At 33.7% G+C, this 135,944-nt stretch overlaps 19 protein-coding genes and 3 pseudogenes across 36 annotated transcripts in view; 12 read left to right on the plus strand and 10 right to left on the minus strand.

Annotated features, from left to right (window-relative positions):
* The first annotated feature begins 878 nt into the window (after positions 1 to 878).
* LOC111305859 (cytokinin riboside 5'-monophosphate phosphoribohydrolase LOG1-like) lies at positions 879 to 1,909 on the plus strand. Its single transcript, XM_089750266.1, has 4 exons — positions 879 to 978; positions 1,075 to 1,145; positions 1,255 to 1,397; positions 1,521 to 1,909. The coding sequence occupies exons 1-4, from the start codon at positions 921 to 923 to the stop codon at positions 1,618 to 1,620; spliced, it is 372 nt and encodes a 123-aa protein (XP_089606392.1). The 5' UTR covers positions 879 to 920; the 3' UTR covers positions 1,621 to 1,909.
* Positions 1,910 to 3,960: 2,051 nt separating this feature from the next.
* LOC111304498 (actin-related protein 7-like) lies at positions 3,961 to 8,499 on the minus strand. The gene is made up of 7 exons (XM_022901060.2): positions 8,116 to 8,499; positions 7,696 to 7,911; positions 6,978 to 7,119; positions 6,361 to 6,605; positions 5,260 to 5,443; positions 4,968 to 5,035; positions 3,961 to 4,311 (listed from the first exon to the last, which is right to left on the minus strand). The coding sequence occupies exons 1-7, from the start codon at positions 8,191 to 8,193 to the stop codon at positions 4,159 to 4,161; spliced, it is 1,086 nt and encodes a 361-aa protein (XP_022756795.1). The 5' UTR covers positions 8,194 to 8,499; the 3' UTR covers positions 3,961 to 4,158.
* Positions 8,500 to 9,109: 610 nt separating this feature from the next.
* Positions 9,110 to 13,058, minus strand: LOC111304499 (uncharacterized). Its single transcript, XM_089750267.1, has 3 exons — positions 12,590 to 13,058; positions 11,867 to 12,217; positions 9,110 to 11,308 (listed from the first exon to the last, which is right to left on the minus strand). Exons 1-3 carry the CDS (start codon positions 12,795 to 12,797, stop codon positions 9,411 to 9,413), a joined length of 2,457 nt encoding a protein of 818 aa, XP_089606393.1. The 5' UTR covers positions 12,798 to 13,058; the 3' UTR covers positions 9,110 to 9,410.
* A 728-nt stretch (positions 13,059 to 13,786) lies between these two features.
* On the minus strand, positions 13,787 to 14,349 carry LOC111304501 (photosystem II 5 kDa protein, chloroplastic-like). Its single transcript, XM_022901071.2, has one exon. It carries the CDS (start codon positions 14,238 to 14,240, stop codon positions 13,920 to 13,922), a length of 321 nt encoding a protein of 106 aa, XP_022756806.1. The 5' UTR covers positions 14,241 to 14,349; the 3' UTR covers positions 13,787 to 13,919.
* Positions 14,350 to 14,814: 465 nt separating this feature from the next.
* Positions 14,815 to 19,010, minus strand: LOC111304500 (uncharacterized). 6 transcript variants are annotated; one of them, XM_022901068.2, is made up of 13 exons: positions 18,891 to 19,010; positions 18,313 to 18,438; positions 18,094 to 18,220; positions 17,704 to 17,826; positions 17,520 to 17,589; positions 17,312 to 17,414; positions 17,051 to 17,168; positions 16,844 to 16,925; positions 16,323 to 16,384; positions 16,111 to 16,183; positions 15,934 to 16,017; positions 15,596 to 15,676; positions 14,815 to 15,170 (listed from the first exon to the last, which is right to left on the minus strand). In XM_022901068.2, exons 3-13 carry the CDS (start codon positions 18,153 to 18,155, stop codon positions 15,006 to 15,008), a joined length of 1,023 nt encoding a protein of 340 aa, XP_022756803.1. In that variant the 5' UTR covers positions 18,156 to 18,220; positions 18,313 to 18,438; positions 18,891 to 19,010; the 3' UTR covers positions 14,815 to 15,005. The 6 variants fall into 6 exon arrangements, with proteins under 6 accessions (XP_022756803.1, XP_022756801.1, XP_022756798.1 ...); XM_022901066.2 differs by having other exon boundaries at positions 17,704 to 17,831; XM_022901063.2 differs by having other exon boundaries at positions 17,704 to 17,831; positions 18,313 to 18,553.
* Positions 18,900 to 20,972, plus strand: LOC149512728 (protein TAB2 homolog, chloroplastic-like; annotated as a pseudogene).
* Positions 20,973 to 21,432: 460 nt separating this feature from the next.
* On the minus strand, positions 21,433 to 27,607 carry LOC111304502 (uncharacterized). 3 transcript variants are annotated; one of them, XM_022901072.2, is made up of 14 exons: positions 27,549 to 27,607; positions 27,314 to 27,406; positions 26,855 to 27,188; positions 25,919 to 26,096; positions 25,732 to 25,781; positions 25,549 to 25,641; positions 25,380 to 25,468; positions 25,083 to 25,161; positions 24,754 to 24,836; positions 24,288 to 24,366; positions 23,459 to 24,179; positions 22,963 to 23,040; positions 22,185 to 22,830; positions 21,433 to 21,877 (listed from the first exon to the last, which is right to left on the minus strand). In XM_022901072.2, exons 2-14 carry the CDS (start codon positions 27,343 to 27,345, stop codon positions 21,745 to 21,747), a joined length of 2,595 nt encoding a protein of 864 aa, XP_022756807.1. In that variant the 5' UTR covers positions 27,346 to 27,406; positions 27,549 to 27,607; the 3' UTR covers positions 21,433 to 21,744. The 3 variants fall into 3 exon arrangements, with proteins under 3 accessions (XP_022756807.1, XP_089606359.1, XP_089606360.1); XM_089750233.1 differs by lacking the exon at positions 27,549 to 27,607 and having other exon boundaries at positions 27,314 to 27,455; XM_089750234.1 differs by lacking the exons at positions 22,963 to 23,040; positions 27,549 to 27,607 and having other exon boundaries at positions 27,314 to 27,457.
* Positions 27,608 to 30,156: 2,549 nt separating this feature from the next.
* NRPB11 (DNA-directed RNA polymerase, RBP11-like protein) lies at positions 30,157 to 31,683 on the plus strand. The gene is made up of 5 exons (XM_022901077.2): positions 30,157 to 30,329; positions 30,429 to 30,518; positions 30,641 to 30,719; positions 30,861 to 30,956; positions 31,398 to 31,683. The coding sequence occupies exons 1-5, from the start codon at positions 30,277 to 30,279 to the stop codon at positions 31,428 to 31,430; spliced, it is 351 nt and encodes a 116-aa protein (XP_022756812.1). The 5' UTR covers positions 30,157 to 30,276; the 3' UTR covers positions 31,431 to 31,683.
* A 355-nt stretch (positions 31,684 to 32,038) lies between these two features.
* CHX28 (cation/hydrogen exchanger 28) lies at positions 32,039 to 35,673 on the minus strand. Its single transcript, XM_022901076.2, has 4 exons — positions 35,360 to 35,673; positions 34,117 to 35,112; positions 33,308 to 33,898; positions 32,039 to 33,063 (listed from the first exon to the last, which is right to left on the minus strand). Exons 1-4 carry the CDS (start codon positions 35,558 to 35,560, stop codon positions 32,455 to 32,457), a joined length of 2,397 nt encoding a protein of 798 aa, XP_022756811.2. The 5' UTR covers positions 35,561 to 35,673; the 3' UTR covers positions 32,039 to 32,454.
* A 1,731-nt stretch (positions 35,674 to 37,404) lies between these two features.
* Positions 37,405 to 38,263, plus strand: LOC149512729 (pentatricopeptide repeat-containing protein At4g18520, chloroplastic-like). The gene is made up of 2 exons (XM_089750485.1): positions 37,405 to 37,594; positions 37,647 to 38,263. Exons 1-2 carry the CDS (start codon positions 37,405 to 37,407, stop codon positions 38,261 to 38,263), a joined length of 807 nt encoding a protein of 268 aa, XP_089606611.1.
* Positions 38,264 to 41,266: 3,003 nt separating this feature from the next.
* On the plus strand, positions 41,267 to 52,038 carry LOC111304505 (protein SEMI-ROLLED LEAF 2-like; annotated as a pseudogene). Its single transcript, XR_016331275.1, has 19 exons — positions 41,267 to 41,699; positions 41,814 to 41,888; positions 42,112 to 42,227; positions 43,584 to 43,698; positions 43,836 to 43,964; positions 45,213 to 45,260; positions 46,120 to 46,295; positions 46,397 to 46,593; positions 46,729 to 47,021; positions 47,241 to 47,390; positions 47,501 to 47,992; positions 48,093 to 48,239; positions 49,294 to 49,369; positions 49,957 to 50,084; positions 50,222 to 50,422; positions 50,513 to 50,653; positions 50,740 to 50,868; positions 50,966 to 51,181; positions 51,885 to 52,038. The product of XR_016331275.1 is annotated as a protein SEMI-ROLLED LEAF 2-like (transcript).
* A 1,185-nt stretch (positions 52,039 to 53,223) lies between these two features.
* TWD1 (FKBP-type peptidyl-prolyl cis-trans isomerase family protein) lies at positions 53,224 to 56,704 on the plus strand. 2 transcript variants are annotated; one of them, XM_022901094.2, is made up of 8 exons: positions 53,224 to 53,376; positions 53,668 to 53,746; positions 53,854 to 54,036; positions 54,606 to 54,695; positions 54,851 to 55,035; positions 55,154 to 55,276; positions 55,411 to 55,563; positions 56,105 to 56,704. In XM_022901094.2, the coding sequence occupies exons 2-8, from the start codon at positions 53,710 to 53,712 to the stop codon at positions 56,429 to 56,431; spliced, it is 1,098 nt and encodes a 365-aa protein (XP_022756829.2). In that variant the 5' UTR covers positions 53,224 to 53,376; positions 53,668 to 53,709; the 3' UTR covers positions 56,432 to 56,704. The 2 variants fall into 2 exon arrangements, with proteins under 2 accessions (XP_022756829.2, XP_022756830.2); XM_022901095.2 differs by having other exon boundaries at positions 53,344 to 53,478.
* Positions 56,705 to 57,201: 497 nt separating this feature from the next.
* LOC111305860 (cation/H(+) antiporter 2-like) lies at positions 57,202 to 60,589 on the plus strand. The gene is made up of 4 exons (XM_022903721.2): positions 57,202 to 57,670; positions 57,781 to 58,767; positions 59,038 to 59,951; positions 60,036 to 60,589. Exons 1-4 carry the CDS (start codon positions 57,320 to 57,322, stop codon positions 60,322 to 60,324), a joined length of 2,541 nt encoding a protein of 846 aa, XP_022759456.2. The 5' UTR covers positions 57,202 to 57,319; the 3' UTR covers positions 60,325 to 60,589.
* A 7,123-nt stretch (positions 60,590 to 67,712) lies between these two features.
* LOC111305861 (cycloartenol-C-24-methyltransferase-like) lies at positions 67,713 to 73,534 on the plus strand. Its single transcript, XM_022903723.2, has 14 exons — positions 67,713 to 67,997; positions 68,238 to 68,353; positions 70,318 to 70,384; positions 70,708 to 70,781; positions 70,881 to 70,965; positions 71,070 to 71,125; positions 71,527 to 71,581; positions 71,907 to 71,954; positions 72,114 to 72,197; positions 72,325 to 72,441; positions 72,526 to 72,609; positions 72,704 to 72,829; positions 72,949 to 73,046; positions 73,233 to 73,534. Exons 1-14 carry the CDS (start codon positions 67,887 to 67,889, stop codon positions 73,294 to 73,296), a joined length of 1,185 nt encoding a protein of 394 aa, XP_022759458.2. The 5' UTR covers positions 67,713 to 67,886; the 3' UTR covers positions 73,297 to 73,534.
* Positions 73,535 to 87,014: 13,480 nt separating this feature from the next.
* Positions 87,015 to 93,669, plus strand: LOC111304507 (polyamine oxidase 1-like). Its single transcript, XM_022901097.2, has 10 exons — positions 87,015 to 87,173; positions 87,345 to 87,594; positions 87,826 to 87,954; positions 88,087 to 88,148; positions 88,421 to 88,575; positions 89,872 to 90,015; positions 90,913 to 91,062; positions 92,223 to 92,477; positions 92,885 to 92,966; positions 93,053 to 93,669. Exons 1-10 carry the CDS (start codon positions 87,122 to 87,124, stop codon positions 93,253 to 93,255), a joined length of 1,482 nt encoding a protein of 493 aa, XP_022756832.1. The 5' UTR covers positions 87,015 to 87,121; the 3' UTR covers positions 93,256 to 93,669.
* Positions 93,670 to 94,931: 1,262 nt separating this feature from the next.
* On the minus strand, positions 94,932 to 109,121 carry LOC149512730 (alpha-N-acetylglucosaminidase-like). 7 transcript variants are annotated; one of them, XM_089750826.1, is made up of 5 exons: positions 108,724 to 109,121; positions 107,891 to 108,102; positions 107,253 to 107,338; positions 106,586 to 106,680; positions 94,932 to 95,309 (listed from the first exon to the last, which is right to left on the minus strand). In XM_089750826.1, exons 2-5 carry the CDS (start codon positions 107,906 to 107,908, stop codon positions 95,263 to 95,265), a joined length of 246 nt encoding a protein of 81 aa, XP_089606952.1. In that variant the 5' UTR covers positions 107,909 to 108,102; positions 108,724 to 109,121; the 3' UTR covers positions 94,932 to 95,262. The 7 variants fall into 7 exon arrangements, 3 of the variants coding, with proteins under 3 accessions (XP_089606952.1, XP_089606950.1, XP_089606951.1); XM_089750824.1 differs by having other exon boundaries at positions 94,932 to 95,331; XM_089750825.1 differs by lacking the exon at positions 94,932 to 95,309 and adding an exon at positions 105,865 to 106,394.
* An 80-nt stretch (positions 109,122 to 109,201) lies between these two features.
* On the plus strand, positions 109,202 to 113,557 carry LOC111304508 (WD-40 repeat family protein / notchless protein). 2 transcript variants are annotated; one of them, XM_022901098.2, is made up of 13 exons: positions 109,202 to 109,568; positions 109,776 to 109,857; positions 109,981 to 110,070; positions 110,624 to 110,749; positions 110,931 to 111,058; positions 111,235 to 111,434; positions 111,546 to 111,609; positions 111,726 to 111,836; positions 112,042 to 112,179; positions 112,279 to 112,421; positions 112,514 to 112,568; positions 113,024 to 113,080; positions 113,172 to 113,557. In XM_022901098.2, the coding sequence occupies exons 1-13, from the start codon at positions 109,416 to 109,418 to the stop codon at positions 113,253 to 113,255; spliced, it is 1,431 nt and encodes a 476-aa protein (XP_022756833.1). In that variant the 5' UTR covers positions 109,202 to 109,415; the 3' UTR covers positions 113,256 to 113,557. The 2 variants fall into 2 exon arrangements, with proteins under 2 accessions (XP_022756833.1, XP_022756834.1); XM_022901099.2 differs by lacking the exon at positions 109,776 to 109,857 and having other exon boundaries at positions 109,430 to 109,568.
* A 97-nt stretch (positions 113,558 to 113,654) lies between these two features.
* On the minus strand, positions 113,655 to 116,341 carry LOC111304509 (phenylacetaldehyde reductase-like). Its single transcript, XM_089750822.1, has 6 exons — positions 115,957 to 116,341; positions 115,699 to 115,868; positions 115,148 to 115,339; positions 114,565 to 114,727; positions 114,147 to 114,333; positions 113,655 to 113,963 (listed from the first exon to the last, which is right to left on the minus strand). Exons 1-6 carry the CDS (start codon positions 116,075 to 116,077, stop codon positions 113,813 to 113,815), a joined length of 984 nt encoding a protein of 327 aa, XP_089606948.1. The 5' UTR covers positions 116,078 to 116,341; the 3' UTR covers positions 113,655 to 113,812.
* A 651-nt stretch (positions 116,342 to 116,992) lies between these two features.
* LOC149512731 (phenylacetaldehyde reductase-like) lies at positions 116,993 to 120,400 on the minus strand (annotated as a pseudogene). The gene is made up of 6 exons (XR_016331537.1): positions 119,646 to 120,400; positions 119,389 to 119,558; positions 118,798 to 118,989; positions 118,299 to 118,461; positions 117,629 to 117,816; positions 116,993 to 117,354 (listed from the first exon to the last, which is right to left on the minus strand). The product of XR_016331537.1 is annotated as a phenylacetaldehyde reductase-like (transcript).
* Positions 120,401 to 120,548: 148 nt separating this feature from the next.
* On the minus strand, positions 120,549 to 123,912 carry LOC111304510 (large ribosomal subunit protein uL1c-like). Its single transcript, XM_022901100.2, has 7 exons — positions 123,370 to 123,912; positions 122,747 to 122,926; positions 122,594 to 122,648; positions 122,108 to 122,235; positions 121,847 to 121,930; positions 121,114 to 121,239; positions 120,549 to 120,933 (listed from the first exon to the last, which is right to left on the minus strand). The coding sequence occupies exons 1-7, from the start codon at positions 123,727 to 123,729 to the stop codon at positions 120,796 to 120,798; spliced, it is 1,071 nt and encodes a 356-aa protein (XP_022756835.1). The 5' UTR covers positions 123,730 to 123,912; the 3' UTR covers positions 120,549 to 120,795.
* A 2,123-nt stretch (positions 123,913 to 126,035) lies between these two features.
* On the plus strand, positions 126,036 to 128,967 carry LOC111304511 (protein RETICULATA-RELATED 4, chloroplastic-like). The gene is made up of 9 exons (XM_022901102.2): positions 126,036 to 126,708; positions 126,800 to 127,015; positions 127,114 to 127,182; positions 127,329 to 127,460; positions 127,541 to 127,594; positions 127,688 to 127,732; positions 128,000 to 128,139; positions 128,483 to 128,608; positions 128,705 to 128,967. Exons 1-9 carry the CDS (start codon positions 126,121 to 126,123, stop codon positions 128,751 to 128,753), a joined length of 1,419 nt encoding a protein of 472 aa, XP_022756837.1. The 5' UTR covers positions 126,036 to 126,120; the 3' UTR covers positions 128,754 to 128,967.
* Positions 128,968 to 133,122: 4,155 nt separating this feature from the next.
* LOC111304512 (uncharacterized) overlaps positions 133,123 to 135,944 on the plus strand; it is a 3,466-nt gene continuing 644 nt past the window's right edge. Inside the window, exons 1-4 of the mRNA XM_022901105.2 lie at positions 133,123 to 133,291; positions 133,469 to 133,819; positions 134,260 to 135,171; positions 135,596 to 135,829. Of these exons, the coding sequence (XP_022756840.1) occupies positions 133,274 to 133,291; positions 133,469 to 133,819; positions 134,260 to 135,171; positions 135,596 to 135,829 (1,515 nt within the window). The 5' untranslated portion in view covers positions 133,123 to 133,273. The remainder of the gene's footprint in view (positions 133,292 to 133,468; positions 133,820 to 134,259; positions 135,172 to 135,595; positions 135,830 to 135,944) is intronic.

Here is a 135,944-nt window from a genome sequence, read left to right on the forward strand (position 1 = left end):
GGGCACTTCTCCAACAAAAAGTACTTGTTTAACCAGACAAAAGGAAGTGTTTTGATGACCGTGATAAAAGGTGTAGGCTACTGTATAGTTTCAAAAGCAGTGGAGGGGTATCTCCATTCTCCATCTGCCTCCCTTCCAACATATATCTATTATCTTCTGCATTTGAATTCTGTCTCTTGCTCAAACATCATTTTTTCCACTACTCTTTTCTAGATCTTTTTACAAATATCTTCTTGGGAGAATGGAAAGAGAAAGACCATCCACCACAAATAAAAAGAAACGGAGGTTCAAAAGAATTTGTGTTTTCTGTGGTAGTAAAACAGTTGGTAGCGCTCTATATCATATGTACTATAGTCCCAACAGGAAAGTCTCCATTTGTTTCGTCCCTTCATTAACTTTACTATGTCCTCAAATTCTGGAAATTAATTTTGCACGCATATGTATCACCCACTGATCTGCTATATGTTTTGAGTTTGACATCGATCATGTGTATGTTGATTGACGTTTCTTTCATATCCTAGGTTGAAAGAAAGATTGATTTGGTCTATGGTGGAGGAAGTGTAGGTCTAATGGGTTTGATCTCTCTCAGACTGTCTTTAACGGTGGTTGCCACGTACTTGGGTACACCTTTTATCTCTATAATTGATGCATATGTAATATATTATATATACTCTTTGCGCTCTTGTGGGAAAATTTTACCTATTTTTTTTATCCTTTTGGATTCCTGTAGAGTGATTCCGAAAGCTCTTTTGCCCCGTGAAGTACTATCGTATATAGATATTCCCATTATTCCTCACGTTGCATGCTTTTCCTATTTTTGCATCTCAAACAATGAAGCTGAAAGCTATTCACCAAAAAGGAAAAAGAATTCATTGCAGATATCCGGCGAAACTGTTGGAGAACTGAAAACAGTTGCAGACATGCATCAAAGAAAGTCAGAAATGGCAAAACAAGCTGAAGCTTTCATTGCACTTCCCGGTATGCTTCCTATAAAATTCCCAATAATTTTCTTGGATAATTTATATGGTATAAATTATCTTTAAACAAATTGAATCAAAATTTGTACTTGCTTAGGTGGTTATGGTACCATGGAAGAGCTGTTAGAGATGATAACCTGGTCTCAATTAGGAATCCACGAGAAGCCGGTGAGTTTGGTCTTCTTTTAATATTATTGTAATTGTTGAAAAGTTTGGTCTTTTTAGATCATAGCTTTAAAATTTCTTGCATTTTAAAAGAAAGAAATCTGTGTAACAGGTTGGATTATTGGATGTGGGGGGGTATTATAACAGCTTGCTTGCTTTATTTGACAAGGGAGTTGAAGAAGGTTTCATTGACAGTTCCGCAAGACATATTGTGATTATTGCAGATACAGCTGAAGAACTTTTCAGGAAAATGGAGGTGGTATATTCATCTTATACAGTGTTTATATAATTTTTAAACGTATATGTTGAATTATTGGAGAGGAGACGATGACAGAACAATATTGCAGGAAATAGTATGGGATGATATATTATTTTGCCGGAATACGCTCCAGTGCATGACAAGGTTGCATCCAGAGAAAGTTGGGAAGTGGACCAATTATTAGAGTCTACTGGAAGCGGGGAAACCCTACGCTCTTAAATCTTATCGATCTTATATATATGCATAAGTTATATGTTGGTGTAGTTCCATATTAATCAAAAGAAAAGGACAGCCAAGGTAGCCTAACTCTCTATCTTTCTGGGGGAAAAAATCCTGAGATCCCAAATCTTGATTACCAATTTGTATAGCCATGAATCATGGTGTGTGTGTGTGTGTGTGTATATGTTGCAGCTCCATTTGAATAAATTGAATAGTGAGAAATTCTGAGAAAAAAAAACCATTGACTATTAAAAAAAGCTTGCAATATGGCTTGAGACAAGGTCGGGGGGCAAAGAGAAGAGAAGCATAGATGGTTGTTGTTTTGTGGGGCTTTTTGTATAGGGTTGAGACTTGAGATGCCGAGAAGCAAGAGCATTGTCCACTTGCTTTTCTACTGTGTGGCAAGTTATGAATCAGATTCTAATGTGCGAATGGGAAGCCTTTGGATTTTGGCTTGAGAGATCGATGTGGCTCTGTAGACTTGGGTTCCACTGCATAATTGGCACCTTTCACATTGTTTTGATTGTTTTTCCGCTTTAGAGCCTTTTCATCCTCTATGATCTTACAAATTGACAATCAGAAGAGTTTTACTCTTCCTTCTTGACTATGCAGCCAAAACTCACTGTTAAGAATCAGACTCATACATGAAGAGGTAACCAAGTGTCTGATCACACCAAGTTTAACTTTTACACCTCCTTATTCAAATTAACAAAAAGAAACCCGAGCATTGCTTATGAAACAGGCTCTGGATTAGAAATAACTTTGAAAAACAGGTTCCGAAATGTTCAATTTTTGGGATTGACATGTTGATATACTAACAATAATAAAGAACCAATCGAAGTTACAATTTAAAACGTTAAAAAAAAATGTCTATTTTAGCTGAAGCTTCGGTTTGGGGTTTGGAACTCGAGCTGTAGATGTCCAGCAGGATAAAAATCATGCCACCAAAATAGAAGAAGATGGATTTCCTTTCTGGTTATTAACCTCGTTTCCTCCCTCAAAGAATTAGTGTAAATGGTTCATAAAACGTAAAGCTCTCGAATCCCAAATTGCAGGGATCCAATGGGGGCAACGGTTTTTGCCCGTTCCCCCTGAAAAGGGGAGAAGAAAGTACTTTCCTGCTTCCATGATCTAGCCGCGGATCATCTTTTGGAACTTGACTTGAAAGAGAAGTTAAATCTTCTAGCTCTTCTCAAGGAGCAATAGTTAGAAAGAGTGGGAAAGAAGCTCCAATGGGGTCTTGGAGCCAATCAATAATGAATAAGAGGGACAAAGATGTCTAGATGATGTAGGATGGTCCAACCAAAGCCAGATGAGCTCTGCATGACTCGTGAAGAACGCTAATTCAGTACATCACTTGAACCGTTCATAGAGAACTTGCTTATAAAGTGGTGTGAAATTGGGCACTAGCAGAGACGCGTCCTAATCCAATAGCAGAACAGCCTCACAGGTGAAAAAGTTGGCAGCAACCTGCGTAAAAAATTGCACCCAGAGCTCTACAAAGGGAAAATGGATTCAGTACTTGACTGACGAGGACCAAACAATGTAGGACAGATGGGAGACGTCTTAATCTACGTAAGTTGCCAACTCAAGTCCCTCACGTCAGTAATTATAGTTCTCATTATTTAACAGTTACAATAGCTATATGTGGTTGTGCACACACCGAACACTAGCAAAATGGGGTCAATTCAAAGAGGATTTAGGATATGCAAAGAAAAAAAATCAGTAGAAGAATTTTTTTTTTTTTTTTTTATCATTTGGTAAGAGTGAAATAGAAAAAGAAAAAACAATGAATTGTCGCTTTTTTTTCAAATAGAATCCTTTTAAAAATAAGAAGAAAACACTAATTCTACTTAAATTAATAATTTTATTTATAATTTTATCCTAATCTTCTTTTTTTTTTTTCTATTTTTCATTCTTTCCCAAACACGTCGAAAAATAACTCTTTCCTCTGCTTTCTCTTCTCTTTTCTCAAATTTTTTTCTATTTTCTCTCTTTTCTTTCCTTCCTACCAAACCTATCCTTTCTTTCTTCTTTCCTCATCCTTTTCTCTTCCTTTTATTTTACTTCTTCCATACCAAACATAATGTCAATGACTAAGACAAGGAAGCAGCTGCGAAGCATTCAAATCAACGCCTTCAAAAAATTTATTTTATTTTCAATTACAACAATAAAGCAGCAGAGAGTACTATCAAATGGATTCATTTACGGGCTCTTCACAATCATATATATTAGCCCACCATAAAATATACGTTCAAGGCAAAAAGAATCATATACAAGCAGAGGAAAAAGTCCTCTGTAATGAAGGTTGCACACAGCAATTTTGATGAACTTGATAAATTGAAGCAAGCCAGTGCTGATCCTTGAAATTAAAGAGTACCGACTCACATACACTGATATCAGTAACATTAGGTGTGCAATTTCCTTTACCAGTTAAAGACAATTTTTTATTTCAGGTTTTTCTACAGCCATTAGTATCATAATATAATACAGACAGAAAGCTGCGAACAAGAACTTAGCTCACGCAAGTAAAATTAATCAAAAACACTTTCGATGAACAACAGAAGGTCCAGTCTCATCATAATCTGCCTTCGTTACATGTTGATTTTGTGGAAACACCACTTTGGCAAGAATTGCACCTCCCACCCATGCTGAATACATTGTCAAATTCTCTGGCATATACTCCGGAGGCTGCAGTCAAAAACTCAGAAAGATTAACACAAAAAGCAAAATATACATGATTATTACAGATGTATTTTACCAACATTCTACACCATTTCAGGGGTGCAAATAATACATAAATGCTTGCAAACTACTCAGGCTCAACTGTAAAACTCGAATTCCGCTCGATCATTGTCGTGCTAAGCTCGAGCTCGAACAACTAAACTTATCGCACGAGTTGAATTTTAGCATCCTGAAATCCAGCTCGAGTAGCTAGCAAGTCCAATCGATATTTTATATTTTAATATATATTTTTATTATTATAATTGAAATTACTATTTTACTCTAATATATATATATATATATATATATATATATATATATATATATATCAATTCAAACTCAAGTTTAAACATAAATAATCGAACTTGAGTCAAACATGGCAATCGAACTCGTTTTTATTTGATAAACAAGCCTAATTGAGCGAGCATAAGTAACTCGATTTTTATCTTAAGTGAAGTTTGAGCTTGAAAATTAAAACTCGATCAAGCTCAAGTTGAGTAGCAAATTTCAAGTTGAGCTTGAGCTTTTTACTGTATCAACTTGATTTGACTCGATTACACCCCTACACCATTTGAGAATCACCAAATATAGTACTAGCTTACCCACGTCACGTAATATGTTACCTTTATCAGAGAAGGACGGATAGCTGATGAGCACAGGCTTGCTTCTTTCTGGAACCTATCTTCAAAACCTGCGGTAAGCAGTGGACAAATGTGTTTTTAGCTGTGAAGCAAAAAGTCAACATGCAACTATTAACATAACTACACCAAAATGTTGCATCCAAAATTCTAATGAATCGTATGTCATGGCTATGAGCATGCCTATGTAAAGTATTATTGACAATTGTCTTATATTGATCCAGAAATAACCCTCCATTATCCAAACATCACAATGATCAAGGTATATGATTCTCACCAATCATAGAAGTAGTCCCGCCACAAAGGACAGTATTTTCTAGCAGTTGCTTCTGGTTCTCAGAAGAAACTGTTGAAATACTACGAGCGAGCTGCTCAACAATTCCATGAGCTTCTAAACCCAATATGGATGGTTGGAACAATGCCTCACCAACAGTATATCTTTCTCTTCCAATTCTTATAACCTGAATTGCGATTTCAAAAGTTCTACAATCAGAGAGACAACAACTTGAAGATCCTAAATACAGAAGCTTGCCAGAAAACATGGGGCATGCTGAAAAATAAGCTAGTGGGATAAATGTATAGATAAGTTATGGGTTTAAGCAAGGAATACCAATAATGCATGTAAATAAGTCCACTTAGTGAGGCAACTGTCATCTTATTAAATTTGAAAAATTAAAGTTCTATAGACTAGAATTCATTGGATATCCGAATAACTCATAGAGTATGCATTAAGCTATTCCCCAAAACCAGGCCAAGTTATTCTGGTTCTTGATAAACCTGTCATTTAGCTTTCCAAAAATCCAAATTGCAAGAAGCAAGATCATAAATCTCTTTTAAGATGTGGGCATAAAACTAAAACGACCATAGAACCAAAAAAGCAGATAAGAAGAAGAGGTGTTTCCTTGTTCAGTTTGATAAGTCCCCTTGCCTTGCAGTAGTCTGATTTCTGACCATATTCTGCTGATTCTATTTTGTATTGTCTTTCTGAATTTAACGGCTAGAAGATAAAAACCATCATAGCAAATGATTGACTACAACACAGCCTGACACAGACATGGAACTAATGACAATAAATCACAAAATGCTCACCTCCACAAAATTGAAAGGCAATCACATCTTTATACATTATCCTTAGTTTTTTTTATTATCTTTCTCTCTTTCCTGGCCTTTTCATTCTAGTTACTGAACCATATTAAGAACATTCTACTTCTTTTTCTCGGGTATAATATGCAAATTTCTTGCAGCCATAACTCCTTATGTCAATCTTCTACATACTTCAAATAATAATATGAGAGATAATAAGCAGATCTACAGTAAGATTTAAGGAAAATAAGACACTTAAACAAGGGGGAAAGAAAGCAAAAGGGAAAAAACAAACCTGTCCATCAGGGAGGGTATGTTCCTCGGTCTCACATGATTTAACGGTTCTGTTATAAGCAACTTCATCTTCAGCACAACATGAGTACTGCTCTTTTATTTTCTCAACATCCAAGATGCTGAGGTTCACCATAGGATTACTTTTACCGAGCTCTTGAGCAAGTAACTTTGTCAAATCAATACCTCCAATTTCAAATCTTCTGGAGGCAATTTGTTGGACAGCACCTTCAAGTACCGGAGCTATGTCTGTTCATAAGAGCAAAGTTCACATGGCAGAACAGAAAATCAATTAAATTAATATGTCAAAGTATTTGCAACTTAAACCCAATTGAAAGTGATTCATGATCTATTATCCACAACTAAATTCAAACTCTATGAGGTATGCTAAACACTTAACCGGTAAGAGATTTTGTCTTCACCTCCTGGAATTACTCAATATTCAAGGCTGTTATTTATTGTCTTATGCATTTGTAAAAGAACTTGGTACTCATCAGCATGCTGGTTGGGTTTTCGCTGATATGAGTAAAAAGATTCTAACTTGTCCATGACATACACGAGTATAGAACCAAGGAGCCAAAAAATTAAACCTCACATGCTTAAAGGCATACATGTACATACCTATCTTCCCGTGACCAATATCAACAGTACAACCTGAAATACGCCCGACAGCATACAGAGATAACACTGCTTGCTCTGACGCATAAAATCCCGAGACATTAAAAGTTTCAAATAGCAATTGCACTAGTTGTTCTCTGACAGCCTGGAAAAAGATTAGTTATCTTTTACACCATTTAATTACATGGTAATCAACCTCAAAGAATAACAGATTTGGCCAGAATGTTAGGGCAAAAGAGCGGTAGCAGAAATTAGTTTGACGCCTATGATCTGAATTTGACTATAACCAATACCTAACACGAGCAACAGAGCAATAAAATATATGACAATGACAACATACGATCCTTCATACTTGCATGTTTGACCCAGCTTCGTGAGCAGCTTCTTATTCCAAAAGGTTAAAGATGGGCCAAACATGGTTCACAATTTTATAAACAAATTAAATATATTCTTAGTTGATATAAATAAATTCAATCTAACAACACTTTGAAAAAAAAAAAAAGAGAATTCTACCAATAAAAACACTTTTTCTTGCATGTTCAAACGGCGTCAAATAGGCTCCAGCTGCATTCGTTACCTCATTTCATCTAAATAAAAGTAAAATGATCATGGCAGGGAATAGGGGGAGGTATTACAAAGTGGTTTAACAATTGCCAATCCCTTATAACAATTAAAAGCCAAGAGTAACAAGAATAGAATGAAAAAGATAAAGGTGGCTAACCTTGGGAGTACAAAGTGGATCAGTAAACAAGATTTGTCCTTCATTCCCAACTTCCCATCCAAGGCCAGTGTATAGAACATGGTGCAACAAATCTTCCATGGCATCCCAGTCTCTAACGAATCCTCGCACAACAGGATCAACAGTGACATCTTCAACCAGTGAATTATCAGCTGAGGATCCATCTTCAATCATGCGTTTCATTTGAGTAGGAATTATCTGACCAGAAATCAAATTCAATATGCAATACCTCAAAACCATACAAGTAATTCAAGCAAAATGAAAACACAAATTAAGAGAAGAGAGGACACTTAAAAGCTACATTTTGGTTTGAGTAACCTTCGAAAGAAACCTTCTTTTCTATTTTTCTTTGTTGGTGTTTCATTACCTATTATTAGGGTGGAGGTGTTAAAACAAACATACCATGGAGGGAGCCTGATCTGGGATTGCGGGTCCCGCCTTGAGGAGCTTGGATCCAGCATCGACCACTGCCGCCTCCATTTGGTACAACCAGCCCAAAACCAAAACCCTAATTATCAATCTATAGATAGAGAGACATGTTGGGGAAAACCCTAGATTTGATGACTAGGGTTTTAGTTAGAACATTATGCCGATGCTCTTCTCTCGGAAATGGATGATGCACTTGAGGGACGGCACAAGTGCCAGTGAGTAACTGTTACACTTGCTGCTACTAGCTAAGCTAGCCTTTGCTTCTTTTTCTTCTTAGCGGGGAAAGACCACCTATTCCTCTTTTAAAATCTATTCATACTTTTTTTCCTTCTTACGAGCACTTTTATATTACTAGTAGTTGTAATGTGTGTGTGTGTGTATATATATATATATTTCAATAAAATCTATTCACAAGTAAATTTAAAACCATGGCAAATCTATGGTAAAATGAAAAAAAAAAAAAAAAAGAAATTGTTAAAAATGTGATTTCTTCTACTAAAATTATACTATTCAAAAATTATACTATTCAAGAGGTTCACTAATAAATAAATAAATTATTTTTATATTTTTATGTTTGTTATATGTTATCAAAAATAATAAAATAAAATAAAATATTTTATTAGATAATGTTATTTTTTTAATCAAATATTAAAATTTTATATTTTTTAAAATCAACAAATTTAAAAATATTATTTATTTTTTTCAATATCATTTTTTTTTTTCAAAATCTAAAAATTTGTAAACTAATCGCCCTTAAAAAGTGAGATATCCCCGCCGTTATAAATTTTCTTTTCATATCTCTTGACTTTTTTGTATAAAAAAAATAAAGTATTCATGCAATGATTTTATCTTTTTAGTAGGATTATCCCCAAGACGGACACGTATCACCAGCACGGTCCCTTATTAACTAGTAAAGTAGTATGTAGCTTGAAACTTTGATTTGATTAACAAGGAGTCCCTTCAGAAATTCAGAAGCGGCGATGTGGAAAATTCCATTTCTTGAAAGCAAAGTATCTGTTGTAAAAAAAAAAGGACAATGTACCAATAGAGAGAGAGAGGGTCAGAGCAGTTTAAATCCTAAATAGATTATACCAGCAGCACATACCAATCAGTAAGCCACTAAGCATTGAATTCTAACTCACTTCTGTTACCAAACCATCATCGATCTGCGTTTTCAAGCTACCACCTGTACACTAATTAACAATCAAGATTAAGATTCTAAAATACTACACGTAAAACCACATTAGGACACAACTAGCACTTCTGTTTCATATAAGACTTGCTGCCGAAATTTCCCGGTTGCTACATGCATGATAATCCGCCAGGTTTTCAACCTCCCAGTTCCAAGGCATATTGCTCGAACCGTAACCATCCAAATCCACTGAAAAATGACCATTAGTTGCAGGCGATGCTCGCTCCCCATCCCCTACTGAAATCAAGTTACACTCTTCACCACCTTGAGAATCATCATCACTTTTCTTAGAACAAGAAGCACCGGCATATGTGGCAGGCATGTCAGACAATAGGGCTTCAAGGGGATACTTGTTATTGGAGTTGTCTTGTGAAGTAAACTTTACATCCAGAATTGGAGTTTCCAAATCCACTACAGAAGAAGCATATGATAATTCCAGTAAATTCTGCAGCAATTCTTCATGAGGACCTTGTTTGTTGACTTCTGCTTTAATTCCCATGTTTGCAGGAGGATCTCTTTCCTCACTGGTATCAGAAACATAATCAACATGATTTTCAAGGAATTGACTCAGAATATCAGCTTCATCAAGAACAAAAATTTTGCTTGTTCCACTGCTAACTTCCCCATTTCCCACGTCCCCTACTATCTGGTGCATATCAAGTCTGGCTGGAGTAACCACGCAGTCAACTGTGTCATGGCAAGTGCCTTGCCTTTGACAGAATTCAGCAACTTCTTTAGCTGTTTGCTCAGAATCAACATCATTAAGAGAGCACATTGCCTCCCCTACTCTCTCTAAAGGACAGTTGGAGGACAGTGATGCAACCATTGAATCCATCCCATCTCTTGTGTCAAGGCAAGGTTCAGATGTTACATGAAAATGTGATTCTGGTGACACCTTCTTGTCAATGCTACCATCTTCTTCGTGTAAAAATTCAGGGGCTTTTACAGGAAGAGCTTGAGTATATTTCTGAAGGTCAATTGAAGTTGAAGACAGGAAACTGGCAATGGCAGATGCAAATGCATCATCAATTGACATAGTCTGCTTTGGTTTATCCTTAGGAGAACCAGTTCCGGATATATGATTATCTTCCTCATCATCAGCATTAGAAAATTCAGGAGCGGTGACTACAAGACTTGGGAATGAGTGGCTAGCATTTGCAGAATAAATGGTTTCATCAGGTTTGATAGATGATGAAATATCCTTCTCACGTGATGCATATAAATCATGAAATGAAGATTCATTTCCAATGTTATAGGGAGTGTAATCATCTGAATCGTGGCATGAAAATTCAGGAGCAGAATATCTTGCACAAGATGGCAATTCAGAATTCTTAGGTTTCTTAGTGAGTTCTTCAAGCTGCAGCTCTACACACTGGAGCCTTGCATCAATGCTCCTCATGGGCTTTAGCATATTCTCTTCAAACTTTAATAGGAGATCTTCTACTCTGCTGACTCGAGAAACAAGCTGATCCAGGAATATCTCAATATGCCCACATGACACATCAGCCTTGGCTTCTCTATCTTTAAGTGGGGGGATCTCATGTTGGTTTGGTTCAATAGTTGCTGCAATTGCTTCCTGGAAGTCCACTTCCTGCTGATTGGCTAAACTGGGATTTACTTCTTGCGGGATTTCATTTGCAAACTTTAATGGTTCAATGGCCTTTGAATCATTTTCTTGTGTCTTTTCTTTTTCCTTTGTGCCAAACATGTTTTCATTTTGTCGGCGACAGAGACCTGCTGTTTTAGATAACTGCAAAAGTGTGGGAGCAAGCATTGCCATAAGAGAACTTCCACCTGCATTTTCCATCTGATCCACTTCATTTTCTGAGTCAGCTGATTCAACAGGATCAGCAAAAACATAGAGTTCACCAACACATACACAACCTTTATTCTGTAGTGAAAGCAAGCGGAGAGTAACAGACATGCAGGTGTTTGAATCAGTGACCTCAGCAGTAGCCTCATATAAATCCTGAAAATTTTCATCAATCAGAACTGGAGTAAAATAAAGACCCAATTATGACTCTATGTCCAAGTGTGACTCTTGTGACATCTCTTGTTTGGGAAGGAGAAAAACAGAAGAAAGGAAAAGAAAAGGCTATTCTCAAGTTTCTATTTTCCCCTTAAAACTAAGATTTCCATGTTGCAACTATGTTCCAGCCTAACTCCTGCCGACATTTAAAATTACTCATTCCTTTAAGTTGAGAATGCTAACTTCTCTCATTAATTGTTCTGTTTCATTGACAATTGTCTTTAGTGCTGACCCATTCCATTATTGCTTCTCTATTCTAATGTCTTGGACATGTACAACGATTTAAGCTCTTACTAGTTTTCTCCAGACGTTTTCCTGAAGTCAACTCTCATAGTTGATACAAATTAGTTTCTCCAATTGGACGGAAATAGGTTAAGATAACCCTTTTTCCCTCTGAAATTACCAAGAACATGCAGTTTAACACCATAGAATGCTAAAAAGGGGGAAAAGAACGAAGCTTTGCTTGGATGAATCTGCAAGTAGATAAAAAAATCTCTCCTGTGGGCTACCTGAATTCACAATAGAATTTGATGGCACAAGGCTTCCATTATCAAGCACAGAAGCATCAGGAGCTTTAACTTCAACCCAATCAACTTCATTCATATTTGAATTGCCGTCATTTTTTAGTCTCTTTTCATCTAACTCTTTATTGGCTCCCTTTATATGTGCCAAAGCAGCTTCATCCACATCGGCTGCATGAAGCACCTCTTCATCTCTGGAGGCAATACCACATCGAACAGTACAGAGATACTCATTGCTGCTCCGAGGTTTAGCAGAATAGTATATTTCATATACTCGAGCAGTACTTCGGACATAAACCTGTCTTAGTTCATGTTTTTGTGCAAAAGCAATTGCAGCATAAGATGATCCACACAAGGCGAGTAAGGAATACAATAATTTGGAAAAAGGGATATTTTTGCAAATTCTTTACCTTTGCTTGAATTTATCTTATGCCCAACTAACTTCTACTAATAAATTTGGAAAATGATATATACTAACCCTAATGCTAATAAAATTCACATTGCTTACTTAACAAGCATCAAATTAAAAAAAAAAAAATTAAGAAGAAAAAGTCACTTTACTGATTTAACTTCAAAAGGTTGAATCTTTCATCAGAAAAATGAAAACCCAATTATCCAGTAACGTCAACTAACACGCTAATAATTCTTTCGATATGTTAAACCGATAATGATAGAAACATGGTAAAAATTTGGGGGACTCACTAGTGATCTCGCAGGGGACGGAATCAGGTGAAGTAGGGCACAAGATAAGGGGGGATTTCCGAGCGGAATCAACGGCTTGATCATGTTGATTGGAGTCGGTGATTGGCGCAAATGAAGACTCGAACGTGACGGAATTAAGGAGAGAACCACAGGCGATAAACCAGTTGGAGGAGGAGCTCCAAGAAGTGTCGTAGTCGTGCAGTGCTTCCATGGTTTTATTGATTCTTTAAGTGCTTTTCTCGGTGTCTGAATCTGTTTCGCCAGGGAATGTATGGGATTTTTAGTGAGAGAGAGAGACAGGGTGGTGGAGCGGAGTGGACTGGAGTGGAGCGTTGGTGGAGGTGACAAAGTCGTAATTTAGGGATCATTTGAGGAGAATTTCGTATCACGGCTGCTAAGCATACTCCAATTCACCGTTGGATGATAGTAGGAGCGCATTAGTAGTTACTAGTAATGGATGTGGGCAATCTATGGAGTCAGTTTTACATGTTTTTTTATTGGGTAAATAAAGCTTAAATACTAAAAGAAAATCTCTCAATTATTTTTTTAAATAAGTTTTATATTTTTATTATATTTGAATAAACTCTTATATTTTTATTTGTATTCAAATAAATTTTTATTTCAAAAAAATTTAATTTATATTCAAATTTTATTTGTATACAAATTAAAAATTAAGAGTTTATTTAAATATAAATTGAAAGTTATAAATTTATTTGAATATGAATTAAAAATTAAATTTTATTTAAATATAATAAAAATATAAAAATTTATCAAAATAAAATGATAAAAATAAATGTTATTTAGCCACTAACAAATACTACTCTCTTGTTACCAAAATAAAAAAAAAAAAAACAACTGTTACTATTACTCTCCCAGTCTTTTGTCTTTTTTGCCTTTTTAATTTAGTTGAATATCAATTAAAATTTCAAAGAATTTATACTTTGAATAAATAATGTTGAAATATTTTTTTTTTAGATTATTTAAGTGCATGAAAATACAATTAAGATTTTCTTTTCTTTTGTAGACGGAACCATGCATGACCAAGCTTATTCCAAAATCCAAATTGTTCTACTTGGAAATGTGAGTTTCAGTTTTGGACACATGATTTCAGAATCCAGGGCACTTATAACCAGACCAGAGTGATCATGATGAAACAAACAAGTACAAAGTTGGTCTCAACCATCAAGACATCCATTGTGATCATCAGACAAAATAACGCACTAAATTAAATTAAGTTTCTCCAAGATAAATATTACAAGCACTAACAAATTACATCGACTAGCACTCCAAGAAACCCGTAAGCATACAGACAAACACTACGTACAGCAGTGCCTCACTTGTGACAGATCTTAGCTGTTGGCATGGTGACGCAAACAGGAGCATAGAACTTCTTGGCTTCTGGGGTGCCACGTTTTGGCTCCTCCGCTGCTGCAACCCTGGCAACTAAGCAAACGGCAGCAGCTGCAGCAGCAAACATCAACTCCCTCCTGCCATTGTTGCACTCTCTTTTGGTCTCACCACTCAACTTAGCACTCTCCACTTCAGCTCCTTTAGCAGCATTGGCAACCACAAGTCTACGGTGGGCTATTCTGGGAGACCCTTTTGTGAGGCTGGTGGTGCCAAGGCATGATGCAGTCATGGTGATGGAAGCCATTTTTCTGCAGGTGCTTAGGAGCCAAAAGGTTTCTGACTTCGAGGGGGTGGGGGTGTTTCAAGTTAGTTAAATTCCCAGTTTAGGTATGTGAAGGAGAAGAAATGAGGCCTTGGTGGAGTATCCAAATCTGAGACCTTATCGAAAGAAAATTTTGGGCCAATATTTGAGTGCCACATCACTCATATTATCAAGGTGGAAACCTGTGGTGGCCATGAAATTTCTTTAACAGGACTCCTGCCTCTCTCTCCAGATAATTCATTCCTTTTCTTCATTTATTATTTATCCCTTACACTGTACTCATATCCTTTGCTGCTAGGCAAAGGCCAGCCAGAAAAACAGGATCACGGACAAGCTAGCACCAACCATACGGATCAAAACAAATGAAATGAAATGTCTTCTCTTTTTCTACAGTATATGCATGAAATATCGCTACAATATTCAGTGAGTCCAACTATAGCAAAGGCGCTACCAAAACTTCGCTGCATAGCTATGCAAAACTTACTACAACGAGGGTAAGTGAAATAAAACAGAGATTTAATAGTAACTGAAAATTTCCAAGTGGTTCTAATCCCCATAAAGAGTGACAACAAAAAATTTGAATTAACCCTTGATGTATTTCCATACATATTATAACATGGGACCAATTAGGCCGTATTCCAACAACAAATTGCAATTTGGGATTATATCAATTGGAACTGAGGAATTTAGAACATGAAAAATCTAAGCATACAATTTTCCAATGTTGCCAACAAAAAAAAAAAAATTCTAAGCATCCAATGCTTCCTGTTCTCTTGCATCATATGAGGATGGCAGTAAATCATGTATATTAGCAAAAAGATCTTCACGACCAGATGGCACCCCTGCAATGGGTGAATCCAAGACTGAATCAGGTATTGCCGCAAGTGTTTCCTCAAAGAAGGATTTCATTGTCTGCAATAAGAAAAAATGTGTCAGAACTTCATTTCCCTGTAGCTAAAGAGAGAACTTGGATGGATACAATAGGAAAATACCGTTTAAGTACCAGCCAATAAGAAAAATTTATAAAAGTAATATAAGAATTTAAGGATTCCAATAATGAAATTATGATTTTACAGTTTCAGGAAGCTTCTTTGTGGTCTTTGAATTTTTTAATCTGGACAGAATAAGTTCGCTGAAATAGACTATTCTCCAGGAAGCTTCTTCGCCTTAATGAATGAAATGCATTCCCTAAAATGATAAAAGCTAAAGAAACTGATCTGCTTCAGGTAGCAGAGTTTGTGCTTAACTTGTAGGTCAAAACTATCCAGACAAGTTCCCAAAAACTGTACCAACTCTCCTAAAGGCAAAAGTAAGAAGGCTTGTAACAATTTTCATACCGTGCAATGCTGGAAAGCAAAGTCAGCTTTGCGCTTCCACAGACCATTTCCAGGCTCCGAGTAAAAAAGGTTGAGTAGAGGCTGCAGATATTATAGCAGATTCATAAAAGATACGTTACGGCTGGGAGGTAAAGGGCAAAAGAAAAGCTATATTCAAATAAAGATAAACCTTAAATATAACCAAATCAAAATAGTAAACAATATCAGTACAGATAGTGATAAAGCATGTATGTTTCTGAAGGTTTTGAAAACCATCTACAATGACCACTAAAAGTGTCATTTGCCTATGATCAACAAGGAGAATTGCAATGATGCTATGCAACTGGCAAAATGCCTACCTTCGCCACATCTCGGACATTAGGTCTTTTATTTCCATCTCTTCCCAGAACATGGTCCCCATATTCTTGATATCGTTCAAGGATCTAAAAGTAGAAGCGTAAACTACAAGAGGATATTAATTTAATGACAAAATGAAGCAAAATGCATCAATTAAGGGCAGCAATCTTCTATCCAACCTCGCGGCGTGTAAGTCCACTACTTGGTGCACCATATATTGCAGTATCAACATGCCCCAAAGTCCGCCAAGGGCTATTGAAAATACCAAACAGCTTCTAGTCAGCTAGTTGTGAGTTAGCCAAAAATAGTGATGCGGAGGAAAAGGCTTAATAAATATAGAAAAAGAAATGCTTAAATAGCAAATAAAAAGTAAGAGATGCATTACACATACTTATTATATGCAGCACGTCCAACCATAACACCATGAGCTCCTTCTCTTAGTGCTGCGTTTACCTACAATTTTAAATGTCCATAAACAATAGGTTATAGAATTTCTTGCACATATGCAGAGTGCTGCCAAGAGTTTATGGCAGCAACGTCAAAGAGATAGCAGAGGTGGTTAAAGAAGATCCAAGCAAATAAAACTCTAGGACATCCAAACAAAATATTTCTCTTTTGTACAGAAATTTTCCATCCCCCAATCAGTTCTCCAATGGGTTGAAAAGAAAATTAGCAAAAAGCAAGTTCAATTTTCCAGGATTACTAACTCCACAATGAGATAGTAATAAAAACCATAAATGATATAATGAAAAATCCTCTAATTTGACCTTCTCATCATAAAGTAAACAAATAAGAGAATATGATTCCTAACTCACATTTATGGCATCACCAAATAATAATACAGGACACCAAACTTATTATATATACTTGAGATTTGCGAGAATAAATCAAAGATGATTGACAAAGGTTCACCTCAACAACAGAATTTATGCCTCCATTTATTGTAAACTTTATGTCTGGAAAGTCACGCATGAGGGCATAATAGTACTCATATCTGAATTTGGAAAAAGAAAAAAAAAAAAGATCAATTGCTCATCTCATAGATATTGGTACATTGGTAATGATCAACAGGAGATGTAACTTAACAGTTTGATAATCTATAGCTCAATAAAAGCATACTTCAGAGGAGGAATTTTTCGATTATCAGCTGGGCTAATGCCATTTAGTAGAGCCTTCCGTGAATGTATGATGAAATGCCTAGTAGGTGATAGGGAAGAAACCTTGTAGATAAAGTCACCTAAAAAGGAGAAAGAAGAAAGAAAGATATTGCATCCAATGTCAGCACTAAACACAATGATAGGAAAAATCCTTTACTAAGTAAAAAAATCTGAGTTAGTTTCTGTTACACGGGTAACATTGGCAATTGGCAGAAGAACTTACAGAGTTCATGATATGAATCATGATCATCAACACCAATCCGGCATTTAACACTGACAGGAACATTTGTATTGGCAGCAATGATTGACATGGCCTCTCCAACAAACTTTCCTTGTAATTATAAATGAACATGTAAGTGCACATTGGCAAAGAAAAAGCATCATCTAATCTGCTTAAAATTTTTACAATTTTATCAGCATAGCCATCAAACCTTTGAATCAAGCATAAGACGAACACCAAAGCACCCATGCCCTGCAACTTTTGGACTAGGACACCCACAACTGGTTTTATAGCAGTAACAATAATGAAAACAAAGATAAAAGAAAATGCATCAGTTGAAAAATTTTGCCAAATGAAGAGGAAGCCAATGAAATCAGGTAAGGAATGGTACAAACTTGAAATTAATCTCATCATAGTTGTAAGCACTAGCAAGTTCAGTGGCTTTTGCCAAGTTTTCTAAGTTACTCCCACCAATCTGAAGGACAATAGGATGCTGTTCTGGTGAATATGCCAAGAACCTGTCCTGAGCAAGAAAAAAATTGAAATCAAGAGAATCAGAAATCATTATCACTTTACAGTTTAGCACTAAAAGGCGTAAAATTCAGCAACCAAAACTTGTTCATCACATACAGGCAGAGAAATCAAATATACATCTAAAATTTCCCACAGCTTCCTTTCCATCTTTATTGGTGTTCTGACATTTATCTAAGGGCTTTCAAGTTAAGATTCCCCAATGCCAGCAGCGCATCATGTGACACACTAAGTGTCTTCTTCCACTAACTTACCAGATTCCCTTTTTGATAAACAATAGTTTCAGCTGCAAGCATCTCTGTGTAAAGCCACGCATGTTTTGAGATAAGGCGGGCAAGGGTCCTATAATGATTATCAGTCCAGTCCATCATGGGAGCCACACTGCAAATCAGTACAACCAAAATACATTATCATTCTCATTCATAGAGTGTTTGAAAGAAAAGAAACGATATGCAGTAGATATTATTATGTACCTAAACAGAGGAGGAAGATAGCGCCTGGCAACCATCACGTCTTCTGTATGAATTTTGGCGTTTTGGATATAATAGGAAATGTTCCTTGATTTAGTTGAATAGCTGTAAGGTATATTTGTATAAAATCTGCAAGGGTTTTTCAGGATAATAGAATGAAAAGGTGTAAATGACGATATCATCAAAGAATAAGCTGAAAACTTCACCATCCTTTAAATCACACAAAGCCTGCTCCTTTAGATACCTATCCATTAAAGGAAGCTACATCATACATTCAAATTAAACCAGCACGAGCTACAACTTTTGCTACCACGCACATCATGACAAACATATATACTACTATTAATTTGTAGCTATTAAAATAACCAACTTCAAATCAAGAAAATATAAAGAAATAATATTATTTTACAGGGAAGAATCGATGTGTATGGAAACATATGTAACCTTTTAAGACTGGTGGGTTTTCAGAGACATTTAACCAAACAGGTGAATAACGCAATGGCTCGCAAGAATTATCTATATAAGTAGCTTAAAAAAAAAAAAAAAAAAGGAAATGTAGGTGTTGAGAGATTAGGTCTTACATTCATTACATGAAGGAGCTATGGGTTTTTGTTTTCGGCTTTGGTAATAATTTGGCTTCTGGAAAGCGTAGCAGGAACGAGTTGTGGAGAAGGAAAAGAGTCTAGATTCCTGGCCTCCTCAGTCCTCACATAAGGAAGAAGTGGCTTTTTAACGCGATTATCCGAAGGGATGTAGAAAACAATGGGCTAGAATTTTGGCCCAATAAGATGGGTTATGTTTAACTGCTAAGTGTATATAAATTGGGGTACCTTAACTAAAAAACCTAGCCCATAGATAACTCCTTCTTATGCCGGTAAAGACATTTGATACGGGCCGCCGTATCCAAAACCAAGCCCATCTCCGCTGAAGGATATGTGCGATTTCTCCTATAACTGAAAAACTGCCATCAGCTCCACGTAGAATGAATTGCTTTGGACCTTTGGTTTCTTAAAAGTTACAGCATGTTGCTATAAAGTTCAGTTTTGAGCCTCTAGTTACAAACATGGTAAGGTATACTTATATTCAACGGTTCTTGTCCTTTTTCAGTGTGAATCGCTACTTCTTTGGTTGAAAGAACGTTACGAGACGATATATGTGCGTCATCATGGTTTTCAAAAAGGTTCCCAGCGCCTTTTGGCATTAGATAAACCTTTCCCAATGGAACTTCCAGAGAACTTATTTAGAGAAAAATGGGCATTTGTCCAGTTACCTTTTTCGGGGAGATCTTTCCCTTTTAATGGCGTTAACTAATACGAGATTTAAATTTTCATTAAATGTCCTAGTGACAGATTCGTTTATTGAATTTGTCCACATAGTGTTGCATAATTAGCTTCATTTATGAAATGGTTAATATCATAAATAGTTCCTATATTATAATAAAATATTTAATAAGATACTTAAATTTTAAAAATTTATAATGTGATATTTAAATTATAAATTTGTTAACGTAATTATAATAACGTAATTGTAAGATTATCATATATTACGTATTATCATTTAAAGTGAGTTATATTAATAGTAATTATTATATTAATTAATAGATTTATTATTGAAATATTACATCAAAGATTTTTAAAATTTAAATATTATATTAAATATTTTATAATAGCTTAGAGATTATTTAGGACATTAACCCGTTATAAAAATACTTATTAGACCCTGGACCTGTTAATTAGAACGGAGCATAGTTGTTCATGTAGTATTTATATACGTGCCAAGGAAGATAATAATGTATTCAATTTATCAATTAAAATATTAGTAGTGTTCAATATGCTTTCTTTTTTTTGGCTTCCTCCTCTGGTTGAAACCTGAAGCTGGTTTTCCATTTCTGTTCTACCTTTTAGAGAGAAGATCTCATTCTTGGACAAAAGGCATTTGGCACTGGTCTACATTTGGATTTCCTGGGAATTAAAGTTGATGACGAGAAATCGATTCCAGGACTTGCAGTGGCATCTTCACGTGCAAAACCATTGGCAGGTTTATTATCTTTGATTTCCTCATTAACCATTTAAGCTCCCATCAAACTGAGTGCAAGTGCAACTAATCAAAACGGCAATTGAATCAGATTCGATCGCTTTCAATTCATTAAATATCAAATTGTAAATGCTTTTTAATTTTTCCTTCGTTTTTTTTTTTTTTTTAAGTGGTGATATTTAACTCTTAGGCTCTTAGTTCTTACTCAACCAAACCAATACTTGACCAAAAGTAGCGTTTACAAAAACTATTAGCTGATCTCTGAAACATTTGTGCCTTCAGAGTTTTTTTATCAGTTATTGCATTCACGATTCAATTATGGGGTTTTCTTCAAACCTACCAAGGCTCAATCAAAATGCGTCACTGCAGCTTGGATGAATGGATTGGAAGTCTGTTCAGTAGAGGCCGACACTGGCGGTGCTTGCTTGATCCTATCTGTTGGAATTTCTACCCCTTAAGTTTATGCAACCTATAAGAGAACTCCTATAACTACAAGTGAAGCTGAAGCTTGGGAAGCAGCTAAGAAGGCATGTGGAGGCTTACGTTTCCTAGCCATCCAAGAGGACTTGGATTCGGATGATTGTGTTGGATTCTGGCTTTTATTGGATTAGCCGCCACCCCCTGTATAATTATTAATTATTATAAGAAATATATGATACCTTCATTTTGAATTCTATTTTACTCAAAGGGTAAGATGAAGATGTAAATTCTTAACTTATGCAAAGTAAAACCATATTTTAAATCCCTCAAAACCAAAGCAAAGTATCTGGTATTAGTAGTTAGTAGAGGAACTAAAACTATATTGCAACCATGACTAAAAAAACGCTCATACTTGTTTGAGGTGATTCTTTTATAATAAGAACGTCATGCGAATAATGAAAATTATCTGGAAATGGGTGCAATATCCATTGCTTTCTATCATTGAATTTCAGAACATTTATACAGACCAGCAAATTTCACCTCCCAACCATTGTGGAATGCATTGCTTGAAGTCATTAGGTAAGTGAGAAAACGTATGCAAGTTTGATGACCAACAAAGAGAGAGAGAGAGAGAGAGAGAGAGAGAGAGAGAGAGATACACTTAAAACATCAAATGTGAATTAAGATACATGCATTAAGACGGGAGGAGCGAAAGAAAATTGGACAGTCTTCCACTATTATAAAACCTTCACGGACAGGCTAGATTCTTCACTAGAAAAATGAACTGCCTGAAAGAAAATGCCTAAGCTATAAAGTAGCTTCGTTACAAAGCAGAAAAAAAAAATTTTTTTAAAAAGAAGATGATGATGCAGAACTCCTATCATTGCGCCTAGAGCCTGAGAACTGCCTCATGAGAAAAATGGAAAAAATCTCTACAAATCCACTCACCAAGAATAAATTAGGCTTTCAGTTTCAAATTTTTTATCTTTTTTGTTTTTGAAGAACAAAACGAACCCCTTGCTTCCCAAGTTCCAAAGTCTTCACTCTACCATCATCTAGCCTGACAGATAATGTGGACGTGCCTTCAATGATGTTGGTAACAGCTCCCTTATGCCTGCTTGTTCAATTTGAAAATAAGGATTAAATTCAGGGAATGTGCCTAAAAAAGATACAATCTACCATTTTTAAAGCATACTTTGGGTGGAGCTCTAATTATTAACTTAAAGAAATTGAAAACAAAATTCTTTTTTCTACTTTTAGAGCTCAGATTCAGTAGTGTAAATGTTCTGCAGTTGTAAAGGGGTGTAGAGTCAAGGGACTTGGATTAATCACAAGGAAAAGATCTAGAAAGCCATAGGCCTACAGTTTACCCAGATCTTGCCTTGTGGTTTTTTCAGTGGTAAAGAGAAGCAAAATCTTACCATGAATTGTCAGAGGCCTGATGAATTTCAACTTTCTTTCCGATTGCATCTTTACCCAACTTTTCTAAAACCCAACTAGCAGCCATCATGTCATCCATTAAGCTGTCTTGATGAGATTGTGTGACATCAAGATCTTCATCTTCATTAAACAATGATTTTTCCATTAAGGGCGATGGTCTCTTTCTTTTTGACCTTTGGCCCTTTATATAACTCTTTTCTTCCTCAGAATGAACCTGAGAATTCTGATTCTCAAGATTAGGTTTCTTCAATTTAAACTTAAGAGATGGTTTGGGATCTTTTGGCAAAGAATTCAATACAGGTGTGCGAACATAATCTTCATTACTTTCACCATACATATCAGACCTGTCTTGCAAGTGCTTTCCTAACATCACCTTGCCCCCTCTTAGGGTGGAGACCTCACCTGAAGGTGCAGCAGCAAGCCTACTTCCATCAAAGCTTCCTTTTCCTGAGGCAATACGTGTGTGTTCTAGAGGAACAATTCCATATCCATCAGAACTGTTTGCTGCAATGACTTTGGACCTCAATTCAGGAATATCTGACCTAATTTTTCCAAACTTTATCAATTTCCCTTCTCTTCCCGCAATTTTCAAACCTCTTGACTTGGTGGAGTGATCAACTCTGTCTCCTGCAAACAGAAAATTTGCACTGTCTCAATTACAGAAAATTGAAAGAAACACATCTTCCAAATGGTCACCAATGCCAACAAAACAATTAAACTTTTTAACACCAAAGCAATGGATCACGATTGCTATATTACCATCACCAGATTTAGCAATTCGGTCACGGCTATCTACAAACTTGTCCTCCATTCTCTGTTGATTTGCATCCTGAACACCTGATAATCAATCAAACAAGAGGAGAAGGCAGAATAGTGTTTACATTAATCTCTCGAACCAGAGATAACAACAAACCAATTTATTGCACGCCATCTAATATCTTGTTCATTTTATACGTACAATCTTAACAAATAAAAAGGGTAGGAGAAAAACCTAAGCTTAACTAAGATTAAAGTAGCTGGCCAAAAAAAAAAAAAAAAAACTAATAATACAGTAAATGAGCAAAAAATAGTTTATCACACCTAAAGCAGATCTTTGGGTGCAGCTAGAAATATTATGTTGCAATCTAGGACGTTACTACACTGACAGCACAACAGAGGAAATGATGGGTGTCTGACTGTAGGAAATATGATCATTATAATATATGTACTCATGCAAATACAAGTTATCTCGTAAACAGAGAAAGTCAGGGCATACCATTGTAAGAAATCACATTTTGTTCTCTTTGAAAGCTTGAAGCATCAGACATTGGGGAGTTGGTAACATTTATTTTTCGTGCACCTAGATTTATGACTAATTTCTTTGCTTTCACAGTCTTTGACTTGCTACCTTGTTTTCCATTATCATCTCCACTGTCAAAATCGTGTGATTTATTGCTTTTAATTTTAAGAACATGAGATGTTCTATCTTCATCACTAACCATCACCTCATCTACCAGCTTATGTTTCAAGACCCCTGGCTGATTGGTAGAACAAATTCCAGCAACGGGAGAAGAAATATCTTGTCCTTCATTTATCTGAGGTGCAGTTTCATCATTCCTGTCCTCAGCCAAACTGTATCCTTGAGATTGTATATCCAGATTCCCTTCAAAACTCAGCTGTGATTCTCCTTTGCTAATCAAAGATGCCTGATATGCCTTTTTCTTGGGATATTTTTTACTTGAAGATTTCTTTCCATATTCCTTGTTCTTCTTTGGTGACTTGTCAGCTATTCCTTTGAGAGAGAACTTCAAGGAACGCCCAAATTCATTTTTTAACATCACAGGACCATTTTCCTCATCATCTGAATATGGAGAGATAGAAAATATTTCTTCTTGAGTAGGCAGCCCCACAGCAGCCCTCAAGCTAGCAATCAGGTCTCGATCAGCCATGTCTCTCCTCTTCCAAAGCTCTTGAACAGCATCCTCAAGATCTGTAACCTGGTAACACATTTATAACAGCAGTCATAAGTTGAAAAGAATACTTTAGCTCTCTCACTCCTGAGAAAGAGAGAAGAGGGAAGAAGGAACACTGCAATTCAAAGCTACCTGGTAGCACTCTCCACGACATGTTGCACATTTATACTGGAGATTTCCATCTACTTGATATTGCAGGTATTTTTCATCACTGCAAAACATTTCTTTCATAAATAAAAAATGATCCAAAACTTATGTGGCTGCTGTAATGAGGCGTACTTGCTTGTTTCATTAGAGTAATAGAACTTTTTCAAGGAAACAGCTAACGCAGAAAGCATTTTACAAAAATCTAGAGAAATTCAACCATTAGTTTTGACCCTGTAATATTTACAAGGAAAGCACCCATTGAACTTAATGCATGTTGAAAGACAACCCATCAATATTGACACATAAAAACTCAAACTCATAAACATCTATTAGTGTCAAACTCAACATCTTAATATGACAGCAACTACCACGTTCAATAACAAGCAATAAACAAGATAACAGAGCAGAACTAGATTGTTGGTTCTTTAAAAGTACAAGGGTAGCAAGGAACCTGATGCCATCACAGTGGCAGTGCACCCACCGCTGGCAAACATCACAGCAGACCATAGGTGTTGATTCAGAGTCTCTGTAAACCTGTAAGGTTTTGCCAAATTGTCTAGTAAGTTCATTTTTTTAGAAAATCATGAAGCATGTTGGTTCACATGGCTGCTATAATCAATCAAATAAAAGTAGCTCAGAATACCCGTATTTCAGCATTTTTATCACAGAAAAATTTTTTAGAAGAATGGGATTCTATCCAAACTCTCTAAGCTAGGGGATATATGTACCTAGAATCGGACCAACCCAAACACCAACAATTATCAGAAAAGTGGAATTTACCTTCAAACATACAGGACAATAATTTCCCTTCACAAACAACCTTCCACAAGCATCGCAACAAGTGTAACCCAAGAACCACCTGTGAGATTTACAAGAAAATGATTAAACCTAGACAGTAATACCAAAAGAAATGCTTGTGCAGAAGGTTGGAAAAAATCATTAGCTATCAGTTATCAAACACCAAAAAGACAAGCAATATGTTAATGAATTTCAATAGCTCAAAAGAAAATTGAAGCATGCACAGAAAGGAGAAATTTTAGGTGCAAAAGCTTCTTATCTATGGGTTAACAATCATACCGCACGCTTAAACCATTTCCAGGGACATTGGATCCACAACTGTGACATCTTGTATGCTTTGGGCACAAATATGGCCCAGAAGTAACATTCTGCATAATCCAGGGATTATGTGAGCCATTCTATTCTTAATCAACGTATGAAACTAAGCAGTAAGCAATGCACATCTAACCTTGTGTGACGGATGTTGGCAATAGCAATGGTATGCACCATCACACCTTTTGCAGAACATAAGCCTAGTTGGATCTCCAGTACTCCGGCACACCTGAAGAAGGGAAATGAGTAGCAATGAGTGCAACCAAGAATTTTGAACATTATTGGGTGCAAATGGGTACTAATGAGCATCACAAAATACCTCGCAGGTTCGACAGTAAGGGCATGTCCAGGAACTCCAATGAAACAAATCTGCAAACATACCAAATGTATAAAACTGCAGTAGTACAAAATAACATGGCAATAAATTATCGTGCCTCTATATTTAGCCCCAAATTCCTAGCAGCTACTTGCAGACTTGAAAGATCATAGGCAATAAAGTTCAGTACCTCTATGTTGAGCCCAAGATTTCAAGCAGCTCCTGTGGTACTTCTTGCCACATTTTCTGCAAGAGAGCATCCTTCTTGCCCTCTCACTTCCTTCATTTTCACCCATAAAGCACATGCGACACATTACATTTGTGTTGGACTGACCTTGCTCTTCTATGGCAGGACTTTTTGATGCAACCTTTAAAGGAAAGGAAAATCATCATTTCTAGAATAGCCAAAAAAGAGGAATACTACATGGTATAACAAGCAAGTAGAGACCAACCCATCCTCCAACATAGGCCCCTCCATTATTACTTTAACAAAGTTTTGTTTCCAATCAAAATGAAAGTAAACTAGCCAATAAAGAAACCAAAATCAACAAAAATATCTAACCACCGAATCTTTTCTTCCCTAGTACTTTCCATCCATAGCTTCACATGGACGTGCAAAGATATATATTTCCAAATATAAAGTGAAAAGCATACTTTACAAATGAATGATGGACAACCACAAAATAAACCCATAATCTAGCTCAGATTCAATAACAATGATCCCAAGATCACTACACAACGCACGCTTCACAGTATCAAAATCAAGAAAAAAAACAGATTATGCATAAAGACATCAACACAAGACATACATACTGATATAGTAAATTTGAATAACCTACAGAGTTAAGCACACAAAACAGAATTCAACCCAAACAGAATGCAAAACAAACTTAAATTGGTACAAAAAATTGCACACTACATATGGCAAAAAGTCAACTTTCCAATATAAAAACAACATGTAGCTGAAATTGAACATCACAACCCCTAAATGACAACAAAATTTACACTCCACTATATTTAACTCAATACCAAAATAAAAATTCAGATACCAAACTTATTGTATACCGTACAGATACATATAGCCGTATAACTTAACAAACGCATAGAGTAAATGCAAGAATATTACCGCAATATCACCCGACTCAACCCTCCTAGCATAATCCTCAGCCGCCACCATGGCAGCAGCGGCCTTTCTCTGAAGGGCGAGCCGCTTCGCCTGAGGCGACACCGAGGCCGCCTCCTGCACGGCACCAACACCTCCGCCACCGCCTCCATCCCCGGCCGGAACCGGTGCGACTTTAGGTACGGGGACCAGCACGGTCCCCTCTCGAGAAACCCTAACGCCCCAGGGGTCTTTCAAAAAGTCTTCGATACGAATCACTTCCTGCAAGAAGCCATTCTTGGAGTTGGGAGAATGGAGATTCCGAGGAAACCCTAGCGAACAGAAGCAAATTCGCCGACTACAAAACAAAGAGAAACCAGAAACATTAATACAAACGAGGTCTCGAGAGAACGTTAGAAGAAGGAGATAGGCCTTTTCTTTTTTTTTTTTTTTTAAAACAGCGTATGAAAAAAATTATTATACCATGTAATTGGGCAAGCTACGTGAAAGGCCATAGTGAGGGATTTTGGGATTTTGAATATTTTTGAGTTTTGGAGAGATTTAGCGATCTCGCTCCTAAAATAAAAAATAAAAAAAAAAAGAATAAAAGTAATTAAAATAATGTAGTGGGTGAAAACTTAAAAAAGCAAAACCGCTTTTATTTTTTATTTTTATTTTTCGGTTTTGTTTTTGTTGAGAGAAGGGTAAAAGCATTAACCGGCGACGTTAGCTAATGTTCTGTTTGCTTGGCTTGCGAATCTGGTTTCATTTTAGCACAAGGGAGAGGGTGGGTTACCATAAAGCGAGTTAGGTCAAAGTAAACGGGAATGTCTCCTCAAAAGTTGACACCTGGAGGTGGAAAGGCGTTCTGCTCTAGGATCTCTGCGAACTAATAATAACCTGCCATGTCAGCTTCTAAATGTATGGATGAATTACTTTTAGTTGGTTTCATTTTTTTTTTAATAAATAAATAATTTTCTCTCGTTCGTGCGTCGAACACTCTTTGGTGATATTTTTAAAGATTAATAAAAGAGAAACAATTTTTTTACCGAAAAATTTAGGATATTTTTTATTGTTTCATATCAAATCTATTGGGCGCATTTCATCAATATTTTTTTGTTAAAATTTTGCAATTCTTCAATTACATAAAAAATATGTAAAAATTTATAAATATAAATTTTATATATTCACACAAATTTTATTTGTGATTACAAATTAAAATATAATAATTTTAAATAATATGCTTCATAATATATTGTCCCACACTCCCACTTGATTTAAAAAACAAAAAAAAAAAGAGTGACAATCGTGTATGAAGAACATAAACGTTAACAGAGTTAGCTGCTTTTTCATTTTAAATTTATTTTAAGGCAAAAAATCAGGTAGGTATCTATTTATTGATATATTAAAAACACATTATGATTTATTAATAAAATATTAAAATTTTAATTTTAATAATCATAATTTAATTAATTGTAAGTATAATCATTAATATAGGATGTGGTCATCAACCATTTGAGAATCAATCTTTATTTTTATTTTTATTGTAATATAATTAAATTTTACCACTTATATGTGTAACTCAGATTTATCACTAATTTTTAAATGGTGTAATTTTATTTTTATACTTTTAATTATGGAATAAATTTATTATCATGCTTTTAATTTTTAAGTAATTAAAGAATATTCAATAAAAAAATTTAATTATTTTAAAATTAAAAAAATTGAAAATGATATGATAAGTAAATAATAACCGTAAAGTTAAAATCTCAAAATTTCTTTTGATTTTACTTATTTTATTCTTTTATTATAACATTGTTTACTAAAATATAGTGTCAAATAACCCAAAATTTTCCTTTTATTTTATTTTCCTTTTTTCTACTAAATAAAATGCCACATCATGGTTTCTAGTTGACCTTTTTCTTTTTCTTTCTCATGTCACTTTTAAGAATTTTTTAATTATAAAACAAATTCTGAAGAATTATTCAATCTTTTTATGGTTAGAATTTGACAAAAATATATTCTAAAATTATAAATATGATGATCAATTTACTTCGCAATTAAAATTATAATGGTAAAATTGCACTAATTAAAATATTAATGATAACTTTGTATCGTATCCCTTTTTATTTGGTCTCAACATACATTTTTCAATCAAGGATAAAATGAAGGAAAATTTGACTAGTGTTTATATTTCTTGTCACATTCATCTAGTGACATTTATACGGACAGACCTTATGGTTTTAATTCATTTATTTTCTTTGAAACTTGTAACCTACAAGCTTCTCTCCCTTTTAAAGTTTACTGGAATTAATTTGATTTAAATATATAAAGCAGATGAATCATAATTATAAAATGATTCAAATTTCTATATTTTTATTGTAATTAATTAAATCATTAAATTTTTTTTAGAATTAATCAAGTCTTTTAAGTTTTATGAAAATTGCTATGTAAGTAGCACCATTAGTTTTCTCATAAAAATTACCATGTGGCATTTGCGAGAAAAAAAAAATTCTGAAAATATCACATGGCAAAGAAAGGTGACAGACAAAAAAAGAAAAGAATATGCTTTTATTTTAACTTGTTTTTTCATTTCTTCACAAATATTACACGGCGAAATATTTTTTCACTATACAAATTTTATGAAAAAAAATTAATGGTAAATAAGGTGTTTATTTATGTGGCAATTTTCATATAAAACGAAGACTTAATTAATTTTAAATAAAATTTTAAAGATTCAGTTAATTATAATAAAAGAATAAAAATTTTAATTATAGTTCAAGATTTTTTTATATATTTAAGCATATTAATTTCCTAAGTTAAATAACTAGACCCTTCTTTAATTTTCTAATAAACAAAGAGCTCAAGTTTCAACTATTACATTGTTTAAAATCGAATACGTTTTTAAAAACATTCTAAATAATCAAACAAAATCGAAAATATGACCCAAAAAATGAGTTGATTATTCTTTTTTTTAAATAAAAAAAGACATTCATTAAATATAAAATTTGGGACAAACTTTGTCATTAGAACCCAATTATCTAACAATAAAAAATATCTTTTTGTTAATGGAGTTAAATGCCATCTCGTAGCTTCAACTGAATGATATCATTAAATCAATAAACAAGTAAATTGATCATACTTTATTACTATATTTTACCATAAGGTTAATAGTTAGAGAATCACAGTGAAATTGTTTCGTTTAGAACTCCAGATGTCAACCTAAATCGTTATTGTAGAAAAACAAAAGTATAACATCTACTACGTAATAAGCTAATTAGGTTGTTTATTTATATTATTATTTGAAAAAAAAAAAAAAGGTAATTTATCTAAGTATAAGCGACGTCGTGCTTACTTCCCTCGCGGTCTCGCCGTTTCATGAGCAGAACCATTTTCATCCGCGCTGTGCCAAACAGAACTTGCAGAGGAGAAAGAGAGACAAAACCATGAATGCTCCTGACCGTTACGAGAGATTCGTCGTGCCTGAGGGCACCAAAAAGTAACTTTTTCATTTTCATCCCAAACTCTTTGTTTCTTAAACCACTGTTACGAGATATCTGTCAAACTCACTGTTACCTTCTTGTTGGTTGAATTTTAGGGTTTCTTACGAGAGGGACACCAAGATAATCAACGCGGCTTCGTTCACTATCGAGAGGGAAGACCACACCATCGGCAACATCCTTCGAATGTGCGCATAATTAATATTCTCCCCCTTTCAAATTTTCGTCTCATTTTGTTTGTTGTGCTGGATTAAGCTTTAATTATTTGTTTATTTTTTCCTTGAACTCTTGAACGATGATAAACAATCAGGCAATTGCACAGAGACGAGAACGTTTTGTTTGCTGGTTACAAGCTTCCTCACCCTTTGCAGTACAAAATCATTGTTAGGGTTAGTGTTCGTTTCTTGTCGGGCTCAGGGTATTATTGAACCAAATAGGGCTAAACGCTATTAATTTTTGTATATATCATATTCATTTGCAGTCCAGTGCCGATTTTGGGGGTTTTGACTAATTTCGATGTAATTTTGTAGATACACACAACTAGCCAGTCTTCTCCGATGCAAGCATATAATCAGGCTATCAATGATCTGGACAAGGAACTTGATCATCTGAAGAATGTATTTGAGGTGTTACATCTGTTTTCTTCATAACTTACTAGTGCTATTATTTAAATTCAATTTATATCAGGGAAATTGAAGTGTTTCATAAAGCTTTTTGCATCAAAGTCTAACATGGTTGGGACAATCTAACACAGTATTCATCAAGTAATTGAAGTACTTGTCTGATTGAATGAATTGCTTAGGGTGCATTCACAGGAAGATGTGACAAATTAGGATTATAATTCTCTCTCTCTCTCTCTCTCTCTCTCTCTCTCTCTCACACACACACACACACACACACACACACGCAAACAGAAGCTTTGCCTGTCACCTATCTAAGATTTACTCAAACAGTCAAAATATTTAATCTAATATGTTACTGTTAAAAATCATTCTGTATTTTGATAGTTTTGCCGAGTGCAGTGCTGATATTGAGCTTCATCCTCACTTTTTAATTTCAATTTGTAGGCTGAGGTAGCAAAACATTCAAGGGACTTCTAATGCAAGTTTGAGGCGCTCAGTAAACTGGTGCTTTTCTGTTTGGACTTTAAAAAGAAAAGAACCAATAACTTTGAGACATTTTCTCATTTTGAATGTTGTGATGCATTAAAAGCTGCAATGCATGCTATTGAGGCTTTTGTCATGACACTGTTATTAAGTACGTCTTGAAGCTGTTCAAGAAACAAACATCTTCTGCATTCTGTATTACATATTTTTAACTAAGCTGATCACTCACTAATTGTGTGGTTCCTGATGGTACTTGGTAGTTAACTGGTGCAGTATTTCATATCCATATGTGTATTTGATTTGTTTCTTCACCAAGGTAAACATGCTTCATGCTTTTCTGATCCATGGTTCTGTTTAATAATAAAATTGTCAATAGAGTAGCATTTCTATAGAAAATAATGGTTCAGCCATTAAGGAGTTATGAAATGGTCTGAAAGTAGCAGGTCGATTGAAATTGACAAATATATACATCTTGCGAAAGGGATTTATTGTTTTTAATTATTAGGAGGTTTTGCATACAGGACTTTTTAGAGTGTGTTTCCTAGTTCTCCATTAATGTGATTGTGAGGTATGCCAATGAATTTGGTAGCACGTTCTAGTTTAGTTAGATATAAAGGCTTATCTTACATTCACAAAATGGGAGTTATTTGCTCCAAATCCTATTGAGGGCAATACAAGTGGGAGTTATCTCCTCCCTTCGTCTAAGAATCCAGGTGAGACTGTTCCATTAATGGCTGCAAAGTGCCATTCGCTGACACAAATAGGCCTCCAAGCACATGGTGATGGTGCCAAATGGTAAGCTTGGAAGGTTATTTATATTTTGGAATGCATATTGATTAGTGAATTGGTCGATGTCCGGTCAAGCACTGCTCTTGCGCTGTTTTGTTGAGTTAATTAACAATGTCCAAATGGTGATGAAAGAATATATATTTCTTCCTACAAGCTACATTTCTACAAATAATTTGGCTTGGGTTTTCTGGTATCCTAAAGTTTAAACCTATCTTACTAGGATTGGCGTTTACATAATGGAAAACTCATCACTTAGGCCATCTAGTTGTCCTTTGATACTGTGTTGTTGGATGATCAAAATGGACGTATTGCATGTGAAACCTGAACCTGAAAGTACGTCCCCAACGGGACCCAGTTCCGGACATTGTTGCCAATCATTGAGTCCTAGAGTCAATACTGTATTGACTCTTCCACCTCGCCCTACAATGATGAGAGAATATTGCCCTTCCAATGACCTAAGATTAGTGTAGGTCTCAGATGAATTTGCAAGATGCTTCTCCACATAAGCTACTTTACCCCCTGCTACATATCTCTCATAGAATTCAGCAAAGCACTCGTCATCAAGCTTCATCTCTTCTTCTTGCTCTGCCATACTTACTCTTTGATTCACTCTTCTTGGTGCATTTTCTGAATTTTTATCTACTAGGAATCTTATGACCGTGAGCTTTACTCCAGGATGCCATGCTACGCGACCGGCATAGGCTAGTGCTTCTCGATCATCTTTGCCTCCAATAAAAATGATTGCCACATTAGCTACAGATGATCTTGATATTTTCGCGATAGATCCAAAGCCTCTGTCTACCAAAATGCCAATAGAACATGGGGCATTCCTAAGCAGCTGTTTCAAACCAGAAATATGGTTAATTGAATTCTTCTGAATTATGAAGGAGATATAGGTACTCATTACTCAATGTCACAAGAAAAGGTAAGGCTATTAATCTTACGGAGAGAATGCAGATATTCTTAGTGCCAAAAAAAAAAAAAAAAAAGAATGCAGATAATCTGCTACCTACTTTATCAAAGCATCAAAGGAAAATTTCTACCTTTTAAAGTATGAAACTCTTCTAAGTTCGAGTTTTTACCTTACGATTTACATATCTAAAGCCAGGATGGCCTCCATCAAGTGTACCGTCTGCGTTCAGTCTCTTATGAAACGGTAATAAAATAAGGGAAACCATAAAGTCTTCTGCTAAAACACTAAGATCTTGTGCCATGCCATTGAATGTTGAAAGTGCAAGCATTCGGCTAAGCGTAATACCACCGCTATTTTCATCTACGTAAGTTTGAAAGGCACGAGTTATTTGATCTCTCATTTCTGTCACCGACGTGTCAGTTACTGTCATGTTGTCGGCTCCTTCACCTGGTACCAGCGTTGCAGCTATTTGCTCTGTAAGTTCAATCATGTCTGTGACATGAACAAAGAGTCCAGGCTCAGGTGCGCCTCGAGTGATCTCCATTAAATTGATGGTAGAAGGCAAATTATGAGGTCCATGGACGCATAACAAGATTCTAAGTTCGCTAGAAGGATAAAGCCACTGCAGAGCCATCCGGTGAATTGGTACCCGTTTCCTTGCTCGTTCAATTATATGCTTCACAACAAATGGTGTGTGCACAATGGTTAAGAAGATCACAATCACCATCGAGATACAGGTTGTCACGTCGATTATTCCCCTCTGTATTTAATTAAAGGAGAAACAATTATAAATGAATCAATTTAATTTTACTCTATAATCACTACAGTCAGTGTCCTACTTTCAAATTAATTCGAAGTTATTTTTTTTATAAAGCTACTATCATTTATATAATTACATAATAATTTTAAGTAAGTTATTAGTTGGAAAAAGAATTAGAAATGCCAATATAAGCAGAAACAAATAAGAATGCAACTAACCCTTAGTACGAGAATAGCGAAGTATACGTGAAAATGACCCTTTGCCGTCAAAAGCATTCCAAGGGCTACCAATTCTGGCCAATGGTAACCTAAGAGTAACCCACAGATAACTGTTCCAGCAACTTTCCCAACTGTTGTGATCAATAAAAGAGAAAAAAACCTTACCCATGTTCCCATATCGCGTGCTTGAAAACTTGAGAAATCAACTTTAAGCCCCACCCAAAAGAAAAAAAGTGGGTAAAAAAGTGTGCTTAACAAGTAGTTGATTTTGCTAATCGCCCATTTCGATATTCGTCCCTCGGATGGTAAAAAAAGCCCTGCCATAAACGCACTAAGAAGAGAGTTGTAACCGTACCATGGTGCACAGGTGCATATAACGGCCATGAAGGCCATTGAGAGAACAAGGTGTGAGCCCTTCAGGGGCTTTCCTTCAGGGTTTTCGTTGTTAACCCAATTCATGAAAATTGGTGAAATCTTTGCTGCGACTATTGTTTGAATCACAAGTGCAGAACCTATTTTGATGGCATCCTTAATTCCTTCTCGAGCACTTGTATTATTCTCCATTGAAGCAAAAATAAAATTGACGGAGAGTAAAAACATGGTAATCATATCAGAGTGCACACCTGCACCAATAACAAGCTTTCCTATATCCGACTTGCCTATTTTGAGATTGGTTATGAGGCGAGTCAGTATGTGAGAGCCATTACCGGAGAGAGTGACGGAGAGGGCGATAGTGAAGGTGACCAAGTTTGTCTGTTTCGAATAATGCAGCCATGGAATTATAGCGCATGCTATGATAAATGTGGAGAGCATTCCAGCATAGGCCACCATTGCATGGCGAGTTGGCGACTTAAAGACCACGTAAGGGTCCATTTCTAGACCCAAAACGAATGCGTAGCAAATCATTCCGAAGTCAACAACATTTTCCAAAGTCAAAATTAATTGATTCACAAAGGAGTCACGTACAGGTGGTAGGCTAGCAAGGATGAGCCCTATCTGCATCCATTGTAATATATATTAATCATAACAAAAGAAATTAAATATGAAAACTAAATGTTTAGCATAATTCTGCAGAAGGTGGGGAGGAATGCATATGATTAAGAAAGCGCACAAATATTATCATCAAGAACATCGTCTCTGGGTTCATGCTACTTTTATGTATTTGAATCAAAATATTTGGAAACGTTAACTCCCAGAATCTATTAATCGGTAGAAAGTGAAAAATAGAGAGAAAGAGACGTACGAGAAGATCAGAAGTTATGTAAGGTTGGGATAAAGGCTTTAAAAGGTGGTGCACAATCCTGCTAAGAACATATGCCGCAATGAGAGCAAGAAACTTTCCAGATCCGCTCATCATATTGGCGGCTACAAAAGTTAAGCATTGCTGGTTCGTCGTGGTGTTATGGGACGTGGAGTTGACAATGGTAGTCGGCATATTTGACATTGTGTCTTGTTTTCCTTTATGTTCGTCCTTCGTGTTTCCAAATTCAAATTGATGAAGGATCTCTGTTAGCTAGATACTAATCCTCTGTTTAATTTCGTCTTCTTCTTCTTGTCAAAGTGGCTGTAAATTGTCACAATTTCTTTATCCTGAAGAATTTTCACCAGGATGAACGAGTGGATGTAAATTGTTGCCTTTAATGAGGAGCAAATAAAGGAGCAAGTTAAGGAAATTGAGACATGTGAGTGGTAAATGGTTGGTACCTATATCAAGTAAAACTGAGTCTAGGAATAAACGCAGGGTCCAATCAAATTCAAGACTTGTGTCCAAATTTGTGATACAATTTTTGTTGGTAGTTTAGAATATGATGTATCTTATATTTTATAAAAAAATTTAATTAATGATTAACAAAATTAATTTTTATATTAATTTTATTTATATTTTAAATAATTATGTTTGAACAGAAATAATTATCATATAAATGATTATAATTATTTGAATATAACTAAATTATTATTTATAAAAATCATAATTATACAAAAGTTAATAATCATTGAATAAAAATTTATATCTGTTTATTTAATATAAATAAAATTTTCAGTATAACTATTTTTTTTTATTAAAGAATTTAAGGTTTTGTTATATCCCAAAAGTTTAATTGCTTTTAAGAAAATGTTCTTGATGTCTTAAAGTTAAAATTTTTTTTTTTTATTTTTATTCACTTATTTATTTTTTCTAACAATTTAAAGGTAATTATGAAAAAATTTAATTTTGCATAAGGAAAATATAAAGAAAAAAAATTGACATGATTTGGAGATCAGCATTAAATAAGGCTCAACGTGTCAAAGGTGCTGTAGCATGCTTCTGTTTGTTTGACCCGCATTGCTGAAGCCTTTGCATCTTCCCCTAATAAATTAGATGAGTTGTGCAATCATGGACTTGTTACTCAAGCTACATCTCTCATTTCCACAAGTAATTCTAGAGGTGGACAGGCATCATTGAGCACACCAACATATACGGGCTTAATTCGACTTCTTTTAACATGTGCAAGGGGGTTTCCTCTGGAAGCAAAAACTCTACTTCTGCTTACGATCAGTGGCTTACTTAAAGATATACTATCAGGTTCTGGCGTTTCCTCTAACTTATCCGTTCCACCAGCTTAAGCAGACCAGCGGAGCAGATTTTTGAGATTGTCAATCTGGCAAATAAGCTTCTTCCTCCATTACCACAAGGAACCGTCTCCCTCCTTGGCAGCTTAAATATATTTGTGAAAGGATCTATTGTAAAGAAGTCTTCTGCTAGTAGCTCTAGCAAGCAAGAAGATACCAATGAAAACGCTCCTGAGGTTTCAGCCCGAGAGAAATTGTTGAATGATCAACCCAAACTTCTTCAGCAGTTTGGAATGGATCTCCTTCCTGTTCTCATACATATCTATGGTTCCAATGTTAATAGTGCTGTTCGCCACAAATGTCTTTCAGTTGTTGGAAAACTGATGTACTTCAGCAGCGCAGAGATGCTTCAGAACTCGTGGAATCTGACAAACATATCAAGTTTCTTGGCTGGTGTTTTAGCATGGAAAGATCCATATGTCTTGGTTCCTTCCCTCCAAATTGCTGAGATCCTCATGGAAAAGCTTTCTGGAACCTTCTCCAAAATGTTTGTTAGAGAAGGTGTGGTTCATGCTGTAGACCAACTTGTTTTAATTGGTAATCAAAATGCCACTCCTATTCAAGCATCTTCTGTTGAGAAGGATAATGACTCTGTATCTGGAACGTCATCGTGTTCCAGGCGTTACAAACGTCGCAGTGGTAACTCTAATCCTGAAGGTTTTATCTGCATGTAGTTATATGGGTTTGCTTGGAGAAGGCAAAGAGCACTTTGACTCTCTGACCAATGTTTATGGAATAGTACCTACAATCGAGCATTATGCTTGTATGATTGATATTTTAGGTCGAGCTGGAAAATTTAATGAGGTTGAAAGCTTTATCAAGGACATGAAGGTTACATCAAATCCTTTAATTTGGGATTTTGTTGGATGTTTTTGTTGGGTCTTCTCTTGTTGATCTTTATGCGAAATGTGGTGAGATAGTACTCGCAGAGAGAGTGTTTGTTTGCATGGATAAAAAGGATGTCATGTCATGGAATGCATTGCTCAATGGATATGCTCTAAAGGGTGATGCACGAAAGGTTTTGAATTTGTTTCAAGGGATGACGGAATCTGAATTGAGGTGTAGTAAGTTTACTTTGTCAAATGTGCTCAAAAGTTGTACATACTCGGGAGACTTAATATGGGGCTTGGTTGCGCATTCTTTGGTGATTAAGACTGGTTGTGAGCAAGATGAATTTGTTGGTTGCTGCCTTCTTGACATGTATTCAAAATGTGGACTGGTTGAGGATGCACTCAAGGTTTTTAAACGGGTTCAAGAACCCAACATAGTAGCCTGGAGTGCAATGATTGACTGCCTTGATGAACAAGGCCAGATTCAGGAAGCAGCTACTATGTTTTGCCTAATGCGACGCAAAGGGGTAAGCCCCACTCAACATACTTTTGCCAGCATTATTGGTGCTGGCAGTAATATGGGTGATCAGTTCTATTGTGAAGGCATTCATGCTTGTATACTTAAATACGGCTTTGAATCTAAAAACTTTTTGAGCAATGCGCTTATTGCCATGTATATGAAAATCAGGTCTGTCCAAAATGGTTAGCAGGTGTTTAAGGAAATGAATTCTTGGAATTCAGCGTCATGGAATGCCCTTCTTTCTGGAACGTGTGATGATAGAACTTGTGATCAGGGACCAAGTATCTTTCACAAAATGCTTGCTGAAGGTTTTAGGCCTAACATCTATATGTTTACTAGCATTCTAAGATCTTATTCCAGCCTTTTAAATCTAAAATTTGGACATCAAGCGCATGCCCATATAACAAAGAATGGCCTAAATGATAATAATTTAGTGGGAACATCTCTTATTGACTTGTATACCAAAAGTAAACACTTGGAGGTTGCGGAGCTACTTTGTAGTCAATTAATTGAGATAGTTGCTTTTCACAAAAAGCCATCATTATAAATAAGATAACTTTAATAGTTAAATTTATATGATTTGTAGGTATGATGTGAATTATTATGATTGACTTAAAATAGCCATAAACCACAATTGATGCTATAATCTTGATCATATTATGATAATTTTTTGTTATATATATGTTCTAATTCATGGATTGTACAAATGATTTATTATATATGATTTTATAAAATGAAATTTTCAAAGTATATTTACTTTGGAAGCTATGAATGATTCAAAGATCTTGTGAATTTGAAAACTTTTATAATAGCAAAAAGAATACTATTTGATCCATTTAGGTGATGGAAACAATTTTGTGCATGGTAATAAAAAAAATTATTAATAGTGTTTATGATGAAATATATTCATCTAAATATTTATGAATTGACATAAAAATCTTAAAAAGAGACTATAGAAGTATGATTATATTTGAAATCTGTTTATTAATATAAAATCTTATATTGAGTTAAAATATAAAGGCTTTGAAACTTTTACTGAAATATTAAGATATAAGTTAATTGTCTTTCACTAAAGATGGATTTGAAGGTCTCCTATTTAAAAAAAAAACATCAAATAATGAAAAGATAAATGAAATTGTAACTTAATTAAGTATATATGATATCTTGATAATTGAATGAGATATTCTTTAATAAAGAATGCATACTTGCACATAGTGGGGATGATAAGAATCAAAAGAAATAAAAATTACCATCATAGTATTATAAGATTTTAGTATAATTTTATAAGCAAATTATACAAATTAATAAGTTTAAACACTTATTAAAGTAAAGTCATAAAAATGTCATTTAAAAAAAATTTAAAATGACTAAAATTATTTGGTTTATTCATTGAGTTTTTTCAATTGTATTAGAAGTATAATTGTATTAAAGATATATAAAAGTATGAAAATAGAATGGTTGAAAGTTATGAGTATAGAATTGTGGTCACAACTAAAACCAACTATTTTTTAAAATGATAAAAATAAGACAATAATGTCTAGAGCATATAAATGATATGCAAAATAAAAAGTTTAAATATATTAGCCTAAAGTGATTATATTAGAGATTCAATCTCAAGTGAGTAGTACTACATGTAGAATGAATTTCAAGATATTTAGTTAGTAGTACTACATGTATAATGAATTTAAACTCTTATTATTAAATACCAATAATGGGAACCCAACTTTGAATTAGTAACATCTAATTAGAAAGTTTAATGGGTAAAAATAAGTTATTGTTATGTGTTTGTTAAAAACTAGTAAAATCTATTCAAATTTTAGAAACTAGTGTGATCCATTGCATGGAGAGAATGAGTTTTTATACTTTTAATGAAGTTTTTATATTTTTAATGGAGTTTTAAATGTCTAAAGTAATAGAGATATAATGAAAACTCTACTTATATAAATATAGAAGTGGTGACGCTTTAACAAGAAAAATTTGGGTCTCTTTTGTAAATGTTTATGAATAGGATAAGTACATGGTCATAATAGTACCAAAAACGGTTATAAACCTCTGACAGGAGAATAAATAATTATAATGTGTTATATCTTCAATTATAACACTAGGAGTTGAGATTTAATCTGTGGATACTATCAACTTCGTTAGAATTCTAATATGTATATGCTAATTGAATGTTTAAATTGAAAGATACCTTCTTGTATTCATAATATTTATTTGTGTGAAAGATAAAAATTAAACACCAACATTCCAAACTAGTGGAGGATTATTGGTAGTTTAGAATGTGGTACATCTCATATTTGATAGAAAGATTTAATTATTGATGAATAAAATTAATTTTTGTATTAATTTTATTTATATTTTAAATAATTATGTTTGAGTAGAAATAATTATCATATGACAAATGGTTATAACTATTTAAATATAAATAGATTATTATTTATAAAAGTTATGATTATATAGAAAGTAATAACCATATTTTATAAATAAATTTTTTAGTATAACTATTTTCACTGCTTCTAATTAGAGAGTTTGAGACTTTATTATATCTTAAATGTATAATTATCTTTAAAAAAACGTTCTTCATATTTCAAAATCAAAATTTTTTTTTATTTTTATTCTTTTTTTTTTTTCTAACAGTTTTACTGAAGCCAAGCACATCCCAAATAACGTACGATGGTCTCACTCTCATCAAGAGTTTATAAATTTTCTTTATTTAGTTATCTCATGAATAAAATACTTAACCCAAAAATACCTACATAACTTGAATTAATTATATGCATGTAAAAATATATATATATATATATAATCTTTTCTCTCATATCTAAGCTAGAGTTTTCCGATCAAAATTAGCATTTTTTTTCGTTAACAAAAATTAAAGGGGGAATGATCCACAAAAGTCGAATTAATTGTAGAAGTAGAAAACCTAAAAAAGTAGTGTAAATTTAAAAGGTTGATGGTTCCTACGTATGGACTTCCACCATGCAATCAGAAGTAGTCCCAGGTTTCGGTAGAGTCCGTAGTTTTGCCATTGATGGGCCCATGAATATTAAACTGGGTTTTTGTACGGGCCCATGTCGCCACCGACCTTCAAATTTTTAGCCGTTGCTACACGGACCAATATGGCTTGACACTTTATTTTAAACCCAATTAATAATAATAATAACAATAATAATAATAACAACAATAATAATAATAATCAATTACCGCTCCTGACTGGCTTGTCAGATTGCAACTCACAAAGCGGAGACTATAAATACACAGACCACGGCATATAATAGTAGAGAGAGGACATTTTCCCTACGGTGAGACTTTCTCGGCCATTCTCTTCCTCCATCCGTCCGATCCCAGAGAATTAGTTCTCTCCACTTTATACATCGATCTCTGTCGTTATCTTTTTAACCAGCTTGTAAATGATATTATATAAACAATATTTTATAAAGAGAAAGAAAGAGAGAGAGAGAGATAGGCGTATGGTTGTTTGAACGGAAATGGCGTTGATATCGACGGGAGTGATGCCTGTGTGCGGGAGTTTGTGCTTTTTTTGCCCTTCCTTGAGCACCAGATCCAGGCATCCTGTCAAACGTTACAAGAAATTTCTCGCCAATATTTTTCCTCGATCTCCGGTTTCTGCCTTTTTTCTCATCTTATTTTCTATTTACTTGTTGGAAATTTTGTAACAATTTGAGTGGAACTAATCATTTGTTTTTCCTTTTTTTTGCTTGAATGATAACTGATAGGATGGACAACCCAATGAACGAATGATCAGTAAATTATGTGAATATGTTTCCAAGAACCCTCTTCGTATTCCAAAGGTACGCTAATGCTTCTTTCTTTCATGTCCTGAAATCTTCATTTTTAGATAATTTTTAATTTACACATCCAGTAACTGAGATGTTCTTGATTTAATCTTGTCCTTGCTAGTTTTCATTGAGGTTTTCGCTGTGTTTTTGGTTCTAATTAATCTTATTGTTTATTTACTATTGACGTTCAAAACCTAATTTTCAACCTTCTGATTTGTTTATTTTTTGGAATCAGATAACAAGTTCATTGGAGCGGAAATTTTACAGGAATTTGCGAAGTGAGCAATTTCACTCTGTAAAAATTATTGTGTATATCTACAGGAAGCTGATGGTTTCTTGTAAGGAGCAAATGTGAGTTCCTTTTCATATGAATGTGAGTATGCAATAAGGTCATACGGTACTACTCTATGGTCCATTTGCATTGATCACATGCTGCATTCGCAAAAAAATTCAAGCTTATTAGTTAATGTTTATGACCATCATCAGGTCATTAAATCTTCATGCTATGATATTTTGAAACCAAATACCTTAGGAGCTAATCTCTCGGGTTGATTGATATTAAGTCATTTTCTAGTTGGCCTGGTTATGACCCTTTTTTCAAATTAATTTTAGCAGCTATGTTCAGCAATAACTCTATATGGATAAGATTTCGGTGAAGTTTGGAAGTCTAATGGGTCAGACTGCAGTATAAGGTAAAAAGGAAAAAAAATTAAAGCAAGTCATGTGAACTGTAAGCTGATAATAAAGACATGCCTTCTCTTTCTTCACCTCCACTTTCTAAGAGTCCGACAAAGCTCTCATTATCAGATTAGTATTCATTCCCACTTGATATTCTGGTTTCTGAATGACAATGGACTGATACGTTGAAACAGAGTTTTCTTTGCAAGTTTATAGGATATTTTACAATTTTCTGATCAACATATCATGAGGAACAAACCTTGTTATAATTTTTTCGAATTTTAAGTAGAGTCATTATTTGGTCAAGGGGAACCTTAAAAGTATAATCATGTCATTATGCCTACACGCAATAAGGAATGCACTGAAGTGCATTTTTTAAATTTTGGGTCATGACATTTGTAGTATATTCATTTTTGACACATACTCTGACAATCTTAGATAGTGCTTTCTGCTGTAGGGCTATATCATCTAACCTCCATTGAGGTAAAAAAGGAGTAGCTAATAGTTTTTATGTGGGCATCAATAAGTTGCCACAGCATTTAGATGGAGGTAAGGATAGCACCATGCATACAAATATATGATGAAGTTGATAATGATATTTGTAGGCCAACTGAGTACTTTTACCAACCAGAATTTCTCTTGGGTTAAAACAAGAAATCTTAATGCAGTTGGCTAGGCATGCAAGTGTCCGGTTTTGAATCTCTAATTTTTTGCTTCTACGTGATTGATTTGTTTCTGACAAAAAAGAAAAAAACTTCTCTCCTTCCCTTTATTCCCCTTTTTTCCTTCCCACTTGTGAAAAGAGATGTTGAAACAAGAATTTAGTTTGAAAGCATATCTCTTTTCTTGGTGGTCTTTTTATTTTGGACTATAGAAAGTTAGAATGCTTCTTTCTTGAAATTTGAGGAAACAATTTAAGCAAATGCAGCCTTAACAACAAAATATTATTGGAAAGTTCTAGATATATGTCTAGAGCACTAAAAGCATATCAATCAACTAGTTGATTTGTTGTTATATACTATATTGCAGGCCATTGTTTGCAAGTAGCTTTCTTAGCATTGTAGAAATCCTGCTAGATCAAACAAGAATGGACGATACGCGTGTATTGGGATGCCAAGCTCTTTTTGTTTTTGTGAATAATCAGGTAGGTGTTGGTAGATTGTTGCCACTTTATAGAATCACTTCTTTATCTCAAGAAGTACTTTACTACATAAAGTTCAAGCTTCTTCTAATTCCTGTGAAACCCTTCATTCTAATCTTTCACTATTTTTGACTAGCCAGAGGGATGGTACTTATATGTTCAACTTAGATGGATTGATTCCGAAACTTTGTCTTATAGCTCAAGAAATGGGAGAGGAGAGGAGGGTACAACGTTTGCATGCTGCTGGTCTCCAAACCCTTTCATCTGTGGTAATTTTCTGTAGCTATTGAAAATCTTACCTAAACCCCCACTGTTTTTAGTGATTTCCTTTGGACTAATAGGAATGTTATGCTAGTTTTTCTCATAACCATCTCCAGGTTTCGTTTCTTTGAACTTTGCCTCCTGTAATCACTTTAAGTATGAATTTGAAATCCACTTGTTTTCTGGAATTTTGTGGCCCTTCTTCCCCTGTATGCTTTAAGAATTTTGTAGGACCATGATCCTTGATTATTTAACGAGAATTATTTTTCCTTTTTCTTGTTATTTGGGCCTATACACGCACAAAAAAGGAGCAAACTGTGTACTGAAGTTCTAAGTAATGCCTGAAGGGCAGTTAGGATGTAGATTTTGTTGTTTCTGTAGGAGTCCAGGTCGTAACTAATTGGTTCTGTCAAAATGGCCCAGTGGAAGGAGCATACAGGGACAACATATATTCAATAGATGGGAAAACATCTCAATCCAATTAGGAAATCAGTAGTTTATCCCTTTACTTTTCCATTATTTTCTCTTGTTCATCTCTCCATATTTGTATTCCCTCTGCCATATATATTTTATCCATCTTAATTGTAGCTTAGGAGAGCTCTTTTCTGTTATTTTCTCCTATTTAGCAAATTTATTTCAATTGCTCATTTTTAGGTCCATTGGTGTCTTTGATCTTAGGCATTTTAATGAACTTGTGCTATCTTTTACACTTCTTATGCTATGTGATTGTACTCTGGTTACTTGTACCATTTTCTTTATGATTTAATAAATTTTACCTTAAAAGGGACAAAGTTTCAATTAGTGTGGGTGTGAGAGGTGACTGGTGAGGATTTAAAAGTTAAAATTGGTGCAGAAAATTGTCTTATCTACTAGATTGCTGATACCATAAGTTTGATCATACGTGAACATGAAAATAGTGGAATCTCTGTTAACAACAATGGTATCTTCGGGAATTGTATGGTAATTTTTTGCTTCTTTCGTTTAGGTATTTGATGCAAATTGATCCTTTCTGCTTCTCTAGTCAAGTTTCCATAGAATTCATTATTACATAGTTCAAAATGATCCTTGGTCTTGTTGTTTTGTTTATAATATTATTACTAATTTATTTACAATGATTTGTCCTACTTATTATTAGATTTTAGATCATTTAATTTTCCACCACAAGGAGAAAGAATAATAAAACCTCAATTAACAGAAACCAAAAAACAAAAAAAGGATTAACTCCTTCCACAATCTTCTAATTATTCTTTTTACAGGTTTGGTTCATGGGAGAGTTCTCTCATGTCTCAGCTGAATTTGATAATGTGAGTTTTTTGGAACCCTTTACTTAATTTTTCTTTAATTTTTCTCCTTAAATTAATTTTCCATGCATTCCAATCTCTTGGCACCATGATGTGAAATGGAATGCAATGCTGCTGCAGTTTAAAATTTCAGCACTAAATTGAGATAAGAATTGGGAGCTAGATTTGGAGATTGTATTTCTTAGCAAAACAGGAACTGCTCACTCTGAAGGTGTTTTAAACAGGATTGATTGCACCTTTCATGTGTGAAACTAAGCTGGAGAAGAACAAATAAATGGATCAAAATATTCTTGGTGATCAAATGTAGGATTCTAAGTAATACACCTAGGTGAAAGCAATCACACGTATAAGGCTGTTACTCCAAACCAAAAAATAGCATAATGTTAGAAACTTTGACTTACTAAAATCAGTATAAAGTCGTAATAATTTAATCTTACTCCACTAAGACTCTTATGCCAATGTACCAACTTTGACTAATAATGTGGATATAAAAACTCCATTAAACTAAGATTCTTACCCACTTTCATCTGGAATCTATATACTACACTTGTACCCTAAAAAATCAGGGAATCCTAGATTAACTTAATAAAAAAGTAACCTTAAAGCCACAAGAAAACTTAAAACTTTACCGGTAATGTGAATATTTCATAATCAGGTTGAAAAAAATTTACTTAGTTGCTTTGATTTCTGTGTGTGTTATGATGTTATCTACAATAGACATTTTAGCAGTAGAATGTTATGTATGGGAATTTATATAGTACCTTCACTGCACTGGTTAGTATCTGTTTGTGTCATGTGCTTCAAATTTCATGTTCCGATATACTTTGTTTAAGGTTGCTTAAAGCTTCCCCTAAAACACCAGGTTGTTTCAGCAGTCTTGGAAAATTACAGAGGTTTGGAAACATCAGATACTGTTAATCATGACAAGCAAGATATACAGGATGGCTGTGCTGAAGACAATTTCTCTTCCACAGATGCCATGACAACGCTTTCTTGGAGGAGTATTGTGAGTGAGACTGGAGAAGTTCATGTGTCTTTGTAATTGCTCTTGTCACAATTTTTCAATTGCTGTGGTCATTGTACATATGGAATGCTTAATGACTAATGTGCAGTCCCCTTTTTCCCCATTAATATTACAGGGAGGAAGCTGAGAATCCCAAATTTTGGTCAAGAGTTTGCCTGCATAACATGGCTAAGTTAGCCAAGGAAGCCACAACTGTCCGACGTGTCTTGGAATCTTTGTTTCGGTTTTTTGACAATGAGGAACTATGGTCTACCCAGCATGGTGTAGCTCTTTTTGTCTTGCAGGACATGCAGTTAATAATAGAGAAATGTGGTATTTAGCTTGTTTGACATTGATATGAATTGCTTCCTTGAAAGCTTAAGCAGCCTTTCTCTCCATTAAAACTAATTGTCATCTTTTGGGAGAATTTTGGTGTGATTTTAAGTGATTGTTTTGTTAATTATACAGGGGAAAACACACACTTTTTGTTGTCCATCTTAGTAAAGCATCTTGACCACAAGAATGTTCTGAAGAAGCCCAGTATGCAGCTACATATTGTGGATGTTGCCACTTCCCTTGCTCAACAAACAAAAGTTCAGCCATCCGTGGCTATAATTGGTGCATTAACCTATATGACAAGACACCTACGGAAAAGCATACATTGCTTACTTGATGATTCCAGTCTGGGAGCTGAGGTGATTCAATACAACCAAAATTTTCGAGCAGCAGTAGATGAGTGCCTTGTTCAATTATCACATAAGGTCACTTTATTCTCCACTTTTTTGGTAACTGGTTTATAAAACATCATTTATTTTGAAACATGATTTAACTTATATATGGTTGATTCAAATAGGATTTAACATACCAGCAAAATAATTATAATCCTAACTCAATAATACGATATCTTCATGATATTGTAGTTGCAACTTGGTAATATTCTTTTAAAATAAATGCATAACTAAGATACCTTGCAAAGGCAGGTTGGGGATGCAGGTCCTGTCCTTGATATGATGGCTGTGATGTTGGAGAACATGCCAAACATTACTCTTATGGCCAGAACCTTGATAACTGCAGTTTATCGTACTGCTCAAATTATGACATCAATTCCAAATTTGTCATACCAAAACAAGGCAAGGCAACATTTACCATCTAATTATATTAGTATTGTGCAGGAGATTGTGTATCTTCTATTTTAGTTCCTTATCTTTTCCTCATTTCTTCTAAATATGAAAATTTGTAGGCTTTTCCTGAGGCATTGTTTCATCAATTACTTCTAGCAATGGTCTGTGCAGACCATGAAACAAGGGTTGGTGCTCACCGCATATTTTCCGTTGTTCTGGTTCCAGCATCTGTTTACCCTTTTCCTTCTGCTGCTACTCCTTTTTCAAACAAGGCCACTAATATGCAAAAGACACTCTCAAGAACTGTATCTGTATTTTCTTCTTCGGCTGCACTCTTTCAGAAGTTAGGTGAGGAAGATAAAGAAAAGGTTGTAGACAACAAGGTTGGAAACATCAATGGCGTCTCGATGCAAGATAGTTTGAACTATGCTAAAAGGCAACCTTCAATTGTAACCACAAATGAAATTGTTGACAGTGACAGTGCAAAGATCCAAAGCCAGACCATTCTGAACAGGTTGAAGTCAAGTTACAGCCGAGCTTATAGTGTAAAGATGAATCCATCAGCTACAATAGAAGATGAAAAATCAATGAGTAATTCAGTTGAAGTTCCAGTTATGCATTCATGTTCCTGCCTTTCAATCAGCCATGCACAAAATTATTTCTTTTCCTTTATTTGACATGACCTTTCCTTTTCTTCTCAACCCATCTCAGGCTTTACCTCTTCGTTTAAGCAGTCATCAAATAACTCTGATGCTTTCATCTATCTGGGCACAATCCATCTCTCCTTTAAATAGGCCTGAAAATTTTGAAGCAATTTCTCATACCTATAGCCTGGTGTTGTTATTTGCACGGACCAAGGTATTACATCATTCTTGAAAAATTAGTAACACTATAATTATAACTGATGATGGATTTGGTTTATCCTTCCTTTTTCTATATACTTTCTTAACAAGTTCTTTTTGCTGTCTGTTTGCCATGCATCCATCCATACATACAGAAATAAATGCATGCATGTGCCCATATGTGTGTTTCTGTCTATTATAGTTTTGCATTATGATGCATAGGGGAGTAAAACATTTATGGCTGTTGAGTGTTGACTGATTCTTCCTCTTATTTGGCTGGATCAAGTTTTAAATAGTTTTCAGCCAACAATCACTTGATTTGTGTGAGGTGGAACCTAAGGAAGATAATGAACATGTTAAGTATCTTGTTATGGTCATGCTTAAACAAATATATTGACATTGCTGTAGGCACACTATTGGGTGTATTGAGCAAAGATACATGCATTGGTTCTGCAGAGGATCGACAGATAAAAAAACCTCCAGTCAATTAATGATGCTTTAGAGTTTCCTTTTGCAACTGGGACCAAGGACAATATGAATTTCTAGATGAAGTGAAAAAATTTATACAATAGCTGCTTGGTTAATGCTATTTCTCCAATATAGGTGTAACACTATTAATAAAGTTATTAGCGTAGCTCATTAAGTTGCTTTGCTCTTAGCAATAAAGACTTGAGAAGGTATACATTAGAGTAATGTTCTGATTAATTAGAAGCCACTGAAAGGACCATAGTTGCAAGGTAATGCATCTTGATGTGGTGGGTAAAAACCATGACCATCCACATTTCACAAAGGCTGGCTTTGTTTGTTTGAGAGTTGTGTATTTTACAGTTTTTTTAAATTGTGAATGGTTCATGTACACTGTTGTTTCAGTTGCTAGAGTTAAGGTTTTCAAATAATTGGGAAACAAATATGGCTTTATAAGATTTTTAATGAATCTTTTCTAACATAATTTACTATTAAAGTCTCTTATTGTTAAATAGTATTTGTTACTGTTTTTCTTAGCTATACTTCAAAAGATAGTTCACTGCTTTCATTCAGTTGGTTTTCTTACAATGCATTATGTTATGTAGAACTCCTGTAATGAGGCTATGATTCGAAGCTTTCAGCTGGCCTTTTCCTTAAGAAGCATATCTCTAGGAAGAGGAGGTAGGCCCTGGTTCCAAGTTGTACAAATTATCATCTGTTTCAACTCAAGTTCCCAAAAGCCTTTGTGTCATATTATGCTCAATCTAAAAGAGTGATATGACTGTAAAATTTCAGAGTTTCCAATTCATTCTCCTGGCATATTGAGATATAGTGATCTTAAACACCAGTAGAATGATTGAAAATAAATTATAAAGCTACATGTAACTCTGTTTTAATTCAGTTTAAGTGATCAATTGTTTTTTTTTTTTCTTAATGATATTTTGATAGTAATAGTGTGATTACAATTGATTTTTTTACTTTTGAGAATAATTACATCTTGCTAAGTTGATGTAGCTCTGAAACTAAATTACTTGAGTAAGAACTATAGAAAGAAAATTAGAGAGCAAATTCAAAAAGAGGGAGAAAATTCAAATTCTCAAACTAGTGTTTGGGGAAAGAAATGAAAAGGTAAAAAAAATCAGAGCCAATTAGGATAATTGTGTAGACCTATATCCTTAAATTTTAATGAACCTCATGGATAATCATCATTTGAGATGCAACTTCTGGATCCATCTCTTCATCTGATGAAGTCTCTTGTTTTTTCATAGGGCCACTACAGCCATCACACCGGAGGTCCCTCTTTATCCTTGCTACTTCTATGATCATCTTCTCATCAAAAGCCTACAACATTCCCCCACTTTTCCCTTGTGCTAAAGCTTCACTTACAGAGAAAATAGTAGGTGCAGCACTATTGATTGGGATTTTCTTGGTTTATTTTCTTAATCTGATTTTGTGGACACATCACATTATCATATAGAAATATATTGAAATTTAATGGTTATCTAACTTTATACTCTTATGATTTTGTTTAAGGTTGACCCATTTCTGCAGTTGGTCGATGATTGCAAGTTACAGACTGCTAAAACTGAAGTAGAGCATCCAGGAAAAGTATATGGATCAAAAGAAGACAATGAAGATGCCTTGAAGTCACTTTCAGAAATAGAAATAGCAGATAACCAATCTAAAGAGTCATTTGCAACAATGATAGTGAACTTTCTTGGAAATTTGTCTGATGTATGGCCTTTATTGGTTTGCTGTAACTAAAACGTTGGTTCACACTAGGGAGTAAGGATGACATACTAACATTTAAAATCATTCTGGCAGCAAGAATCATCCAAAATAAGAAAGCAGTTGCTTAGTAATTTCATCCCTGATGATGGATGTCCACTTGGAACTCGTCTGTTCACGGAGACACCTGCACAAACATATGAATCTGGATCAATAGATAATCAATCTACAGAAAAGGCAATTATCTTTTGCCTTCAATTCTTCCCGCTCCATAATCTCTTTCATGAATTTCACACCAAGTGCATAATGTTGTGAATGTCCAGGTTGAGTCTCCGTTATTCACAGCAGATGATGATGTTTTGCCTAGTCCATTGAAAGGTCAAACAGGTAATGACACATGTTTGGCACTTGAACCTCGAAGTCTCCTGAGTGTTGATGAACTTCTTGATGCAGTGAGTCATTCCATTGACTAATGCTGTATGTTAATCTACTGGCATATGTGTAGGAAATGACAGTTATAATCAAATTTATTTCTGATCTATTTTGCAGCTTTCAGAGACAGCAGATCAAGTTGGAAGATCCTCAGTCTCAACACCCCCTGACATGCCTTACAGTGAAATCGCTGGCCACTGTGAGGCCCTTCTTGTGGGAAAGCAGCAGAAGATGTCTGCCTTATTGAGTGCTCAACAGAATCGAGAAAGTTTAGTGAGCATTTCTGCAAAGGAGGTCCAGCCTCTTTATCATATTGAATCAGGTTCCTTGAAGGTACTAACTTGTCTAGTGGCCACATCAAATATTTCTTATTCAAACAAAACGTTTATTTTGGTTCTTTTCCTAAGTACTATTGAAATAGTGGAAGGACATTCCAGTAATTGGAATTTAGGGGCTTTTTCATATAAATTTCTGTACCTAGCATTACCAATCATGCTCCCTAGCAACCTTCGGAGAGAGTTTAAAATTCATATGACCAAATGATGGGACCTCCCTCCTAGCGATAATTGATAATAAACCTCTTTATCGAATAACCACAGCCGCTGCAATTTTCCACTGTGCACACACACCAATAGCAGTATGACTACCAATTTTGCCATGTTTACCCCTTGCTTGGATTTGGTGTAAAGTGTATCATATGCCCATTCAATTTTTTCTTAGTTTTTACTTGAAGGGTCATACCAGATGGCAAATGGTCATGTTGGGATGTCGGCTGTATGTCCAACATAGGAATGTTAGTAAAAATCAAGAGTCGTAGCAACATAGGTACAGTTAAGGCTTCATAATAATAACTCCTCTCGTTCCTCATGCACAATCTATGTCCACTTTCCACCTTCTTGCACTTTCTGCTCACCAAAATTGCTAAAGCCTTATCAGTTTATACTAATTTAGTGTGTGTGTATAAATATATACATATCTAAATCCCTAGTAATATATTGCTACTTGATTTCATGTTGAGACCGTTTTTTAATTGCAGAGTGAAAATTCATTTATTGATCAAGATGTTGGTGTTGTTCCTTTGCATCAATCTGCTGGGCCTACGTTGTGCAACTAATTATCAACATCAACCCTGCTTTCAGCTTCCTGCGACATGCCCATACGACAATTTTCTAAAGGCTGCTGGTTGTTGATACCTAGAGAAGGTTGAAACTTAGGGTCGATATCAGAGTCGAGTTATCATTATACCTTTCTGCTTTCAATATTTGCCCTGGGACCAGCTAATTTTGTGTTTTTGATGCCACAACAGGTTGAAATTTGATTGCCTTCATCTTGTCTTTTCTTAAAGACTCATTAAATTGTTGTTCGGATGCATTGCAAAGTCGACTTTAAGTGGCCCTTCGTGTGCTCTCTTTCATTTCATCAAGGTTCACTCGTGCTTGCGGTTGTAGAGTTCCTTCCCCCTCTTCCTTTTGTAAACATTGTTATTTGTATGTAAATGTTCCATGCAAAAAACTAAAATAAAAAATAAAAAAAATGGGATATCTTGGGTTATCATAAAATTTTCATGTGTGTAAAATAAATCATAAATTAATTCCATTAAAGTTAAAATTTAAAATAAATTGACCCCACTAAAATGAAATTTTAAGAATCGATATATAATATATTAAAATAATTTGGGATCAATATATAACTAATGAAAAATAAAAATCAAAGAAAGAATAATTAAGATAAAAAAAATATTAGTTCTATTTATGCATTAATTTTTTTCTCACTTTTATATCCTACCTAGCACACCCAAAATTTATTGTCTTTTTATTTTTTTCACCTTCCTTTAATCATTATTTCATTTTTTTCACTCTACCAAGAATACCCATAATTTTTCCTTCCTATTTGTTATTGGCTTCAATTATCATAATTAAGTTACACATTTAAACTTGTTATCAAATGACTATTGAAAACCAATCAAGACAAAATAAAAAAAAAAATTAAACAAATTATGTCCAACCGCAACGAAACGTGGACATTCCTTCTAGCTACAAATAAAAATACATTGTCTAATTAAAATTGCATTAGAAAACTATTATACTTCCAAGGATGTTGCATATAATATGGTATAGTAGTACCTTTTTACGTTGGTATGTCCCAATTTGTTTGGGCTACAAATGAGCTAGAAAAGAACTTCACAATCCATTGAGCTTGAACCAAACTTGATCGGGCCATGACCAATCAAATTGGGCCAGATGTGTCGTCCGATTGAGTTTTTTTTTTTTTTTTCATTTATTTAATTTTTCTTCCTACCCATCAAACCAACGTAATGTTGGTGTGATTATTACACCCAATCCAATTTAATAATGTTATAGGTTTTTAAAAATACCAATCCAGTCCAAACGCCGAAGTAGAAGAGACAATGACCGACTCCTAATCTCTACTCTCTCTCTATGCGTCTAGAATCTTCTCCGATTGTTTCAAAAGCCAGCAAATTCCCTTAATTTCTTGTAACCTCCGGTTTGCTTGCTGTTATTGTTCCTGTAAGTAACCGATCAAACAACTTTCTCTGTTTTGTCCTTTACAATTTTTTTTTTCAAATAAATTGTTAAAAAAAAGAAAGAAAGAAATGTGCCCATATTTAGGTCAGCTCAGTTCGATCCCACATAGAATTTATTTGGTTTTTCAAGAATTGTTTGCCTTTATTTGGAATATAATTCTGGTTGAATCTAATTGAATATCTGGGTTCTTCTATTTTACCTTATCGTTGAAAGATTCTACCCCTTTGATCAATTTAGAAGCTGATTGATGTTCGTTGTTATATGGGTATGCAGAATTTTGAGTCTTCTTTGGGTAGTGATTAGTAAATCTCAGTAATGGAGGATGTCAAGGAGCAGCAAAGTCAATCCCATGGTAATTTTTCAAGAAGCGCATGATAGGAGTTAGCTGTACCAATGCTATATTATAATATTCTTCATTTTAGTTTTTGATCCTTACTTCATAAGTCATGTTCTTCGCAGGTGAAGATGGTGAGAATGAAATAGTTACTGAAGATACTGCATTTGTGCATAGGGAACCACCGCAAGATGTTAGTGGACCTCCAAAAGTCGATTCTGAGGTGGAAATTCTTCACGAGAAAGTAACAAAGCAGATCACCAAGGAAGGCCATGGTAACAAGCCATCAAAGTATTCAACATGTTTCTGTAAGTACCAGAAAGTTGAGAATTGTTGCTTCTTTTCTCTCTCTGGCCATGCTTTTAGCCGACTATATGAAAAGCTGAAATTCTTATATCACAAACGATCGCCAGTTATTGGTATGAAACCAACATATGTTATGGTTTGATCTGGTCTAACTTTCAGTTCAATGTTTGGTGCTATTACACCTTGATTGCCTCCAACTGGATGCATGAATCTTGGACCTGAGCTTTTACTCAACATCTTGATGAAGCTATACTAATTAGTAACCGTTATCTGACTAAATTGAGCTTATCTAATGCGCAAGTCAATGTAGGGTGTGATTCTGACAGCTTGGTGCTGTAGTCATGTACAAGTTGAGAAATTTTGCTGATTCTTTCAATTTAACACATTAATTGAGCAAAATACTATTTTGGTAACCGGATATGTTTATTCCAATGATTAATTTTGAACTTCTACAGCTATTTGTTTCACAAAAGTTGTCACTTAGTAGTCTCATAGGAGGTCAAGGAGTTGTGCTAATTGACTTAATTCTGTATGTATCCCATACATCCGAGTAACTGCAAATATGAAATAGTGCACTACAGGGCATGGGCTGAAAGCACCCAGCATAAATTTGAAGACACATGGCATGAACAACAGCCACTTGAATTGGTTTTAGGCAAAGGTATCCATTTGACTTTTTGCTCTTTCCGTTTTTGTTCATATTAGTAAAAATTCATATTGAAATGTGTTTTACTAGAGTGATTATAGAAAACTGCTTTAGTGGTGTCTGGTCTGTTGAGCTTAATATTAATGGTTTACTCATTACTGTGGTGGCAGAGAAAAAAGAAATGACTGGTTTGGCTATTGGTGTCTCAAGCATGAAGTCGGGTGAACGTGCGCTGCTGCATGTGGGCTGGGAATTAGGTTATGGAAAAGAAGGAAGCTTTTCTTTCCCAAATGTTCCCCCCATGGCAGACTTATTATATGAGGTTGAGCTTATTGGGTTTGATGAAACCAAAGAAGTAAGTTGCTCTGTTGTTGTTTTCCAAGTATTTTTACATGCAGAGCTTCAAAGTTTTTTAAATTGGCTTTTCCTTCTGATGCTAATGGAATGCATCTCTTGCTGAGGCACTTCTTTAGGGAAAAGCTCGTGGTGACATGACTGTAGAGGAAAGAATTGGTGCAGCAGATCGAAGAAAGATGGACGGGAATGCTTTTTTTAAGGAGGATAAGTTAGAGGAGGCCATGCAACAGTATGAAATGGTTATAGGCTTGTGTTCCTTGAATATTGGAATCTGATATCATACCAATTTTACTTTTTTTTTTCCTTTTATTTCTTAGTTATTTTGGCAAGTTCTAAAGGTTATTCCTCCTTTTCTTTTTTTTCCCCATGCTAGGCCATAGCGTACATGGGTGATGACTTTATGTTCCAGTTATTTGGGAAGTATCGAGACATGGCTTTAGCTGTCAAAAATCCATGTCATCTCAACATGGCAGCTTGTCTTATAAAGCTCAAGCACTATGAAGAAGCCATTGGACACTGCTCCATTGTAAGTGTACATTCAAGTTGACAGCATCACTTTTCTATTTAAATGGCTTCTGCAAGTTTATTGATCTGTTATTTTGCATGGCAGCCATGTGTAGGCTTATCTGTAAATCTTGAAAAACAAGCTTTAGTCTGCAATTGTCTCCATTTGATCCTTGATTTTGCCGGTTTATGAAGAAGGAAATGATTAACTTGTCTGTGTGCAGTTTAATTCTTGGAAAGAATCAGTGTGGATAAAGATTGCTGATATTTTGTCTTTTTTCCTTTCATACTTTCAAGAACTAAACAGTGACTTTAGGTCTTTTTTGTCTCAATCCTGAACTTGATATGAAGCAAGCTTGTGTAATGATTCTATTGGAGACATCCAGCCACTTTGATTGAAATTCCACCTCTTGAATGTGTATGTCTTTAACCGAGCAGATCCTTATACACTGGAATTTCACCTGCAGAAAACATCTTAGAGATTCCATGGCTCTGTGTGTGTGTGTGTGTGTGTGGACATGATAATCTTTGGTATTTTAACAAGATCCTGACTTGACTCTCAGGTATTATCAGAGGATGAAAATAACGTGAAAGCTATGTTCAGACGTGGAAAGGCCAGAGCAGAACTCGGGCAAACAGATGCTGCACGGGAAGACTTTCTAAAGGCTCGCAAATATGCACCTGAAGACAAAGCGATTGCAAGGGAGTTGCGCTTGCTTTCAGAACATGACAAGGCTATGTACCAGAGGCAAAAAGAGATCTATAAAGGAATTTTCGGACCAAGACCTGAACCTAAACCCAAGAGAACTAATTGGCTAATCCTGTTGTGGCAATGGCTTCTGTCACTATTCTATCGCATACTCAGGCGTGAAAGAGTCAAAGCTGATTAATTTAAGCTCTGAATTTCCAAAAGCAATACTCGAATGAAAGCTTTGAATTATTTTACTAGTTATTGGAAATGTTCTAGGTGGCATCTGCTTTGACATCTTAGATGTTTTTGTTGTTGTTATTGTCGATGACTACCAAGTGCTTTAGGTTTCGGTGTCTATAACACGCTTTCTGAAATTCAGAATGCATGAGGATATGTGCGTGGAAACTGCATAATGTTAAAAGCTCCGAGATAATATAGCCTATGTTGCTTCACTGAAGCTCGTTTTCAAAGAGATTAAGTTTGTTTTTCTCTTTCTCGTCATTCTTCTCACGAGAGCTGTCATCCCTGTAATTGGTATTTGAAACTGCCCAATTTTCCTTTTTCAATGTAAGCAGGGAAAAGGCAACAAATGGGTTTGTTTGCCTAGTGTGAAGTTGAATTCTTGTGCTTAAACATGGGTCGATTATTCTTTTGGAAAAAATAACAAACAAGCCCTTAAATTCTAAATCTTTATTTAGATAAGCTCTGATATTTTTCTTGTATCAAAATAAGCTTTCAAATTTTAATTTACATTAGTTTTTAACCTTTAGTTTATATCTAAATAAATATTTTACATAAATTAATATTTTGTTTGAAATAAAAGTTTATTTGAATACAAATTAAAAGATAATAATTTATTTAATTACATTAAAAATATAAGAGCTTATTAAAATAATAAAATAATTCAATGATTTTTTTTTAATATTTTAGTCATTAATTTTAATTATAGGTGTTTATGAAGGTTGACAATTGGTCATAGAAAATGGGATAAGCATGCATGGGGGCTAAATTTTAGAAAGGTGCAAGGAAGGATTCTGTTTTGGATAACAGAAAGGGAAAAAAGGAGTCAATAGCCCTCCGACTTTATATGACAAAATCTCCGGGAACAAAGGTCCTCCATCATAAAGAAAAGGATACACAGACAGAGGGACAAGGAGAGAAAGGGGAAGAAAAGAAAAACAGAGTTATCACAGCTCACCTGCATCGATTGCATCTGACGTACCTCTGTTTTCAACTTAATTGCTTGACCAGAAATTGTCAATTCTTAAAAAAAAAAAAAAAAATGGAGGCAACAGAACAGTTGGTGTGTCAACCTGTGGACGCATTTAACCCCTTGATCACAACAACCTTTCAGGTCTCCTGCATTCTTGTGATTTCTCATATCTTTCACCTTCTCTTGAAACCCTTGGGACAACCTGGACCTTTTGCACAACTTCTTGTAAGCATTCATATCTTTGTTGGAAAATCTAAAACATTCTTAAAAAGGCATGCTGCCTTAATGCATATTTATCTATGTTGTGTTGTTGAATTGAATGTCTTGTGTATCAGGCTGGTGTTGTGGCAGGCCCCTCATTGTTGTCCCGTATAAAGAAAGTTGCAGATTTTTTCATTCAGGCTTCTTCTGCAAAATACTATCAGTTTTTTTCATTCATATGTCGAATGCTTTTTATGTTCTCGATTGGCTTGGAAACAGACCTTCCTTATTTAAAGCGCAACATTCGTGTTGTAAGTATCGTTGCAGGAGGGGGTTCAATCCTGGCCAGCATGTTTGGCGGACCTCTCTTCTGGTTGCTTAGCAAGGTATTCGGATTCACTAGTGAGCCCTTTGCCTTTTACCTTCTTATCTTGACAGTATTAGCAAATTCAGCCTCTCCTATAGTAATTCGGATGATTGCAGAATCCAAGGTTGACACCGCTGATATAGGGCGACTGGCAATTTATTCTTCCTTGATCAATGAAATGTCATGTGTAGTAGCCGTTAGTACACTTAAATCATTCACCTCCCTTGATAGATTTGGAGGTGCAATCCTTGTTTCTCTTGTCATGCTGGCTCTTATCATTGTGAACAAGTATCTGTCATACATTTTAAACAGAAGGAACCGGAGCAATAGATTCGTTACAAACGGCGAACTTTTCCTTGTTATGTTTCTTCTTACAAGTCTGTCTCTGTTTACGGAATGGATGGGCTACACAGCTATAACCAGTTGTTTCCTGGTGGGCCTGATGTTCCCTAGGGAGGGCAAAATGGCTCGGACATTGTTGCACAAACTCACTTACGCTGTAAATACCTTCATTCTTCCCGTGTACTTCGGCTACACAGGATTCCAATTTGATATAAGCACCCTTTTTAATAAACTGACTCTTGCTCTCGCTGTCCTCATGATCCTGGTTAGCATTGGAACTAGAATTGTCGGCACCCTTGCTGCCTCTTATTACCTAAAGATCCCATGGAATGAGTCTCTGATCCTTGCTTTCTTACTCAACTTGAAAGGCAACTACGACCTTATACTCATTAATACACCCCCAAGACCCGAAGTAAGTTTCTTTTGATGTATGTATTTGCATATTTACAGGTTTATTATGCATATACATATACATGGCAACAATAAGGTGATAGGAGATAACTCTATTCTGAAATCTACCCCTTTATTTTACTCTGCTGTCCAGTTTAATCTAGAAATTCAAGTTTCATTTGAGCCATTATTACAAACGAGTACAAAGCTAGCTGTTCATGAAAGGAATAAAGAGTTTTATGCTGGCATCTTTGCTTTGATCAATGCTGATGGTTGTTGTTAATTGTTGCAGATGGTCTGGGCTACAGATGTTCATAATTTTCTTTTGACAGTAGTAGTGCTTAACACATTGATCGTAGCGCCAGTAGTCGCCATTTTATTGAACAGAGAAGAGTCTTGCGCTCATTATCCTACCACACTCGAAATTCTTAATCCAGAGAGTGAGCTCAGAATGTTGGCTTGTGTCTATGTCCCACGCCATGTTTCAGGGCATGTTAGCCTCATGTCAGCATTAGGTGGCTGTCCAAATGCACCCATCAAGCCATATATGGTGCATCTAGTGGAGCTTCCAAAGAAAAGAAAAAGTAAATTGATGTACCATCAGCTAGAAGATGGTGATCAATTCAGCGATGAAGAAGAGTATGGTGGAAATGATGTGCTAGAGATCAATGATGCTGTTGACTCCTTCACTTCAGGGACCAAAATTTTGATCCACCAAAGTAAACTTGTATCATCCTTTCTAAGCATAAACGAAGATCTGTGCAATGGGGCCGAGGACATGCGTGTGTCTATTATATTCCTTCCGTTTCACAAGCACCAAAGAATTGATGGGAAAATGGAAAACAGCATGGAGGAAATAAGGACTATAAACCAGAAGGTTATTCGCCATGCCCCATGTTCCGTAGGTATCTTTGTGGACCGAGGACAAACTGGGTTCCAACAACCGCATGGCTACCCATCTGTGCAAAACATAGCAACATTGTTCTTCGGTGGCCCTGATGATCGTGAGGCTTTAGCATGCAGCAAAAGAATTTCAATGCACGGTCAAGTTAGTTTGACAGTCTTCCGCTTCATACCAACATCAAGTAGAAACAATTCATGGATTAACGATGCATCCCACCAGGATGAGGAGGTCATCATGGCAATATCAAATGTCGGGACAGAGAACGAGATAGACAATGCCTTTGTGGAGACCTTTTATAACAGGTAATTACTTCCCAACCTTTAGATTTTGTAAACCCTTTTTCTTTTCTTCTGTAATTGGTTATGACAGAATAGTTTTTTTACTAGGTATGTGGCACAGGGTAAAGCCGGTTTCATTGAGAAGTATGTGAGCAATGGGCTAGAGACAGCAGCTGCTCTAAAAGAAATTGCGGAAATGTATTCATTGTTCATAGTAGGGAAGGGAGGGCGAGGGAACAGCCCCTTAACAACAGGTCTGAGCGATTGGGAGGAGTGTCCGGAGCTGGGGTCGGTTGGGGATCTCTTGGCATCTTCTGAAATGGACATCAGTGGTTCCATCTTGGTCATCCAGCGACATCGGCACTCGGAGATAGATAGAGGCTTCCTCGATGACTAGTTACCGGAAAATGTAGGTATAAAACATCATACATCATATATGTAAATGATCTCTAGGTTATTAGCTGCCCTTCCAAACCTTCTGATTTAGCTTAAATGCTGATAGACATAGTAGAACTGTTAGGTACGTGGAAAAACAAGTTCAATTCCTTCAGAATAGATTATCAAAGGCACTACTGAAGATATCAGAATGATCAAAGTTCTTTTAAATGGCCCTGCATCCATCATTCGGGAAGCTTAATTATTTTAACCATTTCTTAAGGTTCAATTTCACTGTTGCTTTTACTCTTTTTTTTTTTTTTTCTTATCCCTTATTTTCGGTTATTCTTTTATTTTTGTTTTTTCACTTTATATTAAATATAAAAAATAAAAACGCAAACCGAACGAAACCTAAATCAACTCACAACAATTCTAATATTCAATCTTAAAGTTCTGAACAGCTTGTAACAGTTTTAGATCTTAGGTTTAGGCATTTTATTTTTATGGCATTACTTACATGTGTTTTAGCCCACTTGATTTATTGGACTTGAAATAGATTCAAGCCTAGGAAAATGATTTTGGACCCACAGATCATACGGTATTTGGTGAAACTTTGATATTGAATGACATCATCACAGTCGTACTGGATCTTATTTCTATCTTCAACAAGGAATGCCCTCTTTTCTTCCTTAAAACCACTATTAAAAATTTTAAAAGAAATCTACAAAATGGGATTGGAATTTTGAGAAGGGAAATTAATCAATTTGTTTGAATTAATCCCCATAATTGGAAGAGTGAAATAAAACATAAACAACTAAACAGTGTAAGTGAACTTTCTTAGGGTGTGGAATTGAGACAAACTCTTTCTTCAATCATAAACAAATTGTAGCATTAATTTGATTGTCATTTTAGCTTAATAGCACTAGGAGTGTTATTTATTTTCTTTGTATTTCCCCTCGGCCTCGAAGATCAATAACTAATAAGGAACTTTTCATTTTTACTTTGAATATTTAATTTTCATCTCCTCAATTATTTTAAAGTAATATTAGTTTTAATTTCAGCTATACATGCGGAGTCATAATTTGATGAGTACGAATTCAAATTTGATGAAAGTTCAAATTTTATACTTACAATAATTATAATCTGTGTTTGTCTGAAAGTTGAAACTGAAGTAGTGAACGACAATTTTTTTAATATTATGATTGCATCCTCTTCCTGCACTAAGTAAAATAAGGATTGACAACAACATTATACTTGGCGGCAGCTGCAATGAGGGTGAGTCTGACTGAAGAAGCAGTTTTTATCATCTATTACCTCCTTCACTATCATCTAAAGTACCCACCAGACATTTTTCCAGTAAGAATTCAGCATTTACCCAAGCATGGTATTTATCTAAAACACAGGTTAAGGACTGCCGTATCATTTAAAAGACAGAAAAAAAAAAAAAAAAAGCAGCTTATAATTTCACCAAGAAACTTGGAGTCTTTGTTCCAGGCACCATTTGAAAAACAAGTGAAAACAAATATATCGGGTATTGATTATAAGACCGCCCCATACCTTAAGCATCGCTTGCACAAGCATCTCAAATGAGTATGGGCATCTAATAAACACTGTGCCAAATTGAAAAAAAAAATCCTAAATTAAAGATGTCAATTTGAAATAGTTTATAACTAAGTACTATAATCCCAGTCTAATGTTATGCAAACATTATTTGGGACTGAAAAACATGTATAAAATTTTGTCATTACCTGAGGGTTCAACCAAAAACAGAGATTTTTTTAGAAGGATATTGAATAAGGATGTGCAGTCTTTTCCCACTGCCTTCTTCATGAGCATATCAACACCTGAGAAGAATAATATTGTCAAAATAGGTTAATAAGCCTTTCTAGACAAACAATATATCTATTATAACACTAAAAAATTCATGTATATAATTATAAATTTTTTTAAGTACCTGATAATAGCTAACTAATTCATTCCACCATAAGTAATAGTGTCTTCGAACATAGCATGCTATGCTTTACTAGTACCTTCATGGTAACATGTTCAAATTTAAGGGGAAAAGATGTTCAATCAGAGACACCCTCAACGACAAGATATTTCCTATTATGGAACTCGGCACCAACAAGTATCATAGGCCTAAACCCAATGAATTAGAACGAAGGCTATTTGAGTTGACACAAGGATATGACCAAAATCAACAGTGACTTTAATTATATAGGTTTTTTATTCTCTTAGCACCATTTGTAACTCATCAGCATGGTTCCTCAAGAGTTGCCTTTAAAAAAACAAAAAAAAGGCAAAAAGAGGAAGATATTTGAGAACGAAATTTTTATAGGAAAAAAAAAAACAGACAATTTGATAGACCTCTAGCTTGATCCATTGTAATTTGTAAAGCAATTTTTAACATTACACAGTGATGCATGTTCATTGAATCAAGAACAGAAAGGAATTAATTTTTCAAACTACAGAGTTAAGAGGAAGATATATATTCAGATAAATGCCACATCCCTAAACTGCAAAAACTAGAAGCACATGATTGAAACATCGGACGGACTTCCAGCAAATAATAAATATGCATGTGCATGGTACTTCGACCACTGAGAAAATGCCAATTATCTAATTGGGCCAGATAAATCTAACAATGCTACAAATTTATCGAAGCACAGAGGGTTCATTCTGCCAAATATTAAAATTTCCACCATGAAATTCATGTCCGTACCTCAGGGTGAAACTTCATGTATGGACATATATTGTACACATATCCTTTCAAAACAGTCCTCATAAAACCTTCTGGATGATTTTGTTTAACTTCACTCGTTGAAATAAGCCTCCACACATAATTTATTGTAAAACATAGAAGAAACGCATAGTTGACGGTACAATTTCAAAGGAGTGTGATAAATGCAAAAAAGTCTTGGGATGGATATGGTTCGTCTCATACCAGTAAAGTCAGGATGTGTTTGAATAAGTTTAAGGGTGTAAATAATATATTAATATTCATAAATTATCTAAATTTAAATTGAATAACATTAAAATTTGATTTTGTTATTATCGAATTGAATTCGAATTCGAGTAATTTAATTTATTAATCGAATTGAATTTAAATATTTTTATAATTAATTTAAGTAATTTAAGAGCTTAATCGAATATTTATATTTTAATATATTTTAATTATTTTAATTGATATAATATCTAAAACTCGAGTTCGAATTCAAATATAAATAATTAAATTTATTTTTATATGTTAAATAAATCTAATCGAACGAATTCGAAAAATTAAATTTTTATCTTGAATCAAATTCGAACTAAAAAAATAAAATTCGATCAAATTCAAACTAAATTTTAAATATCAAATTTAAATTTAATATTATATCAATTCAAATTCGATATCACGTTTCTAAGTAAACTTCAACCGGTCCTTTTGACTGTATCCCTTCTCAAAAGGAACTTTGGTGCGAGGTACGGACTTTCTAGTAGAAAGTTTTGGTTTTTCTACGTTCTTGGCTGGAGCACCTGCATCTCCATATGCTACTTGTGCTTACGATTCACCGGATGGTTTCAGACATGATACATCAATAGCATTGAAAGTCGAAGAACCAACATTAGCTCGATTTACTAAGGTGGCATTATTTGGCTGCTTATTTTTTTAGGAAAAATCACCATTTTTATTACTATTATGGTTGTTTGTATAGAGACTCACATTTAATCTATAAGGTATTATTCGTTTTGATACGAACCTCTCACGATTTTATCTTACAAAAAAGATTTCATAAGTTATAGGATCAAGATCACATCAGACTATCGTGTAGGTATTTAATGACTCTCACGACTCCATTGTATAGCATTTAGTGATTCTTACGACTGCGAATTGATAACTGTTCTGATATCATTTATGAAAATTCGCATTCAACCTGTGCTTTGACCCAAAGATCTTACGATTTTATTTTACAAAAAATATTTTATAAATTAAAATTAAATCTTTACATATATCATTTTTTATCCACACATCATCTTGATGTGAGATTGAGGACATTACAATATTTCACTTTTAATGTTTGATATCCTTATCAAGTCTTATTCACACATATTTTTTATGTGAGATTAAAGATGTTATAATTCTAAAATTCATCTTTAACGGTAATGCCACTAATATCAGCTGCAAGATTCTTCGCCTCCACGTCATTTTGATCGATAGGTAAGCCAACCTTGATCAAAAACCCTAAATTTGAGTTAACTATTCAGATAATAAATGAAAAATATCTAGCACTCAAATTTATTTCAACATCACAAACGTATAATACAGTTTATTGTTGATATATTAAATCAAGAAACCCAATCAAGAAACTACAGTTTAAGGTCATGAAAACTGTAGAACTTTAACTTGCCGGACAAAAGGTAAAATCATTGTCTTTGTTGTTATTGTCCTTTGTCCGTGCTGTGAAGAAACATCAAAAATTTCAAATTAAGTTAGGCAACAGTTTCTCTTCAGTGATACAATTACAGCAGCTTTTTTACACCGTCTGTAATTACATAATCATATAGATGTCAAAAAATGATGATATAAGAATGACAACATTGGAACTTAGCTGGTTAAGGGGAAAGAAAAGGATAAATGCATACCAAACCAAATCTTTTAGACAACACATGATTACGATAAACACATAAAAACATAGCTAGCTTCAAGTTAATAATTTAGCTCAAGAAGAAGAAAAAAATAGTTTACAAAAAATTGACTCGTGATTTTACTACCCATAATTGCATCAACTTAGTCTTATTTTGAGTACAAAATAAAACTTTACAGTAATTGCATTGGTAAAGTCACAATACAAAATTTAAGTCCCAATTTTTTTAGATCTCTTCCAAGCAAGAGGGGGCTTAATTCTGGTTCTAAGTTTCAGTGAATAATTCAATAAGCTTCACTTGAACTCCAAATTTTCAAGCTTAAATTTCAATAAAAGAGTTGCCCTGCCTCTAACTTTGCTTCCAAATATTCAAATCCCAGTTTCTAAGTAAAGAAATGGCTCAAGACGACAAATTTCATCACCCAATTACCATTTGGAAATAAGATAAATAAATAAATAAATAATAACTCGCTTATTCAAAATAATAAACCAACAAATAACTCGCCAGCATGAACTTGGATTCTTATTCACGATAACTGTTCCATTTTCACTAGGAAACTACAAACAAGCCCATTCAGAGGCTAAACTTCATTTGAATCAACAAAATGATCAAGAAATAAAGGCCTTTGTGGTTATTACACTGACCTCCATATAAGTCTATAAAACATCTCTTCACAACCTCGCAAGTCAGAGTTCACCTGAGGAATTAGGATGAACGACCGAGCATCGCTGCTTGTTGTCCTTTAGATCATTGGGTTGGGCCCCGACCCCGTTTAAAACTTGCACATGACTCTTTTATCTTTGCATCCAGCACTATTACTATTTTACTTATCTCCAATGTACACATGTTTTTGTGTCAGGTTATTCTGTGGCCAAGTTTTTTATTTTATCAGATTCAATTTCAATTTGAATTATCATTTAATTAATAAAACTATTTTTATTTAATTTACATTTTAAAATATATTTATAACTACTACAATATTAAAAATTTTAATAATTTTTTAAATAGATATTTTAGGTTGAGGACTTGAGGGACTGGATCTTAAATAAAGCATTAAGAAAATTAGTTGGGTCTGTTTTCATTTTGAGAAAGACTCGGATTAAGTTCTTATGTGAAGTATCTAAAGTTTTTTATTATTATTAAAATTAGTTGAATAAAAATTAAATTTTAAAATTAAAACTAATAGATTAAAAGGTATTGTTACAATAAAGTGTACAAATTTTAAAAAATAATAAATAAAATTTGATATATTATTTAAATAGTTACTTTTAATAAATATTTTAATAAAATTTTTATCGTTTAATAAGTATCATTAAATTTAAATTATAAATAATATTTTTAATCTTTTATATATTATTAATGTTTTCATTGAAGTTTATCTTTATTGATCCATTAATTTTAATTTTTATTAAATTATTTTTAATAAAAAAATTTGACAAATTTTATTTTAAAATTTTCATAAAAATTCTTTTATCTGATCCTACAATGAACATATCTACTCCAATTATAAAGTTTAAACGAAGATAGTTGGACATCACATCAAGCCACGGTTTCTTAGCAAAAATAATCAACTTGGATGACAAAAATTGAACATTGCTTCACGTCCATCTCCAGTCATGTAACTTAATATATATATGTGTATATATATATATATATATTAGTAGTCGGTCATATTTGATGGTTATAAATTGAAAAAATTGGCCTAGTACAAACAAAACTAAGCTCCTTATATTACAATCATCTTAAATTCCAAGTAGTATGAACCTCATAAAAAGAGTTGTTTGAATTTATAAGACGCAATGAAATTCAATCTTTATTATGATAATACATTCCTTAATTCCATTAGGCATGGAGCATTTCTTTCTTGTATCCTATTTGACTTCTCTGTTTAATAGTCTTCTGGTGGTAATAGATTGATAATAGATTGTTATTGATTTGAAAATATAGTAATACATTTTTTTTTTGAGGTAGATATAAATGCATTTTTTTTTTTTTTTGTTAATATGTAGGTTTATACATTTTACATTTGAAACTAAGATCAATATTCTTTTATAATTACCATTTTTCTATAAAAATTATAGTTTTTTTAATGATTCTTACACATGAAAATAGAAAAGAAATGGAAAATAATGAAAAGAATCACCCCTGCCACTGCACTTGCACTTCACTTGCGCTATCTCTCTCTCTCTCTCCTTCACAATTCTCACATGATTAGAGGCGAGTGAATGTGCCTTTCCAAAAGCTGTCAATAATTTGAAAATCTGTGCATCAAGTTAAATGGAAAAATAGAAAAATGGGAGCCACTCCATTATCTCTCGAGTTAAGTAATATTCAACATCTAGACCAACTCCATCATGTCCCATTTTTTTTGTTTTATTATAATTTCTTTTAGTGCGATGTGAGAACTCATTCTGGTAAAGGTGACGAATAAAAGGACGGATTTTGTGTTCTTCTAAACTTTTTTTTATGTGTGGCATTCGTAGTTTCCCACAATAAAAGTCGGATTCATCTTCTGAAAAAAAAATGGTATTTATAAATATTTTTAGATTAAAAATAAAAAATTTCAAAAATATTTTAAAATATTTTTTTAATTATTTATTTTAATAAATTAATAAATATGATGATATTTTATAAATATTATTATAAATGAACTCTTTAAAAAACAATGAATCCACTACTTATAATAATAAAATAAAAGATATCATATAAGGATTCATGAATTATAGTTTAGAAATACAAATTCTAACATCACTTATCTTAAACAAAACCTTAATTTGTTAAAATGAGAAAGAATCTTTTTTTCTAAAATTTAGTGATTGATTAAATTAGAAGAAGGAAGAAGATTTCAACGTATTTTATCCGTCAGTTAGAAATTGGTGAGAGAGATGAGGATAAATAAAAAAAAATTCACCGTGTATCTGGGCGACCAACGTTTGCAGATTAACACAATGGGCATTTATGTACAAAACAAATTTATTAGTACCATTTAGGATATTTAAGCCAACATCCCTCCTTTTTCTCTCCCATCTCAGAGGCACTACTGTCACTCGTATTATTTGTTTCCAACTGGTAGTCTCTTGCCCTTTTTCTCTGTTTGCCCACTTCTTTTTTTTTTTTTTTTGTGTTTTCTCACTTTCCGTCTCTACAACCTTCGCTGTTTGCAGAGAATCTACATTTTATCTGAAATTTATTTTTCTCCAACTGCTTTTATTTCTTAAGAATCCAAAACTTTAATTGGATCTTAAGTAACTTTGTTCTTCGTTTCCATTTTTCCTTTTATTTTTTTTTAAATTAAAAAAACAAAAACAGAATTTAGGTTTGTTGCGGGTGGTAGTAGCGAGAATGTCGAAGGCTGGTGCATTGGATCTCGCCTCGGGTCTTGGCGGCAAGATTGACAAAACACAAGTCCTTTCTGCTGTTGAAAAGTATTCATCTCGTTTTTCTTTTCTTACTTTTAATTCCGTCTTTATAATATTTCTTTAATTTCTCTTTACTTTTCTTTTTTTTTTTCTTTAAAATTTTTTCTCTTTCTTTAATTTTCCTCCCTTTCATTATATTTATATATATGTATGTATGTATGAATGTATGAATGTATGTATGTATGTATGTTTATAAGTATATCTGTACTGTTTTTGGTGAGTGTTAATAAGTAGAGTAAAACTGAAATTGGCTTAGACCGTTAAATTATGGCTTCTTTTTCTCTCTAGATTAATCTGTTTCTTAATTAAAATGCTTAACTGTCTCTTTCTCCCTCTGTGGAGTGAACTTTTTGCTTGATTTAGTCTTTCTCCTACGCGAAGCTTAGTTTCTGTCCACTTAATCTTGATTGTTAGCTTATCATCTTTCTCTCTCAGATGACTTTAATTTCCAGATCAAGCTACTTTATTATGTTAAACTAAGTTTAATCAAGTATAAGATTCTTCAGTTTCTGGGTAACGTTGAGACAATCAGAAAGCGAAGTTTTGGGTGTGTCACTTTGACTTGCAAGTGGCTTTAAATTTGGCTACATTATTAAGGAATTAAATTATAACTGTGTTGTGGAATATGGACTGGATCATGACTTCTAACTGTTTTATCATTTGTTTCTTTTATCATGGAGCGTAATGGTGGATCAGATCTCCATTGGATTCTTTGTGAAGTCTATTTCCGGGCCAACCTTTTTCCTTCAATTCAATTCAATAAAAAATTTGCTTGTGCTATACTGCAAGTTTATTTACAGACCAACTCTATAAGTCTGTAAAGCATTATTCTTGGAGTAGATTGGACCACTGCATGAATCCTTTTCCTCCATTTTTGAAATTGATGGTCCCTCCGCATGATTAAAGTTGTGGGCTGGGTAATGGGTATATATCAACCATAATCCTCCCCTTTTATTGGGACCGGGGGGGCTTAGGTTTGGCTAACAATTAATGACTACATTGGCAAAGCTATGCATGTACATAACCTTAGGTTCAGCTACGCATATAACTATTCAGGAGATGTATCAAATGTTAATGTTGGTATATGCAGATATTTAATTAACCATAATTAAATATGGTTAAATATATTTAATTATATGCATATACATATCAACCATAATCCTCCCCTTTTATTGGGACCGGGGGGGCTTAGGTTTGGCTAACAATTAATGACTACATTGGCAAAGCTATGCATATACATAACCTTAGGTTCAGCTACGCATATAACTATTCAGGAGATGTATCAAATGTTAATGTTGGTATATGCAGATATTTAATTAAATTTTTGTATTTCTTGGAATTGCCAGTCAAAGGCTAGCAAAGGCTAAAGTGCATCACCAAACTTTGTGGTGGCACTGGGAGAGAAATAAATGCATAGCTGGCATTTTGTTATGACAATCCCTTTGGGTTTGAATGGTGTTTGTAATAAATCCATTCTTCAAAAAGAACAAAAAAAATCTGACAGGCCTTTTCAAGAAAATTGTTGCTTGATATGTCTGAAAGAAGTTTAGAATTTGTTTTATCATCATAAATGGCGTGATTTTTACTAGGTTTCTCTGGATTCAGTTTCCTTAAAATGCAAAAAGAGTACTGGACTCTTAGCTGTTTTACTCTGAAAACAAATTTGTCGTTATGAAACGACATCCCAACTCCCAATTGAGAGCCGTGTAGTGAAATTGATTCAAAGACTTTCATACTATGTTATCAAAATTTTTTGTAAATCATTAAACAAATAAAAATTAACATATGTGCACATGCTACTGCATATCATGCATGATCTTCTGCTGCACAGCGACTATCGGGTGGTTTCTTGGAAATCATACTGTGTATCCTTGCTTTGTATGCATGATCACTTAAAGCTCTGTCTTTGACTCTTGAAAATTTTTGCAACTATTTTTGAACTGTCATATAAGATTATGTTAATGGTTCAGGTATGAGCAATACCATGTCTTTTATGGAGGTGAGGCGGAAGAGAGAAAAGCCAACTACACTGACATGGTAAGAAGTGCTCTTTTTTTTCCAATCTTTAGCTCAATGATTCTTCCAACAGGCTGGCTGATTACTTACTTTAGATCATTTTCAACTTTGCAATTAGTTATGAATTATGTGCTTGATCATCTGCTTTTTTTTTGGTTAAGTCTGTATTACTTGCATTGGCACATTAGTTGTTAATTTTCATCAGGCTATAAGATGACCTGCTACGTGCCATTTTGTTTTGTTCTCATGAATGCATTATTCTTGCTTACAGCTTTACCGTATTGATAAGGTTAAATTGGACTTGATTGCACATGCAAAACATTCATGTGATGTTTTGAATTCAGGTTAACAAATACTATGATCTGGTTACCAGCTTTTATGAGTTTGGATGGGGGGAATCTTTCCATTTTGCTGCCAGGTATAAATTCATTCTCTTCTATCTTATATATGCAAGCAACATGGTACTGTTGCTTTTTCAAGTTGCTGCTGATCATTATCATAAAATTTGTTTTTGCAGATGGAATGGGGAGTCTCTTCGAGAGAGCATAAAACGGCATGAACATTTTCTTGCTTTACAACTTGGATTGAAGCATGGACAAAAGGTTCTTCCACTTCTGCAGAGTGTGGAGAAATTGCAATTCTGAGTTTGCTGTTTTCTGTTTCGTTTGAATTTTTAACTTAAGGTTTGTTTTGTTTTTTATATTAGGTGTTGGATGTTGGATGTGGAATTGGTGGACCACTAAGAGAAATTGGTCGATTCAGGTAAATAGCAGTTTGTTTTCGGACCCCCCTTGTTTCTTTCATTTTTATGTGGCTTATATTGTTGATTAGGCTAGTTTTCATGGTTGTTTTTGTTTATGTGTATGGATGAGTGTAGAGTCATCTGACCTCTGTTTTTGTTTTTTGTTGAGTCTGTGCTTTTTGTATTAAAGAATTAAGTCCAATTAGGAGGGAAAGGTTATGCAATCATCTTTTCATTTAACTTCTTGTGGTGCTTCATAGCTGTGCTTGACCCATGACCCTGTACCATTGGATGGTATGGAATTTGCAACAATATATTTTGTGTATAAAATCATGATAAGTTTTTGTTTAGTTCATTTTCTGATCAAAAAAAATTTTTGAAGGTGGACTCTAAATTATGTTTGTCTGGTGATTTGGTGCAGCTCCACATCAGTTACAGGGTTGAACAACAATGAATATCAAATAGCAAGAGGGAAGGTGCATACTGCTTCATTCTTAGATAGATTGATTTATTTAAATGCAGCAGATAATATTGTCCACTTGCTGTTCTTTTCTTTGTTTCTTTTAACAACCTCAGCACTTTGGAATTTGTTATTAGTTTGGGTTGATAAAAATGTATCTTCACGACTAAGATCATGCCGTTATTTTAAGCACAAATTCTCAAATTCTCCTTTTTAATAGTGATGGATCATAGATATATAGTTGATGAACTGCCCTTTTGTTGTTTCACTGTTTCATTTTGTTTCCAGTGTTTGGTTCAACCACTGTAAGTTTTTCTATTGAAAAGGTGACATTTTTACAGGAACTAAACCGCATTGCTGGAGTGGACAAGACTTGCAACTTTGTAAAGGTTGGTAATATTCTATGACAAGTTGGTTTATCGTTGTTGAACTCAAGTTTACATTATTCTCTGTTTGTTTTAAAGTTTTCCGCACTAGCATGCAAGAAATTGTTTTAAGATGCAAAAAAGTGTTACAACTGATTTTCTTATTGTTGTTGTCTAATGTAGGCTGATTTTATGAAGATGCCATTTCCTGACAACAGCTTTGATGCAGTTTATGCAATCGAAGCTACTTGCCATGCACCAGATGCTGTATGTCAATATAAAATTTTCCCATCTAAATCATGATTTTTTTCATTTCGGCTGGAATGGATTTTGAAGTTTCTATCATATATTGATTTGTTTTGGTTTGATTGGATTGTTATTTTTTGTTGTGTAGTATGGATGCTACAAGGAGATTTACAGAGTACTAAAGCCTGGTCAGTGTTTTGCTGCATATGAGTGGTGCATGACTGATTCTTTTGATCCACATAACCAGGAACATCAGAAAATTAAGGTGGGCATCTAAAGAGCATTGAAATGCTCCTTGGTTTGTTGTGTATTCATGAGTTGATCTCACATGAAAGTTTTACTTATATAGGCAGAAATTGAGATCGGTGATGGTCTTCCAGACATCAGGTTGACTAGACAGTGCCTGGATGCACTAAAGAAGGCTGGTTTTGAGGTGAATTTTTTACTTCTCTCCCCCCTCCCTCCCGTTTTTCTTTTTAATTGGAAATGGAATATGACCAGTAATTTTTTCCATTTTTGTCTTCTAGGTCATATGGGAGAAAGATCTTGCTGTTGATTCCCCTGTCCCTTGGTACCTTCCTTTAGATAAAAATCACTTCTCATTGAGTAGCTTCCGTCTAACAGCTATCGGACGCTTCATCACTAAAAATATGGTAAAAGCTTCCAAAGACCACTCCATTGTCATGATACTCTTTATGAAAAAATGATGTTCTTGGATGAGATGGTCATATTAAGTTCATAAGTGTTTACCTCTAATTTTTCCCTACTGTAGGTTAAGGCTCTAGAATTTGTGGGATTAGCTCCAAAGGGAAGTCGAAGGGTTCAAGATTTTCTGGAGAAGGCTGCAGAAGGGTTGGTTGAAGGTGGCAGGTTAGTTAGAAGTCCTATTTCTCCATGATTTCTTCTGCATGTTGATTTACCGCTAACTTCGTGAATATTGTAGTTTGAATGGAGATGCGTACAGAAAGCTTTTATAGAAAAACAGAAATTAGACACAATCTCCATTTTCTATAGGTGAACTAACATGCTGACATAATCTGTAATTTTGGATTGCAGGAAAGAGATTTTTACGCCTATGTATTTCTTCTTGGCCCGAAAACCAACTTCAGAGAGCCTGTGAAGGAATGGTGCACGAACAACTTAGCCTGCTGCCTGCTTTAGTTATGGAAATTCTCCCTGTGAAGGTATATTTTTAAAGGGATAAACCATGGTAGACAACTTGCAATTTGGTGACCTGCGAGTCTATGTTTTAGACATTGTGAGTTGAGTTTAAATTTTATTCGGTATCATTGTCGGCTCTCTGCTCAATTTGGAATGCTTCTCTTTTTAGTTATATCTAATGAGTATGTTTTCCTTCACCGAAGATTACATTTAATTATTATAATGTTTAGTTGTGGAAGAAATGTGGCCTCGGATTACACCTATAACAGAAGTAATATTAGTTTACATCTGATGTTTTTCGTTTTGAAAAAACGATGATGAAGAAACCGCTTTGAGTTATCATATTTCCCCGAGGAAAGAAAGTGGAGGTGGAAATACGGAATCATCCACTTTGGCTGGTTATTTTTTGTGATGACTTATTTGAACATTGAAATACTCTGTAGAAAAATTTAAAAATATATATTCTACATTATTGAAACAGTTTTCATATTTGAGATAAATTATTTATAGTGATGTAGTAGATGCTAGGATTCAAGCAAGATGAGTAAAGTAGTTAAGCGTATTGCGTATTTTATGTAATTGTAATATACCTTTAAAGTTAAAAACGAAGTTGTGTAAATTGAGTGTTGGGTTATTAAGAAATAATATGAGAAAAAAATGAATGTAGTGGAGATAAAGATGTTTAGATGAACGTGTGGTAAGATTAAAAGAAACAAAATAAAAAAATGAAGAAATTTAAAACAAATTAAAGGTAGTCTGAATTGAAGAGAAAATGAGAGAGAGCAGAGTTTGCAGTGGTTTGAATATGTGAAATATAGGTTTAGCTGTGCACTGATTAAAAAAATTGAGTTTTTAGATCTAGAAAAAAATTAAATATTCAAAGATAAATCATCAAAGACATGGATGCAAGTAATAAAAAAATGATACGATGATTAAAAAATTAAATAAAAAGATGATTGTTGATAAAAATTAGTGGTGCAAAAAGATTCAAATTACAATTTAATTTAATTCTTTTATTTGATTTTTTATATAGTCGACTTCAAAGTATAGGATATAAGGTTTAATATGTTCTTATTGTATTAGTTGGTCTTGGCTAGGTCGATAGAATTTTATGCTGTTTGATGAAGAGTCGCCTTTGTAAATTTAAGATTTTATATTTGTTTTCTGTGAAAGCGTTTAAGACATTAGCATCAGAAGAAGTTGATGTGTAGTTAAGTTAACCCTTGACAGGATCAAAATTGGACTAGAATGAGGCTCTGGAGAATTGGCTACAATATTGGACCATCAGATTGCAAGTTCAACTGGTCAGACATTTACAAGTTGGAACTCGCATTAAGAGGGTTTATTCTTAAAACTTCATAGTCCAAAGGAAGGGCAAATTTGACTAAAGATGATAAAATTTTAGTACCAAAGAATGAGGAATAAAGAAATCAAAATAATTAATCAAAAACTAATATTGTGGCTAAGCCATGGCAGGTCCAAGTCCAACCAAAACTTTTGGGGCTCGTGGGAAAGAAAGTGGAAGAACCGGAAGAGGGCCATTGAAATTGGTTGGCTGGGTGGCCCACAAAGCTTCCGTATCAGTCCAAGGCCAACCGACAGTCTAGAAGGCGGAGGAACAGATTCCACATGACTTTTATTTTAATTAATGTTTTGTTTGTGGAGTATAAAATTCAATCTTGAAGTCAGTATTTTTCTTTGGTTCACATCCCAAGTACGCTATAACCTCTACCTAACCAAATTATCGAGGAAAAAAACCATTTTAGTTAAGAAATATCGGTGAATTCAATTTACACTGTCTGATGAACCATGCTAAAGTACACGTTTTTGCTTGCAAAGTTTTGAAGTTCAATCATATATAGTCTTCCAAGCCTTTGTGGTTAAAAACATTTGGTTTTATGAATATTTAAGTGGGAAACCAACTAATCGAGGCAAGATCCAAGTTTGGTAGTTACTAAGATACTGGAACCCCTTTCCACGCAATGTCCAGCAAACTGCCAGCCTATGTTCCATAACGCGTCAAATGTTGAAAGGAAAATAAAAATAATACTATCATTAATTTAAATTCATCAATATTTCATTGTGATGACAGAAACCAATACCAGTGGAAATCTCAAAAGTGCAATAAATGTTTAACGGTAATTAAGTCACGAATAATCTCATCAAACAGAAAAAATAATGAACTCTTTCACATCAGCACCAACAGCCGACTTGGGACCGTAAGACCACGCATGCCTCGAAATTTCTCTGGTGATGCCATCAACGTTGGTGGCGCCGCCATGGTAGTGGTGATGGTGCTGGTGGTCATCAGCGGTAGCCGGTGGGTGGTAATACAAGCGCGCAGTTTGAGGGCAGTGAGAATGAAATCTTGCAACTATTCTCACCCCTGCATCCAACATCTCCACGTACTTCCCCATTGCCGTTATACAGGATGTATCTCTTCCAGTCTATATTGATTTCTTGTCGTGGTATTTTTCTTCAAAGAATGAAAAACAAAAAATAAAAAATAAAAATAAAAGAAAATAAAAGGGGACGGAAAGGAAAGGAAGGGTGTTGCTAGAAAACGTCCCAAAGAAAGGATCCCATGTAATGGGAAATGAAAATTGAGGTAGGGAGGAAAAAGGCCAACGCTTGATATTTATATATCGCAATTTGTCGGAGTTTAATGCGTTTCCAGGGAATTTCGCCAGCCACCCCACATTTTTCGGGCTCCTTCCAAGGTAGGTGGGATGTATTTGAATATGTGCCCCTATATTTTACTCTATTTGCTATATTAATTGTTAATTTGGAAAGATTTATTTTAGTATTTTTCAAGTCTATACTGCTTGACAAAAAGTAATTTCTATAGGGCACTTGTCCTAATAACAATGCCTTGATTCCAAATTAAAAAAATTTCAATCAAGTGCTTTCATTAATGTCAAAACCATTTTTGAAATGTGAACTAGTTTTAGTTTTGTTTATTTTAATTTACGTCTCAAACATTTTAACATTTGAGGGAATAATTAAGTCTATGGTGTTGCAGAAGTATTATAATACAAATTTTACAGATTTATTGGATTTTAATGACGAAATTGAATACATTTAAGCCATTTGATTGACTAAAGAAGGCATAAAAATTTATTCTTTGGTCTAAATAATTTACTTATAAGATTAATATGAGTAAAATGTTTGTTGGATGCCATTATTTGACAATGTTCCTTGTCTCCATTTTGTGAAGAAAACGCATCCTGGGTCAATTTGGCAAGTTGCACAAAAAGCCCTCTTAATTGTTTGGTTATAATGTGCACAGCGGCAATAAAAAGGTGGAAATACAAGGGCCTCACTGCAAAAACCCTTTTTTATTTTTCCCCACCTAATAAAGCCCCCAAGTGGAAGACTAACTCTAAACGCGTCAGAAATTGAATATGTTATACCAACGAGTGCGTAGTTCGCCGCGTGATGTTGCTCCATTTTTCAAGTTTGCCCTATGCTTTCTTCAAATCACAGTCTACCCCTTCCTTTTTTCTACATGTTTTTAATGATTATTGAGCTTACTTTATTGCTTCGAAGAAAATCACATAGCTAGTGTGGATGGCCACCGCCCTATTTCTTTTAATAAATAAATCTAGTAAATTAATAATAACTTCTTCTGTCTCTGACAGAAAGATGTGACCGACTGCATTAGCACTTGTTGAATTGGTCTTCTGTAAGTGCAACAACTTCGGAGTCGTTCAAATGGAAGTAATAAACTGATTCAACTTATCCGGGGCAACTCCGCCTTTTCCTTTCAACAAGTTCAAATAGGCCCTGATCGACAGTGCTCGAGGAAGGAATGACAGATCAAGTTGTGTTCCTCTCGGCGTAACCGGTCTTCTCACTTACCTGTCCTATCTAAGAAAACGATATCATCAAAAAAACACGAAAGGGATAACTAATTCAAGTTATAAAGCCACAACAATTAACTGTTTTCTGGCATTATGGGCTTTGGCCCAAAGGCTATGGATACCCTTTTAGCAAGTACTGTAATTCAAGCCCATGGACTGAGCCTGGTCTCAATAATTGGATCAACTCATCGATTGCTGCCTGCCTTTCTCCCATTTACAGGTTTCGGCCTAAGGCTATTTTGGAGGCTCTTGTTGAAGCCATAAAGAAGAATTCTTGTGACACTGCTCTTGAGGTTTATTTGTGGCTATTCTCTTTTCTTTTCAAGTGATTGACTTTTTGAAATCTTGTTTTATAAGAAGGATAACAAAATTTTCCTTGCCTGTTGATAGACATCTGGACTTTTACATAAGCAACATTGATACGAGCCTAGATGCCGAATGTACACAAAGTTGATAATGATGCTTGGTATTGGGCTGGAATAGGTTTGTTACTTATGTTTAACTGGGTTCATTCAGGCTTGGTGCTTGAGCCAGCATTGAAGGTTCATTCATTGGATGGGTCCGAGTGAAATTATCTACCTAACTTTCTCGTATGCACTAACTCTTGGGGAATAATCAAAAGAAAAAGAATGTAGATGAAGGATAAATAAATCATTTGTTATAAAACTTGAATTAGAGTGACAAAATAAAGCTTCAACATGGCTCAAAACGCTGATCTTGGATTATTCACAGTGGTGAGCTCGTCATCTTTGGAGTTGGTGTCCATTTTACATTCGGATTTGTTTGGTCGGTATTGCGGCTTTGCTGCAGGTTGGTCCAGTCTTTTTCACTCTTCAGTACCAAAAAAAAAAAAAAAAAAAAGCTCAAAAATAGGTCATCCTAAAATTTGCCATTACTCTCTTGTTACTACTATTATTTTTTCAAAAAAATTTCTAATCCATCCTTAAATCCCTCTATTCGACTATCTATCTAACTAAAAAGAATATTATGCACATAAATTTTTTTAAATTCGTAACTGATCGAAATATTATTTTGTTATATCTTTACATATCTAATTAGGATAATCTTTCACCTTGTAAATGTTTATTAAATAATCTGCTCGTCTTTTTGTTTAACACCAAAATCCTCAGATAGCAACTAATCTACTAATTTATTACATAGTTATAATTTCCATTTACATAAATGGAAAAGGCCCGTACGATTTGAACAAATGGAAATATGAAAGTGTGAAAGGAATTAGAGAAGTAGAACAAGATTGAAAAATGGCACAGTTCCAAACCAACATAATGGGGTGTTTAAAAGCTATGGAGTCAAGCTGCATCCATTCTTAAAGAAAGCAAACAAATGAGGTTGACAGCCAATTAAGAAACTTCTACTGGAGCAATCAAGCAGACTAACAGTACCAACCAAACCCTGGTGACCTGTCTTTCAGAGCTTGTTATATATGGCACTCATATGATACATTTTTCAAAGACAAACATCATTACATTTCTGAAAATAGCAAACTTTGACCAATATATGTTCTCTCAAACTGATCCAACGGTTTAGAACAAGAAGACTGGCTAGAAATCTATTGGAGGTCAAATCTAAGAGTTGGTTGGGGCTTGTTTGGTGAAGTGCCACACATCATTGCAAGGCACCTCTAAGATCAGATCACCCTTTTGAATAAGTATATGAGAGATTGAGAGTTAGTTTGAAAGCGATTTCATTGCGCTTTCACCTTTGCGGCTGGAAATTCGAACCCAATTGCGAGCAACTCATGAAACACGAAAATAGTGATTTCGGCAAACATCTATCTCTTCTCGGGGATCAATTGATTAGACAAGCTAGAATGTTAGTAAGATTCATGATTTGGTGTCATGTCGCTTGATGGCACGCTTAGTTTATGATCTGCACAAATCTTTCTCGTCATCTAATCATGCTTTCCACTTTCAACCAATCTGTTATATGCTTGATAGGAAGGAAGAAAAATAAGTAAATAAAATTTTCTTTTACTTTGTTAGAATAATGAAGTTGATTTATTTATTCTTAAGATGTGACATCTAGTAAGTTTAAAATTCAAATTTTAACATCTATATTTTTTTATTTTATTTTTAGATTGTGACATACTTTATAAAAAAGATTTCGATGAAAAAGACTATGTTTATATTATAAGAGATATATATATATATATTCCTATTATTTAGTAGACTTTTACATGTATAAAAAAAAATGAAAAAGAGAACAAGAATTTGTTGAAAAGATTTGCATATTTTCTTCATTGGCTTTGAAGCTCCACAAATATTTCAGAAAAAATGGCAAAAAGATATGTATAAGGAAATACCTAATTCACTAAGATCATATTTGATGTATAAGATGATGGATTAGATGAAATGATAATTATCTTATATTATATTTACTTTGTATATATAAAAAAAATATAAAATTATAATGAAGATTAATTATTCTCTTAATATAAGATGATTTAATCATTCCAAAGTGGAGATGATTATTTTTAATTTATGGGATTGAAGTTACATGCTTTATTATACCTGTGAAAAATTACATTAATAATTTAAATTGTATAAAATTTGAAGAATGATAATTTTGATTAATAAATAAATTATCCTATTCTAATTTTTGCATATATCAAACACAAGATAAAATGATATTATATAATTAAATCCTATTTATGATATTATCTTATCCTATTCTATTATAATTTTATCATTATTTAATCAAACATAAAATAAGATAATATTATTTAATCAAATCCTATTCATAATATTATCTTACTACATTATATCATAATTTTGTATACCTAAACGCATCCTAAAACTTACTAAACTATATATCTAGCTAGCTAATTTGCAAATTACAATATTCTTTTTCTCTAATTTTTTATTGAATTTCCATAATTGATAACAAACAAGTATAGTCTGAAACAAATGATGGAAAGCATAAACAATTTCTCCGTTCACATTCTCTTTATTTACCTAAGACAATATATTATTATTATTCTCTCAAACGAATCACTAATTAATAATTAACATTTAATAATATTGTCAAAAAGATTGAATGCATGAATCATGATCCGCTTTCATACATTTACAACGACATAACTAAATTCTCCTATATTCATAATGAAAACATGAACATTATTGTTGTATAAGATCGACTTTTTATACCATAACATTAGTGGAATTACAACTTCGGTTCGACGAAACCAAATACAACTAGGCCTCGTTTGGGAAGCACTTTTTTCTTTTCTTTTTTTTTTTTAAATACAAAGTGAAATTAAAGGAAAAAGTTAAAGAATAAATTTAAAAAAACAGTGAAAAATAACAAAAAATAAAAAATAAAAAAATTTTGTTACGTTAACAGCTCAGAACTAGTATAAATTTGAAAAAAAAAAAAACTAAAAATAAGAGACAAATAACAAAAAATAAATTTTTTTAAAAGAAAAAACAAAACGGACCTTAATAAATTTTGTTACGTCAGAGCTGGGGTAATCGTTTTGCTGCCACGTCGCATTTTGATTGGCAAAGTTTACAACTGATTTGTTTATTAGGTAATTTGACTACAAGTATTTTCTATTTTCACCACAGGCTTATAAAAGAAGAATTATATATTAATATCTGTGTGAAGCTTGTTCCCGAGTTTGAAAACTTGGACGATGCAAAGTCACGATCATGAATGGACAATATAGTTTAAGCTGTATTTATATATGCAAGTTGAAAGAACAAATAAGAAAAATGATTTAATATTTCCTTCATATAAAATATTCTTCTTCTTGCCAACATTGCCACTATATTTAATGCATAAAGCTTTGGCGGATAATGCAGTTTTGTCAATCATTCTAGAATATATCCACTTTCAAGGCAACTTGGAAAATTGTTCTTCTCCCTCGTCTTTATTTTTCTCTTTGCCAAAGGCACAAAATTATAGATATGCCTCATGTAAGCCGGTATCTAGCATTTGGTTCTTGGAACAAGGAATTCAACAGTACAAATTAAAAGTGCATTGCCATTGGTACAAATATATACAGGATTTAAACCAGATATGCCTCAAAGATGAAAAGTAATGTTGCAGCTTTAAAATAATTCTTGCATATCTAGTCCATTTTCGTGATCACTTTCGAAGGAGACATTTTCTTCATTCTTTATTTGCATATTGGTTTGTGGTAGCATTTATTTGAGTAATTTCTAAGTTTGTAGCCAATATGAACTGTGGAACAACTACGCGTCTACGCCAAGTGCAATATGAAGTCAATGGAGGGGAGCGAGAGGAGGAAACTCAAGAAGAAAGGGACCATTATTCGTCCACTAATCCATGGCAAGTAATTTCCCAATCAAGACATATATATGCTATGATTGAGGAGTTTCATCCTCTTCCACAAGCAAAATGATTAATAAAGACTACCATCATCACCCATTTAATGAGTATAACATCAATGTCGTGAACATATTCCAAGTTTTCCAACTAGAAAAAAAAAGAAAGTTAATCCACTTGCGCAAATTATATATAATATACGAAGGCTAATGACTAAATTCATTTTGCTGTCTCATTTTCCCCAGGATAACACTATTGTTCTAGAAAAAGAATTTTCTAGGTTTCTGGATGGGCTCTTTTTGACCTTTTTCACCATCAAGGAGGCAAAGAGCTGATATGATGAACCCTAATAAAATGTCTATATTTGTCCTTTCCAAGTGAGGTGTGTCATGTGTATGTATGATGCATGCACGTCAACAATGGAAAATTTGATATAATTAAACTCTAACTGGAAATATGATCATTATACATACCTACATATATAAATAAATAAATAAATAAATAAATATATATATATATATATAAAGAAAAGCTTCATTATTTATATGCATTCCATACATCTGTAATCTGATTTCTTGATTAAGGATGTTAATGGATAAGGTATGAGATAGATAGATTATTTTTTATTTTAATTTCTGAATTTTTATATTATATTTATTCTCGTACCTATACCCAACAGATTTTTCAAATATATCCCCATGCTCATCCCTTAATGAGATAATTTTCATACTCATAACTTTTTAAAAAATAAAAATCATAATTTATTTTTTTAGCTTTTTTATTTTTAATTTGTATATTTAGGTATTTTTTATAAATATATTAATATATATTTTTTCAATAAAAATATATTAATTTTAATTAATTTAAAATAATAATATATATTATTTAAAAAATATTTTTACTAAATATATATATATATATAAATACATATGTAGGATACAAAAAAGAGATGGGTACTATATTATCCATCTGATATACTTTCTCATATCTAATAAAAATTTAAAATTATATCTATACATATCCTCATCTCAGTACTCACAATATATTATCTATCCTAATCTCTATACCATTTGGATAAAATATCGAATTCCCCATTAAATATGAATAATATTGACATTACTATTTTTAATTAAAGAAATAATCTAAAATTTCATCATATGTGTACAAGAGATATAAATACTGAAAAAAGATGAAAAGAGCTGGTATTAATTGTAAAACATAAAAAAGTAAAACAAATTAAAGAAAAATAAAACTAAAATGTCCAAAAATGAAGTATAATTAATATATATTGATTGAGATTAAAACTTATTCTTCAACAATCACATATTTGCTTAATTAAAATTTTAAATCTTGTGCTTTAGTTGATCATATATGGTATAATCATTTCTTTAAAATAATTATAACAATCTCTTTTAAATTTTGGCTGTTTTTATTCAGATAATTAAATTTTATATATAGTAGTGGGCTAATTATATGATGAGTTTAGTTGAAATTAATACAAAGAACACTTATAAAAAATTATAGGAGGTGAATCAATTTGGACGGCAGACACTTTTCATGGCACAATTGGTCCTTTTGGTGTAATTTCTTGGCTAATAGATTTGAGAAACAGTGATTGGCTGAGCGCAAATGACTTTCAAAAAGTGCCACATTGCTTTCCGTGGATAACAAGTTTCATTCCGTTCCTTTACGGAGAAACTTGTTTTTGGACGGGTTGAGGAAGTCAAACACGTCCTTGTTAAAGACCAAGAACTCTGTCTTGCTGAATCAAATCTGTTGGATATGCTCTCAATCAGGACAGAAACACATACTTTACGAATGGATTGCTGTCTTTTTAACGTTGTCGCAACATGTTTAGAGTTTCGAGTCCCATTGGTCGTTTTCGAGCTGTCGTGCTCTGATCATAAAAATCTCAAAATGTTGAGGCAAATCAAATTAATTAGGAGACTGATGACGCTGATGATCAAGACCTCAACTCATCTTTATGTAACATTAAGATGAAATGACCCCAAGAAATTAAATCAATACCACAAGCTAAACTCCAGCCATAATTACAACAACAGTTACAAAGAATTCAAAACAAACAACTTGTGAGTAATATATTGATCACTGTAACAATAACATTAAAAAAAAAAAAAAAACCAATTTAATAATTATAAACAAATACTGATTGGCAAATTAATAATAATAAGAGCACTGTTCAAAAATCCCAAAAAGACAAACTAAAAATGATAGATAATAAGTATCAAGGGAGATATTGTTATACATATGCCCTAACTAACAGACTACTGCTGGCGGCCACTACAGGTTCATTTTGGTTCATTCATATAAGGTGGGTAAGATGTCATGTTAGGCATCGATGGATGAAAAAAAGATTTTTGTTATCCCTAATTAAGTATTTCATAAACAGCATCCAAACACATGAAAATATTTGTATGCTTGTAGCAAAACCCCTTCTAAGTAGAGCCCCACTTGGATTATAAAAACATTATTCAGATCATTATGTGGCTTTATTATATCTGAGAAAATCTTTGCTGATCTATCCTTACATAATTAAGTTTGTCTTGAAGTGATAGGACTTCCCCAATCATACAAGCCCTTGCCCATTAATTACATAGGGGCAATTAGGTACTCCATGCAAGACTGGAACAATTAGGCTCTTATTAAGTAAACACTTTTTTTTTTTATTTATTTCAAATTAAATGAAACCAAATTACAGGCCGTCAACTCCTTTTTATCTTGCTCATTAATTGGGAAAATCAACTTGACACACTTTAGCAAGTATTATTGTGATACTAAATAATGCTAAAAAGTTTAGTGGTGTCGGCGGCCGGCCAGGAATTTTCTTTTCTCCTTCTTACTTTCCTTGGTCATTGTCTAATGAAACATGGAGTAACATTTAATTTAAGCATTGTGTAATAATATATGGGATTTGGAATGAGAAAGTAGGCAAATAGGCAATAAATTGAGTTGCCTTTTGAATGTATCCAGATTATTTTTATTGTTCCTTGGGTCAAAAGTTAGGAACTTATTTCTTCAAATTTTGCATCAGTAAGTACTGCTAGTGATGGTGGGTTCCGAATTTCTGTTGCATGAAGTGACGTGTAGTGAACGTGAAACCAAAAATAACGTTGTGAATGGAACTGTTCACACTGTTAGAGTGAACTCATTTTGACCAGATCAGAGCCCCCTCTACATGCACGTTTACCGTATTCTTCACGTGTCAAACCGCCAAAGCTGCTAATTAGCAACTTCCAAGCAAATGGGCATTGCCCTCTGCCGTACGCTTATGGCTATGCTCATATTTTTTTTTTTGTTATGTTCAATGAGCTGGACATGCACATGTGAATGTGGATAAGAAAATAAAGATGGCCACCAATTATTTTACGAATTAATGCAATCTTGAATTATAAAAGAAAAAATAACACAAGCACCCAATCTTGAATGTTTCTCCAATTTCTAATTTTCCATTGGCATTGAAATGGAATTATGAGGAAATTAACGCCAGGTGAAGGCAAAAATGGATGACCATTGAAGCGCTTGGGTAATTAATAAGCTAAAAAGGCTGACATATATAATTGAAATGATTATAATATAGTCTTAAAATCACATTTACTGTGATTATAGGAGGATGTAAATGTGTTAATAGGAAAAGAAAAAGAAATACTTGACATGAAAACAAAGATTAAGCAATATTACTGTATTTATATAAAGCAACATTTCACATCAAATGCCACATCAACTATCGGTGGAGATTTTATCTTGACAATTTCCTTTTAGACTTGTTGAACCTGTCTTCCGAAATAGTATAGATTTTTGACTAAGACACTTGGTTCTTCAACTTTAATTGGAATGTAAATCGCACACAGTTTAAGCTAACCCCTATGGCCTATGATTTTAATACCAATGGTGACTTTGGTTTCATTTCATTGTCATTCTAACATAATTAAATAACGATTTTTTGTAACAATTCTAAAAAAGAAAAAGAAAAAGAATATATATGCAAGAGTAAGAATACATAGCTAATTAATTAAGTGTATATATCCTTCATAAAATTGTAATGGGTTTTGAAGTTTTTGGCTTTTTGCATAACATATATAGGCGTAACATCTAGTTTTCAAATCTAAATGCCCCGCAACTGTACGGTTGGTTTTATTTTATACAATTATTATATTATAGTATTTTTCTATGAAAAGCTTTTGATTCATTAATCCGTGTTTGATGTCAAGTGATAAATAAAAATATACTAAGGATGTAACCAAAAAATTATAGAAATAATTATAATTCTCTATTATATTGTAAGAATTTTTTTAGCAATTTGAACATTAATGAGTAAGATTATCTAATTATGTCAAACTGCTAAAAAAACCCAATTTAATGTGTCGCAAAAGTAAAGCGTTAAAATGGAAGCATAATCCTGAACTAAAATGTAATTAATTAATTATCCAAAACCAGCATGAAAATATGACGGCATATTTTTTTATTGATAGAAAAAACAAAAGACAATTATGATACACATAAAATTAATCTGAAGCTTGCAATGACAGCCCCACTTGATGATATGGATATATACATATATATATATATATATACATATATATATAGCTGATACCCTTGACCCTCCGTGGCTGCGGGGTATGAACTTTGACCGTTGACAGCTGCAAGCCTAAGCACCATCCCAGTTGACAAAAAATCCGTGGCCATGCCATATTAATATATATATATATGATCTTTGCTGTCAGGTGTGGGCCCTGATCCCCAACCTCAATGGTGGATGCCTTAGTTACTGACCCAGCTAGGCAAGCTCTCCTTTAATATTCAGAAACATTTCTTTTTCCATTTTAAAGACACATTGGTTGTATATTATTCTCTTGGGATTGGACCATACGCACATATATATAAGACTACGTCTTAATTTGTACACAGGAAATTAATTCAATTTGCATGGATGTATGCAGGATGGATTCCCATTTCCTAAACCGATTCATTTTCTCAATAATTACCTACTTACTACTTTAGATTAAGTAACCATGAATTACATAAAATATTTTAATACTCCATCTCATCTATTGTTTTTGTTTATTTTTTCTTTTTAAGATATCTTCAAATTATATATATATATTTTAACATTTAAAATTCTTATTTTTATATTTTAAATTATATTTTATAATTTTTTAAATTTTTTGCCATAAATTATAAAATTTTAATTCTAATATTAATATTAAAGCTTAAATTTTTTTAAAAAATTTTATAAAATTTAATATAATAAATATTTTAAGACGGAGAGAATATTAGTAAAAGAAAATCCAGCAAACCCAAATAACTAATATGTCCTATTTCAAGTGGATTACGCGTCAATTCCTCGTCAATGACCAGTAGAAATTCCATCGCAAGCTTCGTGTACAAATTGAAAAGTTAACTGCATGAAGGATACCAAAATACCTCATTTATTTAAGTAGTAGAAAAATAATTTTAAAAATTAAGAAAATTAAATGGAAAACAAAGGCCTATATAAACCGACTCCCGCTATTTCTGCCTCTCTCGCCATCAGACTGCACAACTCAAACACAAAACGCACATTCCCTTCTCGCTCTTTCTCTCTCTCTTTCGATGGATTCCTCTCCTTGCTCCTCCGTCATCATCATCGGCGCCGGTGTCTCCGGTTCGTAACATAAAACAATCAAACCAAACAATACATTAATTCTTTTAAACCAACAAACACGTAGATATATGCATGTTAAATGTTATAATTATGAGTTAATTAATAATTTGAAAACGGTTGTTCTCAACGAGGAATTATGTTTTTAATTGATCATTTTTGAATTCTGCTTAGGCATGTCGGCGGCGAAGGTTTTGGCTGAGAACGGAATTCAGGATTTGATGATCTTGGAAGCGTCCGATAGAATTGGTGGTAGGATCCGGAAAGAAAAGTTCGGAGGCGTGTCCGTGGAGCTCGGAGCGGGTTGGATCGCCGGTGTTGGTGGCAAAGAGGCCAACCCCGTATGGGAGCTTGCCGCACAGTTGGGCCTTCGGACCTGCTTCTCTGACTACAGCAATGCCCGCTACAACATATATGATCGGAGGTCCGAATCTGAAACCCAGAATCCTTAACTATTTTCTTTGGCGGTGAATGGCTGAGCTTTGAAAATTACTAAATGACAAAACATTTTTCTCTGAACAACGCTGTGCGGACATTTTGATTTGCCGGCGTAAATTAACATTTTTTGTCGTCTCTGTTTTTCTAGGAAAAAAAAGTGAAATGAAATTCTTTGTCATATGAATTAAAGTTGAATATTTGTATGAATGAGTTGCAGCGGAAAGATATTTCCGAGTGGAATCGCGGCGGACTCGTACAAGAAAGCGGTGGACTCAGCGATTCAGAAACTAAGGGACTTAGAGGCAAACTGTGTCGACGATGGCTCAAATGGAACCGAGTTACCTTTGTAAGAAGAACATATGATAATCTCATAATTATTGATTACTAATTTAATACTGGTATTGTTTTTTAATTCTCACAGGTGCCAGTGAATTAATTTTTCCTATTTCTTTTTGGTTTTCATCTGTGAATTTTTTAGAACACCGAAGACACCAATAGAGCTCGCAATTGACTTCATATTACACGATTTTGAAATGGCAGGCAAGTTCCGTAACTCAATTTTGTTTTCCCCTGTTTAGATGCTAAGAAAAGTCAAGCAATGCAAATGAAGATATTTTAGTTATGATTCATACATTTGGAAATTTGGGTTGGTTTTGCTTCGTGAAAAATATGCTCAGAAAAATCTTGATAGTGTCATTAGAAATTTCTATACACAAATTTCTGTTTTTACTTTCACATTGAACAGAGCAATAAATTTCCCTCTCTGTGTTTTTTTTTTTGGGGGGGGCGCTAATGCTTGTTTTGGCATACAGAGGTGGAGCCAATATCAACATACGTAGACTTTGGGGAAAGAGAGTTTTTGGTGGCAGATGAAAGAGGTTATGAATTTTTACTCTATAAAATGGCTGAGGAATTTCTATTTACCTCGGAGGGTAAAATCCTGGACAATCGCCTCAAACTCAACAAGGTATAAAATCCAATTTATTGATTTATTTTGCTTCACCTTTCAATATGTTTTGCTTTCTTTAATCAATTTTTTAGTCCATAATATTTGGTTTTTTCTTGTCACTCAATAATGGGATGAACACAAAGGGACAGAGGGGTAATGAGATATTAAACATAGAAGAAAAAAAAGAGCAAAAAGTTTGCAAAAAAAAAAAAAAAGAAAATCTGAAACTCTGTTTTGTATGCATGCACTGCTTTCTTTTTGTTGTTAAGATCGATTGACCCACTTTTGGGAGTTCGCAGATAATGACGTTTACTTAAAATATTTTAACCTTTGTTTATTTTATTATTATTTCTTAGGTACACCTTTTTCTTCACTTTGGGTATTGATTTTTGGTTTCTATTTTTCAATTTATTTTCTTGATTAATTATATTGCTTCTCTTTTTTCTTGCCATCATCATAATAAATCATGACCATAGAGACATAGACCACTGCTCATCAGTAGTTAATATTAATGCTAGTATATTTTCTCGTTGAAAATATTGGATTTTTTTGGCTGTTTCTTTTCTTGATTCAGAAGCTGAACTCATCTTTTCTATCACTGTAATGATATTATCCAATGTTTGAAAACAAGAAAATAATTAGTCAACCTTCAAATGTTGGGTCTGTTCCCAACTATGAACAATTTCAATGATGCTAAGAAGTGAAACTCATAAACAGACTATAATTTCACCTTTCATTTTTCATTTCAATCATATAGCCATGAATTCAGTCAATGTTTCAAACCTTTCAGGCACTTTTACCTTACTATAATCGATCAGTAGGGCCCCAAATTCCCCAATTTTCACTATCCCACACACTGTCCACAATGGCCAGAGAACAACACCCAGGAGTTGAGATGTCTTATCAAACTCACATAAGAACTTGCAAATAGAGAGACTTGTCATTTTCTCCATTTAATATGTTGGTGTCTTCGCTAGCTCGATTGCTCTAAAATCAGAAATCAATGAAGCTTTCCCTTTTTTGTTTTTTACTAATATTCACGGTGCCTTTTAAAATCCTCCCATAAATGGGTAATGGGGGCATGGGGCTCCATGTACTTCCTTCAATAAATCTTTGCTTTTCTGCTTCTGATATCTGAACTGCACGGGTTTTCATGCTTTGACTTCTGAGAATCTTATGAGACCCGTTCGCTGTTACCTTGGACTTTTCCTACTCGCAATTTTTTAAAAAAGAAATTTCAATTAACTAATCATTTCTGTATACTAGTAGTAATTATATGCTGAAGATGTTTCTTTGTGCATGGATTTGGGGCAGGTTGTCAGGGAATTACAGCACTCGAGAAACGGCGTCACGGTGACAACAGAGGATGGCTGTGTTTACGAAGCTAACTACGTGATTTTGTCTGTTAGCATTGGTGTTCTCCAAAGCGACCTTATTTCCTTCAGGCCACCCTTGCCCGTACGTATTCTCTTTATTCTATGTTTTCATCTCCCACTTTTATATAGTAAAAACATTAAAATCTTGCAATTGTATAAACACTTGTTCATCAACATTATCAACATCAATTGGAAGATCTTGACAGTTGAATGCAATAGGATAACAACCCTAGGCTATGGGTCCCCGTAGATGGGAGTTGCCAAATTTTTTTCCTGATTTTTTTAAGTTGTGGGCCACAATATAATGTCATAAAGTTAGAGTCAGAATTCATGGTTCTAGCCACTTAGTTGTTTTGAATACAGGTTGCTGGTGGGTGATGAAAGGGATATATTTTTTCGAGGTGCCTTTATTATATACAAAAACCATGGGTTGCACGATGATCCACAGGTTTTGTAACCCATAGGTTCATGTGATTAGCTCTTTTCTGGCTTTGAGATTTTTTTAGTACAGCACGTGTACGGTACGGGTGCTAATTTGCAAATAAAATAAATTGTGACAACTGCGTTTCATTTTCTTGAAAAATGGTACTATTACATACTAATTAAACAGGCTAGTCTGAGCAATATTAGAATGTGTGGACTTCAAAGCCTAAACCTACTTTACCTGGTTAACTTCGGCTTCATCGTTAGCATTTTTAAAAACATAGTTATGTATGAGTATGACAGATAGCTGTGGCCACTTTACTCGGAGGAGTGTTTAGGTAAATCCATGATTTTAGCGTTTTTCTTAGCAGGTAAGCCATGTTTAGACCTACTTATCATTCATCCCCATGATTTTCCTTATTATATCCCATGCAATTATTTTTTGTAGTGGTCCACGGGCTTAAAAGTGCTTAATCGTGTAAATTTTCCTTTGATTATCATAAATACACTTTTGCTTGCTCAAATACTAATATATAAAAAAAATTAATAATAACAGAGGTGGAAAACGGAAGCCATAGAGAAATGTGACGTTATGGTGTATACCAAGATCTTCCTCAAGTTTCCGTATAAGTTCTGGCCTTGTGGGCCTGAGAAAGAGTTTTTCATCTATGCTCACGAGAGGAGAGGCTATTACACGTTTTGGCAGGTTAGTTTAATCGTTATTTCCTTTATGACATTGTTGCCAGCTAACTTTGATGTTTGATCTGACTAATTAATCCTCTTGTTATTGCTGCCACTCTGGTATAATGAAAATTCAATCCTCATTTTTCTTACTATTTTGAAAGAGTGCTTTGTAGTGTGCACTGCCCTTGATCCTAGGATGCTCTATTTATCATGTAATTAAAAAAACCCCTTTTCCTGCATAAAATGACAATGCTGTAATGTTACATAAATGAATATGCAGCCACTGAATACAAGTTTCTGTAATTACTGGCATATAGTATTAACTTCTTATGAGGTTGGTGGTTGACTTTATCGGTTGTCATATTTTTGGGACTATAATAAACATTTAACAACATAGCAGCCTACATGGTATGTAATGACTAATAGTAATACTATGGATGTGTGTAATATGTCAAAGCTACTTGTATGTATATAACCTTGAATCAAGTTTTGGGGTGCAACTTCTTCAGCTATAAGACATTAATTAAAATTTTAGTTAATATTTTCCTTGAAGAGATTGCAAACTGCGAGAGATGTTAGCACGGAATAGTTTCTCCTTCATGTTTATCTGATATTTTGCCACTGTCTTGGTGCTGTGAATTGATAGCATTATAGGAACCAGTCACTATCTGTGCTATTAATTAAAATTTTAGTTAATATTTTCCTTGCAGAGATTACAAACGGCGAGAGATATGTTAGCACGGAATAGTTTCTCCTTTACGTTGTATCTGATATTTTGCCACTGTCTTAGTGCTGTGAATTGATAGCATTATAGGAACCAGTCACTATCTGTGCTATTTGCTGTGTGTTTATGGAGAGAATGAAACGCCTTTGGTAATCCGTTTGATGCCCACAAAATCATAAATCACTTTTCTTGCTTGATTCGAAGAAAACAGAAACTTTTTTTAATGATCATAGGTGGCCTCTAGTGGAGGGAATATTGGATCACACTGTCTTTATCTTATTGTGTTAGTTTTTCAATGTAGATTCTTTACTTGTATAATGGTTAATAAAAAAATTATACTATTTTGAATGAGAATCCTACATCTTTATGCATCTAGGAAGAGATTGTATCATCCATTAATTTATAACTACGTCTTGAATTCATCAAAATTGGCTGCTGATCTGTTGCTATGTCACCAGCACATGGAAAATGCATACCCTGGTTCGAATATTTTGGTCGTAACATTGACGAATGGTGAGTCAAAACGTGTGGAAGCTCAATCAGACGAAGAGACGTTGAAGGAAGCTATGGGTGTGCTTAGAGACATGTTTGGGCCTGACATACCAAATGCCACTAATATACTTGTTCCCCGCTGGTGGAATAACAGGTTCCAGCGTGGCAGCTACAGCAACTACCCTATAATCTCTAATAACCAAGTCGTTAATGATATTAAGGTAACTCGTAGTATTTTTACTTATAGTATCATCCTCTGAGTGTGTTTGATATTCTGAATGTTGATCTCTTAGGTTATATATAGTAGCTATACATAGTTCTATTAGCGATATCCAAGTAATGCGTGATGTGAAAATGAATGAAAGAACTCTAACTGGTTTATTTAGTAATTGACTCTCCTGAATAGGGTGAACTGTTAAATTCTTTCTGGTGTATGATTTGAGGATTGGTGGAATAATATTTAAGGGAGAAGATCCATTTATCTCATTCTCTACTTTTCTACTAGTGTTATCCAGGGACCACATAAAGCAAAATCTTTTTCCTTGGATGCTTAAAATAACTCCATAATGCAAGCAGCATTAGAATATTCAATCATGATTTAACACTTAAATTTTTTTGTTACCTTCAGGCCCCAGTTGGACGCATTTTCTTTACCGGTGAACACACAAGTGAAAGATTTAATGGCTATGTGCATGGTGGATACCTTGCAGGTGGGCATGGATTCGAGAGAGTAGTGAACCCTATTCTCTGGCCATTTTTAAGATTATGCTAATATTTGGAGATTAAACTGTTACAGGTATTGACACAAGTAAAGCTGTACTGGAAGAAATAAGAAAGGATGAAAGAAAAAATGATAACCAAAACCAGAATTTCTTGCTAGCATTGACGGGGTCATTAGCTTTGACTCAGACGGATGCAGTCTCAGGTCCCCACAAATGTGATGTTCCAACCCAATTATATCTTAGCGGCAAGCTTGCCATTCCAGAAGCAATCTTATGACTATATGGACCTCACTTTGGTGACATTGATGGTGATGAAAACAAGAAGAATGAGAGGAATGAAAAATTGGGTTTGGATCCAAATGTAGACCGACCCCTTGACACCATCCACAAGGTAGAATGAAAGAGAAAGGGAAAATATGTGTGAAGTGGGTGGTCACGTCTTCATAGAGCAGCTGCTATATATTCATTGCTGGTGCCTGGGCCTGGCTTTGGAATTTTGGCAAAGGAACCAGTTTTATTCTGGAGTGTGGGGCAAGGCATCCTTGTATCAGTCGTTCAGTGGATTAATTTGGACGAGAAATGATAGATAGATAGAGAAAAGAAAAAAAAAATCACACCGCAGATCCTAAATTGTACCTAAATGTTAATATATATATATAAAAGAAAGAACCCTTTGTTTTCTTAATTTTAATTGGAAATCTCCAGAATAACTTCAAGTATAAATAAATTTGTAATTTCTCTCAATCATAAAAATAGTAGTAGGCATCATAATTCATAACTCGCCTCCTCCCAACCAGTTTTATCTGTGCTGCATTTGACATAATAGAAAGGCTTCAAATCTCGCCCGGTATAAACACAAAAGATCATGGAGGTTCGCCTCCAAAACACAACATTTGAAGGGCTATCTGTATCAAGGAGTCTTGAACGTATTTATGTACAACTTTATTATCAAATAACCAATGATCAACAGAAATATCTTTCAAATATATAATGCTTTGGCCAAGTAAGGATATCTCCTTCGGCCTTCACTGGATACAGCTCCAAGTACACCTGCTTGCCATTTATTTGAGAATGAAACCCATTCTTTCCTCTATATATTAACTTTGGTATAGGGAAAGATTTTGCTTTTGTTTCAATGTAATTTCTCAGGAAAGAGTTTCAATAGTTCTGATGCTTACTGTTTTGTGTTTGCAGTGGCCTGGCGAATTGTTCTTCTTGTGTCTTAATGTCATTTGCATTTTCAAATTAATCTTGTACCAACTTGCTTATATAGTCATGCAAAATTTCTTATCAGCCGAATATCACATGACATATTAATGCCAAAAAAAAAAAAAAATGCTTATGTATGTTGGATGAAACAGCAGCTGTCTAGGATCCCAACATCATATGTCATTTTATGGAAAAATGAGAAAATGTTCACAGAAGAAGAAACAGAATAAAAGAGGGGATGGTGTTGGAGCAATAAAGATGACACAGTTTCCTTGTAACCATTAGACATGGCTTTGTTCACAGCAGCACCAAGTTAAGGGATATATGTTGGGTCATTTGTAAGTTTGTGTCATTGCAGTTTGGTAACATGTAGTATTTATTCAATGTGAAAAGTATAATACAAAGTACACACAGCGTAAAATGCAAAAAAAAATCCAAAAACTGGAAATCAAAGGAAGAAGAAGAATATTTTCATTCAATAGCTTAAAACTATTATGAGAGAATATAAAATCACATTTTATGAGGGTGAGATAGAGTAATTTAAATATAACTGAGAAAAATTACCAGTTGTGGCTTCAGCATACTCTAAAGACAGTATGAATTCAAATTACGTAATCAACACATTAAGAAGAGAAGATGGGCAATGTATAATTTTGGTAACATTGCTCATATTTAATCACATTTTTTTATAAATATACTTTTTTTTTTGGAAAGGGAAAATAAATATAACTTATGTTAGCAGAAACATAAAATGTATTATCGATTCAGTAACAAGGGCTTACATTTTCGAGTACTTATTCCTTCTTTCATACTTTGCACGAATGCACTCAACACATACATATGCTCATGTGAAGTGTACAAAACACACACAGAGATCTCTCAGTACAGGTAATATACTTCAAATTTAAATTTCATTTTACCACTGTATTAGGAGTATATTATGCTGCTTTGCTTGTTTCACTCTGTTCGGTTATGTTGAGTTTCACCTGGTATAAGACTAAAGATGTCAGTCAATTAAGGTAATATATTACAAACCCCAAAGCCTCTCCACCCGAAAATTAAGGATCAGAAGGATTCATGACATAAGTACAGCTCCAACAGGGATCACCATCCACAATGTTCCTGATAGGGATAAAAACCAGAACTGCAAACTCATGTTATTTAATACATAAACAGATAAGGTCCACATTCAAGATTGCAATAGCATCGGATATGACTTTTTCCATGCATGATTTATGGTCCAAAATAGCTACAACAATATGTGAAACCCATAAGGAATGCTATCATTCATTCCTAAGAATAAGAAAAGTAATAGTCCCCTAGTCTAGTTACATTTGCTAAAGGAAAAATTCTCTCTAAAGGTGCTTGTCATAACATATAAATCCGAAAATCTATAAATAGATTTAACAAAAGGAATCGTCACCAATCTTTTTTAACTAAATGTGATTGGCCACCTAATAAATCTATCCTCTTAAAAGAGCTCCTAAGCTTGACTAAGGGTCTCTAAAAAAATAGGTTTAAGTCTACTAATCAGAATAAGATTCGAGAGTTCGATTACATATGAGAAAAGTTATAGCACCCCACATGCCGATCCAAAAGATGATACTATTTTATTTTAAATTTATCCTAGGGTTTTGATTCTAATGGTTTCAAATTTTTATGTTAAACATTAAAAATAATTCTTAAGATTTTTCATCAATCTGACAAAATTCTTAAAAATATTTTCTCGCCTCAAGAGTATTCAAGAATTTAATTTGTTTTCTTGAAAAGGCTCTATTGTTGAAAAAAAATTTTTTTGGCTTTTTTGTAGAAAATATATCTAATTATTCCATCATTTAGGCCAAATTAGAAATATTTTTTTTTAATTTCTAAATTTTTCACCATTTGGGCTTATTTAAAAATTCTTTTAATTTTTATTTTTTTGAAAAGAAAATAATATGACAATTATTTTTCTTAAAACTTCATTTAAATTCTTCCACAGTTTGGGATAAATTTAAAGAAATTTCTCACCTAAATTTTTTTTAAGAATTTACCATTTAAAATTTTTAAGAATCTTATAATTGGATAATTATCAAATATTTTCAACCAAATTTGGAAAAGAATACAATTACTTTTATTGAAATTTCATCTAAATTATTCCACAATTTGGGACAAATTTAGAAAAAAATTATCATCTAGATATTTCTAAGAAATTTATCATTTGAAATTTCTAAGAATCTCATCATTAGGTAATTTGTATTTAATTCCAAAATTTTTATTAATATTTTTTATTTTTTTATTTTTTTATTTTTTTGTTTGAAAATAAATATTAATTATTGTTATTGAAATTTTGTCTAAATTATTCCACCATTTGAGATAAATTTAGACAAAATTTCTCACCTAAGAATTTTATAAAAATTTACCATTTGAAATTTCTAAAAAATTCCATCATTGGATAATTTGTATTTAATTCTAAAATTATTATTATTATTTTTTATTTTTTATTTAAAAATAAATATTAATTATTGTTATGAAACTTTATTTAAATTATTCCGCTATTTGGGACAAATGTAGATAAAATTCCTTACCTAAGAATTTTATAAAAATTTATCATTAGATAATTAATACTTATTCTAAAAATATATTTTATTTTTTTTATTTTTTATTTTTTCAAATTTAATCATGTAAAAATACTAAAAAAATAAACAAACATATAAATAAAATACTAAATAAAATAAACAAAAAATACCAAAAAAAATATAAACAGCTTAACTAAAGCGACTTGACGCTGTTCGGCTTCAGACACAAAAAATAGCTTAAACGCGGGGCTCAAGGGGGCACAACTTGGCTCAACTTGGTTGAAGGAGTTGACTAAAATGTGGGTTGGCAGAAGCGGGTTGCGCTCGAGTCAGGTTGCCTGAATGAAAAACACGCGGATCCTGAGACTTTCTATAGCGAAAACGATGTGGTTTTGGGGCCGATATAAAATGCCAAATTCCTTCCTTTTTCTTAGATTTCTCATTTCCCTCTTTTTTTTTCTCTTTTTTTTTTCTCTTTCTCTTTAGAATCGGATGAACTCCAATTGAATCTTCATCAAATTCTAAAAAATGTGATCAGAATTTGGGTTGATTCATTGAAAGTTTATCAAAAAATTTAACCGAGGTTGAAATCTTCGATTGAATTTTGGAAAACCTGCCAAAAAATTCAATCGGCATTTAAAAGTTCATCAAAAAAATTCAATTGAAAACTGAAAATTTTTTAAAAATTTTTCAAAAAAATTTTTTACCCAAAAAAATTCTTACAAATTTTTGAATGCTTTTGCGTATGTTTTTCTTGATTTTTATGTTTTTGTGTCTCTCTCTCTTTCATTTTTGATCTTTTCATTTATGTGTTTCTTTGGGAGCATCTATTTATAGGATTTTGATCAAAAGAACCCTATACCTTTACAAAATTCAATTCTCTTTTAATTTCAACATCAGTCTTTAAATACAATTTAAACTCTTCACTCACACAGTTTCACATAAATTTAATCTACCAGATTTTTTTTTGTTTTATTTTTTTAATTAACAAAAATCAGATTTAGTAGAACCTTAGACAGATTGGGGTATCTACAGCTACCATTTTTTGCACATTTCTTGTGTAACAAAAATTGTGCAAAGACGTAGACATCCCTTCTATCCAGATAGCCATCCTAACACTTTTTTTTTGTTTTTTTTGTTTTTTTTCTTTTTTATCTTTTTTTATTTTTTGTTTTTTAATAATCAGACACCCAAACTTGCTAAATAACACAAAATTCCCTTAAGCAGAGGCTTACAACTTTTAGAAAATTAAATAAGGCTCCTCTAAAAAAAAGTTCAACGACTTTGGAAAATAAATAATGCTCCTCTAAGTAGAGGCTCAATGACTTTGAAAAATAACTCTAATCGGAGGCTCAACAACTTTAAAAAAAAATGCTCCTCTAAACAGAGCTCAATAACTTTGAAAAATAAATAATACTCCTCTAAACAGAGGAGTAACAAATTTGAAAAATAAATAATGCTATTCTAAATAGAGGCTCAATAACTTTGAAAATAAACAATGCTTCTCTAATCAAAGGCTCTACAACTTTGAAAAATAAATAATGATCCTCTAAACAGAGGCTTAATAACTTTGAAAAATACAACTTCTCGACAATCATGTTCAGATGAGTCATAGATCATGTCTGATGAAATTTGTAATAAAAACTCAAAGATTCACAATTTGAGTTCAAAATTCAAAGGTTCAAATTCAGAAGAACCTTTCAGCTTCATAAGAATTCACTAAAATTTGATTGTCAAAATTTTAGTTTCATAAGAATTTGATTTGCAAAATTTTATATATGTAAAAATTCAGATTTATAAGATTTCAAGATTCGCATTTGTGAAATTCTCATCCAAAGTTTTAATTCAAGGATTTGCATGTAAATTGCAAGGCTCACATCCAACATTTATTCTTGTTTGAATTTTGGTGATTCACATTAAAAAGTTCAAAACTTTTCATTCGAGTTCAAAGGTTTACATTTGACAAATTTAGGGTTCACATCCAAAAAGTTTAAAGCTTTTCATTCGAATTTTAGATATTCACATCCAAAAATTTAAAGCTTCTGATTCGAGTTCAAAGGTTCACATTTAATAAATCTTAGAGTTTCACATCTAAAATCTCAAAGGTTCTTATTTGAGTTCTTTTCAAAAAATTCTCATTCAAATTTGAAGATTCATATTTGATAAATTTTAGGGTTTCACATCTTAAAGATTATCATTTGAAACTCAAAGATCTTTATTTGAAAACTCAAAGATTCTCATGCGAAATCTTAAAGACTTTCATTTGAGGATTCATAATCTTGTCTTAAAAGACTTCAAAATTTCTTTCTAAATGACTTTGAAACTTTTATCAAAGTTAAAATTTTGTATGTAATGAATATCATGATCAATGATACAAATGCTTTCTTAATGATGCAAATACAACAATCTAGATTTTCACAATACTACAAATGTCACATTCTTAATCATGAGTCAAATGTTTACTGCATAATGCAGATGTATAGCCAAACCAAAATTTTAAATATTCTTCCAACAATAATACAAATGCAATACATGTAATATAGATGTCAATGTCATAAAATTCTAATTAAATGTGGTAACATGGTTCTTAAGTCTCCTCAATCTCATATTTTCCCCTTTTCAGCTGTTCAGCACTAGCTATCCCAAAATAAATTTTATCAGCTGATCAACATCATTTGCATCATATGATTGCAATTCACAGGCTTTTCAACACTAGCAATTTCAAAATAAGTTTCTTTTATTACTTCATATCATTTAATCACAACCTACAGGCTTCTCAGCATTAGCAATTTTCAAAATAAATTCTATCAATTGATCCACTTTATGTTCATCACTTGATCACTATTTATAAACTTCTTAGCACTAGCCATTTCAAAATGAATTTCATCTATTAATTTACATTATTTTTATCATTTGATCACATTTCATAAATTATATAGACCAATTCGTCATCATACATGTGTAATCTTTTCAAGTTTTAGACATCTCTTCATTTTTTTACCTCTTATTATCCTAAATTTCTTTTCAAAAGAATGCAAGAATTTTTTATGCACATTATCATTCATTCATCATCATTTTAATTTTTGTCAACTATAATGCAATTAGACATTTTTTTAAATTTATTTTGGGAATACAATAATAAGAGAGTATAAGGTGAATTGAGAGAAAAGAAATCAATGAGGAGTGAGTGTTATACAAAAATAAATGGACAAAAGAACAAATGCAAAGCATGTCTTTAGGAATGGTATTGAACAAATGGAGTAGCAATATCCAATCAATGAATACTCAAGTAATTCTTAACATTAATCCAAAATTTTTTCTCAAAAACTCATTCCATTGACTTTCGAAGTCATTTTAAGCTCATTCAACTTTGCCCTAGCTTCAAGAGATTTTCATATGTCTTTGATCTTCCATCTATGTGAACTGTTTATCTAACTCTCGACTTAGAGATTTTTTTACCTAAATTACCTTTTCGGGTTTTTCAATTTGAGTTTTCCTTTTCTCTTATTTTCATTTTTTTCCATTCTTTTAAATTTTCTTTTTTTTTCTTCTTTTCTTTCTTTCTCTTTTCTTTTTTTTTTATTTTTTTTAGTATTGATAGCTCCCACACATCAATCTCTAACACACAGCATAGCACAATTCTATTACTCCATCATAAATATGCCTTAGTTCAATATATGATCATTTAATTCGAGCATTTACACTTAATCAAAATAGAATTTTAAAGGTTGTAATGTAGGCTGTGGTAAGGGATCATGAAAAAAATGGATAAAATATGCTAAAAATACATATTTAAAGGGTTTAAAACCAAATGATCATTTTTCATCATGCGATGCAATTTAGCATTTTACCCCATTTCACATCATTTCACTACTTTTTCCTTTTCCCATTCATCTCATTCCTCACAAAAGGATTTTTATTATTTACCCCAAATCATGTGTGACATTCATTTTTTTTTCTCTCTTTCTTGCATTTTACTTTTCTTTTTTTTCTATCTTTGAGACCTTTTGTGGTCTTTTATCTATTTTCTTTTTCAAAAATTACCCCATAATATGGAGGGTGATCCTTGGTCAGGGTTCTTAAAAAAAAAAATCATAATAGGTTCAAAAGGGTAACAATGAATGATTTTTTGAACGGTAAAAGAATGATGATCATTTTTTATCTCAAATGTGAATACTTTTCTTGAAAATCATCTATTGAACAAAAACAAGCTCATAGATCTTTATAAAAGATTTCATATCTTCAAGATATATCTATTTCACATCTGCTAGTAGCTAATTTCTTTTGCTCAAATAGTCTCCTCAGATCAATGTGAATGAGTTCTCAAAATTAAATCTCAGAATTATTGTTATCATTGTCTAAACATTCATCATTAAGAATAAGGAAAAAAATGTGGCAAATACAAAAGCTTGGAATAATGGCTTGGATGAAAGAGAAAATATAATGAAATGCATTATCTTTGCCTTTTATTAAAATGATTAAAAATAAAATCTTATTGCATAAAAAAACTCCCAACACTATTTTGAAAGAAAACCCAAAATGATAAATAACATCCAACCTTAACATCCTTTTAAAATTATGCCCCCATATGATCGAGTAAAGGATTTTTCTTGCAATCTGGCCCCTTGATTCGTTACAACTTTCCAAGTCTTTTCAAATTACACTCATTCTTAATTTTCACTTGAAGCATTAACGTTGTAATTGGGCAATGGATTGTTACTAACATTAGGTGTTATTATCCCTATTGTATCAAAGTTTATCATTCTATCTTTGATCAAACATTGCACTTTATACTTCAGAGCAGTGTAATTTTTAGTGAAATGATCAATAATTTTATAATGGTAGTCATAATGAGCCATAGGATTATACTACTTGAGATAGAGTGGCTTGAATGACTCTAGACGGTTGAGGGTAATCAAGTGGTTATTGTAGAGCTCTTGATATAATTCTTTATAACTCATAGAGATTGGATTAAATACGTATTTTTTTTTGGGTAATTTGTAGCTTTCGTGAATCACTTGTTGGGTTAGCAAGACGAATATAAGGTTTTATAGAAGTTTGAGAGCTGAAAATGGTATGTTGATGGATAAGATGGTAATATGACCGACTGGTATGGATAGGATGAGATATTATTCACAGCAGTATAGTATGGGGAGTAACCTTGTGGATATAATTGATATCCCCTAAATTATTTGTCAAAGTTCATGGCTTGAGTTTCAATCTCTTTCTTTTCTGGCACCTTCTTGGTTTTTTCTCTTTTCAACTTGTCATTTTTAATGGCATTCTCAATAATTTTATTTGAGATTATCATGTTGGTGAAATTTTTTATTGTATTTCCTATCATATTTTCATAATAAAAAAATTTTAAAGTGCTAACAATAACACTGTAGTCTTTTTTTTAGTTAGGGAGGTTACACTTGAGTAGCTATGTCCTTCACCTCTGGACATATTTCTTGAATGATTCAATTATCTTTTTTTTTATGTTTTACAAAAATAAGCGATCAAAGGCTACGTCTATGATATGACGGTATTGACTGATGAAGTCTTGGGCCATATCACTCTAAGAACAAATGTAGGTCATGTCCAACTGGACATACCACCTAGTAGCAAAGTCAGTGAGATTATCTTGAAAAACATGTATAAAGAGTTTTTCAATATGAGCATGGGCAGCCATCCACCGATAATACATAATGATATGAGTTTTTAGGCATTTTGTATCATCATATTTTTTAAACTCTAGCACTTTGAACTTTGAAAGAATAATGACATCCGAGACCAAGTAGAGTCCAACAACATCTACAGAATCATAAAAATCGATTCTTTTTATGGCTCGCAATCTTTCCTTTAATAAATTCATCTTCTATTTAGCTTTTAAGGCTTCTAAAGTTTTTTTCTCCTTAGGCCTTAATTTTTTTTTGGATCATCCAAGTTAGGGATTGGTACTGGTTCTACTACCTTATTAGTAAAGACAGGATTTACATAACTTTGATACTATCCTAAGTTTATCTTGAAAAACATGTATAAAGAGTTTTTCAATATGAGCATGGGCAGCCATCCACCGATAATACATAATGATATGAGTTTTTAGGCATTTTGTATCATCATATTTTTTAAACTCTAGCACTTTGAACTTTGAAAGAATAATGACATCCGAGACCAAGTAGAGTCCAACAACATCTACAGAATCATAAAAATCGATTCTCTTTATGGCTCGCAATCTTTCCTTTAATAAATTCATCTTCTATTTAGCTTTTGAGGCTTCTAAAGTTTTTTTCTCCTTAGGCCTTAATTTTTTTTTGGATCATCCAAGTTAGGGATTGGTACTGGTTCTACTACCTTATTAGTAAAGACAGGATTTACATAACTTTGATACTATCCTAAGTTTGAAGCTGATGGCATTCTAGGTTATGTATACCCTATAGGATATGTGAACTACTATAGTGGTGGGTTTTGTGTGGATTGGGCATGATGCAATCCAAAACCATGAGGGTATAGAGGGTTTAGAATCCTATTCAACCCTCTCTTAAGCTTCTTTTAGGCTTTCTCTATCTTTTCGAAATGGTTAGAATTTTTTTGTTCCATCTATTTGGCTGGACCTCTTGTATAGTAATGATGAGTAAGATTCTTGCTTGGTGAAGCTATTCTTAAACCTTAAGTATCACAATTATGTCATTGTTAGAAATGCTATGCTCTATGTTTGGTATGTTGATGCATCTTGAGTGGAATGTATATTTTCATGGATGAAATCTAATATGAGAATAATGCAGATGCATAATATTACATATGATAATGAAAATGATGCATGACATGTAAATGCAAATGCATAAAGTAAAAAAGAAAAAACAAAATGGTTAGATAAGCAATATATCACATAAATTGTTCTTTTTTATGTCCTAATTTTGGGGTATATCTATCACTGGGTAGAAAATGTTTTATCTTAAGGCTAGTCCTCTTAGGTGTTGATTATATGCAAGGTTAAGTGATTGACAACTAAAGGTTTCCAAATTGTTCCTTACATCATAATCCATCACAGAATAGTAAGGTATTCCAATCTTCACCCATCATAGGCTACCAACGAAAAATATTCAATTTGAGTGAAAGCATTTCGTTAGCCATTACGAAGATTATCATCTTACAAGAGCGTAGACACTTTACTTTCTTCTAAAAACAAAACTCAGGTATAAAGCTCATATAATACAAATGCATATAATAGTGTGTGTGAAGGAATACATAGGTTTCATGCCCCAAAAATAAAAGACAAAAAAAATAAAAATGTTAGTAAACAGATAACACAAATCATTATAATTTAAAACCATTAAACCAAAGAATATGATAAATTTAAAAGTTTATGGCTTGACACTCTATGGCTATCTCTAGTGAAATCACCAAACTATCATAATATATATATCCAAAAATCTATAGCTAGACTTAACAAAAAGAGTCACCACCAATATTTTTAAATTAGGTATGATTGGCTACCAATGAATCTATCTTCTTAAGGAGCTCCTAAGCTTAACTAAGGGTTCCTAAAAGAATAGGTTCATGTCTACTAACTAAAACATAGTTCAAAAGTTTGGTTATATGTAAGGAAGGTTAGTACCCCCACATGCCTATAAAAAAGATGGTACCATTTTATTTTAAATTTATCCTAGGGTCTTGATTATAATGGTTTCAAATTTTTATGTTAAATATTGAAAATAATTCTTAAGACTCTCCATCAATCTGACAAAATTCTTAAAAATATTTTATCATCTCAAAAGTATTTAAGAATTCCATTTATTTTCTTAGAGAGGCTCCATCATTGAAAATTTTTTTTTGTTAGTTTTATTTTTTTAATTTTTTTGTCAAAAATATATCTAATTATTTTACCATTTGTATTAGATTAGAAATATCTTTTTTTTTAATTTCTAAATTTTTTACTATTTTGGTCTATTTAAAATTTTTATTTATTTATTTATTTTTCTACAGACAATAATATGACAATTATTTTTCTTGAAACTTCATTTAAATTCTTCCACCATTTGAGACAATTTAAAGAAATTTCTCACCTAAAAATTTCTTAGGAATTTACCATTTGAAATTTCTAAGAACTTCATCATTGGATAATTATCAAATCTTTTCAACCAAATTTGAAAAAGACTACAATTACTTTTATTGAAATTTCATCTAAATTATTCCGTCATTTGTGACAAGTTTAGAGAAAATTTTTTACCTAGAAATTTCTTAGAAATTTACTATTTAAAATTTTTAAGAATCTCATCATTGGGTAATTTGTATTTAATTCCAAAATTTTTATTAATATTTTTTTATTTTTTTGTTTGAAAATAAATATTAATTATTGTTATTGAAATTTTATCTAAATTATTTCACCATTTAGGATAAATTTAGACAAAATTTCTCACTTAAGAATTTTATAGAAATTTACTATTTGAAATTTCTAAAAAATTTCATCATTGGATAATTTATATTTAATTCCAATTTTTTTATTAATATTTTTTATTTTTTATTTTTTGTTTGAAAATAAATATTAATTATTGTTATTGACACTTTATCTAAATTATTTCGCTATTTGAGATAAATTTAGTCAAAATTTCTCACCTAAAAAGTTTATAAAAATTTACCGTTTGAAATTTTTATAAATTCCATCATTAGATAATTAATACTTATTTTCAAAGAATATTTTATTTTTTTTATTTTTTATTTTTTTCAAATTTAATCAAACAAAAATACTAAAAAAATAAACATATAAATAAAATACTAAATAAAAAATACAAAAAATAGAAATGGCTTGGCTAGAGAAGCTTGGCTTTAGACACAAAAAACGGCTCGAAGGCGTGGCTCGACTCGGTTGAAGGAGTTGACTGAAACGCGGGTCGACAAAAGCAGGTTGAGCTTAGGTCGGGTCATCCCAATAAAAAACACAAAAACAATTGAAACTATGTTTTGGATCTTTTTAAGGCAAAAATGACGTCGTTTTGAAGTCAATATAAAAAGCTGTATTCCTTTTTTTTCATCATATTTCTCATTTCTCCCTTTCTCTACTCCTTCTTTTCTTTTCTTCTTTCTCTAGAACATGATGAACTATAGTTGAATCTTAGTCAGATTCTGAAAAATATCATCGAAATTTGGGTTAGTTCACCGAAAGTTTGTTGAAAAATTTAATCGGCGTCAAAATTTTCGATCGGATTATGAAAAACCTACCAAAAAATTCAACCAACACTAAAAAGTTCACCAAAAAATTCAACCAACGCCAAAAAATTCAACCTAAAATTAGAAATTTTCCAAAAAAATTTTTTGCCCAAAAAAATTCCTACAAAATTTTGAATGCTTTTACATATGCTTTTCCTGATTTCTATGTTTTTGTGTCTCTTTCTCTCTCTTCCATTTTTGATCTGTCATCTGTGTGTTTATGTGGGGGCATATATTTATAGGGTTTTGATCAAAAAAATCCTATACCCGAACAAAAATCATTTCCCTTTTAATTTCAACTTTAATCTTTAAATTCAATTTAAACTCTTCACTCACACAATTTACACAAATTCAATCTACCATATTTTTTTTTCATTTTTTTTATTTTTAGTTTTTTAATTAACAAAAATCAGATTGAATAGAATCTCACAAATTGAAGTGTTTACGGTGCTGAACATTCCTGGAAAATGATGGAAGCATTAGAAAAGAATGACCAAAACATTATAATTTGTCAGCTATATTGTAAAACAATAATGGCAATACAAGGTACTAACCAACTTTTAAACAAAAATTTTCTGCAATACTTGATGCATTAGACTAGACATACAAAAAGTGACATGACCATTGCAAACAGAAAAAATTTAACTGTACCTGGTGTCATGCTTAGCTCTAACATCCGAGACAGCATCTTCTTTTGTAAAACCAATAGCTGTTTCCACCAGTCTTTTGATAAAAGGTCACACCTCCTGCGATAAGATTAATCTTAGCCCGAAAAACCAAAAGAATAAGTATAATAAACAACAGGATTCAATACAGAGTGACAAATCCAACAATTCATAAGAGTTCAACAAAAAAACTGCATTCTCATTGGACCATATTTTATGATTGTATTTGTGATGACTAAAATTTTCCTTATTATCATAATCATGTCTTCCAATTGGCTAGTGCACAAGTTGAACATATTAAGAATAATTTGAAATGCCTTAAAAGGAAGGATAATAAATAGAACACTCGTTCACTAAGAAGATTATTTGGTGTATATAACCTGTTTTTGGTGACAGCTAGAATTGGTTTATACCTTAGTTTCTACTGGTGAGTATAGTTTCAAACTTTCAATCAAACACTCTTCCTAGTTTGCATACTAAAACAACTAATACCCCATAAGGATGATTATTTCTTATGCCAAAATGTGTAAAAAAAATCTATGTGTTTTCTCCAATATGTAATATAGAGAGCCGGCTACAGCAACATTAACTTCTATTAGCAGTCATTATGTTTGAGAAAGAGGATGACAGTAAAATAAACCATGTTTACCTACCCATGTAAATTTCCCATGCGAGCCCAAGCCAGGAAAGCAGGTCCACCACAGAAATCATTCAAATCTTTCATGCTAATATTAAAACCCTAGAAATTAGAAGCCAATTCTCAATGATATAAAGTAAACTGAGTCCATTATGCACAGATAATATTAACACGAGAAAACTGATAAGGTTGTGACCTCTATGTGCTAATCAAGATGCTTAATAACATTAAAAGTTCTTCACCATGAAAACTCTTTGCCAAATGGCTTCTTGTCCTGTAAATGCCCAAGGCAGGTTGATTCCTTGGAAAGCCATCCAGTCTGTCTCTTTCTCCCATCTTTCTCATCCCACCAAACATATGAATCAGCAGGGAAGGATGTGATATTACAGGGATTAATATATATGATCAACATCATGCAATGTCTAAAACTATATACCTGTTTTTATCATCTTGTTCCTAGTGTCAATCACTTGTTAGTTTTTAGGATAAGGCTTTTTTTTTTTTTTTTTGGTGCAAAAGGGGCACTGCCCAGTGTAGGATAAGGCTTTAAGTACCCTAAAATACACTAAAATTACACTCTATTCATAAAATAACCTAAAACCCACCATGGTGAATGGCAATGAGTGAAGGCTGGAACAAAGATTCCATACTTACAACTAGAAGTAACAACATTTTGGTAATAGTTCCATGGTACCGGCTGTTGAATCAGCACACCCCCATCTTTTACAACGGGGAATGACCGTGGCTTGGGAACAGAGGTTATCTGCAAATCACCAGTCTTGTCCCAAGATACATGAGCACCACAGAAATATTTGATATACCAGTGGAGGCCAGATGCAATTTCAACTGCTGTGGCACCTTTAATTCTGGAAGAGGGAAAAAAAGCAACCAAAATTCCAAAACAGAAAAGTAAACATTTCCCTATCTTCATAAACAGAAGCAAAAAAAGAAGAAAGAAGACAATTTCAAGCCCTTTTCATATCCTAATAATCAGGAATAACTTTATCCATGCTGCAGGTTACGATAACTACTAAGAATTGAGAAGGTTTCCCTTTGCCTAAAATCAACTAAAAGAAAATTAAACATGGTTAAAGTTAAAGGGTAAAACTTTAAGTCATAGAAGTTTCTGAAAAATACACATGGACATAACAAGATATGCACCCTCACACTCAATAATGATGAAACTATAATCTTAAACAAGAAGTGATTTGTGCATCCATTATCTGGGGTCCATCTTGGCTAGAGCGATTGTAATTTTCTATCAGAAAGCAACCTTGTCCACAACAAACCTACTGATATTTGGAAGTGAAAACACAAACTGTCAAAGATAGTAACAATAAGAACAACTTATAAGGTTGCAGTTATACTAATTTTCCCTTTAAGAAGCCAATAACCCATTCTTCCTTTAAGTGGTCTTACTTTAAAGGAGTTAAGAAACAACAACAGTAACAAGCAAAGCAAACACAGTTGAAATAGAATTCTACTACCTTGAAGACAATGCTAAAGTGAAAACTGTGAAAATAGGCAGGGAGCAATCTTCCCAAAACGGATTTAGCGGCTGATTCTTGAACAGATGGAGATGAGCGTTTTGAATCTAACCGTGTGACTTTTGTCTCCACTGCTTCTGTTGTTGAAAGGGCTGTGGCAGTCGCGTGAGAAACAAGATGAAGACGATTACTACATCGAAAGGGCAATTAGCAATGCTGATTTTCATTGTGGGAATTCTTCAGAATTGTGATTGCCACGGCCAATCTTTCCAAATTAACCAAGGCTTTAGCTTGCTTCACCGTCACGGTGTTGTTTATAAGAGAATCCAACGCCAACGGTCAAAAGTCAAAGAGTCAAATACTTACACGAGCGTTACGTCCGTTTAGTGCGGCGCTTTTAACGCTACTTCTGGCAGTTATCGTAAAACTAAACTAAATAAAAAATTTTTAAAAAGTGTTTTCTTTTGAGGGTTATAAAATCGAAGGGCTAACCTATGTCCAGTTAGGTCAGCCGGACCCACTTTCAGTGGATCTCACCACGGCACACCACCGCCCCTTAAACCCCCCAAAACCCTAAAAATTTCCCCATTTCCATTTCCCAATTGGACAGAAACAGCCCCGCAAACCCTAAATCCTCCTGAAACAACCGAATCTCCTCCCGAAGCCTCTAAATTGTTCACAGCAGACAAAAAATGGAGATGGAAAGAGAGCAGGGAGAGATGGGGAAAAGCGTGATGTGCGTATTAACAGACCCCGAAGGTACCACTCTGGGCGGCACCATGTATCTTCCCCAAAACGTCGGTCCTCTTCAGCTTCAACAGATCGTCAATACCCTTCTTAAAAATGTAAGCTTTGTTGTTCTAATTATTTCCAACTTGTTAATTTTTGTCTTTCATGTAATTTACATTTGATGCATTTATTCAAAGTTTTATATCATTTGCTTGCATATAGTTGGTGGAATTATTCAAAATTAGTTTCTTGTCATCAAGCTTTATAATAAAATCCTACTAGAGACCGAAAAGTGATGAACTTTACTATTTGGGTTTCTTCAGGAGGAGAAGCTACCATATGCATTTTATATATCTAATCAAGAGCTTCTTGTGCCACTTGGAACTTACTTAGAGAAAAATAGAGGTCAGTTTAGGAAGTGATGAAAGTGAATTTCTGACAGTTATGCTTCTACTACTTGATTCTTTTATGTTTCTCAATATGCTTAATCTTTTATTGGCTGGTCAATTTGGCTCTACAAATTTTCAGTTTCCATGGAGAAAACACTATCAATAGTTTATCAACCACAGGCAGTTTTCCGGATTCGGCCAGTTAATCGCTGTTCAGCTACAATTGCTGGTATGAGATTGATTTATTTTTGCTGTGGAAAACTTAATATCATGAATTTTGAAATCTTTGCTTCACATGCTATTCTTCATTTTTTGACAGTACATTGTTGTCTGAGATCTGAAATTTCTTGTGTACCTTGTTTGTTTTATTAAGATGCTCAAGTTATTTTGGAAAACCTTCTTTTTTGTTACTATTGCCTCCACCAAAATTTTTGTTTGTGTTTATTTTGATTCTGTGATAGTGTTCTGATGGTGCAGGGCATGGTCTTGTTACTTATCTATTGTTGGCCTATTTAATGTCCGAGAAAACAAAATTCTTGTCTAGGATTGTCTGTCCATGGGCTTTTGATATGATAATATGATTAAACCATAAAGAAATCAATTTCTGGTTCAGACTCTGCCAATTTTGCTCTCTAAAAAGCATTTTCATTAGCTTATTAAGAAGCCAATTACTTTATGTGTTTCTTTATATGGATTCGTTAAGAGTAAAATAGTTTACTAGCATTATCTTAGTATCATTCGATTGGTTATCTTAAATCTTTGTTTTTGCTTTGCTACAATAGGTCATACTGAAGCAGTACTTTCTGTTGCATTTAGTCCTGATGGCCGACAGTTGGCAAGTGGCTCAGGTGATACCACTGTCCGACTATGGGACCTAAATACCCAGACACCAATGTTTACATGTACAGGTTAGAAAATTCTGACTTGATATTTTTTTCTTAGTCAATTTTGCTGCTAAGTTGTGGATAACAGAGAACTATTTAAGCATATAAACAGAATTAGAAAAAGACATGCCATGTAACATTACATTCATGTTATTGTCATTCTTCACTTCTTAATATTAATCATATGTCTTCTAATTTTATTTAGGACACAAGAATTGGGTTCTTTGTATTGCATGGTCACCAGATGGTAAACATCTTGTAAGTGGTAGCAAATCTGGAGAACTACAATGTTGGGACCCACAAACAGGGAAGCCTGCCAGCAATCCACTTACAGTAAAGTTTTTAATTTTGAATAACTATATTTTTTATTCATAAAATTGTATAGTTTCTTTAAACTGAAACTCTTTGTCTAATGGATTTGGTCAAAAACAATGGAATACTTTCCTTTTTATTTAGTCAATTGTCTTACTCATATTATCTCTGGTGATAATATTTGGATTCTGCACTAGGGCCACAAGAAATGGATCACCGGCATCTCATGGGAACCTGTCCATCTAAATGCTCCATGCCGTCGCTTTGTAAGCGCTAGCAAAGATGGTGATGCCCGCATATGGGATATTTCCTTAAAGAAATGTGTTATTTGTCTCTGTGGCCACACACTTGCTGTAACTTGTGTGAAATGGGGTGGAGATGGAGTCGTATATACAGGGTACAATTTTATTCTGTTTAGGAATGGCATAGAAATAATTATACTTTCTGTTATTCATTCCATTTAAACTTTAACTGCTGAGTAATGATCTCTTTTGTCAACTGCCTGAAGTTCCCAGGATTGTACTATCAAAATATGGGAAACTTCCCAAGGGAAGCTAATTCGTGAATTGAAGGTAACTTCTTGCATCTGCTAGGGCATCTCTTTTGTACATCTATACATTGAATTGCAACTGCATATACTCTGAATTTCATATAACAGCAATTCATTTACGTATGCTACTTGTTCTAGGGTCATGGGCATTGGGTTAACTCCCTTGCATTGAGCACAGAATATGTTCTTCGCACTGGAGCTTTTGATCGTACTGGAAAAGAATATTCATCTCCAGAAGAAATGAAGAAGGTAGTAGTTACTTATTTGGTGTCACAATGTCCTATATCAATAAAAAAAATCATCTTTGTAATTCTACTCTCTTTCTCCGCAACTACTACTATATTTTTTCCCCCAATGTTGCCATAATAACTGGTTGAGTGTTGTATTCAAGCTTCCTGCTCTCTATTCTCTTCTTTTAGAAAAGAAATTATGTTTCCTTGCTTATAAAATGTAGGTTGCTCTAGAAAGATACTACAAGATGAAGGGCAATGCCCCAGAAAGATTGGTATCAGGATCTGATGATTTTACCATGTTCCTTTGGGAACCTGCTGTCAGCAAACACCACAAAGTTCGCATGACTGGTCATCAACAGGTACACCTTAACTGCTGCTACTTTGTCTGATTGCAATCGAAGTAGCTGAATTTCTTCATGCTTAAAAGTAACTTTGCACTTTTGGTTGGTTGCTTCCAGCTTGTAAACCATGTTTATTTCTCACCTGATGGGCAATGGGTGGCTAGTGCATCATTTGATAAGTCTGTCAAGTTATGGAATGGTACTACCGGAGAATTTATTGCTGCATTCCGGGGTCATGTTGGGCCTGTTTATCAGATCAGGTTTTTGCTATTTCTATAGTTTGTTACCATGTCTGATGTTTCCTTTCTCTTATTTCCCATGGTTAATAATCACCTTGTGTGTTGCCCTTCAGCTGGTCCGCAGATAGTAGGCTTCTTTTGAGCGGGAGCAAAGACTCCACCTTGAAGGTAAATCTAGGAGTTGTTTCACCTTTTTTTGGTGTTGAAAGATCCTGATCAATGGTTGAGATTGTTTGTTTGGCATTATTTTTGATAAACATACTTAATGAACCAAATCAAAGTTAGCTTTTTTTTGTCCTTTCTGACTTGGTGGATTGATTGCTTTTGTTTTGTCATGGGTAGTATTGACATCCTTACCTCTTTCAACCTCTGCTACATATCTATCCTTCCTGGCTTACTTTCCCTCAGAACACCCCCCCCCCCCAACACACACACATGCCAACACCAACCCCAACCCCAATCCTCTCAAACTCCTGGTTCTTTCCTTCAAAAAGAAAATGTTTCTTTTCTCTTTTCATTATATTATGCTTCTTTGATTGGAGCCTTGGATGGAATGGTAATGTTCTTTTAATAAGAATGCTTCTTCTCTTCTAATGAGGCCTAACTAATATATCATTTTCAAGGTTTGGGATATTCGAACAAAAAAATTGAAGCAAGACCTTCCAGGCCATGCAGATGAGGTAAGTTCTCCATACTAGCAAGGCATCATTGATATCCGTTTGCTGAGATATACTGGTGAGTAATCCTCATCCACGTTATCCTTTTGTATAGGTTTATGCTGTTGATTGGAGTCCAGATGGTGAGAAAGTTGCCTCTGGTGGCAAGGATAGGGTGCTGAAGTTGTGGATGGGCTAGAAGTGCATGTTGGAAAATGGTTGAAATGTTAAATATGCAGTGGTTTCCATCAATGGCAACACATTGGGTCGTATAGGATCTGTGATGTAACTACAACAAACCAGGAAATACAGAATCAGTTTTGGCTGATTGGTAGAGGAGCAACTTCTCTGTGCAGCCATTGCTCATGGTATTCAGGATTGCTTGGTGGTTGGCTGTCACCATATACAAGCTGTACGGATACATTGAAACCGATCTAGTGTCTTATTTGAAGTGTAAAATAGCCTACTGCTAAGGTAGATTCTTTTTTTATGTTGAGTTTATATTCCCTGGTGTTATAGATCTCCTTTTTCGCTCAAAAATCTGGAACAAATAAAGAAGGAAAATGAATAACTTAATTCAACCTACTACGAAAAGAAGTAAATGAAAACTGAAATTTCTAACACAACCCTAATGCTTGGAATTCAGTCCACAAGTAGCTGAAGGTTGAGACGCGCTTATTACGAATTACAAAACAAAGAGTATATGCCAGAATTAACATGTTCCAACAACACGGAGCATTAGAATGAAGTAACGATTCAGATGCTTAAAAAGCCTTTCTCCCTCAAGCTTTCAATGGTTTCCCTCAGACTCACCTCCCAGGGAATGAAGCTGAGATCCAAACTTTTTGCTTTCTCCTTCGATATCTGGAAATTACGCTCAACAGGCTTCTTGCTATGATCTTCGCATCTGTCATGAATGGAAGACAACATGACTTATATCAGAATTCCATAATCAAATAATTTTCCGGGTAGAGAAGTACAACTCTTTAAGTCTCAAGACGACTACCACTTTTAATAGCTTTTATTTTTACCCTTTAAAAGTTTCAATCATGCATTGCTTACTAAATAGCAAGATGACGCGATTGCTTACTTTTGTTGAAGGCCCAAAGTAGGATAAAGTTCATTCAAAGTCTTCAGAACCTCCGAAACGTGTACAACTCTTTCAACTAAGCAATATCTGCCGGTAGCTGAAGGGATCTCAAACGCTTGAATATGTGCATAAGCAACATCTCGAACATCAACAAATCTACAAGTTGAACTTGGGAAAGTATGTTCTCCTGTATCCAAAAGATTTTAGATTTTCTTACAACAGAAATAGCACAGATTAAAAACCCCTTGGAAGGTCTAGTAGCAATTAGAGGTTTGAGGCCATTGGTTGGTTCAACATTGTCTAGAAGGTGACTGGATGGACCAATTAGTATGAGATGAAAGGTGCTTGAAATTTAAACAAAAAAATCCAAGAGAAAGAAAATTTGTGTATCATCCTCAATAGGTTAGAAGAAAAGTACCTTTTGTGAGGCCTAGAATCACTTCTGATGTGGTATTTAGAGCTGGCTGTAAAAGAGGACCAACCACAAATCCTGGATTAACTACAACCAAATCCATCCTATTATCTTTTGCAAACCTCCAAGCAGCTTCCTCAGCTAAAGTTTTAGATGCCATATACCAAAGCTGGAAAAACCGAAGATTGTGAAGAACTAGTACTTTATCATCATCTAAAAATAAGTATATTTCAGTTTATCATAAAGTAAATCATAATTTCATTAGAGCATAAGGTCGAAAAAAGACAATAGAAATCAGAGACATCTAAATTTTGACAGCAAAATTGTAGTAATTAATGATCATGTATAAGATTTACAAGGAATTTTGATCTTTGACTATATATCAAACTGCAGTTTAATTAGAAACCTTCCTCCAAGAACATGAATTCAAATTTCTCCTATTAGATACATAAATCGAATTAGAAAGATGGTATAACTGAGAGAATCTTGAAAAGAATATATACTACTATTACCTATGATGGTATAAACAAATAAGGGATACTCATTCGCAGGACATATCATAAAGAAATTAGCAGAAGTATGGCCACACCTTATTTTTCTCACAAAAACGTGGATCTGAAAACCAAGTCTCATCAACCACCACATCAGGAGTCAAAGGTTTTCCGTTGTACAGAACCGAGGCCATGGAAGATGTTATGACAACTCTCTTGATCGAAGGAACTTTTGCACATGATTTAAGAATATTGAGTGTTCCCTTGATTGCTGGATCAATTATTTCTGCCTGAAATTGGCAAAAGCTTAAACTTTTTGCATAAAATTTAATGACAATAAAGTAAATAAAGTGGTCATCATCTTACGACTTAGGATCAAATCACCTATGGTTTAACCATATAGCAAAACTCTATCATGTTACATGGATTCATCATTAGTACATAAGTGAGTTGTATTTGTGATGGAGTCCAAAGTTCAATTAGCATATAATTGAAATATACAAGGATTCATCATCCTTTCTTCCCCTTAACTAGGTTCCCACATCCGGCATATGATGTTTCATTTACTTAAGCCGTGGTCCAATTAAGAACAATACAAAGTGAAACCAAAATCACAGGAATTACAAAGTGGAAAGTTAGAAGGAAGGACCTGTGGGTCAGTAGCTGAAAGGACAACAGGGGAGGCTGTATGGAAAACACCTTGGCATCCATCCACTATAGAGTCATAACATCCTTCATCCACCAACTCTGCCTTGAAGAAATGAAGTCTTTCCTTAGCTCCATCAAGTGAAAGCAAGTGTTCTGTCTTCTTCGGATCATCTGTTGTTGCAGTGTTCAAACATAAAATTAAGTTGAAAACAGAAGAAAGAAAGAAAGAAAGAAAGAAAGAAAGAGGATTGCAACTGACTTGGGTCTCGAACAGTGGCTCTAACAGTGTAGCCACGATGGAGCAAGAGCTTAACAAGCCATGAAGCTATGTAACCAGACGCTCCGGTTACACACACAACCTTCTCTGCTGCTGCACTCATCTCAAGTTCCAATGCTGAAGCGGAAGCTCTTCACAGAATCTGTAGCCGAGTTACGACTTTTTCGGATTTACAATGGATAGAATCTGGATTATTAGATTACAAAACAGCCGTTATGATTCCCTATTTTTCTACTTGTATTTTAACTTTACAGTTAGTTTATTGCTTCTATGAATTTGATAGCTTAATAATTGGCAAAGATTATTGAATGTACAATCTGTTTTTCTTACACATGCTATTCTTTAATTTAATGATATGAAATAGTATTTTTATTTTAAAAATCATTAATAAAATTATTATTATGAATAAAACATTAATTTTATTTTTTTTAAAATGTCTTTTAGCAAAATCCTTTTTATAAAGTCATTAATCAGCATATTAATAATTTTAAATTTTAATTTTGAAATCCATAAAGTTAGGTGAATGTCCATTGTTGTCAAAATAAAATACTATGTCCTTAATTTTAATTATTAGAATTCAAATCTTGGTATTGAACAATTCAAAATAACTTTAAATTGATCGTTTCTTTCTATTTGTTCTTTCGAGAAACTAACCAAAGTACCAATCCAAAGGCTTTAAGTCAACTTGAAAATTCAACTTTTTTTTTGTCTTTTTCTTTCAATTAGATTCAGCGATTAAAAATTTTAATCATGCATGAGCTTACATTTTGTCTTTTTTTTTTTTTACTTGGAATCTATCACTTAGTCTTTACCAAACAAATTATTTAATGAAAAATTTTAACGCCAACTTGCAAGACAAATATTTAATTTACACTTGCATTTAATTAATTAATTTGATGATGTGATGTCGAAGATATATATCAACAGTAATCAAGACTTTGCCCTAAAACTTCGACTAAATTAGATAAGAAATAGAGTACGATTTTGTAAGCACTAGATTTAGCACAGAGCTCATTGGTGGAACAAAAGCATCTGTCTTTATTTGGGTTCAAGAACAATGTTTTTGACAAGAGTAAATGAAAAATAAACAACATCTTTTCTAACATGGAGGCCCAAAGAAACCTCAACTTGAAACACCCTTGCTTAGAATACAAGTTAACTGACATGTGATGCAATATGTATGCATATAGAAACAACATGCTTATTTTGACAACAAATTAAACATTCAGACTTCAGATGGATAGGAAACCCTTCTCCTTCAAGCTTTCGACAGAGTCCCTCAGACTCACCTCCAAAGGAATGAAGCTGATTCCCAAACCTTTTGCTTTCTCCTTGGATATTAGGCATGTACCCTCCGGAGGCTTCTTATAATCTTCACACCTGTCATAATGATTTATGAATGAACCAAAAAAAAAAAAAAAAAGAACATAACTCTTCTCAGAATTATTAATTAATAATCCATCAGACATTTTTTATTGGATAAGAGTAGTAAATTCCTGATCATCATACTTTATATATTACTGCTTTTTTTTTTTTTTTGTGCCTTAAAAGTATCAATCATGATGTAACTGAGTCACACATCAAAATAAGTCAGATATATACTTGCATTTCCTATTGAGTGATGTAATAAATACATCAGGACTCGGTAGCTTACTTTTCATTAACGTGCAATGTAGGGTAAAGTTCACACATGATCTTCAGAATCTCAGGAAATTGTATAACTCTTCCCCAACAGGCAATAACTGCCACTAGCTGAAGGAACCTCCAATGCTTGAATATGTGCATACGCAACATCTCGAACATCAACAACTCTGTATGTTGGATCAGGGATAACGTCTTTTCCTGGATAAAAAAAAAAAAAATCATTTCAACTGTTTGTTCCACAGAAATATAATATAGCACAGAATAATCCTTGGAAGGATCTAGCGGCAATTGCAGATTCGATTCAATTGGCTGGTTTAGCATTGTTCATGCTCTACGTCATCTAGAGTTGGGAAATTTTGTTGTCAGTAAATTTTACTGGAATTAGTAAATATAAATTGCAAATTGCTACAAACACAGTTTTGTTTGGGAAAGGACTACCACTACGTTTTTGACCTGGTGTTTCAGGTATGGCTTGGATAATCTGTCACATGTTTCCTCGACTTGTAAAATATAATATAAGCTAGGACAAGTTGTTTCTCACTATATGTTCCCTTCTTGCATGAACCAAAAAAATAAGATGAAAGATGTAAGTAATCTTTTTGTTTAAAAGAAAATTAACTTCTGCATAAACAAAATCTATATGCATCATTGATCATACTCAATATGTGCGGAAAAAGTACCTTTTGCGAGGTTTAGAATCACCAATGGTGACGAATTCGGAGCTGGCTGTAAAATAGGACCAAACACAAGCCCTGGATTTATTGTAACCAAATCGATTCCATTATCTTTTGCAAACCTCCAAGCAGCCTCCTCAGCTAAGTTTTTCGAAAGCGTATACCATTTCTGGGAAGAACCAAGATTTATACTTGAGCAATATCATTAATTTCCTAAAACGACACCCATGCTTATCACTTTTAGTTTACCATAAAGTAAATCATATCTCATTAGAGCATAAGGTCAAAAAAAGAAAAATATTAGTAAAATCTTAAGATTAGAAAGATTATAAAATCAGAGATATCGTAATATTGACTGCATAATTGTAATTTCAGACCACCTATGATATTAATTTGATTATGAAGGCTTTGGATATTAATGTGAAAAAACACATTAGGCATGAAACTATAAACAAATAAAGGATAGTTGAGTTGCAGAACATATAGATTAGTATGACTTACTCACCTTACTTTCCTCACAAAGACGTGGATCTGAAAACCAAGTCTCATCAACCACTACTTCGGGAGTCAAAGGTTTTCCATTGTATAGAACTGAAGCAATGGAACATGTTATGACCACTCTCTTGATGGAGGGAACTTTTACACATGATTTAAGAACATTAAGTGTAACCTTAACAGCAGGGTCAATTATTTCTGCCTGAAATCGGGAAAAGTTGAAGCCTTTTGCATAAAATTCTGATGAAATTAAGTCATAAAAACGTCCAATATAATCCTACAACATCAAGGTCAAATCACGAAGTTTGCACCATATAGCAAAACTCCATAATGTAAGTAGCTAGCTTCATCACGAGTATAGAAATATTATTATATGTGATGGAGTTTAAATTAGTTCATTCAATCTACAATTTAATATGATTGATCAACTGAAATTTACATTTTTTTCTCCTCTCACAATTCACACTGTAGCTTGACAAATATTTATAATGATTAATAAAATGTAAGTCGTTGATCCAATGTAGGGAGCTTTACAAAGTGAGCCCAAAAAAGTAAAGAAAAATAAAGGAAACTTCAAAGTGGAAACATAAAAGGGATAGACCTGTGGATCAGCAGCTGAAATGAACACAGGGGAGGCTGTATGGAAAACACCTTGGCATCCATCAACTATAGAGTCAAAGCATCCTTCGTCCATCAACTCTGCTTCGAACAAATGAAGTCTTTCCTTAGCGCCAGCAAGGGAAAGTAAGTGTTCTGTCTTCTTTGGATCATCTGTTGGATGTTCAAACATAATATATTGATGTAAAAGTGAACTGAAACAAACAGAGAATGAAAAACAGAAGAAAAAGGGTTACAAACTTGGGTCACGAACTGTGGCTTTAACAGTGTAACCACGTTGGAGTAAGAGCTTAACGAGCCATGAAGCTATGTAACCAGACGCTCCAGTTACACACACCACCTTTTCTGCTCCATTCATCTCTGCTCTCTTGTCGGTTGTTGCTTAAGTTTCAATGCTGCAGCTCTCCCGCAATCAGTTCCCAGTTTTGTATGGCTCTCACTCTGATATCGATATCACTTTAAATAGTTGGGCTTAAACTCGTGGCCTTTTTTGGTTTTTGGAATTTTGTGGCGGCTAGAATCTGAATGCGGCGTCTTCAGGTGCACCAAGATCCATGTTTACGAAGTTATTTATAATAAAGTCATTAATTAACTATGAATAATTTAAAATTTTGGCTCACTGTCATTCTTCCCCCTTGTTTTTTCCACACTTCTGACAGACAAACCTAAATTATTATAAGTTGTAACCAACCCAACCAAGTCACCGAGCTTGTTTGAAGCATATGTCTGTGACTGAGTAATTCGGACCAGTTATGATACACAACGATATGTTTGATATATCGCCTATCTTGTTGCTTAAAGTACCAGGGACAAGGGATGGCAAAACTTCTATGACTTCCTAGCCACATTTATATATATATATATATATATATATTAATAAAAGGAGCGTTCAGTAATCAGAGTTTTGCTGGGGAATTATGGAATTGTTTGGCCTTTTAACGCACTAGGTCTAGGAGGTAGCTTCCAGAGCGAGTTCAATTCCCCCACAATCAGCACCTCAAACAGAATGTAGACTTAAAAATCCAATTAGAACCAGAATGCTCAAAATAAGAAACCCTGTACAAGAATCCTACCACATCAAGTTGACGTTAGTAATGCAATAACTCAGGATTCACACAAAACAGCTCCTACTGAAAAATGAGATAACGACAAGTAATAAAATAAAATTGATGCTATGAATCATATGATGATACAAGTCCCAGTCTGTATACAGAATGATAATCAGGAATGCACGATTTCACTATATTTGTCCTGAACAATCACTCTCCATTCTCTCCCTACTTAGTACTTACTCCCTGGTCATTTCCATTAAGAACTGCACGCTCTGACAGAGAATGCCCAAATGGCTGATTGAAGCGTTGAAGACATTTACAGCTGTTAGTCCTATTCTTCAAATGTTTGATGGAGGCTTGTAATCAAGCATCTCCCTTATATTTAACCTGATCGAGGGACCCATTGATGAGCATATGTGTGCACTTTTCCAGTATACTCCTTTTGCACCTTTTGGCTTGTTTGTTTCAATTGATTTCTGTCAAATTAAGACAAAATCAAATAAATATCTCAAGTTGAAATGCAGTTTAGAAACTAATATTGTTCAAAAGAAAGAAATGAAGAGCAAAATGGTGACAGAGAGGGAGAGAAATGGAGAGCAAAAAAGTGAGAGAGAGGGAGATAAGAAGAGCCAAGGAAGGAATAGGGTGTGACATACTACTGCAGCAAGGAAGTTCACAAGGAGGTCGTTTTCGGAGAAGTCAACCTTCCCAAAAGGTATGTGAACAATTCCAGTTTTATCAGCTCTGTATTCAACTTTTCCCTTTTTGAATTCTTCTATAGCCTGAAAAAGATGATTCAATAAGCATTTTAGCTATATTAACGATTGCTAGCTAGCATGTATCATTCAAAAAGTAAAATGACCCTCAAGCATATTATTGAATGTGGTAGTTATACACTTATCCTCATCATGTCCATACCCCATTGGTCTTATTATTATGTCAGTCAGAAAGACATACATGAGTAATAACTGCCCAAATACACAAATTGGGACGCTTTTACTTTCCCATTTGCCAGTTCTCTATTTTTAAGAACAACCCTTCGCTAATACCGATTGTATCAATTTCACACTCATTTTGTGATTCTTGCTGCATCAAAGGGCCATACTGATAACAATGCACAAGAACAAATGCCTGTGCTCAAACATGTTTCATGTAAAGAAAGGTATACAAAATAATCCACAGGAATATCAGTGAGTACCAATTTACAATCCATAGACAAGCATCTCTTATGTGTATATATATGTACAAGCATAGCATGCGTGCACAAGCACAAATTTGCAAACATAAGATTCTTATGGGCGTGAAGATGAACAAGACAATCAACAGACACTGACCTAAAATTCAGAACTTGAAATACAAACCCATTGAAACGTAGCAATCAGATCCTACCTGAGGTATATTGAGTGTAACAGTACCAGCTTTCGGATTTGGCATGAGTCCACGGGGTCCTAGAATCTTTCCAAGGCTTGCAACCTAATCAGAAGTAGGAAGATGTTAAAACAAAATCCATAGTGATAATATTGCTGTGATTTTGAACAAAAAGGAGAGAACATGAAAGAAATGATATTGCTGACAACTGGAATCTGGTTAACAGAGTAAGGAAACAATCAACATATCTCATTAATTGAAGTAAGATCAGCAAAGCAGCACCTTAACCATCATATCTGGGGAAGCAATTAATTTGTCAAATTCCATGAATCCTCCTTTTATTTGTTCAATCAAGTCCTCACCACCGACAATATCTGCTCCAGCATTTTTTGCTTCATCAAACTTTTCACCTGTAAAGACATCATATTTAGAAGACAGTCAAACCAGAAAAGGAATTGATAATTATGTTGATAAGCCTATGAAAAGAAAACTTATCCTTATAGGAATTCCAATTAAGATCTTCAAATACCACCTGCCTAAAGTACATCATTTTAGCATGATTACTTGCCACTATCAAAATTTTAAACTTAGTAGTTAAGAACCTACTCAATCTCTCACAAGAACTGCAGATTATCAGTTATGTTTCTTCTGTCCAATGATCTCTTAATTTAAGATAGAATTTATAGATGCAGAAAAAAATTCCAGTAAAAACCAAATGAAAACAAGTAAGAACAAATAGATTAGCATGCATCAAAGCACAGCAACTACCTTGAGTAAGAACAGCCACTTTAACAGTTTGCCCAGTTCCCTTGGGCAAATTCACCTGTAAGAAGAAGGGTCAGAAGAAACATAGGATATCAAGTGTAACATCAAAGGTCATTGACGCCATGACTATTATCACATGAAGCCCAGATAACTTACTGTTGCTCTCAGCTGTTGATCGTTATACTTAGGATCAATATTAAGGCGGAAATGGGCTTCAGCTGTCTCTACAAACTTTGTACTTGCCATATCCTTTAAAAAAGATATCGCTGTCTTTAGATCATACTCCTTTTTGTTTTCCCTTAGTTTTTGAATTTCCAAGAATCGCTTAGACCTCATCTGCAGATTGAGCAGGACAAAGAATAAAAAGGAATTAAATAGCTGAAGCTAAGTAAAAATCACTACCATATCTAATGGCCGCATATTTAACAAAACAATGTACAAGTGAAAGACACAAACCATTTCTGATAGACAATAGTTTCTTAAACCAAAATTGTAAACTAAAAAATTAAACTCAATTCAAGTGAAAAACCATTTATCCAATCATAAACTTAAAAAAAAAAAAATTCAAATACACTATACAGAAGTCCTAGAAACAACATAGGCAATAACAAACTCACCCTCAAAAATCAAAACTTTCAAACAACAGTACGAAAGACTGTTTTCTCTAAGCTAAGCAAAACCCACACAGAAAATGATCCACTATACCCCAAAAACATAGTTAAAAAACTGTAACAGCAATGGAAAGAAAGAAGAAAAAGTGAAATTTAAAATACACATACTCTGTCTCTCTTGAGAAGCAACGCAGCCTTTCCCTTCTTGGGCTTAGGCGGGGCAGTAGTAGTAGCAGTAGCAGTGGCACCCTCAGCCACTCCTTCCTTTTCCTCCGCAGCCTCAGCCACCTCAGCCTCCGCAGCCACGGCAGCTACAACAACCTGGTTGGAATCTCTCTGGGGACATAGATTAGCCCATTTGAGGCCGGATTTTCTGTCTCTAGAAGTCTTTAGAACAAGTGGGTAAAGAGAAAAGGTAGGCCTGTTGGATTTGAAGGATAGAATGGAAGGGGCGAGGTCTTGAGCGTGTACTGTGGATGCGGCGTACGTTAGCATCAGCGATGATGATGGTGTGGTGCTAGTAGCCATTGTTAGAGGAGTTTGTGCTGTGTCCGTAATGAGTGAGAGAGCCTTTTCCGTTTTATGGGCTATCCATCCATGCCGAAATCAAGGGGATAAGAGACGTTGTTAAGGTCCGGTAAAGTTTCTGGACTATAGACTCTTGCTACGGAATGCAAATGCCTTTTTTCCTTTTATTTTATTTTTTTCATTTATGTGTATGGGGAATAAATAAAGAGATATTTAGGAATGGACAATGAGTTGTATATTGTTGTGTGGTTTTGCAATATCTACAATTTCATCTCTTTTTTATAATTAAGTATAGAGGTGTGGAAATTTTAAATATATATATATATATAATAAAGAGATTCATTTATATTAATTTAAGTTTTATTTTTTTATTATTGAATTAAAATAGTTACGATTTAAATTATTATTTTGATTCAAATTAATTATTGATTTAATTTTAATTCAATAATAAAAGGTATTAAATTTATTATAATATAAATCGATCAAATTTAATTAATTTGATTCATTTATTTTAATTTTAATTTCAATAAATTAAAGAAAACAATTTATTCAATTAGTATTTAAAAATTATAACTAAATTAATTGGATCCTATTAATTTATTTTGAAATTTTATGAAATGAATGAAATACAACATAATTTATATAATAATTTAAATATATATAATATAATATATCCTTATTTTATAAATAATATAAATATAAAATATATTTTTTATATATAATATAAATATTGTATTTTTTAAATAGTTAAAATTAATGAATCAAACTAATCTAAGTCGATTTAGATTATATTTTATTAGTTATTTTAATTCAATTCAACTTGATCAATTATTTCAAGTGATGTCGATTTATTCAATTTTTCGAATTTTTAAAATCAAACCGATCAAATCCACATATTTGAAAAAAGTAAATATTTGGATTAAATTAATCCATCCTTGAAATAAAAAGTTTTATTCTGAACTTATTTGCAAAATAAATTGAGTTTTAACATGTGAATATAGTTTAATTGGTAAGTCACATCATTAAAAGAATCTAATACTCTAAAAAAATAAGAATTAAAAGATTAAAAAATAAATTTCTTCTTTTTTTTTTTTTAATGAAATGAATGAAATATTTCCCTGAAGAATGAAGGTACCAGCTTTGAAGCGGTAGGAACAAGCACATTGGGCGATGTCTTGTGGATCACAAAAAATATAGCAGGCTACCATCGATTTCAAGTTATGGTTAATAGAAACCACGGAGTCTGGATCAGGGCGGCCCAAATGTGCAAATAGTCAAACTAACACCTGTCACGGAAGCAGGAACCATAGAATCGGTGCGTTTCGGAGGCTTATCTTCCCCTTTTAAGAGCATTTAGACGGCGACTTTTTACTATAATTTTATAATTATTTAATACATTTAAAAATTACATAAAAATCTATCAATTATAAAAATGAATTTCATATAATATTATGACAGAATATAATTTAAAATTTGATTTAATTATCATTATAAGTGACATATTTCTTCACGTTTTACTTTTATGATTTTTTAATGAATTTAAGTAACCATTACATAATTCTTAAAAAATAACCATGAAATAAATAAAGTATTTAGTAGAATTATTATTTTTATATTTCAATTTCTTTTTAAATTGTGTAATATTTTACAAGTATAAAGGATCATTTTTTCGGTCTTTGATGTTTTAATTTTTTCTTAACTTTGAAGTTTTTTTAATTCTTTATAAGTCTCAATATGAAAAATATATCATTTATAATTATTATATTACAATTAATCAATTCTATAATTTAAAATTATTTATATTATAATTAATCAATTATATATTTCAAAATTATATAAAATTTGATTATAATTGAACAATTATGATATTGTAACAAAAAAAATTGTAAGTAAAATATTTTTGTTAATACTTTCCAGATAAATGTTCATTGTTAGTTTTTTTTTTTAAGTAACGTTCGTTGTTAGGTTAGAAATGGAGTACAAAACTAAATAAATATGGATGAGAAATCTATCTATAAAATAAACATTCTACATTGCCGCCGAGTAAGCAGGCAGTGAATCTAAGCAAGTAATTCTTTTACGAAATATCAGGCGGTGAATCAAAGTAAGTATACTGGTGCAGACTAACAGTGGAAGATAGTTGATTGGGTTGGGTCGTGTTTGGTTTTTGTGTTTTAAGGTGAGCGGGCTTTATCTACCAATCAGTTAAATCAAGTTGAGACTCCTGACGCGCCCCATCTTCCCACCTTCTTTGGGTCACCCGCGTACCGAAACAAAAACCCAAAAAAAAAAAAAAAAAAGGAAACATGACAATTTTTACTTTCAATTTTCAAGGGGAATGAGATTTGAGCAGCCAAAATTAGCAAATGAAAAACCGGTCATAATATCCATATGGCATGGAGCGTGAGAGAGCGTGTAGCATGTGAAAGTGAGAATAAGACGTTGAAGTCAACCGTTGTCCGTTGCATCCTTGTATCTCCACCTCTGATGAAGCAATGCAACCCACTTCCTCATTCTCTTTTTCTTCCCTCTTTGATCTCTGTAAAGCCAGAGACACAGGAAACATCAAAATTCTCTTTCATCTTTGTTTCCACTCCCACAAACACACTCCCTGCTGTCCCTTTTTCTGCAATGGCCGTCGCAACCTTCTCCAACCTCTCCACGCGCTCCTTCTTTCTCCAATCGCCTTCCCACCACCACCACCACCATCAACATAGAGAGCAGAGCTTCGCCGTCACCACCTGCCATGTCGGTACCACCAGCAGTTTCAGCCGCTGCACTCCCTTTCTTTCCTTGACTGTCTCGACCAGTAACCGCAATAAGTACCACCCCGCCATCGCTTTCTCCTCAGGAGATGGCGGTAATTTTTCTGGAGGAACTGGCGGCAGTGGTAATGGAGGTGGCGGAGGAGGACATGACGATCGTGACGACAAGGATAGGTCACGCAATCGATCTGAAGCAATCCTGGCTCTCGCAGAGGTATTTAGTTAACTATCTATACTTGTATAGATACGTATTTATTTATGTATATGAATGCTTTTTACGTGTGAATTGTGGTGTATATATACAGGCAGGGAGGACGTTTGAGAGTTTGCCCAAAGACTTAGCAGCGGCAATCAAGGCGGGGAGGGTACCGGGTTCGATTGTTTATAGGTTCTTTGAGTTGGAGAAGTCGCCTATATTGCGGTGGTTGCTTAATTTTGGAGGGTTTAAGGAGCGGTTGCTTGCTGATGATTTGTTCTTGACTAAGGTTGGCATTGAGTGTGGCGTTGGGATTTTCACCAAGGTTAGTCTTTACGCAATCTGTGCCAGGTTTGCAGAATTGTAGCCGTAAGAAATTAAAACTCAACAATATACCTATATACTGATTGCCTACTTTTTCAGACAGCTGCAGAGTTGGAAAAGCGCAGAGAAAGATTTATGAAAGAGCTTGATTTTGTTTTTGCTGATGTGGTATGGTTGCATTGAAAATAAAAACAAACTGGATCTCTCCAGTCTCCAACTTATTCTAGTTGTTGAGACAAACTTTATCTTCAATAGAAGGTTAATGCCATGATTAAATCCTTGAACATCTTTTTGATATAATTGTTCTGTTTTAGGTAATGGCCCTAATTGCAGATTTTATGCTTGTGTGGCTTCCTGCTCCAACTGTTTCTCTCCGACCACCTATAGCAGTCAGTGCTGGAACTATTTCTAAGTTCTTCTACAATTGTCCTGATAATGCCTTCCAGGTTATTGACTTCATTGTTTTGACATGTAAGTTTTATCTATCAGTGCTTCCGTTATCTTATCTTCAGAATTCTCACTGCAGGTGGCTTTGGCAGGAACATCTTATTCATTTTTACAGAGAATAGGTGCAATAGTGGTATGTACAAACTTATTGTGGACCAACTCGAGTAAGTATTTCATTTGATTTCTATATGTTTTAAAACTTATAGCATCATTATCCTCCATGCAGCGTAACGGGGCCAAACTCTTCGCTGTTGGAACTGGTGCATCTCTGGTCAGTTATTAACGCCTAATATGATGTGAAATTGTTCTGTTGTTATTATCGATCCTTGGGAGGAAAATTTTCTGCTATGACTGGTCTTTGTGTGTTTTATAGTCCATTCCATCCAGATTCCAGAGTGGATGTCTAACAGAAGTCTTTTGTGATCAATATTTGAAAACTAATTTCTTTTTGTGCTTCTTGGGTAGGATTATATTATTGCTTAATTAACATTCTAAATTCCCATTTTGCTTCCGTCCCATTGATATCTTTCTTCTTCAGGTTGGTGTGGGTGTCACAAATCTGTTGATTAATGCACGAAAGGTTTTTGATAAAACTTTTGCTGCTGAAGCTGAGGATGTGCCTATATTATCAACGAGTGTTGCATATGGTGTATACATGGCTGTTTCTAGCAACCTAAGGTAATCATCAGTTTTATGATTTCTGGAAACAATGCATCAAATTTTTTTTGTATTATGTTAACAACTGAAATAAGTGGTCGAGTGGGCTGACTGAAATAATGAATAGTTGATCATAGGTAAGTTTTAACTTACACGTTTAATGTACGTACCATAAACTCAGTGAAAGAGCAAAAATGCCCAACTTTTTCTATTTGCAGATAACCGCATAGTGCTTACATTCTGTTTGTACCTCCCTGTTTGACAGTTATTATAAAAGTTCCATAAAATCCATAGCAATTATGTAGATATGAAAGTTGTTGGAGGAGCCCATTTATGATGATAATGGATGTACTTTGTTAAATAGGTACCAAGTACTTGCTGGAGTTATTGAACAACGATTACTGGAGCCCTTACTACACCAACATAAGATTATGTTGAGTGCAATCTGCTTTGCTGTTCGAACAGGAAACACATTCTTGGGATCTCTGATGTAAGATACTCAAGCCCATCTCTTAAGTCTTGAAATATCTATTTGGGCGTTTGATGATACTGAAATCTCTATGAATTGCTTATAATCTGTGAACAGGTGGGTAGATTATGCACGTTGGGTTGGAGTTCAGAGAAGCAGGGATTGAAGTATGTAGAGGTGCTATTTTGCTGTCAATTTAATTTTATATCTGAGTAGGTTGAATTTTTTACTTGGATTTACAGAGAACAAGAGTTTGTCATTGGAGTGTTTCCAATTTTTATTTCCAATGGTCGATTCATCGCAGAATTACAACTTCATGTAATAACCATTTGCCATACCACTTGTTTAATATTTTTCTTAATTTTTTCTTTCAAAAGCAATTATCAGACTTTGATTGGTTCTTGGGAATGGAACTTGTGAGACCGTGAAGGAAATGCTCTATTTCATTTTCAACCAAAGACAACATTACATGTAAAAGAGAACATAAGTTTAGAAGTTAAGACATGGAAAATAATCCAGTGCTAAGTTAGAAGAAGAATCAATCACAAAAATTGAAACAGCACTGGAGCAAATTGGATCTGTTTGAATGTGATGCCAAGGGTGCGCTATTTATCTAAATAATAATTTACAATGCATAACCTGAACATCAGCCAAAGATATCTCCTGCTGCACTGCAGGTAAGCTCTGCTATCAGCCAAATTCTTGTTAATTTTCATGGTTGAACAAGTTAGTGAATCTTTGTGATTGGGTTGTCACGCTCTTGGCAAGATTCTGAGTTTGGTCAACATTGTAACCACGCAGAAGAGTCAGATGATATGCCAACAACTGCAGGCAAAAGGATAACAAAACGTGTAACTTAGAAAACCAACAATAACAACGAACATAATGACAACCCATGGATAAGAATGGCTGAAGTCCAGTTGGCTGTAATAAGCCTAGAGAGAATATAGGATGAGTAAACTCCTGCTTATTTTGTGAATTATCCATCAAGCCATAAACAGAAACCACCATATTGACCAGTATAGGCCATGAAAATGATTGATGAACTTCTTTGAAACCTATTCGGCATAGCCCTTATAAAGAAAATCTGAAAAGAAATAACGAAACCAAGGCCCTGATGGACAGACACTAAGGGCAAACTCCATCTAGTCAAATCTCATGCACATCTTATGGAGATTCACTATTCTCTAACCGTAGTGTAAAATTTACAAAAGATCATCAGAGCCACAATTTGTAAATTGAGAAAATTATTTGTAACAATAACATCCGCAAAGGAATAATATTAACCGCAGATTTAAGACATTGAGAGGCTTGTTCTCAGTGCTTGATTTTGGGAAACTGGATTTGAGCATACCTATTGGTATGTTCAGTTACGTTATGTTTGAATAAATATTAATAAAAAAAAAATTTAAGGAAAAAAAATTATATATGTAATTATTGTTTGGATAATTAAAATTAATAAAAAAAAAGAAATGAAATAAATTCTAACAATCATTATTTGGATAAAGAGTAAACAAGAAAAAAAATTATTTATTATAATAATTTTTTTTTAATTATAATATTTTTATTGCCTGTGATTTAGAGCATTCATGGATCATAATATATTTACTATATTGTCTGGTTTTACAATTGTTATTATATCAATAGTTTTTAATCAAGTGAAACAGGAATATATTTTACAAATATGCATTGATGAATTTTGAGCTAGTCTAACATATCATACACTCAAAAAATATATCTATTTATATTCAACCATTCATCAAAATCAAATCACTAAAAAATTATAAAAAATTTTTATATTGAAAGATATATATAAAATTTACTTGAAAAAGAAGATGATTTTAAAAAAATTATAAGATGATTGTGATCTATTTAAATTTTTTTATTAAATTTTTAATATTAGTAAAAAGATGAACATAATAATTTTTTTATAAAAAATTTTTTTTTAATTTTTTTCTCTAGCTTTTCCTTCAAATTAAGGTATTAAAAAAATTGAATTTACAAAAAAAATTAAAAATTATTTGATTTTCATTTTTTCTAAATTAAATATTTATCCAAACAAAAAATTAAAGTTTTATTTCCTTTACTTTTTTTTTTCTTTCTTTTTTCTCTACTCAATTCAGACACACTGTTGATTTTGACATAACTAAATTCAGCCCAAATAGAATACGGGCCGGACTGGAGTTGGTTACGAGATTCCTGTGTTAGTTGAAGATTTAAAAAAAAAATAAATTAAAGATTAGATGCATGCGAGTCAGTTTAGCTATCTTTTTCCATTCAAGACAGGCATTGCCATCGTAATGATTGCCATGCTCCATGAAACCACAAGCAGAAATATATTTGCTTTTCTTCCCATCAAAATACTCTTTACTTGACATTGTCTATACGAGACTATTGCTAACAGAGTTTCTCTTCATACCTGATGAGACCAGGAGCTGACCAAGTTCAAAAATCAATGCAAAGAGATGAAAAGCAGCCACCATTGGAGGCCAACTAAGTATTGTCAAGCTACCCCCAGAATCTTATGCTTTGTCAACAAAATGTTAGAAAACAAATGTTAGCAACACTCGAAGTTGTCAGATCTATTTCTGGCCAAGGGAATTAGAAGCAGGCCTACGCATTGCAAACAACGATGTTGGTCTATTGATCTAACGTTAGAAACTCCCAGATTGATGTATAGCCATAGGCTATAACCCTTAACCGTGGTTCGTGAGGATACCCTACTCTTTTATCTTTTTTCGCTTAACAAAAATAAATTGATGATAAAGGCATAACGTGACACGTATTACAAGTAGAGGTGGATCCAAGTAATCCAATGTTGACGAAATCCTAATTCACTGTTGTCAACGTCGCCTAAAGGTGAGATCACGTTAGGCACGCGCCAACTTTCTGGCATGTGACCCACTTTCACACGTTATTATACACTGCTTGACTCGAACTCCAATGATATCTGATGTCAGCATGCTGGGACCCCCTGGGCCAATCAACGGCCATGGCAATGTGACTGCAACGGAGCCCTCGTCTTCATCGCTGTCCTCATAACTATTTGATTAATTCCATTATGAAATCCAAATCAAAAAGCACTAACAGCAATATTATATTTTAAGTTTAAACATAGTGTTGACATCAGAACCTTTCTATATTCATTCTTCAAGGAGCTATGTTCGAAGCATCTCTTTCCCTGAATCGGATTGAAAGAACAGAAAAGCAACATTTACCCTGCAATTTATTTACCCCACTGGAATGGATTTCTTTTGCTTTTCATGGTTTCTTTGTTGTAGATGGCTTTTCTTAAGTATTCTTTTTTGCATTTGATATTTGCATGAGTGAATTAGAAAGAACAATTTAATATCACTAGACCTACCCCTGAAGGAATATTTATTGGTTAGATTCCAGGATTTGATTGCCCATGGTCCACAATCATTGCTTTGGATGATTCAAGTGATCCAGTCCAGCATCATGAATAAGCAAATCAACCCAAATCCCTCCAACAATGTGACTGAAATGTAAAAAGAAATTAAGAACGGAACTAGTTTCATCTGCCTTCTAGCAAAACTAGTTGAAGAAGCTTTAGACCTAATTTATTATAAATTTTCATGAGTTATACAAAATTTCCAATTAACTTTTGTCATTTACTGTACAAGTAAATTTGCTACTATCCAGGGACGGAATTATCTTGTGAATGCCATCTTTAAGAGCACCAATGACATGAGATTGCAGTTCCTTAAACGGCCAGCGAACTAAGGACAATATACCCTTTGAAATCCGCAACTTTTCTTGTATTTTTCCTGCCACATGTCTACATTTTGTCGGGACTAATAATACTATATCTTTCTTTTCCCGTATTGTGATGAGGCTGACAATTATATGAATTTCTAGTTCCCCCTTTTTTTTTCCCGTCTTTTCATCTGCAAATTTTTTGTTTGGAAAATTTTTTTTAGATTTTTATTGATTAATTATATTTTATAATTATATTTTACGCTTTAAAATATGATTTAATAATGTAAGATAATAATTAATATGAAATAAAAATAATATAATTTAAAATTTTAATAAAAATTATATAAATTTAATAAAATAAAAAATATATATTTTATATAAATTCAAATTAAATATATAATTTTTATATAAAATGTAACAAAAATATAAAATTATTAATATTTTATATAATATAAATTAACTAATTAACTAATTTTCATAAATAATTCTTTTGCTCAACTGTGAAGGATGCAGTTTTGCTTACTCGGTTTTCTCAGTTTAATGTTTTATTTTTTTAAGAATAATTATGAATGTAAATATTCAGTCTTTATAAAATTATTCAAAAATTACTTATTACTTACAGCGATGCCGGCGGTAGTTTTTTTTTCACTTCTAGCATTTACCTGTCAACAAATGACACCCGTCAATTCCAGCATTCAGTGCTTCTTACGCGCTAGTATAGAGCGTTGGCATTATTAAAAAGAGGGCCCCACCTCTTTTGATGCATGTGGTAATAACAACAATGGCCGCAATATTCTGAAAAACCTTTTAACAGTGAAACGAGCCAATCACATTAACATCACCAACCGAAAGAACATTACGGTATACTGCTAACATACCAAATCCAACCACATAGACAGCACTTCACCTTTCACCGACAACCGACCTTCACCGCCTCCACCGGAATTTGACTTCATCACCGCCGCCATGGGTGCCACTGAACATGTAAACTCTTGACTCCTTAGATAATTATTTTCTTTTACTTCTATACTTTTTTTTTAAGGTTTTCGTTTTTGTTTTCTTCTGGGGATCGATTTCTTTTTGTTTTGTTGTTTTGGTTGCTAGACTTGATTATAAGTCACTTGAAGTTTGAAGATTTTGTTACCTTGGTTTTTGTTGCAGGTGGTGGGAGAGAGTGAAGAAGAAAGGAGAGAAGAAGAGAAAGAGGATGAGGAGGAGAAAGAAGAGGTAGAGGAGGCAGACCAGGAGAGAGAAGGAGAAGAAGAGAAATTAGACTTGGAAAAAGGAGTCGGGGAAGCTGTTGTTGAAGAGAAGGCGTTAGAGAGAATTGAAGATCAAAGAGACCATTTTCATGTGTCAATGATGCAAAGATTGAACCCGACGAACCCTTTGAGGATTGTCATCAATGGTGGCACTAGAGTTGCTACTTCTTCTCCTTCTCAATCGTCTCGTTTTCAGCCTCCCCCTCCCCCTCATCCTCGTTCTCAGCCTCGTTCTACACCAACCCCACAAGTAAGTCCTCAGAAAGAATCGAAATTTGGCAGCTTACCTTCTCTGTCTATTCTAGTCTTTGGTTTTCTGAGGAGGTTCCTTAATTTGAAGCCCAGAAGAAGCAGTTTTCATTTTATTTTTTTAGGAAAAAGAATTATTAAAATTTCAGTAATAAAATTTGAAGTGAAAGCGTATATCAGCTAGTATTAATCATCGACTTTATGATATGTTTCGGGGGTTACGGACAGACATCTAAAAGTTCATTAAATAATTTTCCAATTTCAGGTCTTCTCCAAGCTTACCGGCTAGTTTCTTTAAAAATTATGATATTTTGTTGAATTTGAAAATTGATGAGAAAGGAAATTTTGTTCTTCCTATGTAGCAAGAGTTTCTTAAATTTCCGCAGAAAATTTTAGTTATTAACTTCAATTATTTTTTGGTTTTTCCCTTTCTGTGACCAGCAATCAGTAACAACACTGAATTCAAGAAGATTCACCAACAAAATATCTCTGTTATTATTCATGCTGCACATGGTTGTGGCTGTTGCATTAGTGTGCTTTCTTATATTCAAGGGAATTCAAGGGTTAATAGAGGCGTCAAATCCTGCAAAAGAAAAGGAGGAAAAGATTCTTAAATTCTTGTTGCCACAAATTGAAGTTGCATCTCTTCTGAGCATTACTCTTGCATTTGCTTGGCAAAAGGCTTTGCGAGAATGGCCTCGATTCATGGTTTATTTCATCATATGGTTCACTTTCTTCATGTCTTTGTCGGCTGGAATTCTTCTAATTTGTTTCCAAAAGCCTACCACAGATGGTGTTGGAGTTTGCTTCATTGCCTTTGCAATCGGTAATGGTTTATATGCTTGTTGGGTCTCTCAGCGAATTGATTTTTGTTTCAAGGTATTGCTTAAATCTCTGGAACCAGTTTCCAAATTTCCTGATTTAAACCAACCTGCTTATTGGATGCTTGGGTCTGGATTCTTGTGGATGTCATTATGGATTTTGGCTGTGGTTGGAGCACTGAATTTCTACGTCCCACCATTTATTATAATTGCATTGGTCTTAAGCTTGGCTTGGACAACAGAAGTTATGAGGAATGTTGTTAATATAACAGTTAGCAGAGTGATCGCACTGTATTATCTGAGAGGAATGCAGTCTAATACTCTGGTTAGCTTCCAAAGAGCCTTGACCCGGAATCTTGGAAGTGCTTGTCTTGGATCTTTATTCGTGCCAGCAATTGAAGCCTTAAGAATTGTTGCCAGAGGTTTAAATTTGCTGGAAGGAGAAGATGAATTTATGTTCTCTTGTGCACATTGCTGTCTCAATGTTATGCAGTCTATTTTCAGACATGGAAATGGCTGGGCATATGTACAGGTATTTAATTGCATCTGGTAAAATCTTTACAACTCATAAATTTCTCTTAATAAATTACTTTGATTTACTTTGGAGTTGGACAAGTCATGTTCAAATAGTATCATGTTCAATGTTCTCGATTGTTGAGATGAATTTTGAATCATAAAGAAAAATTCCAGTCAAATGCGCATGCTTTTATTGTTTGATTACTGTGCTGCTTTTTCTCCCTTCATCTTTTACTTTTAAGAAGTAAATTCAGAATTTGCTAAGTTTTATTTTTATATTATTCATTTATGGATTTCTCAACAACTTCCTTACTTTATTGTGTGAATCCTTCCCCATTTTGAATTACTTCCAGTTCAATCAACGTCTGAATGCTGATTTTGCTTGTGGTCCATGAATAAATAAGGACTAAATTGAACTTTTTTAAAAACCGTTGTTTTAGATAGCTGCCTATGGAAAAGGTTTTGTTAGGGCATCACAAGATACTTGGGTGCTTTTCGAGAGAGAAGAAATGGAACCCATCGTAGATTCTGACATGACCAGCGCAATTTGCTTCCTTACTGGAGTTTGCAGTGGCTCAATTTGTGTTATTGTTGTGGCTGCTTGGACTGCTAGAGTCCACCAGCCCTTCACAGCCAGCACCTCCCTCCTCGCTTTCTTTGTTGGATACCTAATGGTAAGTACCCGCCGATTAGAATATCCTTACTTTATAAAATTTTATAATGAAGAAATTTTGATCGTGTGATCAACTTGGATATATATATTTTTAAGTCCTATGACTCAGCTCCATG

Source organism: Durio zibethinus, chromosome 21, assembly GCF_047325235.1.
Source record: "Durio zibethinus cultivar Kanyao isolate XHJ-2024 chromosome 21, ASM4732523v1, whole genome shotgun sequence".
Taxonomy (NCBI): Eukaryota; Viridiplantae; Streptophyta; class Magnoliopsida; order Malvales; family Malvaceae; genus Durio; species Durio zibethinus.

What these genes read in the sequence shown, in the direction of transcription:
- LOC111304509 (XM_089750822.1), bottom strand. Translation starts at nt 116,077, where the DNA reads ATGAGTGCAGCAGCAGAGAAGGTTGTGTGTGTAACCGGAGCGTCTGGT. An exon ending in AGCCACTGTTCGAGACCCAA is followed by an intron (nt 115,869 to 115,956) that starts GTCAGTTGCAAT and finishes CTGCAACAACAG; the next exon opens with ATGATCCGAAGAAGACAGAA. An exon ending in GATTCTAGGCCTCACAAAAG is followed by an intron (nt 114,334 to 114,564) that starts GTACTTTTCTTC and finishes TTTTGGATACAG; the next exon opens with GAGAACATACTTTCCCAAGT.
- LOC111305860 (XM_022903721.2), top strand. Translation starts at nt 57,320, where the DNA reads ATGACAAAATCTCCGGGAACAAAGGTCCTCCATCATAAAGAAAAGGAT. An exon ending in GACCTTTTGCACAACTTCTT is followed by an intron (nt 57,671 to 57,780) that starts GTAAGCATTCAT and finishes CTTGTGTATCAG; the next exon opens with GCTGGTGTTGTGGCAGGCCC. An exon ending in ATACACCCCCAAGACCCGAA is followed by an intron (nt 58,768 to 59,037) that starts GTAAGTTTCTTT and finishes TAATTGTTGCAG; the next exon opens with ATGGTCTGGGCTACAGATGT.
- LOC111304508 (XM_022901098.2), top strand. Translation starts at nt 109,416, where the DNA reads ATGGAGATGGAAAGAGAGCAGGGAGAGATGGGGAAAAGCGTGATGTGC. An exon ending in AGCTAATTCGTGAATTGAAG is followed by an intron (nt 111,610 to 111,725) that starts GTAACTTCTTGC and finishes TACTTGTTCTAG; the next exon opens with GGTCATGGGCATTGGGTTAA. An exon ending in GGGCCTGTTTATCAGATCAG is followed by an intron (nt 112,422 to 112,513) that starts GTTTTTGCTATT and finishes GTTGCCCTTCAG; the next exon opens with CTGGTCCGCAGATAGTAGGC.
- LOC149512729 (XM_089750485.1), top strand. Translation starts at nt 37,405, where the DNA reads ATGGGTTTGCTTGGAGAAGGCAAAGAGCACTTTGACTCTCTGACCAAT. An exon ending in AATTTGGGATTTTGTTGGAT is followed by an intron (nt 37,595 to 37,646) that starts GTTTTTGTTGGG and finishes GTGGTGAGATAG; the next exon opens with TACTCGCAGAGAGAGTGTTT.
- LOC111304500 (XM_022901063.2), bottom strand. Translation starts at nt 18,518, where the DNA reads ATGGTGAAGTTTTCAGCTTATTCTTTGATGATATCGTCATTTACACCT. An exon ending in TTTATCAAAAAGGGAATCTG is followed by an intron (nt 17,832 to 18,093) that starts GTAAGTTAGTGG and finishes TTTCTTGCTCAG; the next exon opens with GACAGGTTCTTGGCATATTC. An exon ending in ATGTCCGAGATGTGGCGAAG is followed by an intron (nt 15,677 to 15,933) that starts GTAGGCATTTTG and finishes TAATATCTGCAG; the next exon opens with CCTCTACTCAACCTTTTTTA.
- LOC111304499 (XM_089750267.1), bottom strand. Translation starts at nt 12,797, where the DNA reads ATGGAAGCACTGCACGACTACGACACTTCTTGGAGCTCCTCCTCCAAC. An exon ending in TTCCGTCCCCTGCGAGATCA is followed by an intron (nt 12,218 to 12,589) that starts CTAGTGAGTCCC and finishes CATCTTATGCTG; the next exon opens with CAATTGCTTTTGCACAAAAA. An exon ending in TATTGTGAATTCAGGTAGCC is followed by an intron (nt 11,309 to 11,866) that starts CACAGGAGAGAT and finishes TTGATGAAAATT; the next exon opens with TTCAGGATTTATATGAGGCT.
- NRPB11 (XM_022901077.2), top strand. Translation starts at nt 30,277, where the DNA reads ATGAATGCTCCTGACCGTTACGAGAGATTCGTCGTGCCTGAGGGCACC. An exon ending in AGTACAAAATCATTGTTAGG is followed by an intron (nt 30,720 to 30,860) that starts GTTAGTGTTCGT and finishes GTAATTTTGTAG; the next exon opens with ATACACACAACTAGCCAGTC. An exon ending in ATCTGAAGAATGTATTTGAG is followed by an intron (nt 30,957 to 31,397) that starts GTGTTACATCTG and finishes TTCAATTTGTAG; the next exon opens with GCTGAGGTAGCAAAACATTC.
- LOC111304502 (XM_022901072.2), bottom strand. Translation starts at nt 27,345, where the DNA reads ATGGCCTTTCACGTAGCTTGCCCAATTACATG. An exon ending in TTGAGTCGGGTGATATTGCG is followed by an intron (nt 26,097 to 26,854) that starts GTAATATTCTTG and finishes TTTCCTTTAAAG; the next exon opens with GTTGCATCAAAAAGTCCTGC. An exon ending in AATTGCTAAATCTGGTGATG is followed by an intron (nt 22,831 to 22,962) that starts GTAATATAGCAA and finishes TTCTGTTTGCAG; the next exon opens with GAGACAGAGTTGATCACTCC.
- LOC149512730 (XM_089750824.1), bottom strand. An exon ending in CGCATGGGAAATTTACATGG is followed by an intron (nt 106,681 to 107,252) that starts GTAGGTAAACAT and finishes ATCTTATCGCAG; the next exon opens with GAGGTGTGACCTTTTATCAA. An exon ending in AGAGCTAAGCATGACACCAG is followed by an intron (nt 95,332 to 106,585) that starts GTACAGTTAAAT and finishes ATGAGTTTGCAG; the next exon opens with TTCTGGTTTTTATCCCTATC.
- LOC111304507 (XM_022901097.2), top strand. Translation starts at nt 87,122, where the DNA reads ATGGATTCCTCTCCTTGCTCCTCCGTCATCATCATCGGCGCCGGTGTC. An exon ending in CATCGGCGCCGGTGTCTCCG is followed by an intron (nt 87,174 to 87,344) that starts GTTCGTAACATA and finishes AATTCTGCTTAG; the next exon opens with GCATGTCGGCGGCGAAGGTT. An exon ending in AAGTCGTTAATGATATTAAG is followed by an intron (nt 92,478 to 92,884) that starts GTAACTCGTAGT and finishes TGTTACCTTCAG; the next exon opens with GCCCCAGTTGGACGCATTTT.
- LOC111304510 (XM_022901100.2), bottom strand. Translation starts at nt 123,729, where the DNA reads ATGGCTACTAGCACCACACCATCATCATCGCTGATGCTAACGTACGCC. An exon ending in ATCAACAGCTGAGAGCAACA is followed by an intron (nt 122,649 to 122,746) that starts GTAAGTTATCTG and finishes TTCTTCTTACAG; the next exon opens with GTGAATTTGCCCAAGGGAAC. An exon ending in CCCCAGATATGATGGTTAAG is followed by an intron (nt 121,931 to 122,107) that starts GTGCTGCTTTGC and finishes ACTTCTGATTAG; the next exon opens with GTTGCAAGCCTTGGAAAGAT.
- LOC111305859 (XM_089750266.1), top strand. Translation starts at nt 921, where the DNA reads ATGCATCAAAGAAAGTCAGAAATGGCAAAACAAGCTGAAGCTTTCATT. An exon ending in TAGGAATCCACGAGAAGCCG is followed by an intron (nt 1,146 to 1,254) that starts GTGAGTTTGGTC and finishes TCTGTGTAACAG; the next exon opens with GTTGGATTATTGGATGTGGG. An exon ending in GAACTTTTCAGGAAAATGGA is followed by an intron (nt 1,398 to 1,520) that starts GGTGGTATATTC and finishes TATTATTTTGCC; the next exon opens with GGAATACGCTCCAGTGCATG.
- LOC111304501 (XM_022901071.2), bottom strand. Translation starts at nt 14,240, where the DNA reads ATGGCTTCCATCACCATGACTGCATCATGCCTTGGCACCACCAGCCTC.
- LOC111304511 (XM_022901102.2), top strand. Translation starts at nt 126,121, where the DNA reads ATGGCATGGAGCGTGAGAGAGCGTGTAGCATGTGAAAGTGAGAATAAG. An exon ending in CAATCCTGGCTCTCGCAGAG is followed by an intron (nt 126,709 to 126,799) that starts GTATTTAGTTAA and finishes GTATATATACAG; the next exon opens with GCAGGGAGGACGTTTGAGAG. An exon ending in GCTGTTTCTAGCAACCTAAG is followed by an intron (nt 128,140 to 128,482) that starts GTAATCATCAGT and finishes TTTGTTAAATAG; the next exon opens with GTACCAAGTACTTGCTGGAG.
- TWD1 (XM_022901094.2), top strand. Translation starts at nt 53,710, where the DNA reads ATGGAGGATGTCAAGGAGCAGCAAAGTCAATCCCATG. An exon ending in AAAGTATTCAACATGTTTCT is followed by an intron (nt 54,037 to 54,605) that starts GTAAGTACCAGA and finishes AATATGAAATAG; the next exon opens with TGCACTACAGGGCATGGGCT. An exon ending in GGTTTGATGAAACCAAAGAA is followed by an intron (nt 55,036 to 55,153) that starts GTAAGTTGCTCT and finishes GCACTTCTTTAG; the next exon opens with GGAAAAGCTCGTGGTGACAT.
- LOC111305861 (XM_022903723.2), top strand. Translation starts at nt 67,887, where the DNA reads ATGTACAAAACAAATTTATTAGTACCATTTAGGATATTTAAGCCAACA. An exon ending in GTATTATTTGTTTCCAACTG is followed by an intron (nt 67,998 to 68,237) that starts GTAGTCTCTTGC and finishes AAACAAAAACAG; the next exon opens with AATTTAGGTTTGTTGCGGGT. An exon ending in AGACTTGCAACTTTGTAAAG is followed by an intron (nt 71,955 to 72,113) that starts GTTGGTAATATT and finishes TGTCTAATGTAG; the next exon opens with GCTGATTTTATGAAGATGCC.
- LOC111304498 (XM_022901060.2), bottom strand. Translation starts at nt 8,193, where the DNA reads ATGGAGGCGGCAGTGGTCGATGCTGGATCCAAGCTCCTCAAGGCGGGA. An exon ending in TATTGGTCACGGGAAGATAG is followed by an intron (nt 6,606 to 6,977) that starts GTATGTACATGT and finishes TCTTATGAACAG; the next exon opens with ACATAGCTCCGGTACTTGAA. An exon ending in TCCGTCCTTCTCTGATAAAG is followed by an intron (nt 4,312 to 4,967) that starts GTAACATATTAC and finishes TTTTGACTGCAG; the next exon opens with CCTCCGGAGTATATGCCAGA.
- CHX28 (XM_022901076.2), bottom strand. Translation starts at nt 35,560, where the DNA reads ATGTCAAATATGCCGACTACCATTGTCAACTCCACGTCCCATAACACC. An exon ending in ACATAACTTCTGATCTTCTC is followed by an intron (nt 35,113 to 35,359) that starts GTACGTCTCTTT and finishes CAATGGATGCAG; the next exon opens with ATAGGGCTCATCCTTGCTAG. An exon ending in TTAGATATGTAAATCGTAAG is followed by an intron (nt 33,064 to 33,307) that starts GTAAAAACTCGA and finishes GGTTTGAAACAG; the next exon opens with CTGCTTAGGAATGCCCCATG.